General features: G+C 36.7%; 3 protein-coding genes across 6 annotated transcripts; 1 reads left to right on the top strand and 2 right to left on the bottom strand.

Annotated features, from left to right (window-relative positions):
- Window positions 1-3,258: 3,258 nt before the first annotated feature.
- On the bottom strand, window positions 3,259-14,702 carry LOC126817388 (RAB6A-GEF complex partner protein 2). 2 transcript variants are annotated; one of them, XM_050544345.1, is made up of 9 exons: window positions 14,608-14,702; window positions 12,741-12,910; window positions 11,866-12,029; window positions 10,293-10,376; window positions 9,669-9,818; window positions 8,762-8,902; window positions 7,255-7,382; window positions 6,530-6,707; window positions 3,259-5,750 (listed from the first exon to the last, which is right to left on the bottom strand). In XM_050544345.1, the coding sequence occupies exons 2-9, from the start codon at window positions 12,854-12,856 to the stop codon at window positions 5,527-5,529; spliced, it is 1,185 nt and encodes a 394-aa protein (XP_050400302.1). In that variant the 5' UTR covers window positions 12,857-12,910; window positions 14,608-14,702; the 3' UTR covers window positions 3,259-5,526. The 2 variants fall into 2 exon arrangements, with proteins under 2 accessions (XP_050400302.1, XP_050400303.1); XM_050544346.2 differs by lacking the exon at window positions 14,608-14,702 and adding an exon at window positions 14,177-14,317.
- Window positions 14,703-14,766: 64 nt separating this feature from the next.
- On the top strand, window positions 14,767-76,867 carry LOC126817362 (non-lysosomal glucosylceramidase). 3 transcript variants are annotated; one of them, XM_050544292.2, is made up of 16 exons: window positions 14,767-15,059; window positions 20,697-20,785; window positions 21,562-21,677; window positions 22,696-22,920; window positions 23,678-23,905; window positions 25,757-25,859; window positions 27,882-28,035; window positions 29,899-30,024; window positions 30,628-30,791; window positions 32,490-32,594; window positions 33,220-33,327; window positions 34,136-34,287; window positions 36,831-36,937; window positions 71,583-71,835; window positions 74,205-74,396; window positions 74,978-76,867. In XM_050544292.2, the coding sequence occupies exons 1-16, from the start codon at window positions 14,890-14,892 to the stop codon at window positions 75,173-75,175; spliced, it is 2,490 nt and encodes an 829-aa protein (XP_050400249.1). In that variant the 5' UTR covers window positions 14,767-14,889; the 3' UTR covers window positions 75,176-76,867. The 3 variants fall into 3 exon arrangements, with proteins under 3 accessions (XP_050400249.1, XP_050400246.1, XP_050400251.1); XM_050544289.2 differs by lacking the exons at window positions 71,583-71,835; window positions 74,205-74,396; window positions 74,978-76,867 and adding exons at window positions 37,631-37,883; window positions 40,304-40,495; window positions 41,078-42,840; XM_050544294.1 differs by lacking the exons at window positions 27,882-28,035; window positions 32,490-32,594; window positions 33,220-33,327; ... (3 more) ...; window positions 74,205-74,396; window positions 74,978-76,867 and having other exon boundaries at window positions 30,628-30,765.
- A 26,586-nt stretch (window positions 76,868-103,453) lies between these two features.
- LOC126817374 (BOS complex subunit ncln) lies at window positions 103,454-120,463 on the bottom strand. The gene is made up of 14 exons (XM_050544319.2): window positions 120,197-120,463; window positions 118,411-118,601; window positions 117,606-117,750; window positions 116,135-116,229; window positions 114,783-114,866; window positions 113,814-113,917; window positions 112,963-113,048; window positions 111,915-112,039; window positions 110,917-111,107; window positions 109,884-110,001; window positions 108,765-108,928; window positions 107,953-108,006; window positions 106,955-107,033; window positions 103,454-105,885 (listed from the first exon to the last, which is right to left on the bottom strand). The coding sequence occupies exons 1-14, from the start codon at window positions 120,360-120,362 to the stop codon at window positions 105,817-105,819; spliced, it is 1,671 nt and encodes a 556-aa protein (XP_050400276.1). The 5' UTR covers window positions 120,363-120,463; the 3' UTR covers window positions 103,454-105,816.
- Window positions 120,464-144,179: the final 23,716 nt, after the last annotated feature.

Raw genomic sequence — 144,179 nt, forward strand, 5'->3', positions numbered from 1 at the left:
GTACGTGACAAGGAGTAGGGTCGCCTGTCCAACCTCGTGGGTTTTCTCCGGGTCCTCCGGTTTCCTCCCACTGCTAAAGACCCCTACGCGCAAGCAAATTATTGAAATAAAATTAAACCATATGTTAATCCCGAAATGACATAGTTTGTGTCGAGTGGACGTTAAACCCCATTTCTCTCTCTCTCTCAAACATAACCCAATTAAATACTATATTTGCATTTATTTTAAATACTTCAAGTGCCATGAAGTTTATTTTTAATTGTTTATGTCACCATCATAGTGTAAAATAAATAGTTTCCGGTAGATTAGACCATTAATAATTTTATCACAACCTTACATCCATCTTTTTTAAACAAAGGGTCAACTGTTTGACTAGAAAATCTATTTTATTTTTTCCTAAATATTACAACGTATTTATGGTACGCTTTAACAAAAACACGGCTGATTATTCATTGTTCAATTTGACAGCGAGTAAAGTTATAGTTCAGCTTGAAATTATTTATTGTGGCATTTTAAAAAAAATGAGAAATAAGTAAAACAGTTCACGCATCTTTTTGGGACTTGTGCTTTGACTTGCATAGATAAAAACATGTAATGACTTCAACAAGTCAGTATAAGGGATAGAATAGGGTTAGGGTCCTACTTTTCGACACCAAACGACCTAATGAAGACACGGGAATATGTGCTATGAGGGAAATGTCCGAGTAGCGGTTCTCCATCTCAATCTTATTTCGAATTCCTACCATCGAGGGGTCTTTAACGTGCACGCCAACATGTACACTGGATCTCAGCTTTTCGTCCCATCCGAAGGATTTGGCAAGCCCTTCGTTCTACATCATTGACAAGGGACAAAACCACGCTGTAAAATGTCTGAAAAGTATCTTGGCTAATCCTCAATATCCTGATTAGTGAGCCTGCACCTGATGCACCCGCGAGTATAAGAGTAAAAGAGAGAGAGAGAGAGAGAGAGAGAACGAGAGGGGGGAGAGAGATAGAGAGAGGGGGGGGGGGGAGAAAGAGAGATGGGGTTTAACGTCCACTCGACACAAACTAAGTCATTTCGGGACTAACATATAGTTCAATTTTATTTCAATAATTCGTTTGCGCGTAGGGGGTCTTTAGCCATGTGTGTGTGTGGGGGGGGGGGGCGGAGGACCCGGAGAAAACCCACGATTATTAGTGATTGTAGCGGCCTGGCGAATATTCACTGCTGATCAGTGTGGTGTAGGCCATCGAAAGTATAAAAAAAAACGAAACGAAATATAGTTCTGTATTTTAATCAGATCGTTAAAAAAAACTGTTTAGATTGTTTTGTTTTTTTTTAAAAAGCAAACTAGTTCATTATAACTATTTTATTTTATTTATTTATTTATTTTTTTAAAACAATATAGGCATTCTAGTATTTTAAAGTACATAACGAATTGCCAGCTTTTGTTCTTGTCAAACTAATAAATAAAGAATGACGTACTATTGATAATAAATTAATATGTCACAATTTATATATTTAGCCATAAGACATAGAAACAAGCTTAATTCATTTTTCGGTGTCAATATAAGTTAATTTAAGCTACCGCCTCCATATTTCGTTCTTCAAAACACACGATCGCATCATTCATAAAGTCACATATATTATCTTAATGAATTCAAAATAGCACGAAATGAAGAAAATATGAATTGTCTAGAAACTAGCGGCAAAACGACAAATCACTCTAGATAACTAATGTTTGATAGTGCACTAAAAATATTTGTAACATGGACGGGATATCTTCCTTTGATCTTTTCGTTGAATAAGCAGATTGTTTTCCCTCGAGTAGATTGGGTGGAGCTTAACCGTGCAATAACCAGCACACTTTTGCTGGTTTACATTAGTTTTAGTAGAAATCATATAGAGAAGTGGGGTGGGTTTTCTGTGCAATAACAATAAGCATGTTGAGCAGGTGTCAATGTTACAAGTCATTGATAGCACGCTTCATTCGTTAACGGGTTTAACACCTCGGCCTACGGCCTCTGGTTAAACCGGTTCAACAGGTGGCTGTATCAATACGGCCAATGAACGGTTAGATCTATTTGATAAGGCCAACTTCAAGTTTGGTCAAAGGTCACGAGATGTAAACAGGGCTAGCGCTAATCCCAACCCTAACCCTAACCCTGGAGCTAGCCCCAATGCTCACCTAACCCTAACCTACAATCTCTATAACAATGACGTGTCATAACCTTATTTACATCCCAGCGACCTTGACAAGAATTGAGCTGGCCTTAACAAATACGTTTGTCGTGTATTTTGTACACGGTGAACAGTCCATATGCTGATTACACTATTTTGCCTATACCGTTTTTTTCGGACTTCGAATTTTGTCTAATGGTTTGGATTGTTCGTACTTGGTTTTATTTTATTTAGCCGAATGGTGACTAAGGGTAGAATTAAAACATACGGTCTTAGGAAGAAATAGGGCTATGACATAAATCTTGATTCAAGAAAAAATTTCTTAAAATGCTTGAGGACATAGTGAGCCATTCAGTACACTATTCTAGTCGAGAACAGATTAAGCTGGTTGAATAAAGTCGCGGGACTTGACATTAATCAACCGTGTATTATGTCTAAAAAAATATTATGTTTTATGTGGCATGCAATAAATTATACATGTAATTTTCTACTCTGTTTGGGGGTTGGATGTCCGAATGGTTAGCACCTGCGAGATGTATAATAAGGTCTGTCATTGAGTCAACTGGCGTGGTTTCGAATCCTCGGTTGTACGTGACGAGTAGGGTCGCCTGTCCAACCTCGTGGGTTTTCTCCGGGTCATCCGGTTTCCTCCATTACTCATTACATGGCCATTACTTGAAAAATGTAATGATTACATTCCATTACCATTACCCCAGCCCTGTCGGATCACTCTTTTAACTGGGACCTGGATTCATTGTTTAGTTCGCCTAACTTATGAAATGAAATGGGGTTTAACATCCTACTGTTCTGCTCCGAACACGGGACCTCAGTTTTTCGTCCCATCCGAACGACTAGACAGCTGTCCTTTTCAGGCCCTCCGTCCAGCATCACTGACATGGGGGAGCCACGCCGGAAAATCTGGATGAACTTTCTCGGCCAATGCAGGAATCGAACACCTGACCCCAGGCTAGCGAGCCAGCATCTTACCCTCTTAGCCACCATGAACCCTGATCTAATTTGGATCAAATTTCGACAACATAGGCAAAACACCCCCCCCAGAACAAGGTCTTGATATCAATCACTCAGAACAATAATTTAAATAAATATAATTTATTTTTATGTTATTTACAATAATATACACTTTACATTCATTTACAAGAACAGATCCTGGTATACAGAGAGAGCGAGAGAGGGAGAAATGGGGTTGTCGACACAAACCAGGTCATTTCGGGACTAACACATGCTTCAATTTTATTTCAATCATTTGCTTGCGCGTAGGGGTCTTTAGCAGTGGGAGGAAACCGGAGGTCCCGGAGAAAACCCACGAGGTTGGACAGGCGACCCTACTCCTTGTCACATACAACCGGGGATTCGAAACCCCGCCAGTTGACTCAATGACAGGCCGTATGATACAGCGCGCGTGCTAACCATTCGGCCATCCAACCCCCCTCATATACATGAACCGATTCTGGTATACAAGAACAGATGCTGGTATACAAAAACAGATCCTGGTTAACAAAAATAGTATTTCCACCTCATTTAAACCAAATTTAGTCAAGCTCTGTATTTTCATTACTAACAAAACTTTTCAGAACCTATCTTTAAAACGCAAAAAAATGGTTACTTAATAATAATGAATTTGTATAGTGCCTCTCATCTAGAACTGTTCTACTCGATGGCGCTGAGCTGCACTGTCACGTTTGGTATTCACAGTTAAATAAGTGAGTCTTCAAGGATAATTTTAAGGGACTCTAAAGTTCTGGATTCCTTTAATTTTGCAGGCAGTTTATTCCATTGGATGGGTGCTGCTGCTGAAAATGCCCTATCACCACATGATACCTTCAACGTTTTTGGAACTGCAAGGTCGTGTTTTGATGTTGATCGAGTTGTTCTTTCTCCACTTTTGATTTGTATAAGATCACTCAGGTAGTTAGGAGCTAAACAAATCCAGGCTTTATTTACAAAATGAAATTAAAAAGGGTTTAAATTCTCACTATTTTGTCGACCAACTGGCATATGCTATGAGAAAATGAGGGAAATTTTGCCCGGGCAGTGGCACTATGGCTAACTATCAGGTGATCTATATTATCCATCCAATGATATACAAATACATGTGGGACTTTAGTTTTTCGTCTCGTCAGAATGATTTTTCCTTGTCGGCCCGAAACCCCTTTTTTGTGGGCCTTGGTAAATCTGGGACTAGAATTAAACTCTGTGGTGCCCTTGATGATTTTGTTATTTTGATCGACCAATCCCATAAATCATTAATTGCAAAGTAAAAGTTGGTGAAGGGAAGTAACTCTCATCGTGTTGCAACAAAGTAAAAGTTGGTGAAGGGAAGTAACTCTCATCGTGTTGCAACAAAGAGACTAAAGAGTCTTAGTAAGTCTGGTTTGTAAACTGTTTTTTGATTGGTTTGCAGACTCAAGCTACAATCAAGGCCAGAGCACATAATTTGAAATCGTGAAAACCCCATGGATTAACCCAGGGTATAGTGGAGTAGAGAGAGAGAGAGAGAGAGAGAGAGAGCGAGAGAGAGGGTTTAACCACTCGACACAAACTAGGTCATTTCGGTACTAACACATGGTTCAATTTTATTTTCATAATTCGATTGCGCGTATGGGTCTTTTAGCAGTGGGATTAACCCAGGGTTAGTGGAGTAGAACGGAATACTATGATATTTGGATTGTCTGTGTTGGATTCACATACTGTTTGATCTTTCTATATAAGCCATTAATCGAAAGACAGAGAGACAAAAAAAAGGGTTTAACGTCCACAATTTTCCATTTATCGTATCTTTGTAAATATGAAACTGAATTTTGGACTGATATTCCTTAAAGATTCAACTGTTACAATATTGTAGCTTGCAAGAGATTTCAAAATCCCTCAAATTATGATTACACTTCCCCTGTCCCTCCCTCCTCCTTCCAAGACTTCCTGATTGACAAATTAAGGACCCATCACCACACAATAAATTATATTCGTTGTTCAAGTCAGCAGATTTAGGTTACATATGTCTCACTGCTGTGTCATTACAATCACAATATGGCAATTTACCAACAAAGAGTGTGTAAGTCAGTGGATTACATCAATTATATGTGTCTCACTGCAGTGTCATTACAATTACCAGATGATCATTACATGACCATTACATGTGTCTCACTGCAGTACAATTGCATTTACCACATGACTATTGTTTGAATCAGCAGATTACATCAATTACATGTGTATCACTGCAGTATCATTACATTTACCACATGACCATTACATGAGTCTCATTGCAGTGCCATTACATTTACCTCACGGCTATTTACCAATGACCATTGCAAATGTCCAAATAACTGATTTGATTTTTATTTGTTTCAGACTTTAATAGTGTTCGCGGATTTCATCATAGTGACACTAGACACATGTACTGGATTAGCTGGGAAGATTTTTATGGGTAGATCCCACACCATGGTTTCTACATTAATATTAGCGGGTCCACGCCAACTCGAGAACTCTTCACCAATCTCCATTAACTCCGCTGGGTCTAATGGTTCACATAATGTCACAAACTCAAAATGTAATCGCCATCGTAAACACACTGAAAAATATGAAATTAAAACCAAATTATCATGCATACATTGTGCATTTAATAGAAAGGAATAAGGCTGAAGCTCTACAGAATTATTGACCTTTAAGCACTCTTAATTTTTTGTTGAAAAAAAAAGAGAGAGAGAGAGCGAGAGCATAGGGATCTTTAGCAGTGCAAGGGGGGATCACGTGGCTAAGTGGGTAAGACGCTAGCTCGCTAGCCTGGAGGTCGGTGTTCGATCCCTGCATTGGCCGAGAAAGTTCATCCAGATTTTCCGGCGTGATTCTCCCTTGTCAGTGATGCAGGACGGAGGGGCTGACAAGGAAAGCTGTCTAGTCGTTCGGATGGGACAAAAAACCGAGGTCCCGTGTACACATTGGCGTGCACGTAAAAGATCCCTTGGCAGTTGGAATTCGATATAAGAGTAGGCCGTAGTGCCGCTGTCCGGGCAAAATTTCCCTCATAGCACACTGTATGGCGTATGCCCGTCTTCATTAGCCCAGCTTAGGAGCAGAACAGTAGGACGTTAAACTCCATTTCATTTCATTTCATTTAGCAGTGCAAGGAAACCAGAGGATCCGGAGAAAATCCACTAGGTTGGAAAGGTGACCCTACTCCTTGTCACATACAACCGGGGAATAGAAACCACACCAGTTGACTCAATGACAGACTTTATGATACAACACGCACTCGCTAACCATTCGGCCATCCAACCCCCGAAAACAAATAACAATCAGAATATTTCTGCTGAACACCTATACCTGTAATAGAGGTGTAAATATTATTACCTATATCTGTAATAAAACCAGGTGAAGCTGTAAGAGGTATAGGTATAGACATATGAGTCTCATCTACATGTAAACACATCTCTTGGTGTTTAACATATGATGTAATGGCCGAACCTTGACTCATCTTCTGACGACATTCTTCTGATATCTGTTCCTCGCTTTGTAATGTGACAGAATACTGGAAATAGAAATAATTTCACAATTAACTAGGTCATTTCGGGACTAACATATGGTTTAATTTTTTATTTCAATAATTCGCTTGCACATAAGTGTCTTTAGCATTATGGTGATGTCATCATAGAGCATGCACACATTATAGTGATGTCATTATAGAACATGCACACAGTATGGTAATGTCATTATAGAACATACACACAGTATGGTGATGTCATTTAACAAGCACCAGATAATCAATTTTGAGAGAGAGGAGGATTGAGAGAGAGAAATGGGGTTTAACGTCCAGTCCAGTCGATAATTTGCTTGAGCTTAGGGGTCTTTAGCAGTGGAAGGAAACCGGAGGACCCTGAGAAAACCCACGAGTTTGGACAGAATACCCTACGTCCTTGTCACATACAAGCTGGGAATCGAAACCACAGCAGTTGACTCAATGACAGACCTTATGATCTAACGTGCATGTGTTTAAACATTTGCCCACCCAAAACCCTACCTGTAATTAATATTCTCTAACTTACATGTTGTACCTATACACATGGTATTGAACTTACCTGTACACAAGGTATTGTTCCATCTTTAAAATCAAAAACCCCGACGATATCATCCCCTAATTTAAACGCCTGTTTAAATAATAATAATTTGGCTACACGACCTTGTGAATTTGTTATATTGTATGAATCTGAAATAACAAATATTCTAATGCAGGATGTGTTATGTTCGGAGTCTAAAAAGAAAGACAAAATTGAAATTTTATATATTTTTCAAACAGGTGTGTACCATCCTCTGTATCTCCTATTTCGTTTCGTTTTTATAGTTCAAAATTTCGATTTTACTTGTCTTTACTACACTTGGATCTGGAAGCGTTGTTATTTAACTTGTGTTCTGCTTGAAATAAGGGGTCAGCCAATCGAAAGGTCTGTCGAATCGAGCGTTTGACCTTTTTTGCGCGGAACTATGGGTAGACATTAGCAGCAATAGAAATCAAAACAAAGCAAAAGTAGATAAAAAAATACATGACGGTCGCTCATTGGTTAATCGAATGACTGAGGTAATCGGGTCAAATGTCGCTTGCTTGGTACCTGACGTCATAGAACGTGAACTCCCACTATAACTTGTTAGATCTACATGGAGTGTAGGCCATCGAAAGTATAAAAAACGAAACGAAATATAGATCTATATTTTAATTAGATTGTCGGTATCCCCAGTGTACTCATTCCGTTCTATCCACTATCCTCCGTTTCCTCAGTGGTCTCATTCCGTTCTATCCACTATACCCTGGGTTAGGGTTATTCACGATTTCAAATTATCTACCCTTGATCGTAGCTTGACCCTACGAACCAATCAAAAAAGAGTTTACAAACTAGTCTTAGCTTCACTGTTTATGTTTTATTGTTCACAACAATATAGTGGCTTGATCGCTCAATGAGAAAGTTTGCTAGAAATTTAATACAACACAAGTGACATGCACACAAAAAAGATTCCCTAAAACATCTTTTTGATGGGAGAGATGTTTTTTTGTCAGTTTTTATTTATTTAACAATTTTTTTGATTGACCGATAAAAATAGCACAATGATCAAGGGCAGATAATTTAAGAGAGCAAGAGAGAGATATGGGGTTTAACTTCCACTCAACACAGACTAGGTCATTTCCAGACTATTATATGGTTCAATTTTATTTCAATAATTTGCTTGCGCTTAGGGGTCTTTAGCAGTGGGAGGAAACCGAAGGACCCAGAGAAAACCCACGAGGTTGGACAGGTGAATCGAAACCAGCCAACTTGACTCAATGACAGACCTTATGATACAGAAGATAGCAATAAAAGAATTATGTAAAATAACATCTGTAAAATAGCAATCTGTGAAAATTTGAGTCCCAACAACCATTTCTCACTTACATACTTCTGGAAAAACAATTACTGTTTTATTTAGGCGATGTTTTGAAAGTGTTAAGAGAATACTCTTCGAAACGCCGCCCAAATAAATCAGTCATTGTTCTTCCATAAGTATGTGTTAATAATTTCTCACTTTAACAGAAAGCAGTTTAAACTTTAAACTTACGTGGTGATTTTCTTGCTGTAACAGTTGCCATGACTTGTGTAGCGATATCTAATATAGTATTCTCTTTTTGTTTAGGTCGTAAGAATGGATTACTTGGTGCCACTTCATCAGTTTCATTATAAACACTCAGATCATTCAATCCTGTAAAATATAAATATCGTCAATCAATCAAATTATTCTGCTTTAATCGACAATATTGGTGTCAGTCATTATTACATATGTGATAGAACTGGTTAAACACGTTCCAAATATAATTTAACACGTCATGATCATAAAACCTGACACCACAATTGCCAAATAGCAGATGAATACTCAGTCCGATTGTAGACTAAGCATGCATGTCTGGACGAGTTCCAAATTATGCTATCTAATACTAGGAAAGCTTAGTATGTATATCACACAATTCAACAACCCAGTCCGGTTATCCAAATAATTCCCACTTGTTTATATTATTTTAAACGACACAGTCAAATGGGTTGGGAGCCTTAGAGTCTATACAAATAAGCATTTTATAACGGCAATTATTTAGCCGTGTCTATGTTCACCATTAAACGGAAGCAGTTGCTCTGGTGATACAGTACTGCGCAGGTCCATCCAAGATCCCTTTTTGTTCTCCGGTTCTCGACGACAATATAAAGGGAACATCCGCCCAATTTCATTTAAACCTGACGAGTTTGAAATGAACGAAACTATTCGCTTCTATGAGAGAAATCTGGGATTGATACTCGCCACTCATAGATTTATAATTTTATGAAACACAATCCAATTATCTGCGGGATATAAATTCCTTATGTGGATTCAATTGAATTTAAAAGAGGCCCATCAAAAGATCTCAGGGAAGATTATAGGTGGCGCTGGTTTGTTTTTGATGATATCCCATGGATCTGTCTTCGAGAAATAAACATACCATATAAGACTAAAACTCTGAATGGAATACGTAATAATTTGGTTGGTTGCTGAAATCTCTGGGTACCAATAATAATTTTATACGAGTATTTGACGGCCTGTCCTCGGTAAGATGGCGGAGAATCAGTCGGGATAGCATCTTCAAATTTAACTGAAAAATAAAATAGTACATTTTAAACTTACATAGTCATATCTCAAAACATATCATTTAGGTAGATTTTCTTCTTTCTTCATTGAGGGGTTAAGTGACGGAATGGTTACCGCGTGCACATTGGATCACAAGGTCTGTCATTGAGTCAAGTGGCGTGGTTTCAATTCCCCGCTTGTACGAGACAACCTCTGGGTTTTCTCTGGGTCCTCCTGTTTCCTTCCACTAAGTTCCACTGCTAAAGACCCCTAGGCGCAAGCGAATTATTCAATTATTGAAATAAAATTGAACCATATGGTAGTCCAGAAATAACCTAGTTTGTGTTGAGTGCACATTAAACCCTATTTCTCTCTCTCTCTCTAGACTTCATCATCAACATCCTGTGCCCTTGTATAGCAAAAACTAATTCAAATTTGTTTCCATGGAAACAGAAATTTCTATTTAGCAGAAGGCACTGGTATATAAGATATAACTTACATGATTTTGTTTGTCCTGCCGTTAGGGTCAAATCACAGAAGAGTATTTTAGGTTTTGTTGATAAAACAGTCAATCCTCGTTCACCTTAAATATAAATAGATTTCATGAAAAAAAAGATCAATGAAAAATTATATATTGGATTAATTTGTAATTGAACTGGAATATACAGGTGACAATACAATGAGAGACAGACAGAGAGAGAGAGAGAGAGACAGAGAGAGAGAGAGAGAGAGAGAGAGAGAGATGGGGTTTAACGTCCACCCGACACAAACTAGGTCATTTCGGGACTAACATGGTTTATTTTTATTTCAATAATTCGCTTGCGTGTAGGGGTCTTTAGCAGTAGGAGGAAACCTACTCCTTGTCACGTACAACCAGGGATTCGAAACCACGCCAGTTGACTCAATGACAGGCCTCATGATACAGCAGTACATGCTAACCATTCGACCATCCAACCTCCCTTCCACACATAGCCATAGAAATAAATATTTCAATATGTTTGTCGAAAAATGTATTATTTTAGATCAATCTGATTAAATTTCGTTTCGTTTTACTTGTCTTTACTACACTAGGATCTAGAAGAGTTGTTATATAACCTGCATTCTGGATGATGTGAGGGATTAGCCAATGAAACGGTCTGTTACGGCAAGTTTTCGGCATGGAAATTTTGGAATAGTGTCCCAGCCCTATTTTTTGACCTAAAAGATAGACTGTACTAAATTGTACTAAATCAGTTGTTGCAATTACTGAATGACATTGATTTAGTGAGATTTATTAATACTTATAAAACCAGTGAATGCATGGAATACATTACAACAACCTGGGTGGTTATTACATTAAACCAGCGGCTGCCAGGCAGAATACGCCCACATTTTCGAGAGATGGATAGAGAACAAGCTAAAAAGAAAGTGATTTTTCCTACAATCAGGGGTCATAATTTAGGAAGTTACGGTCCGATATGCGCGAATAACGAAAGTAACCAAGATCTTTGGGTTTTAAACTTACATTTCAAGTTTCAACAAAATCAGATAAAAATTGTGATCTCTATAGGGTCTACAACCTTGATATACCATACTTTTACGCTATTTGAGAACGAACGGCGGCCATTTTGTCTGTCAGTTTTGGGCCGATTTTCACGAAATTCGAATTCAGTCGTCCTTGGAGTGTAACGGTGATATAATAATACGTTTTTTTAAATCGGATAGTCCTTCGAATGAAACGAAAAAACAAGGTCCCATGTATACATTGGAATGCACGTAAAAGATACCTTGGCAGTTGGAATTCGATATAAGAGTAGGCGATAGTGCCGTTGCCTGGGCAAAATTTCCCTCATAGCACACTGTATGGCGTATGCCCGTCTTCATTAGTCCAGGTTAGGAGCAGAACAGTAGGACGTTAAACCCTATTTCATTTCATTTCATTTGTTACATAGGGAGCAGCAGAGAATGATCGAATTTTGAATTCGTTATTTACGATATGGAATTGAACAATTTTTGGACTGATATTCCTATTCGAGATTCAAGGATTTCTATAACGCTAAAGGCATGCAGAGGATCTTTAACGGCATCCTCACCTTTGTTGGGTACAAAAGACGTATCACAGCCAGTAGAAGAAACATCAGCTGTTGATGGTAGAGGTCCTCGTGGCAATAAAACACGTGACTCACTGACAGTACACTGACATATAATTTGTACGCTAGCCCAAGCTAACGTGACTCTGTTATTGTCTCTAGGCGACCTGTAATAAAGTTAAACAAAAATATCAAAACATTAATTTTCAAAATTCAGTATCAATTCAAGAGCTAAATGGATTTAAATAAGGCATTACCATCAATAGGTATATTTCAATATACAAAATGAACCTTTCGATAAATAAACACTGCAGTGAAATAGGGATTAAAACATAGAGAAATTGCCGGTCTACGACTATGTTTTTCACATAAGATCACTAGCAATTCACTTCATTTTTCACTGAATCATACTTGTATATTGTACAAATAATCGCCTTACGCCATAAATATTTCATCAATTCGTCACTTTTCTGGCGAACCGGCGAATCTGAAATATTTAAGTATTGAGAATTGTGCGTTTGAAATTGGCACTCTGTTGTTATCTCGATGTCCATCAAATAATAACGTTTATGTAAATGACGTTCCGTGTCCTGATGTATATGTATGAAATATTAAATCATAAATAAATTTTAATATTTGATGGCTACAGAGATAACAACAGAATGCAAATTTCAAACGCATAATTCTTAATACATAAAAATTTCAGATTCGCCAGAAAAGCGACGAATTTCTAAACTCCTAGTCAAGATTAACACAACATAAATCATTCTTTCATGTGTAATTCAATTTATAATACTCTTGTAGACAAAGTGCTCAAAAAATCACATTTCTGTATTCAGCGTTTTGTCTACAAGTATTGTTATATATCCATTACTCACTCTGTACGACCTGTATTTGATGGTGGACCAGGATGATGGAACGATATCTCACAGTGAATAGTCTCCCCTGCCAAGAAGACAGGACCTCTCGATAAATTAGCCAATACTTCAACCATTATTGTTTATTCTACTGGCAACCTATCATACTCTCTTAGTCTTCAGTTTATTATCTGAAATACAATGAAGAAGATACAATGAACTTAATTCTATACCAAAATAAATAATGACAAATTTATTTGCAAATTATATTTTACAGAGTTACATCGCCTATGCAAATCTTTGTGAATACCAATGTCTTGTTATCACCAATCAAAACTATGCCAGCTGACTCATGATACAACGCACACACGCTAATCATTTGGCCATCTCCTCCCCCCCCCCCCCCCCCCGGATGGTTAAGAGTAATGCAAGGTAAGAGAATTTTGCCCAGGTAGCAGCATTTCAACATACTCTTCTTCAATTTCGATTTCCAACATATGGATCTTTTACGTGCACACCATTATGTACACTTATGGAGAGAGAGAGAGAAATGGGGTTTAACGTCCACTCAACACAGACTAGGTCATTTCGGGACCAACACATGGTTCAATTTTATTTCAATAATTCGCTTGCGCGTAGGGGTCTTTAGCAGTGGATGGAAACCGGGGGACCCGGAGAAAACTCACGAGGTTGGACAGGCATCCTACTCCTTGTCACATACAACAGGGGGTACACTTTGAACCTCAGCTTTTTGTCAATTCATAACGAGAGAAATGGAGAGATAGGGTTTAACACCCACTCAACACAAACTAGGTCATTTCGGGACTAACATATGGTTCAATTTTATTTCAATAATTATTAGTATTATATAGGGATCGTAATACAACATATTCTGTTGACACACACTTTGTGGCTTGTATGTTAGTACATTTATTTTTTTCTAGACTGACAACTTTTCAGAGATTGAGATCAATAAATTTCTTAATATTCATTCAAGTATTCCTACTGTGTCTATTTTTAATCACACTGATCGTTAACTTATGAGAGGTGGGATTGAGATAGATTATATAAATTCCTTAATGTTCATTTAAGCCTTCAAATGGTCTCCCTTCTTTATCTATATTTTTAAGAGAACCAATTATTGAATTAAGGGTTGAACATATATAATTAAATATTAAACTCAATAATGACCATTTCTTACAATAAATTTAATGAACGTTGCTATATGAATTTGGAATAGAATTCAATGATTAATGGTTTTATTGTGCATATTGAAAAAAAAAATGGGAATTTTTCACTCAGGTAACTAAGTAAGCTTATTATTATTATGTTTTGTACAATCTGGACCGATTCAGTCATCATTGTCCAACCAATCTGTCAATTTTGTAAACCTTAGGCTAGCCTGTAGCCTACTGTGTAAGATAAGGGCGTTTTCGTTGCAGCCTGAAAATCAATACCTCAGATATTTCAGCAATGGATAATATCGATCGATAGAACCATTTATGTTGGGTGTAACTACATGTAAATAAGTTATGATCATTGAATTCCTCGCATCAATTGAAATTCTTCAGCTAATCGACGAAAACCAACGTCATCATATACTGATGTCGTAATTTGTTGACATTTCTGAACTTTTTTGTTTTAGTCATAAATACTAAAACATACCCCAACAGTTACATATACAGATTATCGATTATTTGAATCATAAAAAAGGTGAAAATGTAGTCAATGTACTACAGAATAATTAAGTTTTTCTTAACTAGGTCAATTGTAATATTTACGACAATCTAATATAGAACAATATGCCAATCTTTTCATTTCGCCTCAGAGAGCATTCTATCCGGATTTCCGAAAGAACAACGAACGTAATTGACAAATTAATAATTACCTCTGTAGAATTAATCTAGAAATTTCATAGAAATTAGAGAACATATTTTTTTCCATCTAAAAAAAAAAGCCCCCAAAAACCAAACCCTAAATTTTAATTTACCAACTATCATAAAAAAGTCGCGACCGGCTGGAGACCGGAAGTTACCTGGGTTATGAATAACAAATCAATTGTTGTTGTATTTAAATTGATTTACAGGTAGCAAGTAACTCAGTCAACCGAAAGACAGCGGGTTCAGGTCAGAAAAGGCAGTTACTATAGTTTTCACACGATTTGTGCAAAATGTCGCATGCACCTGCAGATGGAGGTCCCAGAACGCCGTCAGAGAAGATTGAAGGTGTTCCCGATTTTGGATGGCGTGTGAAACTTTCATACGAGTGCCAAGATAAAATGTCCCCCTTCTTCAAGCCAAGACTTTCACAAATTCCACAATATTTAGGTCTCAGCATGAGGTTTGTATTGTTCATTGTTATTTTTCTTTAAATTTTTTGAAGGTGTTGAAAAATAGAAATTTAGGTGTGAAATTCAGTGTGCATGGTCACTTCTATCCTTACTACTGTTGTTACCATTTGTTCATTGTAGAACTTTATGCAAATTCTTAAAATTACACATATAAGTGGGTATGCACTGCCCTTTCTACTAACCAGCTGCAAGTTCCCAGTCATGTTTTGTTTGCAGAGGACCTTGCAGCTGAATTTGTGTGAAATCATTCTCCTTATATGATTTCCATGCTCTATTTCATATCATTGAGCATTGACAAAATGGTCCAAAGTAACTATGCATGTGTATGCTACTTACAGAATGATGTCCTGCAGGCTATACATGTATATGAATTAGTTCAGCTCTGAACGTTGGTCTCATTACACTCGGCCTCTACGTTCAGGAACTCTCCTATTGAATCCTTGTCAAAATTCCAATGGCTTCCCAGTTAATTTTACTGGGCAACTTTTTACTGCTAAACGGTCGCGTGTCAGTCCCTGTGAACGCCTGAACAATATAAATGAACATCTTAGTGAGAAAATAAGACCTTGCTTACCTCGCTAGAGTCAGTATGAGCGACACAACACGCTGTTAAAAAATACGTCTCCGTCTTCTAACCGACTTAGCGGACTTCATTGAAAGGGTAATGCACAAAGTTACGAACTCGGCCATATAAGATGAAACGAAATTTAGGTAATTCTGTGAGAAAAAAATTGACAGCGTCATACCCACTTAGCCACCATGGCTCCAAATGCATATATACACATGTAGGACAGGGGATCACGTGGGTAAGATGCTGGCTCGCTAGCCTGGAGGTCGGGTGTTCGATCCCTGCATTGGCCAAGAAAGTTCATCCAGATTTTCCGGCGTGGTTCCCCCTTGTCAGTGATGCAGGACGGAGGGCCTGACAAGGACCGCTGTCTAGTCCTTCGGATGAGACGAAAAACCAAGGTCCCGTGTATACATTGGAATGCACGTAAAAGATCCCTTGGCAGTTGGAATTCGATATAAGAGTAGGCAATAGTGCCGCTGCCCAGGCAAAATTTCCTCATAGCACACTGTATGGTGTATGCCCGTCTTCATTAGCCCAGCATAGGAGCAGAACAGTAGGACGTTAAACCCCATTTCATTTCATTTGTACTGGTAGTGTTAGAAGCGAAGCCATATTGTATAGAGTATAAGAAAGTATTTGGTCATATATCACCATACTTCCCGCAGTGTTTCGTTTGATTACAGCTAATCCCACTAAACACTGCTTTAACGAAAGCAAATTTCTGTTCCAAATTATAACTGGCCAATAGTCTGATTAACAACCAATAGCTAACTGCGTAACAATTTGATTACGCTTTAAAAATAGCTCCACATTGGACCAAATATGTTTACATAACATTATGTCATGACTCACGATTTTATTATGCCCAATTAACCAGTGCATAGCAGAATATTGCAGAAAAACTAATTTTGTGACAAACGAGGCTATCAACATTGATACAATTTAAACAATACTGTTTCGAGACGAGCATACTTTCACCGTTTTTAATACCTTAAATCACTGTCAAAAGTTTTAGGGAAGACCCCAGATTAAACGAAGTGCTGTCATGTTGCTGTACTTGGGATAGATTTGATTGAACAGGAAGAATAGACTCACTCCCTCAAAAGCTCAAGTATTGGAAGCCAATCCAGCAAAGGGCTGAGAGGGATTTCTCGGGCCATTGCTTCAGGAATATGTATGTCACTAGTCATGTGAGTTCGTACGAGAGTGGTTGGGTTCTTTCTGTTAAAGATATGTAAGATTTAGATAAAGAGCTGGCCGTTCTTGCTATAATATTAAAATAGATAATGCAAAATGAATATATTGAAAATTTCATTCAGATTTCTTTAGTTTGTGCAAAGTTATCAATAATGGTAGTTTTGACAAGATGTGTGCATTGTTCGTAACCACCGTACTGGTCATTCGAGTCTTAGCCTTGCTATAATATTTCAAAATAGATAATGCAAAATGAATATATTGAAAATTTCATTCAGATTTCATTAGTTTGTGCAAAGTTATCAATAATGGTAGTTTTGACAAGATGTGTGCATTGTTCGTAACCACCGCACTGGTCATTCGAGTCTTAGCCTCGTTTTTCTTTTTTTAAATTAAATCATTAAATGGCTGAACCATTCTAATCTACTTAAAAACAGAGCTATTGGATGGCATTGAGAGTTGATTATGGTCTTTTCATGTTAATAAATGTCTAATTAATAATTTATATAACATTTCAGGCCTAAAGAAAGACCTGAAATAGGCAGATTTAGCTCTTACATAATGTATGTTTAAGGTCCAAATAACTTTGACATTTGGAATTTGAAGAAGCGTTAGCATGGTACCTGTCTTCATTCCCTTGGGCGTGGTCTTCAGTTGGATATGTAGATCTGTCATTGAGTCAACCTGCATAGTTTCGATTCCCCGGTTGTACGTGACAAGAAGTAGGGTCGCCTATCCAACGTCGTTGGTTTTCTCTGGGTCCTCCAGTTTCCTCCCATTGCTAAAGACCCCTACACGCAAGCGAATTATTGAAATAAATTTGAACCATGTGTTAGTAACGAAATGACATAGTTTGTGTGGGGTGGACCTTAAACCTCTCTCTCTCTCTTTTTCTCTGTCATTGAGTCAAGTGGCCTGGTTTCGATTCCACGCTTGAACGTGGCAAGGAGTAGGGTCACCTCTCCAGCAGGGTTGCCTTCCCAACCTTGTGGGGTTTTCTCCAGGTCTTCTCTCTCTCTCAAACACATTGGTTCCTTTGCTGCAGAAAAGTAGGACATTCCACCCCATTTCTTGTGAATTATGAGTCAGCTAGGTTTATAATAAGTTAAAGTGTTATGATATATACTAGTAGTATTATGATTATTATGTTAATAACTATAATACCCAGCTGGTACTGTGAATTACGTGTATATCAGGGATAATCAATATTAACTTACAGATATATTAAACACATATTGATATTGATTTACATTTATAATATATCATTATAATTTTTTATTAAATATGGTGAAAGGCCAGCATTTTTATGATGAACTTGTTGTGTGACACTATGGTGCTGTTAAATAGATGAATTAACCCTTGACATCCATGTTGTGTATATATAATCAATTAACTCTGAAACACTTCGCCCATTTGTTTAACCACTTCTATATATTAAACAGAGCACCTTTCATAGAATTAAAATAACCCCTATAGTATTTTTACTATATGAAATTCACGCATTCTAAATCAATAAGTTTATTGCATTGAGCTAATACCAAGCCGATTGTTGAATGGCTGTTTTTTTGTGTGAATAAAATGGAGACTGACTGTCTATACGCTTTACCTGGTCATGTTAACCAGTCAAGTTCATTGACTTCAGTTTACATCGATTATGAAGGGGGCTTGGATGGTCGAAATGGTTAGCACGTGCGTGCTGTATCATAAGGCCTGTCATTGAGTCAACTGGCCTTGTTTCAAATCCCCGGTTGTACGTGACAAGGAGTAGGGTCGCCTTTCCAACCTCAGGGGTTTTCTCCAGGTTCTCCAGTTCCCCCCCACTGCTAAAAACCCCTATGCGCAAGGGAATTATTGAAATAAAATTAAACCATATGTTAGTCCCGAAATGACCTAGTTTGTGTCGAGTGGAAGTTAAACCCCATTTCTCTCTCTCTCTCTCTCTCTCCCTCTCTATTATGAAAATATTGTACTGGCAACTTTGTATAATTTCTAAACCTTTGATTGAAAGAAAAGAAAATGTCACTGGTATATAGAGAATCTCCTACAAGTCCTTTTTGATATCAAAAAATATCAACACAAGTCGATAAAGTAAAAAAAAAGAGGCTCTGTCGATTTTTTTTTTTATCGACGATTGTTGATATTTTTTGATATCAAAAAGGACGAGTAAAAGATTTTATATATCACCCAATCCTTTCTTACATGCACAAATAAATAAATATAATTCTTTGCTATAGACTTCAATTTTACTGAACTTGATTACATTACGGCATAGTGATACATCATATTTTGACAGCAGTTCAACCATTGCAAAGTCCTTTATATTGATCTAGTGTTTCCATCAAGGTAAATTAAATAAAAAAATTCATTTTTAATAAAAAAAGAAGTTACTTTTAATCCAAAATGAACTGTTCTTTGAAAATACAAATATAGTTCCTTTTTAACTGACCAATCAAATTCATGTAAAGCGATATCATGAAATTTATCACACAAGCGATATCTACTGTAGAATGTATTATTGGGTGATAAATGCATTTATTATTGTTGTTATTCTGTACTTACATGTACATAGCCCCACTTCCACAATATTGTGCTCCAGTGTCACTGTAACCTGGGTATTATTTAATCTTGTGTATCTAGCACTAATTTCTTTCACATTCATTTAGTATCAAATCTTTGTTTGAAATTAATAAAAATCATTTAAAATCACCCCAAATCATCTAATTTGTACTTGATATCTAGTTTAAAGATTACTAATTAATTTTGATAATGAGTGTCCAATTTACAAGTGTTTAATTTTCTGACCACTGTTCAAAAATTAATCATTATACATCAATAATCAATTGGGTTGTTTATTTTTTATCAGTGATCAAGAAATGCAACACTTATCTCTTATATAATACAGGGGTTGGATGGCCGAATGGTTAGCACGCGCGTGCTGTGTCATAAAGGCCTGTCATTGAGTTTACTGGCGTGGTTTTGAATCCCCGGTTGTACGTGACAAGGAGTAGGGTCGCCTCTCCAACCTCGTGGGTTTTCTCCGGGTCCTCCGGTTTCCTCCCACTGCTAAAGACCCCCTATGCACAAGCGACATATGGACATATGTTAGTCCCAAAATGACCTAGTTTGTGTCGAGTCGAGTGGACGTTAAACCCCATTTCTCTCTCTCTCTATTATAATACCTCTTTAAATACTAATAGTGAAAATTTTCTGTTTTGCTTTGCAAGTGGAGGGAGACACGGTGGCTAAGTGGGTAAGATGTTCGATCCCTGCATTGGCCGAGAATGTCAATCAGGATTTGCCGACGTGGTTTCCCCTTGTCAGTGATACAGGAAGTAGGACAGCTGTCTAGTCATTCAGATGGGACAAAAAACCAAGGTCCTGTGTATACATTGGCGTACACGCAAAAGATCCCTTAGCAGTTGGAATTCGATGTAAGAGTAAGCCCTCATTGCACACTATTTGGTTTCTTCCTTAGCCCAGAAAAATAGGAGGTAAACCCCATGTCATTCCATTTAGACATAAGGATTAAATTCCCCAAAATAGATTTCAAAATAATAAAATGCAAATTTTGAGATCAACTTAAAGTTATATGTCGTCGGTGAAGTGTCAAAAGGGTGTATCCCGGGAATTTAGTCAAATACACTTTTTTGCATTTTTAAAATCTCCCAATTAATATGCACATTTCTGTCTAAGCTGTGTATCTCTACGCCAATTAGAACTGTTCTGGGTATCATGTGTCCAAATGTTGTATCTTGATTTGTGGAAATTTTGAAATGCAAAAGGTTCTCTTTCTTAATCTTTAGAAATTCTTAGATACACCCTTTTGACACTTCACTAACTTGAATGATTCTACTATTTCCAGGTACAGTGTTATGTGGGCCAAGAAGAAAAAGCAAGGAAAGAAACCGTTTATAGATCATTTGAATCCCTTGCCTCATAACCCTATATATGGTAACAATATTTTCTTTTATTTTAACAACATTAAACATGCATTATGTAAGATTTCTATAAAGAGCTGACAGTTCTCACTATAATAGTTAAAAAAATAGATAATGAAACAGGGAATATATTGAAAATTTCAATCATTACCAATGGTAAAATTTTCATTTTGTCTTAAATATTAGATATCAGAAGCCAATTTTTCCACGTAAGATCACAACATCAATGTTGATTTACATGTAAATTGACAAATAATTTGTGTTTTCAATGTCAAAGACTTTGGATGATATCGAGTTAGAGACTTGGCATGTGATTGTTGCGATTGTAGGTTAGGGTTAGTGTAAGCATTGGGGCTAGCTCCAGGGTTAGGGTTGGGATTAGCGCTAGCCCTGTTTACATCTTGTGACCTTGGACCAAACTTGAAGTCATCCTTATCAAATAGGTCTAACCGTTCATTGGCCATATTGATATAGTCACCTGTTGAACCAGAGGCCGTAGGCCGAGGTGTTAAACTTGTTAACGAATGAAGCATGCTATAAATGACTTGTAACATTGACACCTGCTCAACATGCTTGTTGTTATTGTATATTGGTGGAAGTGGACGTTTAACCCCAGAAACGACGACGACGCATTTTCAATGTGGAAGACTTTGGATGATATTTAGTTGGAGACTTAGCTACTTTAAATATCCATAATATTGTGTTCAACTCGAGGAATGTTAAAAACTCCTACTCCTTTCTTTTCTATTATTATGATTACAATTATCTCTTGGTTAATGTATTATTCAGGGTGTCCTATAGGAGGTATTGGTTGTGGAACTATAGGACGTGGCTATCGTGGAGAATTCTGTCGGTTTCAAATGATACCAGGGATATATAGACATAATACGGTCGATGCCAATCAGGTAAATATTTGTAATTCAAATAGTATTTGTAATTCAAATAGTATTTGTAATTCAAATAGTATTTGTAATTCAAATAATATTTGTATTACAAATAATATTTGTATTTGTAATTCAAATAATATTTGTAATTCAAATAATATTTGTAATTCAAATTCAAATAATATTTGTAATTCAAATTCAAATAATATTTGTAATTCAAATAATATTTGTAATTCAAATAATATTTGTAATTCAAATAATGTTTGTAATTCAAATAATATCTGTAATTCAAATAATATTTGTATTTGTAAGTCAAATAATATTTGTAAGTCAAATAGTATTTAGTCAAATAATATTTGTAAGTCAAATAATGTTTGTAAGTCAAATAATGTTTGTAAGTCAAATAATGTTTGTAAGTCAAATAATATTTGTAAGTCAAATAATGTTTGTAATTTCAACAATGTTTGTAATTTAAAAGATATTTGTAATTCAAATAAAATAGTATTTGTAATTTAAATAATATTTATAATTTAAACGATATTTGTAATTTGAACGATATTTGTAGAGCAAATAATAATTGTAATTCAAATGATATTTGTAATGATTTGTTATTCAAAATACAAACAGTATTTGAACATAATTTGTACTTCAAACACAATTTGTACTTCAGGCACAATTTGTACTTCATCCACTATTTGTAATTCAACCACTATTTGTAGTTTTTTTTGTAATTCAAACACTATTTGTTATTTGTTTGTAATTGAAAAATTGTTTGTAATTGAAAAATTGTTTGTAATTGAAAAATTGTTTGTAATTGAAAAATTGTTTGTAATTTAAACAATGTTTGTTATTCAAACACAATTTTTAATTCAAACAAGTTTTTTATTTAAATAAAGTGATAAGCAATTTGAATGCTAGATGCTTATAAAATAAATGTGCAAGTAAGTAACGATTGTCATCAAATTTATTTAGGGCTTAAAGTAGGGAACAACGGTGTCATTTTTGGCTTGTTTACACATGTGTTTGTTTGTTGTTTCAGTTTATTGTTTGTATACGACGTAATAATGAGACAATTTATCAACAAGTATTATCATCACAAGTCAAGAAAGGGAAATCCCTAAAATCATGGTCGTGGGGATTCCCTGGTGGTATGGCAACCTATCATGCACTCTATCCTCGAGCGTGGACTGTTTATAATATTAAAAAACATAATGTTCGGTTAATTTGTCGTCAGATATCACCAATATACCCACACGAATATCAGGTTTGTTCATTTTTAATTTTAATACTTGTACCATTTAAGACCTTATCCTAGTAGCTCTCTTACTGGGTACCTGGGTAGCTCTGTAGCTCTCTACCGGGTTGGCTCTGTAAGTAGATCACCTGTATCCCAGTAGCTTCCTGCCTGGGTACCGGGGTAGCTCTGTAAGTAGATCACCTGTAATCCAGTAGCTCTCTGCCCAGAAGCCAGAGTTGCTCTGTAAGTAGATCAGCTGTATCCCTGTAGCTCTCTGCCCACGAGCCAGAGTAGCTCTTTAAGTAGCTTACTAACCAAGTTGTCCTTGGTTCTATTTTGGTGTTGTCCGAGAAAATTCAATAGTAATTCCCAGCCTGCTTTGCCATCATCACTTCCCCCGTTGTACGTGACAAGGAGTAGGGTCGCCTGTCCATCCTCTTGGGTTTTCTCTGGGTCCTCCGATTTCCTCCCACTGCTAAAGACCTCTACGTGCAAGCGAATTATCATACTGTCTGTCATTGAGTCAACTGCCGGGGTTTTGATTCCCGGTTGTATGTGACAAGGAGTAGGGTCACCTGTCCAACATCGTGAGTTTTCTCCGGGTCCTCCGTTTCCTCCCACTGCTAAAGACCCCTACGTGCAAGCGAAATATTGAAATAAAATTAAACCATATGTTAGTCCCGAAATTACCTAGTTTGTGTCGAGTTGACGTTAATCCCCATTTCTCTCTCTCTCTCTTATTTCGTATGACCTTTATGGATGAATTACATATTTCTCATTGCAGGAGACATGCTTACCTACTGCTGTATTTGTCTGGACAATAGAGAATAATAGTCCAGATGAACTAGACGTTAGTATAACGTTCACCTTCCAGAATGGTCAAGGTAGCAAGGAGGATAGTAATAAAGGAGTAACGAGTGAAGTGTTTAATGTAGGGGAGGTAACTGGTGTTTCAATAAAACAGACATTTAGAAGTATGGATTGTACATATGGTATCTCGGCTTCAGCTAAGGTACGTACATTTAATTTTTTGATACGCCAATCTGATTAAAATACAGATCTATATTTTGTTTCATTTTTTCTATATTTTCGATAGCCTACACTACATGAAGATCTGACCTGTTGTAGCGATAAGTCGCGTCAGAGGTCATACGAGCAACTTTTGATCCTATGACGTCAGACATTTGATTAACCAATCAGCATTGATGTTACTAGTGGATTACCCACAGTTCCATGCAAAACATGCCTAAAGCTCGCCGTAACAGACCATTTCATTAGCTATTCCCTCACATCATTCAGAACACCTCAATGATAACAACTCTTCCAGATCCTAGTATAGTAAAGACAAGTAAAACGAAATTTTGAACTATAAAAATGAAACGAAATAGGATCTGTGTTTTAACCAGATTGTTGATATGCCAATATATTAAAGGGACAATAACACTCTTGCTGGCTTGAAAGCTCCAGAAAATAAATAATATCTCTATCTAAGTACTAGATGTTTAAGTGTCTTGTTGTGTAAATTATCCATTACATCCTATTTTACTTGTCCAGAGGGTTCGAAAATATTTTTAAATCGAAGTTTCATTTGAAAAGGTTTACATTAGACGTTTCAAACCATTATGTTGAATTTTTCAAAATTTTTAAATAAGGTGTGTTAAGATGAAATTTGTATCATCAATTAATTGGAATATTGTAAAATAGTACAATTTGTTGACCAGAATAAAGATTGGGACATATTATTCAGTTACAACAAGAGTGGTATTAAGCCTTTAAAGATACATTGTCGCGAAAGTATTTATCGGCCGGTTGTTTCCAATAGAAGTATGGTAAATTCGGTATATACATGTATGGAAAGTGGAGACACCCAATCTTACTAGAAAAATACTGCATTACCCGAAAAACACCCATCTTTAATATATTGAGGTCAGTCGTAGCAATTGTGTTGTTCGTATCAAAACATATCATATCGTATCTGCATGTAGCAAATCGTGGACTCAATAGGGACAATCCACTGTAACCCAGGCATCGTTTAATTTCTTTCACATTCATTTAATATCCAATCTTTGTTTAAAAATTTGTAAAAACTGTTTAAAATCACCATAAATCATTTAATTTGTACTTCTGTCCAGTTTAAAGCTGACCATTCAATTTTGATAGTGAGTGTCCAATTTACAAGAGTTTAATTTCTCAATCATTGTTAAAAAATAAACAACCCAATTGATTAATGATGTATAATGATTAATTTTTGAACAGTGATCAGGAAATTAAATACTTGTAAATTGGACACTCATTATCAAAATTAATCAGTCAGTTTTAAACTGGACACATGTACAAATTAGATGATTTTTGGTGATTTTAAATGATTTTTGCGAATTTTTAAACAAAGATTTGATATTAAACGAATGTGAAAGAAATTAGTGCGAGATACACAAGATTAAACGATACCTGGGTTACAGTGATCGTATCATAACGTATCGCATGACAGTGTGAACCTAGCATAATACTTAGAAAATAGATAATGTAGATAGAATATGCTGAAAATTTCAGGCAAATTGCTCCATTCTGAACCAAGATATTAGCTTTTGAATTTTCGGCTAGCCTCGATCAACATTACTAAAGTCTGTACAATAAAAAACAAAGTCTTGATTATCCATTTTTACATATATCTATTTTTTAAACACTGTATTCCATTCTGCTAGCGATGGCATCAAGAGTTGGTTATGGTCTGGATAAGTTAATTAATGTCTAATTAATAATTTAGATAACATTTCAGGCCTACATAATGCATGTTTAAGTCAGTTATCAATGAGTCAAAGTTCGAAATATTCAATTTCATTTGACTATTTATAACCTAATTTAGGATGGTGTGGATATATCTACGGCCGTGAACTTTGACCCTCATGGTACTGGTGAGGATTTATGGTGTGATTTACATGAAGATGGTAAACTTGGTAATACACCAGGTAGGTTTGGTCATCTTCTGTAAATAGTTTTATTGTCCCCCGCCTTTCGAAGAAAGCAGGGGACTATTAAAATGGGTTCGTCGGTCTGTCTGTCCGTCCGTCTGTCTGTCCGTCACACTTTTTGGGACACAATAACTCTCCTTCTAATTGAGCTAGAATGTTCAAACTTGGTATGGGTGTTTATTAGGTCGAAACCTTGATGGATTTTGAAGATGAGCATTTTCTGCTTAGGGTAAGCAGAGATAAGCAATTTGATTGGTTGATGCTTTGGGACACGATAACTTTAGTTCTAATTAAGTGAGAGAGATGAAACTTGGTGTGTAGTTTCATCACAGCAATACCTTCACTAAGTTCGATAATGAACATTTTCTGCTGAGGGTAAGCAGAGCGATAAGCAATTTGATTGGTCTAGACTTTGGAACATAACAACTCTGCTTTTAATTGACGTAGAATGTTTAAACTTGATGTTGATGTTCGTTAGGTTGATTCTATCTGATAGAGAGAGATGAAACTTAGTGTATAGTTGACAATCAGTTTGATTGCTTGATACTTTTGAAAAAGATAAACATGCAATTAATTAATGTGTCATCTATTTATTTTCTGATTTTGGCGGGGGATATTAGCCTCACTGTTGGCTTGTTGTACATTATTTTGTTTGGCTAGGCATTCCGCAATCTCAATCCCAGATATAACTTGACCCTTTGTTTATCGCTGGTAAAACTCGCCGGCCATTAATCAGTGTGAAAACGGTTCCTAAGCTTCGACCCTAGTGGCTCCTCATTGGCAGGATTTGTTAGAATGAAATGCTGCTGATTTCTCGACAATCAGGCATCGATTCCTTGCATGAGTTACATATTAATGATCCTTAGAACATTTTCCACATGAAAAGTTCATTCGAAAATAACTGATTTGATGATTTACTGAGAACTATATTTAACACACAGTGTGAATGATTTGGCTAAATATGTGAAGAAATACGAGTTTGAGTCGCCATCTTTGATCTTTGAGAAGCGACCGACAGAAGGATACATCATGTGACATTCAAAATGATCGTCAAGTTTTACCAGAGATAAAGAAAGAGGGTAAACTTATCTCTGGTGTCGATTTTGAAATGTTGTTGATGTAGTTTGATATACAAAAATTAAAGATACATTATGGGAGATTAGATAAAGAGCTGGCAGTTCTCACTATAATAGTTAAACAAAATACTGTAAAGAGAATTTGCTGAAAATGTCAGTCAAATTGATCCACTATGAACCAAGATTTTAGCGATTGAATTTTCGGCCTAGCCTCGATCATCATTACTATAGTCGGTAGGATAAAATACATAGTCTCGATTATGCATTTCATGATTTAATTATGAATGGAAGTCGAACAGCAAATCGGAACCTAATCCAATAAAGATCGCAGGCTAGCGATGCCATCGAGAATTGATTATAGTCTGGATAAGTTAATTAATGTCTAATTAATAGTTTATATAAACATTTCAGACCTAAAGAAAGACCTGCAATAGGCAGATTTACCCCTTGCATAATATATGTTTAATATTAAAACTGTTGATCATCATAATCCACACTAAAATGTATCCATATTGATATTCAATTAAGAAATCAGGAGAACAATGGTAGTTAATTTTGGAATCAAAAAGAGGTCCATCGAAAGAGATTGTACACTTATAGGTGGCCTTTGTTTCATTTTATCACATATTTGTATATACTGAACAGAATTAAAGCATATTACGGCCTACTCTTATATTGGATTCCAACTTCCAAGGGAACAATTACGAGCACGTCAATGTGTACACATAACCTCAGTTTTTCGACCCATCAAATGACTAGACAACTGTCCTTGTCAGGCCCTCCGTCCTGCACCACTGACAAGGTAAACCACGCTGGACAATCTCGAACTTTCTCACCCAACAAATTTTGTTTAAGGAATTATTAATGTTTTGTTTACCAAGCCAACAGTATATACATGTATGAGTCTTAGTATAATGAATTATTAACGTTATTTCTTCTACAGTTGCGCCACCTGGTGGTGATAAAGGTAAAGATATAGGAGCAGCAGTCTGTGCTTCCTGTACCGTCCAACCCTCGTCATCACAGTCACTAGACTTCTCGTTAGTATGGGATATGCCTATTATACAATTCGGTGCTAAAGAACAATACTATGCAAGGTAAATAACGCTTATTGTTTAAACCAGTGGTTCTCAACCTTTTTTTGCCAACGGCACACCTTGGAACACATGAAAAAATAGCGGCACACCTGGCTAAATTTTGCAAAATAAAAACATGATAAGTCAGACGGAATACAACCGTAGACAGAGACTTGTCATAGACATATAGAATGACTCAAACTAAGTAAAGAAAAACACAGCTTATCAGTAGACACCAGTGAATACTCAATTGGGATCATGTGGTTTTTCGCATTTTCTTAGTGTGCCGTTCAAAATTTCGCGGAACACTGGTTGAGAATCACTGGTTTAAAGTTATAATTTCATATTTTCTAAGAAACTCAAAATTTAATTATTTTTTATGTCTTTTGCTCAATAGGTTGTCAACTCACTATTATCACTAGGTTATCTTTCTCACACTTAAAAATCTTCACACCGGAAATAATAACACAATTACCCCCCCCCCCCAATTACCTCCCTTGTTTTCCTATTCCCCACCATGGAATAGCTATCTTCAAACGTTTGAATTTGAAGTTGAAAATGATATTTTTGCCAATTTCTCAACTGGCAATAGTGAATTATAGGATTATAGGTAGGATTATAGATACCATCTATTTTAAGGCTTTATTTTAATACATTTAAAAATATAACTTAAAAATATGAAATGGTGAAGGGTGATTTTCCTCTGTTCAATCTTCGATGATGAGCATTTCTACTTTGAACAATATTCACATCTGTTGGAACAGTTACACAATAGCTTTGCTTTTAATGGAGGTAAATGCTCATTAGGTGAATGTGTTGACTGAATTCTATGACAAGTACTTTGATTTGTTGATGCTTTGGAAAATGATGACTTTGATTCTAATGGCTTTAAGAGTGATAAACAGTTTGAATGCCTGGTTTTGTATGATGGGATGAATGTATATTCTTGTTTTGCTATATATAGCATTCAGACGCAGAACAATTGACTGTCACCCATGCAACGGTGAGACCACTTCTAGACTGCATCACCTGGGACGATTTCTCCAATTTCTAATCAGCTGGGGTTGGATGGCTGAATGGTCAGCATGTGCGCATTGTGTCATAAAGCCTGTCACTGAGTCAACTGGCGGGGTTTCGATTACCCGGTTGTATGTGACAAGGAGTAGGGTCGCCTGTCCAACCTCGTGCGTTTTTTCCGGGTCCTCCGGTTTCCTCCCACTGCTAAAGACCCCTATGCGCAAGCGAAGTATTGAAATAAAATTGAACCATATGTTAGTCCCGAGTGGACGTTAAACCCCATTTCTCTTTCTCTCTCTCTCTCCAATTTCATATCGGCGGGGGTTGGATGGCTGAATGGTTAGCGTATGCGCATTGTATCTTAAGGTCTGTCATTGAGTCAACTGGCGTGGATTCGATACCCTGATTGTACGTGACAAGGATTAGGGTCACCTGTTCAACCTCATGGGTTTTCTCCAGGTCCTCTAGCTTCCTCCCACTGCTAAAAACCCCTAAAGACCCCTAAACGCAATTATTGAAATAGAATTGAACCATATGTTAGTCCCGAAATGACCCCCTCTCTCTCTCTTTCTCTCTCTTCAAATGCTAATCAGATTTTACATTACAGTATTTATAGGGGACCCTTTAGGACTAAATCTTATTGTTGAGCTATCCATTGCGATAGTTCTTTAGATGTGAATCCAGTTTGATCCATTGGGATCAGTCTTGAAAAGCTCAATTATTTGTGTCATAGCAATTCTACATGTGTAATTTAGATGTAGGGAAAAAAAGAATGAAATGGCTGTTTCGTTATAACGCCTGTTTTATTATGTAAATTTTTCCTTTCTAAATGTCGTATAAAGATTTGTTTCGATTTTTTAATGACAGGCGTTATACTCGATGGTTTGGTACGGAGGGTAAAGCTGCTCCTAACTTATGTAAACATGCCTTAAACAGATATCCAGTATGGGAGAAAGAAATAATCAAATGGCAGGATCCCATCCTTAATGCAAGGTTCGTAGAAATATTTATTCATTTCATTTCTTAGAGAGGGTAATATCAGTAGAAACTAATAGCCGGTGCTCGATTGTTAATAAGGAAAGCCCCGTATTGACATAATTTCAATCAAGTGATAAGGAATTCAGTCCTGTCACAGTTCTGCCAGTCCTGACAGCTGAGGTGGTGTGAGTAGAATCGTGACGTATTTTAAGTAACAAAATGGGTTTCAACTGTCATGATTGGTTGAGATATTTTTTATGCATTCGCCACATACGTTGTACTCCGAAATTCTCCTTTTCACTCGATTGACACTATTTTTCGAATTGTGAGAATTTGATTCCAGATCGAGTATCCCCAATGTAAACTTCAAAGGCCCATAACTTAAAGGTAAATATTGACTACTCAAGTTAAGGAAAATTGATCTTTATTTCATTGAGTTTTTAGCTCATTTTTGAAACTGCTCCATGAGTGTTTTTCGGGTAATCCAGTATTTTTCTTGTAAGATTGGATATCTCTACTTTCCATATATACCAAAATTGCTATATTTTTATTGGAAATAACCACCCGATAAATACTTTTCTGGGAACCCATCTTTAACTATGTTTTTATTTTCTACAGTAAATTACCAAGTTGGTATAAATCTGCTCTGTTTAATGAGTTATATTTTGTGAGTGATGGTGGAACAGTTTGGTTAGATCCGTATGAAACAGATAAAGATTTTAAGGCTGACATCAGTTTACACCCATATGTTAAAGATATTGGCCGATTTGGATATTTAGAAGGTAAGGTTTGGTCACATTTATAATTACATATGAAACACTGGTGGTCTTGGCTGTTAAGGTCTGGCCCCAAGTTCACAAAGCATTCGACTCAGACTTAAGTTAAGAATTTACTCAACTTTCAATCACTATTTATGAGAAATGTCTTTGATGAAGAAACACAAAACTTTGCACATAGTTTCTTATTGATGTATTTGATACAATAAAACAACAAAAGTTTTATAAAGGGCTATTGTTTAGTTAAAATAAGGCGAACAATGGTCGAATGGTTAGCACGCGCACGCTGTATCTTAAGGCCTGTCATTGAGTCAACAGCCGTGGTTTCGAATCCCCGGTTGTACGTGACAAGGAGTAGGGTTGCCTGTCCAACCTCGTGGGTTTTCTCCGGGTCCTCCGGTTTCCTCCCACTGGTAAAGACCCCTACGCGCACGCGAATTATTGAAATTAAATTAAAAGCATATGTTAGTCCCGAAATAACCTAGTCTGTGTCGAGTTGACGTTAAACTCCATTTCTCTCTCTCTCTCCAGTCAGTTGAAGTCTGTTGCCCATGGTTAACTTTCTGCAACTAGTTGCTATTGACATAATCACTCTTACAACTAGCGTCGACTCGTTTCCATGGATATAATATCACGTGATAAGAGACTTGTGTCATGTGACTTTATAAATAAGCAAAACAGAAGCAAAAGAAGACGCCCACTTTTCAAATGTTGATGATGTGCACAATAATGTATTAATAGAATTGTGACAAGACTGGAAATGCCTTTGGGGTGCTTCCTCTAAGGTATTCATCATTTTGTTGATCATGTGATGAATAAATTAACAGATGTGTTAATTTTAATCGCTATCAGTTCCAAGTTGACAAGAGCAATCCGAATTCAGTTGCTCTCAGTTGCTGATATGATTGATCGACATAAGCACACTTGCAACACACTGCTTTGAGTTGAAAAGTCGACATAAGCCTTACCTATTTAAAAATCGGCACCTTTCCAATAATTGTTTTACTATTTAGTCCATGTCTTCATGAGGGGTTGGGGGGGGGGGGGATATATCAACAGATGTTGAAGATCTCTGAACTAAATACTTTATTCGACCAACCTTATGTTTTGAATTTAAATACAACAAATTAAAGATGAGTAATGAGTTAAGAATAATTTGGTGCATATTATACTATGACACTGTTTTTACACCTGGACTGTATCCCTGCTTTTCGGCAGTTAGCATACAAGCAAAGAACTGGAAGTAACAGGAACATTTTGAGAATGTAGTTGGGATGAGGTTTTTGAAATGAAATGAAATGAAATGGGGTTTAACGTGCTACTGTTCTGCTCCGAACTGGGCTAATGAAGACGGGCATATGCCATACAGTGTGCTATGAAGGAAATTTTGCCCGGACAGCAGCACTATGGCCTACTCTTATATCAAATTCCAACTGTCAAGGGATCTTTTACGTGCATGCCAATGTGTACACAGGACTTTGGTTTTTTGTCCCATCCGAAAGACTAGACAGCTGTCCTTGTCAGGCCCTCCGTCCTGCATCACTGACAAGGGGGAACTACGCCGGAAAATCTGGATGAACTTTCTCGGCCAATGCAGGGATCGAACACCCGACCTCCAGCTGTCCTTGTCAGGCCCTCCGTCCTGCATCACTGATGCCGGAAATTCAGGATGAACTTTCTTTTTGACTTGAATTATATTTTTAGGTATGGAATATAGAATGTATAATACATATGATGTTCATCACTATGCATCTTTCTCACTCATCATGCTCTGGCCTAAATTACAATTATCATTACAATATGATTATGGTAAGTTAACAATTACAGTTATCTTTAAAATATGAATATGGGCAAGTTAAAGTATGATTACAATTATATTTACAATATAACATAGGTATTATGTAATTACAATTATATTTACAATATAACACTGGTATTATGTAATTAAGATTATATTTACAATATAACATGGGTATTATGTAATTACAATTATATTTACAATATGGCACAGGTATTATGTAATTATAATTATATTTACAATATAACATGGGTATTATGTAATTACAATTATATTTGAAAAATACCATGGGTATTATGTAATTACAATTATATTTACAATATAACATGGGTATTATGTAATTACAATTATATTTACAACATGGCATGGATATTATGTTATTACAATTATATTTCCAATATGGCATGGATATTATGTAATTACAATTATATTTACAGTATAATATGGGCATTATGTAGTTGCAATTATATTTACAATATAACATGGGCATTATGTAATTACAATTATATTTGAAATATAACATGGGTATTATGTAATTACAATAATATAATAATATTATAGCAAGAATGGCTAGCACTTTATCTAAATCTAACATAATGTATGTTTAAGAAACTAATATAAATGTAATATTTTCAGCTGCTACAATAGTAAAGAATGACGATACATGTATGAAATATTTGATGCATGGAGCAAAGGGTCCAACACATGTGGCTAATACAGTACCACACGATATGGGGGATCCTGGTAAGCAAAATAATATTTTTCACCGTCCGTTTTGCGCTAAATAAATGTTACCCTCTCTCACAAAACCAGGCGCTTGTCACACAAGTTCGTTATATACTACGGGCACAAAAGTATAAACCGTAGGCATTCTTGTTGCTGTGAATGAGCCGAACTCCAAATGATACAACAAATTTTAAAAAGAATTGTATTTTTGGAAAGCTTATGGGCTGTCGAGTATTTGTGGGAACAGCTCACAAATTGTAAAACTTTCAAATGATTATAAAGTATTTGTTGCTGGTCAACAAATTGTACTATTTTACAATATTCCAATTAATTGATGATACAAATTTCATCTTAACACACCTAATTTAAAAAATTGGAAAAATTCAACTAAATGATTTGAAAAGCCTGACGTAAAGCTTTTCAAATGTGACTTGGATTTAAAAATATTTTTGAACCCTCTGGACAAGTAAAATAGGGTTTAATGGATGATTTACACAACAGGTAAGACACTAACACATCTAGTACTTAGAATAAGGCTATTTTTTATTTTCTGGAGATGTCAAGCCAGCAAGAGTGTTATTGTCCCTTTAAAATGGTTGTTTTGGAACATAAAAATTCTGCTTGTTATTGAGGTAGAATCTTCATAATCATGTGCATTAGATGAATGTCTTGACTGAGTTCGATAATGAGCATAGATAAGTAATTAATTATTTATAAAACCTTTAGTTAAACCTGTTACTACTAATAGCCAAATGGAACAACATTGGAATAAAGTTAATCTTATTTCTATCATTCATTTGTTTCATTTTACATATATTATTTTTAGAGGATGAACCATGGAAGCGAGTGAATTGTTATACCGTCCATCCTACCCATGATTGGAAAGATTTAAATATGAAGTTTGTTTTACAAGTTTATCGTGATTATATAGCCCTGACAGATAGAAAATATCTAGAAGAAATGTATCCTGTTGCTCTGGTACGATTATTATTCTTATTTCATTAAAAATACATTAGATAACGAGCTGGCAGTTCTCACTAAAATGGGGAGTTGGATGGCTGAATGGTTAGCATGTGCGCGCTGTATCATAAAGCCTGTCACTGAGTCAACTGGCGTGGTTTCGAATCTCTGGTTGTACGTGACAAGGAGTAGGGTAGCCTGTCCAGCCTCGTGGGTTTTCTCCGGGTCCTCCGGTTTCCTCCCACTGCTAAAGACCCCTACGCGCAAGCGAATTATTGAAATAAAATTAAACCATATGTTAGTCCCAAAATGACCTAGTTTGTGTCGAGTGGACGTTAAACCCCATTTCTCTCTCTCTCTCTCTCTCTCTCTCTCTCACTATAATAGTTAAAAACTAGATAACGTCAGTCAAATTGATCCACTCTGAACCGAGAATTTAGCGATTGAATTTTAGGCATAGCCTCGAACATCATTACTAAAGTCGGTACGATAAAAAACATAGTCTTGATTATCCATTTTTTTGATTTAATCATCAATGAACGTTGAGCAGCAGATTGGATTTCAATCCAGGAAATATCGCAGCCTAGCCTTGACATTGAGAGTTGAGTATGGTCTGGATAAGTTAATTAATGTCTAATTAATAATTTCAGGCCTAATACCATACTCCTCGCAGTGTTTCGTTTGATTAGAGCTAATCCCACTACTCACTGCTGTAAACAAAGCAAATTCTTGTTCTAAATTATGACTGGTCATTAGTCCGATTAACAACCAATAGCTAACTGCGTAACAATACCAAACAGAGCTCCAAATTGGACCAAATATGTTTACATAACGTTACGTCATGACTCACGATTTTATTATGCCCAATTAACCAGTGCATAGTAGAATATTGCAGAAAAACTAATTGTGTGACAAACAAGGCTATCAACTGTCAACACGATTTTTACTCTGGGGATATGATGTAAACAATATTGTTTTGAGACGAACATAACTTTCACCGTTTTTAATACCTTAAACCACTGTCCAAAGTTTTAGGGAAGACCCCTGATTAAACGAAGGGCTGTCATGTTGCTGTGCTTTTGGATAGATTTGATTGAACGGGAAGAATAGACACACTCCCTTAAAAGCGCAAGTATCAGAAGCTAATCCAGCAATGGCCAGAGAGGGATTTCTCTGGCCATTGCTTCAGGAATATGGCCTAATACCTGCAATAGGTAGATTAAGCTCTTACATGATGTATGTTTAAATCTTTGACAAGACTTCCTTCTGCCCTGGGAGCCATGGTGGATCAGTGAGCAGGACGTTGGTTCGCTAACCTGAAGATCACATGTTTGATCTCCGCAGGATTTTACAGAGTGGTGCCCCCTTGTCATTGGTGTAGGACGGAGGGTCTGGCAATGGATAATCGCTCAGATGGGACGATAAACCGAGGTCCTATGCACGAGACCCTGTCAGTTGGAATTAAAATTTGCTGTCCGGGCAAAATTTTAGCACTGTATGGCGTATACCCGTCTTCATTAGCCCAGTAGGAACAGAACAGTAGGACGTTAAACAATCTGATTAAGATACAGATCTATATTTCGTTTCATTTTTTTATACTTTCGATGGCCTACACTACACGAAGATCGGACAAGTTATAGCGATAGGTCACGTCAGGGGTCAAAAGACCGACTTATGACCCTATGACATCAGACATTTGATTAACCAATCAGCATTGATGTTACTAGTGGATAACCCACAGTTCCGTGAAAAACACGCCTAAAGCTCGCCGTAACAGACCGTTTCATTGACTTATCCCTAACACCATTCAGAACACGAGTTAAATAACAACTCTTCCAGATCCAAGTGTAGTAAAGACAAGTAAAAAGAAATTTTGAACTATAAAAACGAAACGAAATAGGATCTGTGTTTAACATGATTGGATCTTAAACTCCATTTCATTTCATTTCATGTAATGTGTGATATGTTATAATATGTTTATAAAGTTATTGTAATGTGTGATATGTTATAATATGTTTATGAAGTTATTGTAATGTGTGATATGTTATAATATGTTTATGAAGTTATTGTAATGTGTGATATGTTATAATATGTTTATGAAGTTATTGTAATGTGTGATATGTTATAATATGTTTATGAAGTTATTGTAATGTGTGATATTTTATAATGTGTTGATGAAGTTATTGTAATGTGTGATATATTACAATATGTTGATGAAGTTATTGTAATGTGTGATATGTTACAATATGTTTATGATGTTATTGTAATGTGTGATATTTTATAATGTGTTGATGAAGTTATTGTAATGTGTGATATATTACAATATGTTTATGATGTTATTGTAATGTGTGATATTTTATAATGTGTTGATGAAGTTATTGTAATGTGTGATATATTACAATATGTTGATGAAGTTATTGTAATGTGTGATATGTTATAATATGTTTATGAAGTTATTGTAATGTGTGATATTTTATAATATGTTTATGAAGTTATTGTAATGTGTGATATGTTATAATATGTTGATGAAGTTATTGTAAAATGTTTAAATGTAATTTTAGGGAGTAATGGAACATTCGTTAGATTGGGATACAGATGGTGATGGTATTATAGATAACTCTGGTTATGCTGATCAAACATACGATGCGTGGACCATGCAAGGAGCAAGGTTAGTTTCAGAGAGAGAGAGAGAAATGGGGTTTAACGTCCACTCGACACAAACTAGGCCATTTCGGGACTAACATATGGTTTAATTTTATTTCAATAATTTGCTTGCGCGTAGGGGTGTTTAGCAGTGGGAGGAAACAGAAGGACCCGGAGAAAACCCACGAGGTTGGACAGGCGACCCTACTCCTTGTCACGTACAACAGGGAATTCGAAACCACACCAGTTGACTCAATGACAGACGTTATGATACAGCGCGCACGTGCTTACCATTCAGCCATCCAACCCCCCGGTTAGTTTCAGACTTTCAGATGTCATATATATGTTTCTTAAATCCCATTACCTTAATTCTGAAACTTAGCGGAGCCACGGTGGGTAAGTGAGTAAGATGCAGGCTTGCCTGCCCGGAGGTTGCGGGTTTGCTCCCAGTGTTGCACGAGAAAGTTCATCAGAATTTTCCGGCGTGGTTACCCCTTGTCAGTGGTGCAGGAAGGTGTCTATTCGTTTGGATGGTATGAAAAACTGAGGTCCTGTGTACATATTGGCGTGCACGTAAAAGATCCATTGACAGTTGGAATTCGATATAAGAGTAGTCCGTAGTGCTGCTGCCCGGGCAAATTGCCCAGTATAGGAGCAGAACAGTAGGACGTTAAACCCCATTTCATTTCATCATAATTTTGTTTTTTTATTATCTTAGTGCTTATTGTGGAGGTCTGTGGTTAGCTGCATTACGAATGTTGTGTGAAATGGCTTTTATACTTGGTAAAACAGAAGATGTCGATAAATTCGCGGCCATCCTAAAACTAGGAGCGAAATCATATCAAGATAAGTTATGGACGGGTAAATATTATCAGTACGATAGCAGCAACAGCGGCCATCATGATAGTATCATGGCCGATCAACTGTCTGGACAATGGTTTCTGCATGCATCTGAAATAGTAGATGAAGCTGTAAGTAGATTAACTGGATGTTTTAGACTACATTTATCAACAAATTAACCATACATTATGCAAGAGCTAAATCTGCCTATTGCAGGTCTTTCCTTAAGCCTGAACAAATTTTTGAACATAAAAAAAAAATTGATATACATTGTCCGTCAATTTTATAGCACCCCTGGGAACAGCTAGTTACGGCCCTGTGTTATATAAACTATTAATTAATTAATTAGACTTTATTAACTTGCCAAGACCATAATCAATTCTCGATGCCATTTTATCTATCCGATTTTCATTGGATTTGAATCAGTTGATGATTAAACACATAAATGGATAATCAAGACTTTGTTAATTATCATGAAAGCTGTAACAATAACAGTCGAGGCTACAAAGATTTTATAATAAGGTTTTCTCGGCTTAAAGTGAAGTAATTTGACTGAAATTTTCAGCATATTCCCTTTACATTATCTAGTTTTTTAACTATTATAGTGGGAACTGCCAGCTCTTTATCTAATCTTCCATAATGTATCTTTAATCAATGTTTTAAACACCAGTTAAATTGGAGTTATTTGCTGGAGACAGAAGACTATAATTAACTTTAAGTAGGAGTTCATATTATGAGAGAGGTTATTCGATCACTTCTTTGGTTCTTGAGAATAACAAGTTACATTTAATTATCAATGGTTTGAAGAAAGGGTGGCACACTAGCCAGAGGCCAACCATGTTCCTGAAGCAACGATGACGAGTTTTACAACATCAAGGTGATGCTAGACTGGTCTGCAGTTCCCAAACTTATAGCTACGTTATCTCCCTTTACTGCAGACACGGGAACAATAGCGTCCAATCAGAGGCTGTTAAAGTTACAATTTCATATTTTCTAAGAAAGTCAAAACATAACTATTTCTATGTCTTTTGCTCAATAGGTTGTCAACTCACTATTATACGATCATAGGTGTCATTCTCACACTTAAAACTCATTTACACCGGAAATAATAACACAATTATCTCCCAATTACCACCCTTGATTTCTATTCCCCACCATGGAGTAGCTATCTTCAAACATTTGAATTTGAAGTTGAAAATGATATTTTTGCCAATTTCTCAGCTGGCAATAGCGAATTATAGGATTAATAGGATTATTCTTTAACAAGGTAGGACTGTTTATAGATACCATCTATTTTAGTGCTTTATTTTAATAAATTTTAAAAATTTGAAATTGTAACTTTAAACATATCAAACATGGCGCCATGACCTCCACGGAAACCTTGACATTGAACGAACCTTGAAATTTGCAACTCAATTATCACAGGTAGACATTTTAGCTGGAAAATGCAAGACTTGGTATTCGCGATGATCGAGGAATCTGATAGGGTTCCCACCTGCATCAGTAATCAATTGAAATTAGTGCCTAAATATCCATTTCTGGCGTGGTTCCCCCTTGTTCGGATGGGACGAAAAAACGAGGTCCCGTGTACACATTGGCGTGCACGTAAAAGATCCCTTGACAGTTGGAATTCGATATAAGAGTAGGCCGTGGTGCTGCTGTCCAGGCAAAATTTCCCTCATAGCACACTGTATGGCATATGCCCGTCTTCATTAGCCCAGTTCGGAGCAAAACAGTGGGACGTTAAACCCCATTTCATTTCATTTCATTTCCTAAATATCCAGGGTATCACGTGAAGGCCTTGGAGTTAAAGCAAGGTAAAACCCCTTCTATTGAAGATGGAGGCCAACAGGATTTCAGTGCAAGTAACGGTAATCAACGCAAGGTCTTAACAGGGCAAAGGGTGGTGGTGGTGGGGGGGGGGAGTGGCCAAATGGTTAGTGTGTGCGCATTGTATCATAAAGTCTGTCATTGAGTCAACTGGTTTGGTTTCGATTCCCCGGTTGTACGTGACAAGGTGTAGGGTTGCCTGTCCAACCTTGTGTGCTTTTGTTTCTTGAAAGGGGGGTTGGATGGCTGAGTGGTTAGCGTGTGCGCGCTGTATCATAAAGTCTGTCATTGAGTCAACTGGTTTGGTTTCGATTCCCCGGTTGTACGTGACAAGGTGTAGGGTTGCCTGTCCAACCTTGTGTGCTTTTGTTTCTTGAAAGGGGGGTTGGATGGCCAAATGGTTAGTGTGTGCGCGCTGTATCATAAAGTCTGTCATTGAGTCAACTGGTTTGGTTTCGATTCCCCGGTTGTACGTGACAAGGATTAGGGTTGCCTGTCCAACCTCGTGGGTTTTCCCCAGGTTCTCTGGTTTCCTCCCACTGCTAAAGAAAGACCCCCTACACACAAGCGATTATTGAAACTAAAAATAAACCATATGTTAGTCCCGAAATGACCTAGTTTGTGTCGAGTGGACGTTAAACCTCATTTCTCTCTCTCTCTTTCTGTTTCTTGAAAGAGATGTCCAAACGATTGTTTTAAACCAGTTTTTATTTTTCTGTAGGTATTCCCAGCCGATAAAGTAAGAACAGCTTTAAAGACTGTGTTTGATAATAATGTGATGAAGTATGCCAATGGTACGATGGGCGCCATCAACGGCACAAAACCAGACGGTTCACGAGACACAAGTAGTCCACAATCAGAAGAATTTTGGACGGGTATTACGTATGGTTTAGCTGCTAGTATGATACAAGAGGTATGATTGGTTGAATTCTAGAATACAAAATAAAACGAAATGGTGTTTAAAGGAAACCTCGGCCGTTGAAAAACACCTCTGTTGGTTGGAAACGCCTCATAGCACACTGTATGGCGTATGCCCGTCTTCATTAGCCCAGTTCAGAGCAAAACAGTAGGACGTTAAACCCCATTTCATTTCATTTCTATTCTATAACTACATACAAATACAAGCAAATATCATGGGTTGTATTCAATGGCTTGGACACGTACTACTTTTGTTCAGAATTACATCAAACTGTAATGCAACCACGATTTTTGTAAAAAAAAAAAGGGCGGAACCTATGATGAATTTAACGTTATTGGTGATGATTTTTTTGATAATCTGGATAGTACAATGTATTTTGAGATTTACATGTAGTTATAGAATAAAAACAGAACTCAATGACCATTGCATACCGCTCGGGTTATTCAATGGTTCACTCGAGTGTATCCCTGCCGCATTCCGAGCGGTATTCAATGGTCATTGAGTTCTATCTATTTATTTACTAACAATGTACGTTACTCCATCCAGAGATGAATATTGTATGTTTAACCATTACAGGGTATGCTAGACGAAGGCTTTCAGACTGCATGGGGAGCATACCATGCATGCTGGGAAGGATTAGGCCTACAATTCCAGACACCAGAAGCTTACACGTCCACCAAAGGATATCGATCACTAGGTTACATGAGACCACTTAGTGTCTGGGCTATACAGTGGGCAATTGAAAGATTTCAACGCCAATTACTAGTTAACTAAGTCAAACTTAACGTTAATATTTACGATCGTTAATAATTTTGAAGGGTTTTATTTTTTTTTACCGTGTTTGTTAAACATACATTATGCAAGAGGTAAATCTGCCTATTGCAGGTCTTTCTTTAGGCTTGAAATGTTTTTTTAAATTATTAATTAGACATTAATTAACTTATCTACACCATAATCAACTCTAGATGCCATCGGATGTTTGCGATATTAAACATACATTATGCAAGAGATAAATCTGCCTATTGCAGGTCTTTCTTTAGGCCTGAAATGTTTTTTAAATTATTAATTAGACATTAATTAACTTATCTACACCATAATCAACTCTAGATGCCATCGGATGTTTGCGATATTAAACATACATTATGCAAGAGATAAATCTGCCTATTGCAGGTCTTTCTTTAGGCCTGAAATGTTTTTTAAATTATTAATTAGACATTAATTAACTGATCCAAACCATAAACAACTCTCAATGCCATCGGATTTCTCTGATATTAAGTAGATTAGAACAATTCAGACATATTTTGATTTAAGCTAAAACTGGAAGAGGGAGACTTAGCTTCAAACTATTATAGCAAGAATGGCTAGTTCTGTATCAAAATCTTACATAATGTATCATTAACATCAATATTTATGATCGTTAATAATTTACCATACACGTAGATAACATTAATGCTTTATTGAAATACCTGAAATTCAATATTTATATTTTTAATCTTTAATAATTTTATCATACATGTGGTATTTTCGCAGATATTTATGCTTGGTTGAAATCCAGGCCCCAAGTTCACAAAACGTTCTCAGACTTAAGTTGAGAATTTACTCAACATTCAGTCACTGTTTATGACTATTATGAGAAATATCTTTGATCCAGGAACACAATACTAAGTGTATAGTTTCTTATTGATGTATTTGAGACATTAAAACAACAAAAGTTTTATAAAGGGCTATAATTTAGACAAAATTAGAACAATTTTGAGTAAATTCTGAGAATGCTTTGAGAACTCAGGACCAGTAGATTTATTATTTAAATCACTGTTGCTATTTCAAAATTTTTACTTTTCGGACATTTTTACCGAAAATAAAGGGGCATAACTCTTATCATTATTTAAACAGAAGGTTTCAGACCACAATTAAAACTTTAAATATTACTACGTCATATGAATATGATTCATAATATTCGATGCAGCATCTTCCTGTTCGGACGTTCGCTAATAATATCTTTTTTTATTTGTTTGTTAATGTTAGTATTTCTTTGTGCATTATAAATGCAAATTTGCTCACTTACTGTGTGGTACATAGAAGCATATTATTGTTTTGTTTTAGTCTTAGATTAGTTTTGTTAGATCATTGTTTTTAATTTAATTAAAGTTCATACATGTTTTCATTTTTTTTCCTCTTGGAACATTTTATACAGTTTATTGTCATTAACATTATTATTATTATTAAGTAAATTTTGTTGTACTTTCTTCATGAAATAATCCTTTGTTGTACCGGTACTTTCTCCATGTAATAATCCGATAAATATGATGTACATTAATAAATACATTCCGTTTAATTAACGATATGGCCATCACATAATTTGAGGTAAAGGAAGGTCTAGATAGTTAGAAGGATCAAGGAAATATTAATTCATGTTTTTCAAGCATTCTGTCCAGTAGCTACTGGACACAGTCGAATTAATCATTACATTAATCCTGCCATTCCAAACAAAATTTTTATCAATTTACTTTCATTTGTTCAGATACATTGAGGTGTTTAAACATTTATCTGGCTTAAAGATGGGTTCCCGCGTACAAACTGGGTGATTTAATGGTATATATGGACTAAAAACATATTCAAACTAATTAATTTGTCATAATTATGCTTCAAATCCTTCTCAAACATTGTAATTGCAAAGGAATGCCCTGCCATTAAAATTCGATCAAACCAGGTCATGTTTACGTCACGTCTTGGAAATCAGAGGAGAATTCATTGCATACATAAGACGATGTTGTCTTTAATCGCTTACTATTTATTACAAATATCGAATCCTAATTAAATTCTCTGATTATCCACTACCCGCGTCTTTTTCCGTCATTTTTATCTCAGAGAGTGTTGTACGTCTAACTCTTTATAGCGTTTATCAACTTGTACATCAAGCGTGTGATCTTTGACATCACGCATGCAGAAATTCTTAATCGTCGGGCTGTTGATTATGGGAACCCTTACATTTTTGTCCTGTATACGCTCCATGAGTGTTTTTCGGGGAATCCAGTATTTTTCTAGTAAGTTTGGATATCTCTACTTTCCATATATACCAAAATTGCCATACTTTTATTGGAAATAACCACCCAATCAATACTTTTCTGGGAACCCATCTTTAAGTATCACATTAATACGGCAAATCCAAACAAAATTTTATCATGTAACTTTTGCTCGTTCAGTTACAGTCGTTCAGATACATTCAGGTGTTCAAATATTTATGTGGCTTAAGCCAACTAGGTGATGACATTGTTATACACCAGTGTATGTCAATAGTCAATATCGCATTTTTCATTAGATCGATTTACAGGCCAACACTGCAATGACTTATAAGAAGTCTACTTAGGAATCAAATAATACATCCTTATTTAAAGTTGCAATTTCACATTTTTAAGTTATATTTTTAAAATTTATTAAAATAAAGCCTTAAAATAGATGGTATCCATAAACCGTCCTACCTTGTTAAAGAATAATCCTATTAATCCTATAAGTCACTATTGACACTTGGCAAAAATATCATTTTCAACTTCAAATTCCAACATTTGAAGGTAGCTAATGCATGGAGGCAATAGGAAAATAAGGGAGGTAATTGTGTTATTATTTCCTGTGTCAATGATTTTTAAGGGTGGGAAATAATGCCCATGGTCGTATAATAGTGAGTTGATAACCTATTGAGCAAAAGACATAGAAATAATTATGTTTTGACTTTCTTAGAAAATCTGAAATTATCGCTTTAAACAAAATAAATGTTGATGCTAGGTTTCCACTGTCGTGTGATGCCTTACGATACAATCTGATTAAAACACAGATCCTATTTCGTTTCGTTTTTTTATAGTTCAAAATTACGTTTTATTTGTTTTTACTACACCTCATGTAGTGTAGGCCATCAAAAGTATAAAAAAAAAACGAAACGGAATATAGATTTTTTTCAGAATGGTTACAATAGGGTTGTCCCTATTTAGCCCACGATCTGGTACGTGCCGATACGTTTGGATATGTTCCGACACGGTCAACACGATTGCTAAGACTGACCTCAATATATGATAAAACCTGATAGGATCACCACGATTACTCCACGATTAAAACCATGATTTCAATCGTAGCACGAATCATGATAGTGGAAACCTAGCATTATCGGTAAACGTGAGATATAAATTGGAAATAGTGCCTAAAAGTATATTTCATATATGTCCCGGCCCCAAGTTCACAAAGCATTCTCCGACTTAAGTTAAGAATTTACTCAACTTTCAATCACTGTTTATGAGAAATATCTTTGATCCAGAAACACAAAACTTTGCACATAGTTTCTTATTCATGTATTTGATACATTAAAACAACAAAAGTTTAAAGGCCTATATTTTAGTTAAAATAAGGCAAACAATTTTGAGTAAATTCTTAACTTAAGTCTGATAATGCTTTGTGAAATCGGGGCCAGTTGTCTTAATTTGTGTTTTATCTGAAGGAAGAGTTACCTCCATTAGTGTTTTTATGTATAAATCGGGATAACGAATTATCATAATGTGTAAATACATACCAGTACAGTTATTGTTTTTTAGGGCGAACGATTGCTCTTGAGTGCCTGCCGCTCACCTTAATGGCTCTCCTCTGAAATACGAACAACAACTTATATCGTGAAATATGTTAAATATTTTAACAATAGTGTAAATATTCCATAATAATAGACACATTCTGATTAAAACACAAATCCTATTACGTTTCGGAGGAGGAGGGGGGGGGGGGATGGCCGAATGGTTAGCACGTACATGCTGTATCATAAGGCCTGTCATTGAGTCAGCTGGTTTGGTTTCGATTCTCCGGTTGTATGTGGTGATAAGGAGTAGGGTCGCCTGTCCAACTTCGTGGGTTTTCTCCGGGTCCTCCGGTTTCTTCCCACTGCTACTTAAACACCCCTACGCGGAAGCAAATTATTGAAATAAAATTAAACCATATGTTAGTCCAGAAATGACCTAGTTTGTGTCGAGTGGACTTTAAACCCCATTTCTCTCTCTCTCTCTCTCTCGTTTCGCTTTTTATAGATCAAAATTTCATTCTATTTGTCTTTACTACACTAGGATCTTGAAGAGTTGGTATATAATCTGCGTTCTGGTTGATGTGAGGGATTAGCCAATGAAACGGTCTGTTCCAGCGAATTCTTGGCGTATGATGCACAGAACCGTGGGTATCCTACTAGAAACATCGACGCTGATTGGTTAATCAAATGTTTGACATCATAGGGTCAAAAGCTGCTCATATGACCCGTGATGTGACCTCCCACTACAACTGGTCAGATCTTCATGTAGTGTAGGCCATCGAAAGTATAAAAATACGAAACAAAATATAGATCTGTATTTTGATCAGATTGTAATACAGAGACTAACCTATATTTACATTTTGTGCATAATGACCTTGACCTTTGGGTGTCGGGTTCCCACAATAATTTGTTCTATCGATTTAGGTAATAATATTAGTACTCTGAATCACTCGGCAAACCTCTACATCTAGCCTCAGTTGTATACCCTGCATCTAGCCTCGGCTGGATGAAGTCCGCCATTGGAAAGACTTTCAAGTTCCCGGATTACCAATGGCGTTGCCCATGATGACGCATTTGAAGAATGTTTTATCATACAAATATTTCAAAGTCTGAAACTGTTTTTCTTACAAGTTTATCCGATTTTCTTCAAATAAGGACAAGTTTACACTGAAAATTCTACCCACGCATCAAACAACCCAATTTTGATAACATCTTTTTATAAGTGGCAAGTTTTCCTAATAAGTAAACCGGTGCAGCATTGCAATTGTATAGGCGTAGGTACATATCACTTACCTTCATACAGCCGAGGCTAGATGTAGAGTAACTGAATCTGCCAAGGTTTGCCGAGTGTACCCTGAATGTCATTAAAGGAGTATATAAAACTTATTTTAGACATGGCAAGGTTTGGGGACCTTTTGTGGTGAAAAGTCCCACACAAATCCCCCCAAACCTTGCCATAAATGATTTATTTTTCAAAATTTGTTAAAACAGCATGCCAACTCTTTTTTTTAAGTCAGTTTTCTTTGAAATTGTTTAACTTGCATTTGATTATTACAAATAGTTTTAAAAAAAGAGGGGTTTGTATGGCATTTGTCGCATGGCGTTTGTATGGCATCAATCACATTTTGAAAGCCCTTTGTTTAATCTGGGTTCTTCCCATAAACTTTGGACAGTGATTTAAGGTATTAAAACGGTGAAAGTCTTGTTCGTCTCCATACAGTATTGTTTACATTGTATCAATGTTGATAACCTCGTTTGTCACGCAATTAGTTTTTCAGCAATATTCTGCTATGCACTGGTTAATTGGACATAATAAAATCGTGAGTCATGACGTAATGTTATGTAAACATATTTGGTCCAATTTGGAGCTATGTTTAAAGCGTAATCAAATTGTTACGCAGTTAGCTATTTGTTGTAAATCGGACTATTGACCAGTCATAATTTGGAACAGAAATTTGCTTCCATTAAAGCAGTGTTTAGTGGGATTATCTCTAATCAAACGAAACACTGCGGGGAGTATGACTTTTACTACACGAATATATGTATATATAATTTACTATATCAATAATATCACTATAAATAATATTACCCATTTCTTGTAGTTCCAAATAGTACCTCAAGAATTTTATTTTATATTCTGGGTTTTTTTGCTTAGAAATCCGTCCGTCCAAAACTCATAACATCTACGAACATTCATATATATGTTATCAATTGCATGTCGTGGGTTTCTTCATCTAAATTTAATTCAATCTGATTAAAACACAGATCCAATTTCGTTTCGTTTTTTATAGTTCCAAATTTCGTTTTACTTGTCTTTACTACACTAGGATCTGGAAGAGTTATTATATAACCTGTGTTCTGGATGATGTGAGGGATTAGCCAATTAAACATTCTGTTACGGCAAGTTCTTGGCATGCGGTGCACGGAACTGTGGGTAAACCACTAGAAACGTCAACACCGATTGATTAATCAATATCTGGCATCATAGGGTCAAATGTCGCTCGTTCGACTCCTGACGCGAGCTTCTAGTACAACTGGTCAGATCTTCATGTAGTGTAGGCCATCGAAAGTATAAAAAACGAAACGAAATATAGATCTGTATTGTAATCAGACTGAATTTAATTCTTCATTTTCATTGAGGTAGAACCTGAAATGAATGCTAGGTAAGGTTAAAGGACAATATTGGTGTCAGTCATTATTACATATGTGATAGAACTCGTTAAATACATTCCAAATATAATTTCAACACAGAGATCATTGCTATGGTAGACGTGTAACAAGCACGTGAAGAAACGGGAAGTGACGCCAAACATGACAAACACGACAAACACGAGTTATCCTTCTATATAACTGGATGAAGTAACGAGCGATAACAGACAAACCATCGAATTTCATTTCACTGATAATTCCGTTGTATTTAACCAGTTCTATCACATATTTTATAATGACTGACACCAATATTGTCCTTTAACATCAGTATGTGTTGAAATAAATACATTCCATCCCAACAGACCCATCTTTAAAAATCACTAATGTCGTCTGAGTGACAGACCCTTACTTTGTCATTTTCAAGAATCAAATTTCACTCCGTTGTCCCCCGCCTTGCGAAGAAAGCAGGGGACTATTAAAATGGGTCCGTCCGTCTGTCTGTCTGTCCGTCACACTTTTTGGGACACAATAACTCTCTTTCTAATTTAGCTAGAATGTTCACTTGGTGTAGGTGTTTATTAGGTGAATGCCTTGATGGAGTTCAAAGATGAGCATTTTTTGCTTAGGGTAAGCAGAGATAAACAATTTAATTGGTTGATGCTTTGGGACACGATAACTTTGGTTATAATGAAGTGAGAGCGATGAAACACTGAAAATAGATTCATTATATCATTACCTTGACTAAGTTCGATGGTGAGAATTTTCTGCTTAGGCTAAGGAGCGATAAGGAATTTGATTGGTCAAGACTTTGGAACATAACAAGTCTGCTTTTAATTGAGGTAGAATGTTTAGACTTGATGTAGATGTTCATTAGGTGAATATCTTGACTGAGTTCAATGATTAACATTTCAAGCTGAAGCTAAGCAGAGCTAATCAATTTCATTGGTCGATGCTTTGGGACAAGATAACTTCGATTCTATCTGATAGAGAGTGATGAAACTTAGTGTATAGTTTGATTGCTCGATACTTTTGAAAAAAAATAAATGTGCGATTAATACATATGTCATCTATTTATTTTGGGATTTCGGCGAGGGACGTCAGCCTCACTGTTGGCTTGTTAATCATGATTTACCTTTTTTGTTTCAAGGTAATTAATATCATCTAATTAATTACTGTTAATTGTTTTGGGGGATGTTAAATTATACCTTTCTACTGATTTACCTGAGAACTGCTTTTTATCTAAACGGAGAACTGCTTTTTACCTAAACGGACTATTTTTAAATTTAAATTTTATATTAAAGTTATTTAATCTGTAGCTTAGTGAAGCTTTGCTCTGGGTGATAGCAGACAAATTTTCTCTTTGTTCCTAAATCCTTCAATCGGATTAAAATACAGATCTATATTTCGTTTCGTTTTTTTTATACTTTTCGATGGCCTCTACTAGTGCACACTGATCAGAAGTGAATATTCGCTAGGACGCTGCAATCACTGATAAGGATGACATCGATGCGACTTAATGAGCCACAAATATTAACTTTTTTCCTCCCACGAATTAAATTCTAAAACATTTTTAGACGTTTGAAGTAAAGACGTTTGAAGTATTTGTAGATAAAAAATATTTCCTATTTAGTTTAAATGGGTATTGAAATGAGTAAAATGCACCACTCTGCCCGAACCAGTAACGTCTTAATTAAACAATGCATGTGCCATTCAGCCAATGATTGACGCAGCGTGATGTGACGTCACGTGTTGAAGGCACTCATCTTTTACAGAGATTTATGAAGTCTTTCGTAAACCTCTGTGAAACAGATTGTTACTAGTGCAGTAAAGACAAGTTAAACGAAATTTTGAACTATAAAAAAGGAAACGAAATAGGATCTGTGTTTTAATCAGATGTTAAATGCTTTTTGGTTCTAATGTCTGGATTACCTATATTTGGTAATCTGACATTCGGTCGGTCGTGGATATTAAACAACTAGGAATAAAGAGAAGATTTGTTACCATTCGTTGCCTTATAATTTCTGTTGAATCCTAGGTGCAATTGATGGGTTTTTTTAATAATTGATTAAATGTTTATTCTTTGTTAATTTTCTTGTTACTGAACAAATTTCCTATATTATCTATTCAAATAAAATCGCTAAACATATCAGTGTTTCTGGGTTGTTCATGTGTTATTCGGTATTCGTGATTCACCGAAAACGGCGAATAGCGAACACCAAAAAATAGGGATAAAATCACTAAACATATCAGTGTTTCAGGGCCCTGTTTCACGAAATTTTAACTAAAGATAAAATCCAAATTTTAGTAGATACTTCAATTTTGATTGGCTAAACACTAAAATCAGTCTAATATTATCCAATCAAATTACTAAAATTTAGATTTTCTCTTAGTTAAAATTTCGTGAAACAGGCCCCTGGGTTGTTCATGGGTTATTTGGTATCCGTGATTCACCGAAAACGGCGAATAGCGAACGACAAAAAATAGGGGATAAAATCGCTAAACATATCGGTGTTTGTGGGGTATTTATGGGTTATTAGTTACTTTTATAAATCGCCTAATTCTACTTGAAAATAGTGTTGAATTATTATAAATGTGTGTCAGATATGGCGAGAAATGATTACTTTTGACGAAAAATAAAGAAATCACGGTGAAAAATAGAAGGTAAGGATTCCAAAATAGCCTTAGATTAGAACAGAGGTGGGGGTATTTTCATATTTTCATAAGGACGGATAGGAACGGTCAGCGGACATCATCGGATCAGAGACTGTTCCTAAAGGAACTAATGTAATAGATGGCAATCAAGTCATTCTCATTCCGGTTTACACCAAGAGCGATCTGTACAGTACTTTATAAACCTACAACGGTAAATCTCTTTGGACTTTGGGGATATTCTATGCCCGGAATAACTTGCGGTCTGAAAATCGTGGTCGGCATTGGATATATACAGGGGAATTTGGGGTTATTCTTCTGAAAGTTTTTCTTTAAATCTGTAACGGGTTATTCTTCCAAGGTAGGTTGGGGTTTTTTTTCCATAAGAAAACATGGTATAAAGTTTTTCTTACTGGAATTCTGGATATTCTCATTTTACGTACACGTAAACATTGACGGTGTATAAGCAAGATAAAGTCCTCGACTTCGGCTATGCTGGGGAAGAAAGACTTCAGAAAGAACCCTCGAAAGAAAAACCCCTTGTTCTCGGGTTATTTTCTTCAGTCTTTCTTTCCCCAGCATAACCCCAGTCTTGTGCTAAATCCTACACGTAGAACAAAATATTTTTTTATCAATTCCCGCTTCCTCCTTGAAGTGTTATTGTGGCCACTGAGGTCGGTAACTCATTATTTCAACGATCTGTTAAACTCTAACGGATCATTATTGCTAACGTGTGGTTTGTTCATCTAAGTCAATCTCCCTTTCTCTGTATTTTTTAGTAATATTTAGTCTGTCCAAATTAATATGGGAGCCACGGTGGCTAAGTGAGTAAAGCGTTGGCTCGCTGGCCTGGAAGTCGCGAGTTCGCTGCCGGTGTTAGCCGAGGAGTCCGTCTGGATTTTCCGGCGTGTTTTCCCCTTGTCAGTGGTGCACGACAACTGTGTAGTCTTTCGGATGGGATGAAAACCCGAAGTTTCGTGTACACATTGGCGTGCAGTTGGAATGCGATATAAGAGTAGGCCGTAGCGCCGCTGTCCGGGCAAAATGTCCCTCATAGCACACTGTACATGGCGTATGCCCGTCTTCATTAACCCAGTCGGAGCAGAACAGTATGATGTTAAACTCAATTTCATTTCATTTTCCAAATTAATATTATTGATAAATGCTGCATTGAGCTCTATGATAAAGGCCATCACTATACTTCGACTGACAGCCGACTAACTACATCGTTAAACAGATAACTTGGTCGACACCTTTGTTAAATATAACACAAGTTAACGACATGTTAAAGTTAATGGGGCTTCCAGCAACAGACTTTCTCTCCGTTAAAGTTAACGATCCGTTAACTCCATGTTAGCGAATCGTTATAAGTTAACGGGGCTTTGAACAACTGGCCCGTGGTCAATAAGTAAGTAAGTTTATTGCATAAAAACGCCTACGGGGAGCAGTATACAATTACAAGATGAAAGAAAAATCACATTAGAACAAACATACATAAACATAGATAAACGCTGCCTTGTTCACTACTGATCCAAGGGCAATGTGTAAAGATGCCTAAATCGAACATAATACCTAATTCAATCTTATAATGTAATTTAAAGAGTACGCTCTCAACAAAACGAAAGAAAACTAACATGACTAGAATATATACGAATACATGTAGAATATATCAGAATATTCATTTATATTCAGTGATATATAAATACATATATACACCAGGAAAGGTCCTGTCTGGTAACATCTCTGGAATTAAGAGGAGAAAACAAAAAACGGCAGATTTCGCGAGATATACTGAACATCCTATACCACGGTTTATTCCCGGGGTTTCCGGTACGATTTCCAAACGCGATTCCGATTCAAGGAAAGGCTGTCTAGTCGATCGGAAGGCACGAAAACCCGAGATCCCTTCGTTTACACATTGGCATGCATGTCAAAGAACCCTTGAAAGTTGAAATTCGAAGACCAATCGAGACAACACCGCTACCCAGGCAAAAATCTCCAACTTCGCGTTGGATATCACAATTAAAATGTTCAGTATTAAACCTCACTCCATTCCAACCCCCTTGTCATTGGTGCAGGACGGAGGGCCTGACAAGGACAGCTGTCTAGTCGTCCGAATGGGGCGAAAAACCGAGGTCCCGTGTTTTCATTGGCGTGCACGTAAAAGATCCCTTGACAGTTGGAATTCGATATAAGAGTAGGCCGTATAGTGCCGTTGTCCGGGCAAAATTTCCCTCATAGCACACTGTATGGCGAATGCCCGTCTTCTTTAGCCCAGTTCGGAGCAGACAGTAGGACGTTAAACGTCATTTCATTTCATTTCTCTCCATTCCATTCCATAACAAACAACTTAAAAGCAGAGAAATCTATTGGGGTTTTTTCCATGTATCTAGGTATCAAGAATCAGTGGAGCGTGATAAATGTAACGGTTGAGTTATTACTCGCTTCTATCTGTTAGGTTGATTCTGTACCCAGTTCACATCTGTATGTATTGATCTTACTGACGTTGGAGAGACAACTAAACAAACCACAGGTCGCTTGAATAACGATCTTTCTTCTCTATAGTTCTTTCACTCGTCCCTGATCGACTCTCTAATACAGGCGTTTCTGTCTATTAATTAGAATATCATCAAGACAGTTTTATCCAATACCTTGTTTTGTTTAAAGGCTTAATTCCACTCTTGTTGTAACTGAATAATATGTCCCAATCTTTATTCTGGTCAACAAATTGTACTATTTTTCAATATTCCAATTAATTGATGATACAAATTTCATCTTAACACACCTAATTTAAAAAATTGGAAAAATTCAACTAAATGATTTGAAAAGTCTGACGTAAAGCTTTTCAAATGTGACTTGGATTTAAAAATATTTTTGAACCCTCTGGACAAGTAAAATAGGATTTAATGGATAATTTACACAACAGGTAAGACACTAACACATCTAGTACTTAGAATAAGGCTATTTTTTATTTTTTGGAGCTGTCAAGCCAGCAAGAGTGTTATTGTCCCTTTAATGTCTTATTATTTTTCTCCCGCGATTGTTCAGCATGGTTTACTGTAAAGTTGGACAGGACGGGGGGGTGGGGGTGGGGTGGGGGTGGGGTGTATTAATTCGGTCTACTATGCTGGAGTGCACTAAAAATAACCCTTGATTGATGGAATTCTATAGCTGACCGGACAAAATGTATCTCACAGAACACTGTGATTTTAATTGTTAAATGCCATTTTAATGGCCAATCCCGATAATATTTTGGAGAATAAAACAGCTTAATTTTGTGTTAAAACCCGCCGAGCAGCTAATTCAGTATCTGTGATATGTTTTCAAACAACTTACACCCGTCAGTCTTCATCTGAAAATGGAGACCGGTGTTCCAAGCTGTATTATGCGGTGTCTGGATAAAACCAGACTTTTATTTTATAAAAATAATGTCTAGGTGAAATTTACCTTTCGTTATCCAGTACAGCACATGGGTCATTCACTGTATAAACCTCTAAGTAAAGGCGATAGATTATCAGGTCACCCAACGAAAAAATTGACCAGAAATCTTAAAAGGGTTACGTGTCCGGATAAGCATTTTTGACGTTCACGTCCAAACAACTCAATATTTTGGGCAGAAATTTTGAGACAAGGTAAATACACCATTCCTTTATATTTTGGCGCTTAAATTTCAGACGAACTCGGACTTTTATTTTTGAGACTCTGTTCAAATCGGGATAGTCCTTTTAAACGTTTTCAGAGTTTGCTTTTTATTATTGCCTACCATACCATATTTTATTCTAATTGTGCAAGTTAAAGATTCCCCTTCCTTGCCTGTTTTTAAGAAAAAGTTAAAGACCCACCTTTATAAAAGCCATTTTAATTGTTAAATGCTTAAACGTTTTCAGAGTTTGCCTTTTATTATTGCATACCATTCCATATTTTATTCTAATTGTGCAATGTTGATAGATATTTCTTTGGTTTCTTTTTTTATTTTTATTTTCTAAACTTTAATCTTGAGATATTTTATACTTTTACCATAATGTAATAGCGCCATAGAGCAATCTAAATATTGGATTATAGGCGCTCTACAAATAAATTATTATTATTATTATTAATTATTATGACGTATACCTGTGTTCATTATCCCGGTCGGTAGTGGATATCAGAACAGTGGGTTGTTAAAGGACAATATTGGTGCCAGTCATTATCACATATGTGATAGAGCTGGTTAAATACATTCCAAATATAATTTTAGCACTCGTCACATCAGTCAGTTATATAGAGAGATGACTCGTGTTTTCCTTTGGCGTTCGTCACTTCCGATTCTGGAAAACTGTATTAGTCAGCTATCGTAGCAATGATCTCTGTGTTAAAATTATATTTGGAATGTGTTTAACCAGCTCTATCACATTATGTGATAATGACTGGCACCAATAGTATCCTTTAAACCCCATTTGATTTCATTTCATTTCTTTAGTCCGACTGGTGCTCAGTAAAAAGCAGTAATTGTATTCCATAGAATTGTGACCTGTATATTCCAGCTCAATTACTAAATGCCAATGAAACAGTTTGCTGCAGCACAGTAGAACATTACACACAATTTCATTTATTCATTTTTTTTTTTACAAAACAGCGACCCTAGGCTATATAATACTGTACGCAACAGTAGAAAACAAATTGAAGAGCCCCAGGGAAGAACGATCTCAGCCACTTTTTCAACGAACCCCAGTTAATGGCGCCATCTGGTAGCAAATTATAAAAACTTTCTGTGGAACAATCAATTTCAGGTAAACACGACCGGAGTCACATCGAACCAAGGCCCTTCTGAAATGGCCTGCCAGAGAAATACAAGTCCACCATACCCTTTATTTGACTTTAATTTGGCTGAAAAGTTGAAGTCGGTTGTTGTACTGGTAATTATGATTCGTATTAAACATCATTTTGAAGTTCTAATTAAACCCACTCGCTGTTCTGTTCGCGTCAAGCATTCTCGTCCAAGAGTCTGTTTTGCCTTTTATGCGAAAAGACAAAAATATGACTTAGATCGTTCTTCCCCTGGACTCTTCAATTATTTGCGATATCACCTCGGTGGAAGCGGACGTTAAATAAAGCTATTTCACACACAATAGAAAACTAAATAAAATGTATATGTAGTAGGGTGCTATATTCTCTTTAACTATTTTAGTAGGGTGTTATATTCTGTTTAAAGATTTTAGTCAGTTTCCATTGTCCTGTTTATCCAGCTAGCCTTGTATTTCCAGTAGTTATAATTACTTTAGTTTAAAGATGCTATTGTAAGATAGTGAGTAGATTTAAGTGTCTTAGAAACCTGCTTTGTTTATTCTGGTTACTAACTTCACTCTTTTATTTTCTGGTCAACTATCAACATCTCTACTTAATTACAGCACAATAAATCATTTATTTCAAGGTAGGTTTAATATTTGTTTGACTGGACTAGACATTTTAAACTATATAAGTAATTCTAAACTAGTAAATTAATTATTAGCAAATTAAAATATATTATATATAGAAACTAGGTAACTTTATATTTCATAAGTAAACATTGATTAAATATAGTATCCCCTGTGTAATGTCTTGTTAATTGTTTTATAGTGTTCCTAATTGTGTTGTCTATAAAGTTTACCACTCTATCGTCACATTTATTTTCCTGGAAAACACCTGTCTTAGGGTATGTTAGTTTGATATCTATATTTATATCTTTGTTATAATGGATTAAATGTAAATAGATAGTCTTGATATTTTAATACATATAATATATTACTTATATTATAACTTGCCTCCTGAATTAGTAATTAATAGAATATATATATACCATTTAATAATTCACTTGTGTAAATAATCATTTTGTATCTTTTCAGTGTTTTGTTTGTTGTTCTGTAAATATTATATTGTCCTGTAATAAACTGTTGTTAACTGGTCTCAACTGTTATGTGCAACCCCGACCTGGAGTCGATCATGCGATCCTCCTGTTACATATATAAATCAGAAATATATCACCAGAACAAAGATTTTTACTAATATAAAACGTTGAAAAGCTCTCTGGTAGAGTGTTTCATCAAACAACACGATAAAAGCTCTCTGGTACAGCGTTTCATCAAGCAACACGATAAAAAGCTCTGGTAGATTGTTCCATAAAAAAACGAAACGAAATATAGATCTGTATTTTTAATCAGATTGGATTTTATACATAGACTTATTTTTCTTATATGGCAATAGTTTCATGTTGATTATTATAGGCCTACACAGCTTCTATCCTTTATATTACGATGTTTTTTATTTTTATTTTATACATAGCCTATAATTTGATTTTCAAATGTACATATCTAACACTCCCAATTGTATGTGTTTGTTCACGAGTTAATTTTATTCATCAGATTGAATCTTTTGTGTTTTCATTAACAGAAATATTTCCATAGTTTCAACCGATTCGTCATCGCAGTCGACATTCCTCGGTAAATTTCGACGTTTTCCATCGTATTCGATTTTATACTGATACAATATGTAGGTTCTGGTATGGTGACTGATAGTTGCCATATTAATTCTCGCCCTTTTCAAGTAATATGCTCAATGGCTATGGTAGCCTCGCTTGGCAGGCCTTTCATCACCAGTTTCCGGTAGTGACATCAGCGACTAACGGTAAACGTTAGCTTGGTCCGCCATTTATTGATTTAATTTTAAATGGACGAGGCTGTTTAAATGCAAACCGTATCCATGCCATCAGTGGGTCTACAGAGTTGATTTTGAGCTTGTCATGTAAATAAAGGTCTTGTTAATAATTTATACCACATCTGAAGCCTAAATAAAGACTTCCAATCGGCAGATTTAGCTCTTGCATAATGCATGTTTAATATAATTATTACAATGACATCATTATTAATGTGACGTCATAATGTATGGTTAATCAGATTGGTGGAGACATTATACACTCAGATAGACTATTCTCGGTCGTCCAGTAACGGCTATATTTCTTTAAATTTCATTTAATTTCACTCCATTCCATTACATAACAAACAACTTAAAGGCAGAGAAATCTATTGGGGTTTGTTTCCATGATGTATCTAGGTATCAAGAATCAGTGGAGCGCGTTAAATGTAACGGTTGAGTTATTACTCGCTTCTATCTGTTAGGTTGATTCTGTACCCAGTTCACATCTGTATGTATTGATTTTACTGACGTTGGAGAGACAACTAAACAAACCACAGGCCGCTTGAATAACGATCTTTCTTCTCTATAGTTCTTTCACTCGTCCCTGATCGACTCTCTAATACAGGCGTTTCTGTCTATTAATTAGAATATCATCAAGACAGTTTTATCCAGTACCTTGTTTTGTTTAAAGGCTCAATACCACTCTTGTTGTAATTGAATAATATGTCCCAATCTTTATTCTGGTCAACAAATTTTACTATTTTACAATATTCCAATTAATTGATGATACAAATTTCATCTTAACACACCTAATTTAAAAAATTGGAAAAATTCAACTAAATGATTTGAAAAGTCTGACGTAAAGCTTTTCAAATGTGACTTGGATTTAAAAATATTTTTGAACCCTCTGGACAAGTAAAATAGGATTTAATGGATAATTTACACAACAGGTAAGACACTAACACATCTAGTACTTAGAATAAGGCTATTTTTTATTTTTTGGAGCTGTCAAGCCAGCAAGAGTGTTATTGTCCCTTTAATGTCTTATTATTTTTCTCCCGCGATTTTTCAGCATGGTTTACTGTAAAGTTGGACAGGACGGGGGGTGGGGGTGGGGTGGGGGTGGGGTGTATTAATTCGGTCTACTATGCTGGAGTGCACTAAAAATAACCCTTGATTGATGGAATTCTATAGCTGACCGGACAAAATGTATCTCACAGAACACTGTGATTTTAATTGTTAAAAGCCATTATAATTATTAAATGCTTAAACGTTTTCAGAGTTTGCTTTTTATTATGACATACTATACCATATTTTATTCTAATTGTGCAAGTTAAAGATTCCCCTTCCTTGCCTGTTTTTAAGAAAAAGTTAAAGACCCACCTTTTTAAAAGCCATTTTAATTGTTAAATGCTTAAACGTTTTCAGAGTTTACTTTTTATTATTGCATACCATACCCTATTTTATTCTAATTGTGCAATGTTGATAGGTATTTCTTTGGTTTCTTTTTGGGGGGTAGGATGGCCGAATGGTTAGCACGCGCGCGCTGTATCATACGGTCTGTCATTGAGTCAACTGGCGGGGTTTCGATTCCCGGTTGTACGTGACAAGGAGTAGGGTCGCCTGTCCAACCTCGTGGGTTTTCTCCGGGTCCCCCGGTTTCCCCCCACTGCTAAAGATCCCTACGCGCAAGCAAATTATTGAAATAAAATTGAACCATGTGTTAGTCCCGAAATGACCTAGTTTGTGACGAGTGGACGTTAAACCCCATTTCTCTCTCTCTCTCTTGTTTCTTTTTGTTTTTTTTTATTTCTAAACTTTATTCTTGAGATGTTTTATATTTTATACTTTTACCATAATGTAATAGCACCATAGAGCAATCAAAATTTTGGATTATAGACGCTCTATAAATAAATTATTATTATTAATATTATTAATTATTATGACGTATACCTGTGTTTATTTTCCCGGTTAGTGAATATCAGAACAGTGGGATGTTAAAGGACAATATTGGTGCCAGTCATTATCACATATGTGATAGAGCTGGTTAAACACGTTCCAAATATAATTTTAACACAGAGATCATTGCTACCATAGCTGAGTAATACAGTTTTCCAGAATCGGAAGTGACGAACGCCAAAGGAAAACACGATTAATCTCTCTATATCACTCGTCACATCAGTCAGTTATGTAGAGAGATGACTCGTGTTTTCCTTTGGCGTTCGCCACTTCCGATTCTGGAAAACTGTATTACTCAGCTATCCTAGCAATGATCTCTGTGTTAAAATTATATTTGGAATGTGTTTAACCAGTTCTATCACATATGTGATAATGACTGGCACCAATATTGTCCTTTAAACCCCATTTGATTTCATTTCATTTCTTTAGTCCGACTGGTGCCCCACAGTACAACGTTACACACAATTTCATTTATTCATTTTTTTTTTTACAAAACAGCGACCCTAGGCTATATAATACTGTACGCAACAGTAGAAAACAAATTGAAGAGCCCCAGGGAAGAACGATCTAAGCCACTTTTTCAACGAACCCCAGTTAATGGCGCCATCTGGTAGTAAATTATATAAACTTTCTGTGGAACAATCAATTTCAGGTAAAAACGATCGGAGTCACATCGAACCAAGGCCCTTTTGAAATGGCCTCCCGGACAAATACAAGTCCATCGTACCCTTTATTTGACTTTAATTTGGCCGAAAAGTGGAAGTCATTTGTTGTACTGGTAATTATGATTCGTATTAAACATCATTTTAAAGTTGTAATTAAACCCACTCGTTGTTCTGTTCGCGTCAAACATTCTCGTCCAAAAATCTGTTTTGCCTTTTATGCGAAAAGACAAAAATGTGACTTAGATCGTTCTTCCCCTGGACTCTTCAATTATTTGCGATATCACCTCGGTGGAAGCGGACGTTAAATAAAGCTATTTCACACAAATAGAAAACTAAATAAAATGTATATAAATCAGAAACATATATCACCATAACAAAATGAAATGAAGACGGGCATACGCCATACAGTGTGCTATGAGGGAAATTTTGCCCGGACAGCGGCACTACGGCCTACTCTTATATCGAATTCCAACTGCCAAGGGATCTTTTACGTGTACGCCAATGTGTACACGGGACCTCGGTTTTTCGTCCCATCCGAACGACTAGACAGCTTTCCTTGTCAGCCCCTCCGTCCTGCATCACTGACAAGGGAGAACCACGCCGGAAAATCTGGATGAACTTTCTCGGCCAATGCAGGGATCGAACACCCGACCTCCAGGCTAGCGAGCTAGCGTCTTACCCACTTAGCCACGTGATCCCCATCACCATAACAAAGATTTATACTAATATAAAACGTTAAAAAGCTCTCTGGTAGAGTGTTTCGTCAAACAACACGATAAAAGCTCTCTGGTAGATTGTTCCATAAAGCGACAAGATAAATAAATTCTCGACTGTTATAAAATCGGTTCAATAAGAAAACTGGCAACATCGCGTTGTAAATTTCAAGCATACTTTCAAGGGCTATCTTCCAGTGTACGCGCGTGATGCAGATTATCTGTTTCGGAACTGCCATGTTCACTCCCGGTGTTGTCCAGAAAGTTCATCAGGAATTTCCGGCGTGGTTTCCCCTTGTCAGTGGTGTAGGACAGAGGGCCCTACAAGGACAGATGTCTAGTCGTTCGGATGGGACGAAAAACCTAGGTACACATCGGCGTTCACGTAAAAGATCCCTTGGCAGTTGGAATTCGATATTGGAGTAGGCCATAGTGCCGCTGCCCGGGCAAAATGTCCCTCACAGCACAGTGCATGGCGTATGCCCGTTTTTATTAGCCCAGTCGGAGCAGAACATTAGGACGCTAAAACCCATTTCATTTCATTTTCGAAACTGCCATAGTTACTTCCAGATGTTCCCCTGACCAAGGTCATGTACAATGGCTTACTAACTAGGGGGTTCTAGGTTCGATCCCGTTTCTGTTCGAGACAAATCGAGGTATTCCGGTGTGGTTTCCCTCTTGTGAGTAGTGACGGACGAAGGGCCTGACAACCAAAAGGTGTTTAGTCATTCGGACGGGATGAGGAAACGAGGTTCACAAGTTATCCCATTGTTTGCCGGCAAGGTCTGGTAATCGGCTCATTAACCAGGATGTCCTGGACCCTTTTCCAGTCTGGTGTCCCATGGCAGTGTTGCAGAATGGTTAGTCTACCCCCACCCCTCTCCCCCCCCCCCTCTCTCTCTCTCCATCCAGGCAAAATACTTCTTCTTGTGGAATGTGTCATTTTCCATAGAAACATTGATTGACATCGAGAAAGAAAGAAACCATTTATTTTTTTTAAAACTGAATAATTATTTATTCCAAATAAATGAGTTAAATCTGCTGACCGATTTACGTAAAGCAGAGTTGAATACAATATCTTGGTCGATATTCTACAAAAAACATGTGTGTAATAACAGCTTACATAACACTGAATCTAGCCTTTATTCATGATAGCCTTCCCAGAGCAAGGCAAATATAGCCGTTACTGGACGACCGAGAATAGTCTATCTGAGTGTATATTGTCCCCACCAATCTGATTAACCATACATTATGACGTCACATTAATAATGATGTCATTGTAATAATTATATTAAACATACATTATGCAAGAGCTAAATCTGCCGATTGGAAGTCTTTATTTAGGCTACAGATGTGGTATAAATTATTAACAAGACCTTTATTTACATGACAAGTTCAAAATCAACTCTGTAGACCCACTGATGGCATGGATACGGTTTGCATTTAAACAGCCTCGTCCATTTAAAATTAAATCAATAAATGGCGGACCAAGCTAACGTTTACCGTTAGTCGCTGATGTCACTACCGGAAACTGGGATGAAAGGCCTGCCAAGCGAGGCTGCCATAGCCATTGAGCATATTGCTTGAAAAGGGCGAGAATTAATAATGCAACTATCAGTCACCATACCAGAACCTACATATTGTATCAGTATAAAATCGAATACGATGGAAAACGTCGAAATTTACCGAGGAATGTCGACTGCGATGACGAATCGGTTGAAACTATGGAAATATTTCTGTTAATGAAAACACAAAAGATTCAATCTGATGAATAAAATTAACTCGTGAACAAACACATACAATTGGGAGTGTTAGATATGTACATTTGAAAATCAAATTATAGGCTATGTATAAAATAAAAATAAAAAACATCGTAATATAAAGGATAGAAGCTGTGTAGGCCTATAATAATCAACATGAAACTTTTGCCATATAAGAAAAATAAGTCTATGTATAAAATCCAATCTGATTAAAAATACAGATCTATATTTCGTTTCGTTTTTTTTATACTTTCGATGACCTACACTACATGAAGATCTGACCGGTTGTAGCAATAGGTCGCGTCAGAGGTCATACGAGCGACTTTTGACCTATGACGTCAGACATTTGATTAACCAATGCGCATTGATGTTACTAGTGGATTACCGACAGTTCCGTGCAAAACACGCCTAAAGCTCGCCGTAACGGATCGTTTCATTGGCTAATTCCTCACACCATTCAGAACACGTCAATGACAACAACTCTTCCAGATCCTAGTGTAGTAAAGACAAGTAAAACGAAATTTTGAACTATAAAAACGAAACGAAATAGGATCTGTGTTTTAATCAGATTGTATAAAATCAAAATGAAAGCATGGTAATATAAAAAATATAGCCTATATACATACAATCATCATATCCTGGTGATGCCGCCATGTTTTATACTAGTTAATAGATATGTAGAGGCCCGGGGAAGAACGATCTAAGTCACCTTTTCAATGAACCCCAGTTAATGGCGCCATCTGGCAGCAAAATTGTATAACCTTTCAGCGGAACAATCAATTTCAGGTAAAAACGATCGGAGTCACATCGAACCAAGGCCCTTCTGAAATGGCCTCCCGGACAAAAACGTCCATCATACCGTTTATTTAACCTTAATTTTCCTGAAAAGTTGAAGTCAGTTGTACTGGTAATTATGATTCGTATTAAACATCATTTTGAAGTTGTAATTAAACCCACTCGTTGTTCTGTTCGCGTCAAACATTCTCGTCCAAAAATCTGTTTTGCCTTTTATGCGAAAAGACAAAAATGTGACTTAGATCGTTCTTCCCCTGGACTCTTCATATGGTCCATCTTTTAGTTTGGGTGGGTCGTGTGTGTGGACTGTACTCGCGCAAGAGGGGTAGGTGGTGTTTAACGTCCACTCAACACAAAATAGGTCATCTCGGTACTAACATATGGTTCAATTATATGTCAGTAATTCGCTTGGACAGGAGACCCTAGCCACGTACATGTGGGGAATCGAATCAACACCACGTGACTCAATGACTGAACTTTTTGATCCAATGCTCACGCGTTAAACTATTCGACCACCCAACCCTCTTGTAACCGTGCAGTTTGATAATCATAAGTAATGTCAATGAATCAGGTGTCGTGGCTACTACCCCAGGCTTGTAAGACGTGGGATCGCATGCCCCCGTGTATGCTTCTGATCGAGAAAATATGTTTTTAACATTCGTGGCATATATATACGATGAAAACAAAAGTTGTACGCGATGGACGTGACTTCACTTCCGTTTGAATATACGCAGATGGACCATTGCCTTTAACTTGTTTCAAACATACCGCAGACAGTAAATATTAAAACCCTGTGCACCCTTTACCAACTATTTAGATAGCAATTTAAAGTATACCCGCTTGAAAGATAAACGAGAGTATTACAAATCTATTTGTTAAGGCCGGCTCAATTTTTGTCAAGGTTGTTGAGATGTAAATAAGGTTACGTGATTGTTAGCGAGATGTAGGTAATGGTTAGGCTAATCATTGGGGGCTAGGTCCAGGGTTAGGGTTAGGGTTGATTACCCTAGCCCTGTTTACATCTCGTGACCTATGACGAAAAATTGAGCTGGCCTTTAACAGTAACCCGAGAGCATTACAAATCAATAAATACAGGTTTAACCAATATACCATACAGATAAATATAACAATTAACTCATAAATTATATAACTACTAGCGGTATTGTTTATATGCTACTGTACAAATAACACAGAGCAGTTAACTCATAAATTATATAACTTCAAGCAATGTTTTGTTTTATATTTAACTTCTAGCGGTACTGTTCATATGTTACCATATATATATAATATAACAGTTAACTCATAACTGTTATAAATGCTAGCAAAGTTTTTATACTTATCTGTTATAACGGCTAGCAATGTTTTTAAACTTAACAGTTAACTTATAAATTATATAACTTCAAGCAATGTTGTGTTTTATATTTAACTTCTAGCGGTACTGTTCATATGTTACCATATAAATACAACATAATAGTTAACTCATAACTGTTATAAATGCTAGCAATGTTTTTGTATTTAACTGTTACAACGGCTAGCAATGTTTTTATATTTAAAGGCTCAATACCACTCTTGTTGTAACTGAATAATATGTCCCAATCTTTATTCTGGTCAACTAATTGTACTATTTTACAATATTCCAATTAATTGAGGATACAAATTTCATCTTAACACACCTAATTTTAAAAAATCCAAAAACACAACTAAATGATTTGAAAAGCCTGACGTAGGCCTAAAGCTTTTCAAGTGTGACTTGGATTTAAAAATATTTTTGAACCCTCTGGACAAGTAAAATAGGATTTAATGGATAATTTACACAACAGGTAGGACACTAACATATCTAGTACATAGAATAAGGCTATTTTTTATTTTCTGGAGCTGTCAAGCCAGCAAGAGTGTTATTGTCCCTTTAACTGTTATAACGGCTAGCAATGTTTTTAAATTTAGCTCATACTGGTACTTTTTATATGTTGCCATAGAAATCACGTATAACAATTAAATCATAATTTACATGTATGTTAAACTGTCAATCATAACTTACATGTATGTTAATCTGTCAATCATAACTTAACATGTATGTTAAAATGTCAATCATAACCTACTAACTTAACATGTATGTTAAACTGCCAATGGTACTGTTTGTATAATCTATAACTCCTTCTTTTATTAACAGTTAACGGTATTTTTATATTCAACTTCTCTTAGTGTCTTAATTGTTAAATCTTATTTTGTTTATATATTATAACGCGGGTCTCTTTGAAAGGGTAGTGGCGTAATATACCGATACGCAATAGCCCGAGTTCTACACGATGAGATTTCCTGTTGTGGCGAGTTAGTAGAAAATGACCTGTTTTCTCTTTGTAGTTCAATATTTTACCTAAATTGTCGAACACCAACGAAAACCTCCAATTTCATTTTCATCCATATTATATAGGCTTTGCCTGTTGTTCAATCCCTTTCAAATGAATAAAATACTGTTTAAACTAAACAAGATGTTGTTTTCCGAACGTTTCGTTTTAAAGCTGGGAGTGCACCCCTACACGAACCGGTACTGGTAACATTTAAAGCTCCAATGGCTATGATGTAATCATGGTTCCTTCAAAATTCTATTTTCTGATTGATTGTTTGGAACTCTGAGTACAGTTGCCAGAGTAGACAATGCCAATCATTCGAAAAGCGAAATACTTCTAGAATCGAAGTTGTGTTAAGGACCCGGAGAAAACCCACGAGGTTGGACAGGCGACCCTACTCCTTGTCACGTACAACAGGGAATTTGAAACCACACCAGTTGACTCAATGACAGACGTTATGATGTAACCGGTAGCCGTAGCTATCTTAATTATTTGTATTTCGTTTTCCGGAAAAGCGCTCCGTAGTTCTATATTTAGACTATGGGTGTAAGTTTTGGTACCTATCGCTACTCTAGTAAAATCTATGGTTTTCTCGGCACAGTCATCGCCTGTTTAATATTTTGATATTTTTATATTGTGTAAGAGTATATATTTCTAATTGAGCATGCTGCCTATGTTTTTATTATTGTTAATTGTGTCTGCCGACTGTATTTTCAAGCAAGAACTTTACTATGTATTTATATGTATTTTCACTTAGTTTGTTATAATATTTAGTGAGCAGATTTTGTAAGTAAACATTTTTGATGGGGACTTATATGTATCTGGTAGATAAATTATCTAGCTATCCGTGCCTATCCTTAGTTTTGTGGTGCCTACTTTGTGTCAAAAGTTCTGCATATTTTTTGGATAGTACCCGTGTCTGGATTTTAGATTCCATGCCGACTTGTCCAAGGGAGATAATATTAGCTTCTTGTATATCAAGAATTTATTAATTAGTAGGCATGTTTAATTTAAGTCTTATTTAGTATATTTTATCCTTTCAAATTATTATTTATGCATGTTGTAAGCCATGTGTCATGTTGGTTTAGTTGAGGCATGGGTTCTTTTATTTATTTTGTGTCTGTTAGTTTAGGATTTCACCCCACCTTTTATTACTAGGTGGATGAATAAGTTGAGTCTCATTGTCTCCATGCATTAGCCTTTTGTCTTCTAGACTGGATAGTAATATCCTGGCTCAAGGAAGTGTTTTGACAGCGTTTGAACACAGTGTTTTATTTAGTCTTTATGTCTCGTAGTAGAAAGTGTTTTTAGAAGTGTTTTGTAAGTAATTATTAATATTACATAGTTAGAGACGACCACAAATCGTCCCGAAGTCACGTAATTTCGGATACCCGAATTTGACCTTGCTATCCCCAACCGAAAATTATATGTATCATATATGTTTCTAATTTTTATTAAAACCTTTATAAGTTCCTGTTGTTTCAGTGTCGATTAATTTATTAGACTAACAGTGTGCGGGTAACACTAAAGTTTAATTGGTGGCTGGAGTGGGATAGTTTTGTGAAGAATTCGGAAGAAGTTGATGTTTGTGGAGTTATGTTTTATCGCTGTGGATGTCATCAATTGTCAACATGAATAGACTTGATAACTTGAGTCTTGGAGAGTTGGAGGCTGCTATTGCAGAACTTACGGATTCGTATAACAGCGACATTGCAACGCTTGGGAGGATGTTATCCCAAACAAGGGTTGATGCTGTTCCTCCATCATTCATGAGTCAGAGATCGACAGTTCCTGTTAATTCACCATCTTTATTTTCTGACATGAGCAGATCTCCTGTTCGATGTCAGAATCAAAGGCAATCCAGTGTTCGTTTCAGTTCATCTACGTCAGGTTTGGAGAGAACTGCAGATTATTACAGAGATTCGAATCCTGTTAGAACAAGGACGTCTACGCCAGTAGATACTCAACGACAGAGAGATAATATGTATGGACCTGTGTCTAATATCTCAACCTTAGCCAGTGGTTCCAGTCGCTGTTCTCCAGAATCTAGCAGAAGGGCCAGAAAAGCAGACAGTCAAATGTTTGGATTTGACAGAGCTCAGACAGCCGATGCTAGACCATTACAAAGGTTGGCTAAGCCTATCGCGATGCCTCCTAAGTATAATGGTGAAACACGATTGAATGATTATTTGGTTCAATTTGAAGTCACTGCAGAGATCAACTCATGGAGTGAAGGTGATAAAGCGAGATTTTTGGCGATTAGTCTTACAGGTAAGGCAAGTGATATATTTGGTACGTTGAAACCAACTGATGTTCTTAACTACCATTGTTTGGTAGAAGCTTTAAAGCAGAAATTTGATCCTCCGGAGTTAGCAGAGATGCACAAGGTACAGTTACGAGAACGACGAAGAAGGAACAATGAAAGTTTGTCGGAGTTTGCTCAAGCTGTCCACCGCCTGGTGTATTCTGCTTATCCCAGAAGTAGTGAAATAACAAAAGAAGAGATGGCTAAAGACCATTTTATCCAGTATTTTGGAGATAGCCAGATGAGAATGCTTGTAAGCCAAGCACGTCCCCGAGATTTGAATGCCGCACTACACCATGCTATGGAGTTAGAGGCCATCAAACATTCAGATCCCGATGTACGCTACACTCATGTAGCTAATGCAAAACCCAAGTCTGGAAAGAAGGCAGAATCTGAGAGTTCTGAACTGCTTAAAATGATAGCAAGTTTGATAGAAGAATTAAAAGAAGTGAAAGAGAAGTTACGAGCGTCAGAAAATAAGATTTCAGATAGGAAAAGAAGAGACCTGTCTGAAGTAACATGCTTTAATTGTCTAGAGTTAGGGCATTATTCTACGACATGTCCCTCACCTCGCAAGAGTCCCCCTGTTGGCTCTTGGCGAGATGGGAGGGTACCATTTCAGCAGACTAATCAGAGAGATACACCTGCTGTACCAGTTCCCATGCCAGCACCTTCAAGGTCACATCATTCTAGCTTAGACAGAACTGTTGGTGTTGTGAACCCTTCCAGTTCCGGTATTTTTGTTGAAGGCAAAGTAGAGGGGCTGGACACAGAATTCTTAGTTGATACAGGTGCTAGCCTGTCGATGATTTCAGAAGATTTTTATGATTCGTTTGAAGAGAAACCTGAGTTGCGTCCGGTTAATTGTAAGCTGTTACAGGCTGATGGCTCGCCTTTAAACGTTAAGGGTCGGGCATATCTTAAGATTGAAGTTACCGATAAGAGTTTTGTTTTTCCCTTTGCAATTGTGACCATGCCAACAAGGGCTATTCTTGGTCTAGATTTTGCAAAAGAGGAAAATGTTATAATTAATGTTCCTTTGTCAGAGATTTATGTTGGTGGTCAGGTGATCCCATGTCAGACTAAGGGTGGAATTGGTGTATGTCGTGTTATCCCCGAATCGGGTACCGAAAAGGATGATTTGGTTCGTGGTTCTTTGATTGATACTTTGCTTAAATCTTGTAAGGAAAGCCTAACAAGTCAGCAGTATAATATTACAGCGACTACTTTGTCCAGGCATATAAAGGCTTTTGCGGTTGATAGTGATGACGTTGGTAGAACGGAACTTATGTCTCCTTGTATAGAAACTGGGAGTCATCCACCGATTTGCCAATCATCTAAATTACCTCCAGGTGTTTTGTCTTACAATTATCATTGTCATTTTGTTGATTGTAAAGGGAGGTTTCGCTCAAAATATTTCTGGAGAAGACATCTAGCTACACATTTGCCGAAGAACGACAATACAGATGATATATATGCTAAGCTTGTCATGGATGAAGTTGCAAAGGCTAAAGGTAATACTTCAAAATCTACACTGAAGACTGTTCCGGTAGCAACAGTAACAAGTAATTCTGTTGGTTCTAGTCCAGCTAGTGTTGTGGATTGGGAGGCTACCAAACGTTTTGTTTGTCAAATTTCTCAGCAGCCCGAATCGACTTTGTCGAACGAAGAGAAGACTGTTGATCTTGAAGTACCTGTTGATATGTCTTTTAGCCCTAAAGAATCTGTTGCAGTTTCGTTAAGTCCAAAGAAACTGCCTACAATATCTTTGAGTCCCAGGAAGGATAATTCACCTATGAAATCTGATGCAAGGCCTAAAACTTCCGATGTACCAACATCCCCCCACCCTTATGGCCCATTGCTATGTCTAACTCAGATGAGCCATTGGGATTTACAATTAAAGAATCCATACACAAAACAACAGAGGCTGGTGGAAAAGAACGCCTTTACCGACTTATACCTAGATGTGGACAGGAAGTTGCAGACTTTGATGGTAACGGGAAACTGAAGGGTTTCAGGACAACGCTACAATGTTTGTATTGGCCCGTCGATGAAGCTCCCCCACCGCCCTTGGAAAAATTAGAAGAAAAGAGATAACGAAAAGTGAACTTTAAGTAATGTTTGCGAGTTTAATCGACAATTATCGTGTTGAACTGATCGTGGTTCATAGTGATATAAAAGTGTGTTGACGGTATACGTTATTTGTATTTGTGTTGTGATGAATATATATATCGCGGGAACAAATCAGTGATTTTCAACTCTAATGACTGTGTTAATTCTTTAAACTGTGATTTTATAGATCATCAGTGTGAACTGATTTCGCGAAAACATCGCGTTTGCGAGCTGTAATTTGGACAATATGTCGCGTGTTGGAGTAAAAGTGACTTGAACTGTGATTTAATGATTTGACATTTTGAACTTTATAAGTTTATTCCAGTTATCAGTGTTTTGAAATGTTTAATTTGTTCATTATGTTTACTATTTCGATCGAGGACGATCGATTTTCGGAGTCGTGGGTAGTGTAACCGGTAGCCGTAGCTATCTTAATTATTTGTATTTCGTTTTCCGGAAAAGCGCTCCGTAGTTCTATATTTAGACTATGGGTGTAAGTTTTGGTACCTATCGCTACTCTAGTAAAATCTATGGTTTTCTCGGCACAGTCATCGCCTGTTTAATATTTTGATATTTTTATATTGTGTAAGAGTATATATTTCTAATTGAGCATGCTGCCTATGTTTTTATTATTGTTAATTGTGTCTGCCGACTGTATTTTCAAGCAAGAACTTTACTATGTATTTATATGTATTTTCACTTAGTTTGTTATAATATTTAGTGGGCAGATTTTGTAAGTAAACATTTTTGATGGGGACTTATATGTATCTGGTAGATAAATTATCTAGCTATCCGTGCCTATCCTTAGTTTTGTGGTGCCTACTTTGTGTCAAAAGTTCTGCATATTTTTTGGATAGTACCCGTGTCTGGATTTTAGATTCCATGCCGACTTGTCCAAGGGAGATAATATTAGCTTCTTGTATATCAAGAATTTATTAATTAGTAGGCATGTTTAATTTAAGTCTTATTTAGTATATTTTATCCTTTCAAATTATTATTTATGCATGTTGTAAGCCATGTGTCATGTTGGTTTAGTTGAGGCATGGGTTCTTTTATTTATTTTGTGTCTGTTAGTTTAGGATTTCACCCCACCTTTTATTACTAGGTGGATGAATAAGTTGAGTCTCATTGTCTCCATGCATTAGCCTTTTGTCTTCTAGACTGGATAGTAATATCCTGGCTCAAGGAAGTGTTTTGACAGCGTTTGAACACAGTGTTTTATTTAGTCTTTATGTCTCGTAGTAGAAAGTGTTTTTAGAAGTGTTTTGTAAGTAATTATTAATATTACATAGTTAGAGACGACCACAAATCGTCCCGAAGTCACGTAATTTCGGATACCCGAATTTGACCTTGCTATCCCCAACCGAAAATTATATGTATCATATATGTTTCTAATTTTTATTAAAACCTTTATAAGTTCCTGTTGTTTCAGTGTCGATTAATTTATTAGACTAACAGTGTGCGGGTAACAATGATACACCGCGCACGTGCTTACCATTCAGCCATCCAACCCCCCGGTTAGTTTCAGACTTTCAGATGTCATATATGTTTCTTAAATCCCATTACCTTAATTCTGAAACTTAGCGGAGCCACGGTGGGTAAGTGAGTAAGATGCAGGCTTGCTTGCCCGGAGGTTGCGGGTTTGCTCCCAGTGTTGCACGAGAAAGTTCATCAGAATTTCCCGGCGTGGTTACCCCTTGTCAGTGGTACAGGAAGGTGTCTATTCGTTTGGATGGTATGAAAAACTGAGGTCCTGTGTACATATTGGCGTGCACGTAAAAGATCCATTGACAGTTGGAATTCGATATAAGAGTAGGCCATAGTGCTGCTGCCCGGGCAAATTGCCCAGTATAGGAGCAGAACAGTAGGACGTTAAACCCCATTTCGTTTCATTTCATCATTAATTTTGTTTTTTTATTATCTTAGTGCTTATTGTGGAGGTCTGTGGTTAGCTGCATTACGAATGTTGTGTGAAATGGCTTTTATACTGGGTAAAACAGAAGATGTCGATAAATTCGCGGCCATCCTAAAACTAGGAGCGAAATCATATCAAGAAAAGTTATGGACGGGTAAATATTATCAGTACGATAGCAGCAACAGCGGCCATCATGATAGTATCATGGCCGATCAACTGTCTGGACAATGGTTTCTACATGCATCTGAAATAGTAGATGAAGCTGTAAGTAGATTAACTGGATGTTTTAGACTACATTTATCAACAAATTAACCATACATTATGTAAGAGCTAAATCTGCCTATTGCAGGTCTTTCCTTAAGCCTGAAATGTTATATCAGGCCTGTAACTAGAGGGGGCGCAGGGGGGGGGGGGAAACCCCCTCTGCCAAAATTTTCGCCCCCCCCCCCTTGAAAAAATTTTCGACCATAAAAAAAAATTGATATACATTATCCGTCAATTTTATAGCACCCCTGAGAACAGCTAGTTACGGCCCTGTGTTATATAAACTATTAATTAATTAATTAGACTTTATTAACTTGCCAAGACCATAATCAATTCTCGATGCCATTTTATCTATCCGATTTTCATTGGATTTGAATCAGTTGATGATTAAACACAAAAATGGATAATCAAGACTTTGTTAATTATCATGAAAGCTGTAACAATAACAGTCGAGGCTACAAAGATTTTATAATAAGGTTTTCTCGACTTAAAGTGAAGTAATTTGACTTAAATTTTCAGCATATTCCCTTTACATTATCTAGTTTTTTAACTATTATAGTGGGAACTGCCAGCTCTTTATCTAATCTTCCATAATGTATCTTTAATCAATGTTTTAAACACCAGTTAAATTGGAGTTATTTGCTGGAGACAGAAGACTATAATTAACTTTAAGTAGGAGTTCATATTATGAGAGAGGTTATTCGATCACATCCTTGGTCCTTGAGAATAACAAATTAAATTTAATGATCAATGGTTTGAAGAAAGGATGGCACACTAGCCAGAGGCCAACCATGTTTCTGAAGCAACGATGACGAGTTTTACAACATCTAGGTGATGCTAGACTGGTCTGCAGTTCCCGAACTTATAGCTACGTTATCTCCCTTTACTGCAGACACAGGAACAATAGCGTCCAATCAGAGGCTGTTAAAGTTACAATTTCATATTTTCTAAGAAAGTCAAAACATAATTATTTCTATGTCTTTTGCTCAATAGGTTGTCAACTCACTATTATACGATCATAGGTGTCATTCTCACACTTAAAACTCATTTACACCGGAAATAATAACACAATTACCTCCCAATTACCACCCTTGATTTCTATTCCCCACCATGGAGTAGCTATCTTCAAACGTTTGACTTTGAAGTTAAAAATGATATTTTTGCCAATTTCTCAACTGGCAATAGTAATTATAGGATTAATAGGATTATTCTTTAACAAGGTAGGACTGTTTATAGATACCATCTATTTTAAGGCTTTATTTTAATAAATTTTAAAAATATAACTTAAAAATATGAAATTGTAACTTTAAACATATCAAACATGGCGACCTCCACGGAAACCTTGACATTGAACGAACCTTGAAATTTGCAACTCAATTATCACAGGTAGACATTTTAGCTTGAAAATGCAAGACTTGGTATTCGCGATGATCGAGAAATCTGATAGGGTTCCCACCTGCATCAGTAATCAATTGAAATTAGTGCCTAAATATCCATTTCTGGCGTGGTTCCCCCTTGTTCGGATGGGACGAAAAACCGAGGTCCCGTGTACACATTGGCGTGCACGTAAAAGATCCCTTGACAGTTGGAATTCGATATAAGAGTAGGCCGTGGTGCTGCTGTCCGGGCAAAATTTCCCTCATAGCACACTGTATGGCATATGCCCGTCTTCATTAGCCCAGTTCGGAGCAAAACAGTAGGACGTTAAACCCCATTTCATTTCATTTCCTAAATATCCAGGGTATCACGTGAAGGCCTTGATAAGATATATGGAGTAAAAGCAAGGTAAAACCCCTTCTATTGAAGATGGAGGCCAACAGGATTTCAGTGCAAGTAACGGTAATCAACTAAGGTCTTAACAGGGCAAAGGGTGGTGGTGGTGGGGGGGGAGTGGCCAAATGGTTAGTGTGTGCGCATTGTATCATAAAGTCTGTCATTGAGTCAACTGGTTTGGTTTCGATTCCCCGGTTGTACGTGACAAGGTGTAGGGTTGCCTGTCCAACCTTGTGTGTTTTTGTTTCTTGAAAGGGGGGTTGGATGGCTGAGTGGTTAGCGTGTGCGCGCTGTATCATAAAGTCTGTCATTGAGTCAACTGGTTTGGTTTCGATTCCCCGGTTGTATGTGACAAGGATTAGGGTTGCCTGTCCAACCTCGTGGGTTTTCCCTAGGTCCTCTGGTTTCCTCCCACTGCTAAAGAAAGACCCCCTACACACAAGCGATTATTGAAACTAAAAATAAACCATGTTAGTCCCGAAATGACCTAGTTTGTGTCGAGTGGACGTTAAACCTCATTTCTCTCTCTCTCTCTTTCTGTTTCTTGAAAGAGATGTCCAAACGATTGTTTTAAACCAGTTTTTATTTTTCTGTAGGTATTCCCAGCCGATAAAGTAAGAACAGCTTTAAAGACTGTGTTTGATAATAATGTGATGAAATATGCCAATGGTACGATGGGCGCCATCAACGGCACAAAACCAGATGGTTCACGAGATACAAGTAGTCCACAATCAGAAGAATTTTGGACGGGTATTACGTATGGTTTAGCTGCTAGTATGATACAAGAGGTATGATTGGTTGAATTCTAGAATACAAAATAAAACGAAATGGTGTTTAAAGGAAACCTCGGCCGTTAAAAAACACCTCTGTTGGTTGGAAACGCCTCATAGCACACTGTATGGCGTATGCCCGTCTTCATTAGCCCAGTTCGGAGCAAAACAGTAGGACGTTAAACCCCATTTCATTTCATTTCTATTCTATAACTACATACAAATACAAGCAAATATCATGGGTTGTATTCAATGGCTTGGACACGTACTACTTTTGTTCAGAATTACATCAAACTGTAATGCAACCACGATTTTTGTAAAAAAAAAAGGGCGGAACCTATGATGAATTTAACGTTATTGGTGATGAATTTTTTGATAATCTGGATAGTACAATGTATTTTGAGATTTACATGTAGTTATAGAATAAAAACAGAACTCAATGACCATTGCATACCGCTCGGGTTATTCAATGGTTCACTCGAGTGTATCCCTGCCACATTCCGAGCGGTATTCAATGGTCATTGAGTTCTATCTATTTATTTACTAACAATGTACGTTACTCCATCCAGAGATGAATATTGTATGTTTAACCATTACAGGGTATGCTAGACGAAGGCTTTCAGACTGCATGGGGAGCATACCATGCATGCTGGGAAGGATTAGGCCTACAATTCCAGACACCAGAAGCTTACACGTCCACCAAAGGATATCGATCGTTAGGCTACATGAGACCACTTAGTGTCTGGGCTATACAGTGGGCAATCGAAAGATTTCAACGCCAATTACTAGTTAACTAAGTCAAACTTAACGTTAATATTTACGATCGTTAATAATTTTGAAGGGTTTTATTTTTTTTTACCGTGTTTGTTAAACATACATTATGCAAGAGGTAAATCTGCCTATTGCAGGTCTTTCTTTAGGCCTGAAATGTTTTTTTAAATTATTAATTAGACATTAATTAACTTATCTACACCATAATCAACTCTAGATGCCATCGGATGTTTGCGATATTAAACATACATTATGCAAGAGATAAATCTGCCTATTGCAGGTCTTTCTTTAGGCCTGAAATGTTTTTTAAATTATTAATTAGACATTAATTAACTTATCTACACCATAATCAACTCTAGTTGCCATCGGATGTTTGCGATATTAAACATACATTATGCAAGAGATAAATCTGCCTATTGCAGGTCTTTCTTTAGGCCTGAAATGTTTTTTAAATTATTTATTAGACATTATTAACTGATCCAAACCATAAACAACTCTCAATGCCATCGGATTTCTCTGATATTAAGTAGATAGAACAATTCAGACATATTTTGATTTAAGCTAAAACTGGAAGAGGGAGACTTATCTTCGAACAACCAGTACGATGGTTGAAATTATTGTACACGTCTTGTCAAACCTTCAAAGGCTAATATCTTCGCTCGCAATAGAGTAATTTGAATGAAATTTTCAAATTATTCATTTTACATTATCTATTTTCGAACTATTATAGCAAGAATGGCTAGTTCTGTATCAAAATCTTACATAATGTATCATTAACATCAATATTTATGATCGTTAATAATTTACCATACACGTAGATAACATTAATGCTTTATTGAAATACCTGAAATTCAATATTTATATTTTTAATCTTTAATAATTTTATCATACATGTGGTATTTTCGCAGATATTTATGCTTGGTTGAAATCCAGGCCCCAAGTTCACAAAACATTCTCAGACTTAAGTTGAGAATTTACTCAACATTCAGTCACTGTTTATGACTATTATGAGAAATATCTTTGATCCAGGAACACAATACTTAGTGTATAGTTTCTTATTGATGTATTTGAGACATTAAAACAACAAAAGTTTTATAAAGGGCTTTAATTTAGACAAAATAAGAACAATTTTGAGTAAATTCTGAGAATGCTTTGAGAACTCAGGACCAGTAGATTTATTATTTAAATCACTGTTGCTATTTCAAATTTTTTTTTTTTTCGGACATTTTTACCGAAAATAAAGGGGCATAACTCTTATCATTATTTAAACAGAAGGTTTCAGACCACAATTAAAACTTTAACTATTACTACGTCATATGAATATGATTCATAATATTCGATGCAGCATCTTCCTGTTCGGTCGTTCGCTAATAATATCTTTTTTTATTTGTTTGTTAATGTTAGTATTTCTTTGTGCATTATAAATGCAAATTTGCTCACTTACTGTGTGGTACATAGAAGCATATTATTGTTTTGTTTTAGTCTTAGATTAGTTTTGTTAGATCATTGTTTTTAATTTAATTAAAGTTCATACATGTTTTCATTTTTTTTCCTCTTGGAACATTTTATACAGTTTATTGTCATTAACATTATTATTATTATTAAGTAAATTTTGTTGTACTTTCTTCATGAAATAATCCTTTGTTGTACCGGTACTTTCTCCATGTAATAATCCGATAAATATGATGTACATTAATAAATACATTCCGTTTAATTAACGATATGGCCATCACATAATTTGAGGTAAAGGTAGGTCTAGATAGTTAGAAGGATCAAGGAAATATTAATTCATGTTTTTCAAGCATTCTGTCCAGTAGCTACTGGACACAGTCGAATTAATCATTACATTAATCCTGCCATTCCAAACAAAATTTTTATCAATTTACTTTCATTTGTTCAGATACATTGAGGTGTTTAAACATTTATCTGGCTTAAAGATGGGTTCCCGCGTACAAACTGGGTGATTTAATGGTATATATGGACTAAAAACATATTCAAACTAATTAATTTGTCATAATTATGCTTCAAATCCTTCTCAAACATTGTAATTGCAAAGGAATGCCCTGCCATTAAAATTCGATCAAACCAGGTCATGTTTACGTCACGTCTTGGAAATCAGAGGAGAATTCATTGCATACATAAGACGATGTTGTCTTTAATCGCTTACTATTTATTACAAATATCGAATCCTAATTAAATTCTCTGATTATCCACTACCCGCGTCTTTTTCCGTCATTTTTATTTCAGAGAGTGTTGTACGTCTAACTCTTTATAGCGTTTATCAACTTGTACATGAAGCGTGTGATCTTTGACATCACGCATGCAGAAATTCTTAATCGTCGGGCTGTTGATTATGGGAACCCTTACATTTTTGTACTGTATACGCTCCATGAGTGTTTTTCGGGGAATCCAGTATTTTTCTAGTAAGTTTGGATATCTCTACTTTCCATATATACCAAAATTGCCATACTTTTATTGGAAATAACCACCCAATCAATACTTTTCTGGGAACCCATCTTTAAGTATCACATTAATACGGCAAATCCAAACAAAATTTTATCATGTAACTTTTGCTCGTTCAGTTACAGTCGTTCAGATACATTCAGGTGTTCAAATATTTATGTGGCTTAAGCCAACTAGGTGATGGCATTGTTATACACCAGTGTATGTCAATAGTCAATATCGCATTTTTCATTAGATCGATTTACAGGCCAACACTGCAATGACTTATAAGAAGTCTACTTAGGAATCAAATAATACATCCTTATTTAAAGTTGCAATTTCACATTTTTAAGTTATATTTTTAAAATTTATTAAAATAAAGCCTTAAAATAGATGGTATTTATAAACCGTCCTACCTTGTTAAAGAATAATCCTATTAATCCTATAAGTCACTATTGACACTTGGCAAAAATATCATTTTCAACTTCAAATTCCAACATTTGAAGGCAGCTAATGCATGGAGGCAATAGGAAAATAAGGGAGGTAATTGTGTTATTATTTCCTGTGTCAATGATTTTTAAGGGTGGGAAATAATGCCCATGGTCGTATAATAGTGAGTTGATAACCTATTGAGCAAAAGACATAGAAATAATTATGTTTTGACTTTCTTAGAAAATATGAAATTATCGCTTTAAACAAAATAAATGTTGATGCTAGGTTTCCACTGTCGTGTGATGCCTTACGATACAATCTGATTAAAACACAGGTCCTATTTCGTTTCGGTTTTTTATAGTTTAAAATTACGTTTTATTTGTTTTTACTACACCTCATGTAGTGTAGGCCATCAAAAGTATAAAAAAAAAACGAAACGGAATATAAATTTTTTTTAAGAATGGTTACAATAGGGTTGTCCCTATTTAGCCCACGATCTGGTACGTGCAGATACGTTTGGATATGTTCCGACACGGTCAACACGATTGCTAAGACTGACCTCAATATATGATAAAACCTGATAGGATCTCCACGATTACTCCATGATTAAAACCACGATTTCAATCGTAGCACGAATCATGATAGTGGGAACCTAGCATTATCGGTAAACGTGAGATATAAATTGGAAATAGTGCCTAAAAGTATATTTCATATATGTCCCTGCCCCGATTTCACAAAGCATTCTCAGACTTAAGTTGAGAATTTACTTAACTTTCAATCACTGTTTATGAGAAATATCTTTGATCCAGAAACACAAAACTTTGCACATAGTTTCTTATTGATGTATTTGATACATTAAAACAACAAAAGTTTAAAGGCCTATATTTTAGTTAAAATAAGGCAAACAATTTTGAGTAAATTCTTAACTTAAGTCTGAGAATGCTTTGTGAAATCGGAGCCAGTTGTCTTAATTTGTGTTTTATCTGAAGGAAGAGTTACCTCCATTAGTGTTGTTATGTATAAATCGGGTTCAAGAATTATCATAATGTGTAAATACATACCAATATACAGTCATTGTTTTTTAAGGCGAACGATCGCTCTCGAGAACCTGTTGCTCACCTGAATGGCTCTCCTCTGAAATGAGTAAATACATACCAGAACAGTCATTGTTTTTTAGGGCGAACGATCGCTCTCGAGCACCTGTTGCTTACCTGAATGGCTCTCCTCTGAAATGTGTAAATACCAGTACAGTCATTGTTTTTAAGGGCGAACGATCGCTCTCGAGAACCTGTTGCTCACCTGAATGGCTCTCCTCTGAAATGTGTAAATACATACCAATATACAGTCATTGTTTTTTAGCACCTGTTGCTCACCTGAATGGCTCTACTCTGAAATACAAACAACAACGATTGAGTATATCGTGAAATATGTTAAATATTTTAACAATATTCCATAATAACAAAGACAATCTGATTAAAACACAGATACTATTTCCTTTCGAGGGGGGGATCCACGGTGGCTAAGTGGGTAAGGCGCTGGCTCGCTAGCCTGGAGGTCGGGTGTTCGATCCCTGCATTGGCCGAGAAAGTTCATTCCGATTTTCCGGCGTGGTTCCCCCTTGTCAGTGATGCAGGAAGGAGGGCCTGACAAGGACAGCTGTCTAGTCATTCAGATGAGACGAAAAACCGAGGTCCCGTGTACACATTGGCGTGTACGTAAAAGATCCCTTGACAGTTGGAATTCGATATAAGAGTAGGCCGTAGTGCCGCTGTCCGGGCAAAATTTCCCTCATAGCACACTGTATGGCGTATGCCCGTCTTCATTAGCCCAGTTCGGAGCAAAACAGTAGGACGTTAAACCCCATTTCATTTCATTTCCTTTCGAGGGGTTGGATGGCCGAATGGTTAGCACGTGCGCGCTGTATCATAAGGTCTGTCATTGAGACAACTGGTGTGGTTTTGATTCCCGGGTTGTATGTGATAAGGAGTAGGGCTGCCTGTCCAACCTTGTGGGTTTTCTCCGGGTCCACCTACTGCTAAACACCCCTACCCGCAAGCAAATTATTGAAATAAAATTAAACCATATGTTAGTCCCGAAATGACCTAGTTTGTGTCGAGTGGACGTTAAACCCCATTTCTCTCTCGCTCTTTTCACTTTTTATAGATCAAAATTTCATTTTATTTGTCTGTACTACACTAGGATCTTGAAGAGTTGGTATATAATCTGCGTTCTGGTTGATATGAGGGATTAGCCAATGAAACGGTCGGTTGCAGCGAATTCTTGGCGTACGATGCACGGAACTGTGGGTATCCTACTAGAAACATCGACGCTGATTGGTTAATCAAATTTTTGACGTCATAGGGTCAAAAGCTGCTCATATGACCTGTGACGTGACCTCCCACTACAACTGGTCAGATCTTTATGTAGTGTAGGCCATCGAAAGTATAAAAAAACGAAACGAAATATAGATCTGTATTTTATTCAGATTGTAATACATGGAGACTAACCTATATTTACATTTTGTGCATAATGAACTTGACCTTTGGGTGTCAGTTTCTCACAATAATTTGTTCTATCTATTGTTAGGTAATAATATTAGTACTCAGAATCACTCGGCAAACCTCAGCAGATTCCAGTACCCTACATCTAGCCTCGGTTGTATGACGAAATCCGCCATTGGAACGACTTTCAAGTTCCCGGATTACCAATGGCGCTGCCCATGACGACGCATTTGAAGAATGTTTTATCATACAAATATTTCAAAGTCTGAAACTGTTTTTCTTTCAAGTTTATCCAATTTTCTTCAAACAAGGACAACTTTGCACTGAAAGTTCTACACACGCAATTTTGATAACTTCTTTTTAGAAGCGGCAAGTTTTCCTAATAAGTAAACCGGTGCTGCATTGCAATTGTATAGGCGTAGGTACATATCACTTACCGTCATACAGCCGAGGCTAGATGTAGAGTAACTGAATCTGCCAAGGTTTGCCGAGTGTACTCTGAATGTCATTAAAGGAGTATATAAAACTTATTTTAGACATGGCAAGGTTTGGGGACCTTTTGTGGTGAAAAGTCCCACACAAATCCCCCCAAACCTTGCCATAAATGATTTATTTTTCAAAATTTGTTAAAACAGCATGCCAACTCTTTTTTTTAAGTCAGTTTTCTTTGAAATTGTTTAACTTGCATTTGATTATTACAAATAGTTTTAAAAAAAGAGGGGTTTGTATGGCATTTGTCGCATGGCGTTTGTATGGCATCAATCACATTTTGAAAGCCCTTTGTTTAATCTGGGTTCTTCCCATAAACTTTGGACAGTGATTTAAGGTATTAAAAACGGTGAAAGTCTTGTTCGTCTCCATACAGTATTGTTTACACTGTATCAATGTTGATAACCTCGTTTGTCACGCAATTAGTTTTTCAGCAATATTCTGCTATGCACTGGTTAATTGGACATAATAAAATCGTGAGTCATGACGTAATGTTATGTAAACATATTTGGTCCAATTTGGAGCTATGTTTAAAGCGTAATCAAATTGTTACGCAGTTAGCTATTTGTTGTTAATCGGACTATTGACCAGTCATAATTTGGAACAGAAATTTGCTTCCATTAAAGCAGTGTTTAGTGGGATTATCTCTAATCAAACGAAACACTGCGGGGAGTATGACTTTTACTACACGAATATATGTATATATAATTTACTATATCAATAATATCACTATAAATAATATTACCCATTTCTTGTAGTTCCAAATAGTACCTCAAGAATTTTATTTTATATTCTGGGTTTTTTTGCTTAGAAATCCGTCCGTCCAAAACTCATAACATCTACGAACATTCATATATATGTTATCAATTGCATGTCGTGGGTTTCTTCATCTAAATTTAATTCAATCTGATTAAAACACAGATCCTATTTCGTTTCGTTTTTTATAGTTCCAAATTTCGTTTTACTTGTCTTTACTACACTAGGATCTGGAAGAGTTATTATATAACCTGTGTTCTGGATGATGTGAGGGATTAGCCAATTAAACATTCTGTTACGGCAAGTTCTTGGCATGCGGTGCACGGAACTGTGGGTAAACCACTAGAAACGTCAACACCGATTGATTAATCAATATCTGGCATCATAGGGTCAAATGTCGCTCGTTCGACTCCTGACGTGAGCTTCTAGTACAACTGGTCAGATCTTCATGTAGTGGAGGCCATCGAAAGTATAAAAAACGAAACGAAATATAGATCTGTATTGTAATCAGACTGAATTTAATTCTTCATTTTCATTGAGGTAGAACCTGAAATGAATGATAGGTAAGGTTAAAGGACAATATTGGTGTCAGTCATTATTACATATGTGATAGAACTGGTTAAATACATTCCAAATATAATTTCAACACAGAGATCATTGCTATGGTAGACGTGTAACAAGCACGTGAAGAAACGGGAAGTGACGCCAAACATGACAAACACGACAAACACGAGTTATCCTTCTATATAACTGGATGAAGTAACGAGCGATAACAGACAAACCATCGAATTTCATTTCACTGATAATTCCGTTGTATTTAACCAGTTCTATCACATATTTTATAATGACTGACACCAATATTGTCCTTTAACATCAGTATGTGTTGAAATAAATACATTCCATCCCAACAGACCCATCTTTAAAAATCACTAATGTCGTCTGAGTGACAGACCCTTACTTTGTCATTTTCAAGAATCAAATTTCACTCCGTTGTCCCCCGCCTTGCGAAGAAAGCAGGGGACTATTAAAATGGGTCCGTCCGTCTGTCTGTCTGTCCGTCACACTTTTTGGGACACAATAACTCTCTTTCTAATTTAGCTAGAATGTTCACTTGGTGTAGGTGTTTATTAGGTGAATGCCTTGATGGAGTTCGAAGATGAGCATTTTTAATTGGTTGATGCTTTGGGACACGATAACTTTGGTTATAATGAAGTGAGAGCGATGAAACTCTGAATATAGATTCATTATATCATTACCTTGACTAAGTTCGATGGTGAGAATTTTCTGCTTAGGCTAAGGAGCGATAAGGAATTTGATTGGTCAAGACTTTGGAACATAACAAGTCTGCTTTTAATTGAGGTAGAATGTTTAAACTTGATGTAGATGTTTATTAGGTGAATGTCTTGACTGAGTTCAATGATTAACATTTCAAGCTGAAGCTAAGCAGAGCTAATCAATTTCATTGGTCGATGCTTTGGGACAAGATAACTTCGATTCTATCTGATAGAGAGTGATGAAACTTAGTGTATAGTTTGATTGCTCGATACTTTTGAAAAAAAATAAATGTGCGATTAATACATATGTCATCTATTTATTTTGGGATTTCGGCGAGGGACGTCAGCCTCACTGTTGGCTTGTTAATCATGATTTACCTTTTTTGTTTCAAGGTAATTAATATCATCTAATTAATTACTGTTAATTGTTTTGGGGGATGTTAAATTATACCTTACTACTGATTTACCTGAGAACTGCTTTTTATCTAAACGGAGAACTGCTTTTTACCTAAACGGACTATTTTTAAATTTAAATTTTATATTAAAGTTATTTAATCTGTAGCTTAGTGAAGCTTTGCTCTGGGTGATAGCAGACAAATTTTCTCTTTGTTCCTAAATCCTTCAATCGGATTAAAATACAGATCTATATTTCGTTTCGTTTTTTTTATACTTTTCGATGGCCTCTACTAGTGCACACTGATCAGAAGTGAATATTCGCTAGGACGCTGCAATCACTGATAAGGATGACATCGATGCGACTTAATGAGCCACAAATATTAACTTTTTTCCTCCCACGAATTAAATTCTAAAACATTTTTAGACGTTTGAAGTAAAGACGTTTGAAGTATTTGTAGATAAAAAATATTTCCTATTTAGTTTAAATGGGTATTGAAATGAGTAAAATGCACCACTCTGCCCGAACCAGTAACGTCTTAATTAAACAATACACGTGCCATTCAGCCAATGATTGACGCAGCGTGATGTGACGTCACGTGTTGAAGGCACTCATCTTTTACAGAGATTTATGAAGTCTTTCGTAAACCTCTGTGAAACAGATTGTTACTAGTGCAGTAAAGACAAGTTAAACGAAATTTTGAACTATAAAAAAGGAAACGAAATAGGATCTGTGTTTTAATCAGATGTTAAATGCTTTTTGGTTCTAATGTCTGGATTACCTATATTTGGTAATCTGACATTCGGTCGGTCGTGGATATTAAACAACTAGGAATAAAGAGAAGATTTGTTACCATTCGTTGCCTTATAATTTCTGTTGAATCCTAGGTGCAATTGATGGGTTTTTTTAATAATTGATTAAATGTTTATTCTTTGTTAATTTTCTTGTTACTGAACAAATTTCCTATATTGTCTATTCAAATAAAATCGCTAAACATATCAGTGTTTCTGGGCTATTCATGTGTTATTCGGTATTCGTGATTCACCGAAAACGGCGAATAGCGAACACCAAAAAATAGGGATAAAATCACTAAACATATCAGTGTTTCAGGGCCCTGTTTCAATAAATTTTAACTAAAGATAAAATCCAAATTTTAGTAGATACTTCAATTTTGATTGGCTAAACACTAAAATCAGTCTAATATTATCCAATCAAATTACTAAAATTTAGATTTTGTCTTAGTTAAAATTTCGTGAAACAGGCCCCTGGGTTGTTCATGTGTTATTTGGTATCCGTGATTCACCGAAAACGGCGAATAGCTAACGGCAAAAAATAGGGATAAAATCGCTAAACATAGGCCTATCGGTGTTTGTGGGGTATTTATGGGTTATTAGTTACTTTTATCAATCGCCAAATTCTACTTGAAAATAGTGTTGAATTATTATAAATGTGTGTCAGATATGGCGAGAAATGATTACTTTTGTCGAAAAATAAAGAAATCACGGTGAAAAATAGAAGGTAAGGATTCCAAAATAGCCTTAGATTAGAACAGAGGTGGGGGTATTTTCATATTTTCATAAGGACGGATAGGAACGGTCAGCGGACATCATCGGATCAGAGACTGTTCCTGAAGGAACTAATGTAATAGATGGCAATCAAGTCATTCTCATTCCGGTTTACACCAAGAGCGATCTGTACAGTACTTTATAAACCTACAACGGTAAATCTCTTTGGACTTTGGGGATATTCTATGCCCGGAATAACTTGCGGTCTGAAAATCGTGGTCGGCATTGGATATATACAGGGGAATTTGGGGTTATTCTTCTGAAAGTTTTTCTTTAAATCTGTAACGGGTTATTCTTCCAAGGTAGGTTGGGGTTTTTTTCCATAAGAAAACAGGGTATAAAGTTTTTCTTACTGGAATTCTGGATATTCTCATTTTACGTACACGTAAACATTGACGGTGTATAAGCAAGATAAAGTCCTCGACTTCGGTTATGCTGGGGAAGAAAGACTTCAGAAAGAACCCTCGAAAGAAAAACCCCTTGTTCTCGGGTTATTTTCTTCAGTCTTTCTTTCCCCAGCATAACCCCAGTCTTGTGCTTAATCCTACACGTAGAACAAATAGTTCTTTATCAATTCCCGCTTCCTCTTGAAGTGTTATTGTGGCCACTGAGGTCGGTAACTCAGTTATTTCAACAATCTGTTAAACTCTAACCGATCGTTATTGCTAACGTGTGGTTTGTTCATCTAAGTCAATCTCCCTTTCTCTGTATTTTCTAGTAACATTTCGTCTGTCCAAATTGATATGGGAGCCACGATGGCTAAGTGAGTAAGACGTTGGCTCGCTGGCCTGGAAGTCGCGAGTTCGCTGCCGGTGTTAGCCGAGGAGTCCGTCTGGATTTTCCGGCGTGTTTTCCCCTTGTCAGTGGTGCACGACAACTGTGTAGTCTTTCGGATGGGATGAAAACCGGAAGTTCCGTGTACACATTGGCGTGCAGTTGGAATGCGATATAAGAGTAGGCCGTAGCGCAGCTGTCCGGCAAAATGTCCCTCATAGCACACTGTACATGGCGTATGCCCGTCTTCATTAACCCAGTCGGAGCAGAACAGTACGATGTTAAACTCAATTTCATTTCATTTTCCAAATTAATATTATTGATAAATGCTGCATTGAGCTGTATGATAAAGGCCATCACTATACTTCGACTGACAGCCGACTAACTACATCGTTAAACAGATAACTTGTTCGACACCTTCGTTAAATATAACACAAGTTAACGACATGTTAAAGTTAATGGGGCTTCCAGCAACAGACTTTCTCTCCGTTAAAGTTAACGATCCGTTAACTCCATGTTAGCGAGTCGTTATAAGTTAACGGGGCTTTGAACAACTGGTCCGTGGTCAATAAGTAAGTAAGTTTATTGCATAAAAACGCCTACGGGGCGCAGTATACAATTACAAGATGAAAGAAAAATCACATTAGAACAAACATACATAAACATAGATAAACGCTGCCTTGTTCACTACTGATCCAAGGGCAATGTGTAAAGATGCCTAAATCGAACATAATACCTAATTCAATCTTATAATGTAATTTAAAGAGTACGCTCTCAACAAAAAGAAAGAAAACTAACATGACTAGAATATATACGAATACATGTAGAATATTTTAGAATATTCATTTATATTCAGTGATATATAAATACATATATACACCAGGAAAGGTCCTGTCAGGTAACATCTCTTGAATTAAGAGGAGAAAACAAAAAACGGCAGATTTCGCGAGATATACTGAACATCCTATACCACGGTTTATTCCCGGGGTTTCCGGTACGATTTCCAAACGCGATTCCGATTCAAGGAAAGGCTGTCTAGTCGATCGGAAGGCACGAAAACCCGAGATCCCTTCGTTTACACATTGGCATGCATGTCAAAGAACCCTTGAAAGTTGAAATTCGAAGACCAATCGAGACAACACCGCTACCCAGGCAAAAATCTCCAACTTCGCGTTGGATATCACAATTAAAATGTTCAGTATTAAACCTCACTCCATTCCAACCCCCTTGTCATTGGTGCAGGACAGAGGGCCTGACAAGGACAGCTGTCTAGTCGTCCGAATGGGGCGAAAAACCGAGGTCCCGTGTTTTCATTGGCGTGCACGTAAAAGATCCCTTGACAGTTGGAATTCGATATAAGAGTAGGCCGTAGTGTCGTTGTCCGGGCAAAATTTCCCCCATAGCACACTGTATGGCGAATGCCCATCTTCTTTAGCCCAGTTCGGAGCAGAACAGTGGGACGTTAAACCCCATTTCATTTCATTTCATTTCACTCCATTCCATTACATAAAAAACAACTTAAAGGCAGAGAAATCTATTGGGGTTTGTTTCCATGATGTATCTAGGTATCAAGAATCAGTGGAGCGTGTTAAATGTAACGGTTGAGTTATTACTCGCTTCTATCTGTTAGGTTGATTCTGTACCCAGTTCACATCTGTATGTATTGATTTTACTGACGTTGGAGAGAAAACTAAACAAACCACAGGCCGCTTGAATAACGATCTTTCTTCTCTATAGTTCTTTCATTCGTCCCTGATCGACTCTCTAATACAGGAGTTTCTGTCTATTAATTAGAATATCATCAAGACAGTTTTATCCAGTACCTTGTTTTGTTTAAAGGCTCAATACCACTCTTGTTGTAACTGAATAATATGTCCCAATCTATATTCTGGTCAACAAATTTTACTATTTTACAATATTCCAATTAATTGATGATACAAATTTCATCTTAACACACCTAAGTTAAAAAATTGGAAAAATTCAACTAAATGATTTGAAAAGTCTGACGTAAAGCTTTTCAAATGTGACTTGGATTTAAAAATATTTTTGAACCCTCTGGACAAGTAAAATAGGATTTAATGGATAATTTACACAACAGGTAGGACACTAACACATCTAGTACTTAGAATAAGGCTATTTTTTATTTTTTGGAGCTGTCAAGCCAGCAAGAGTGTTATTGTCCCTTTAATGTCTTATTATTTTTCTCCCGCGATTTTTCAGCATGGTTTACTGTAAAGTTGGACAAGACGGGGGGTGGGGGTGGGGGGTGGGGGGGTGTATTAATTCGGTCTACTATGCTGGAGTGCACTAAAAATAACCCTAGATTGTTGGAATTCTATAGCTGACCGGACAAAATGTATCTGACAGAACACTGTGATTTTAATTGTTAAATGCCATTTTAATTGTTAAATGCCATTTTAATTGTTAAATGCTTAAACGTTTTCAGAGTTTTCTTTTTATTATTGCATACCATACCATATTTTATCCCCTTCCTTGCCTGTTTTTAAGAAAAAGTTAAAGACCCACCTTTTTAAAAGCCATTTTAATTGTTAAATGCTTAAACGTTTTCAGAGTTTGCCTTTTATTATTGCATACCATACCATATTTTATTCTAATTGTGCAATGTTGATATTTCTTTTGTTTCTTTTTTTTTCTAAACCTTATTCTTGAGATATTTTATATTTTATACTTTTACCATAATGTAATAGCGCCATAGAGCAATCAAAATATTGGATTATAGGCGCTCTATAAATAAATTATTATTATTTATTATTAATTATTATGACGTATACCTGTGTTCATTATCCCGGTTAATGGATATCAGAACAGTGGGATGTTAAAGGACAATATTGGTGCCAGTCATTATCACATATGTGATAGAGCTGGTTAAACACGTTCCAAATATAGTTTTAACACATAGATCATTGCTACGATAGCTGAATAATACAGTTTTCCAGAATCGGAAGTGACGAACGCCAAAGGAAAACACGATTAATCTCTCTATATCACTCGTCACATCAGTCAGTTATATAGAGAGATGACTCGTGTTTTCCTTTGGCGTTCGTCACTTCCGATTCTGGAAAACTGTATTACTCAGCTATCGTAGCAATGATCTCTGTGTTAAAATTATATTTGGAATGTGTTTAACCAGTTCTATCACATATGTGATAATGACTGGCACCAATATTGTCCTTTAAATCCCATTTGATTTCATTTCATTTCTTTAGTCCGACTGGTGCCCCACAGTACAACGTTACACACAATTTCATTTATTCATTGTTTTTTTTACAAAACAGCGACCCTAGGCTATATAATACTGTACGCAACAGTAGAAAACAAATTGAAGAGCCCCAGGGAAGAACGATCTAAGCCACCTTTTCAACGAACCCCAGTTAATGGCGCCATCTGGTAGCAAATTATATAAACTTTCTGTGGAACAATCAATTTCAGGTAAAAACGATCCGAGTCACATCGAACTAAGGCCCTTCTGAAATGGCCTCCCGGACAAATACAAGTCGATAGTACCCTTTATTTGACTTTAATTTGGCTGAAAAGTGGAAGTCATTTGTTGTACTGGTAATTATGATTCTTATTAAACATCATTTTGAAGTTGTCATTAAATCCACTCGTTGTTCTGTTCGCGTCAAGCATTCTCGTCCAATCTGTTTTGCCTTTTATGCGAAAAGACAAAAATGTGACTTAGATCGTTCTTCCCCTGGACTCTTCAATTATTTGCGATATCACCTCGATGGAAGCGGACGTTAAATAAAGTTATTTCACACACAATAGAAAACTAAATAAAATGTATATAAATCAGAAATAAATCACCAGAACAAAGATTTATACTAATATACATTATAAAACGTTGAAAAGCTCTCTGGTAGAGTGTTTCATCAAGCAACACGATAAAAGCTCTCTGGTACAGCGTTTCATCAAGCAACACGATAAAAGCTCTCTGGTACAGCGTTTCATCAAGCAACACGATAAAAGCTCTTTGGTAGATTGTTCCATAAAGCGACAAGATAAATAAATTCTCGACTGTAATAAAATCGGTTCAATATGAAAACTGGGAACATCGCGTTATACATTTCAAGCATACTTTCAAGGGCTATCTTCCAGTGTACGTGCGCGATTCAGATTATCTGTTTCGAAACTGCAATGTTCGCTCCCGGTATTGGCCGAAAAAGTTCATCAGGATTTTCCGGCGTGGTTTCCCCTTGTCAGTGTGTAGGACAGAGGGCCCTACAAGGACAGATGTCTAGTCGTTCGGATGGTACGAAAAACCTAGGTACACATCGGCGTTCACGTAAAAGATCCCTTGGCAGTTGGAATTCGATATTGGAGTAGGCCATAGTGCCGCTGCCCGGGCAAAATGTCCCTAACAGCACAGTGCATGGCGTATGCCCGTCTTTATTAGCCCAGTCGGAGCAGAACATTAGGACGTTAAACCCCATTTCATTTCATTTTCGAAACTGTCATAGTTACTTCCACATGTTCCGCTGACCAGGGTCATGTACAATGGCTTACTAACTAGGGGGTTCTAGGTTCGATCCCGTTTCTGGTCGAGACAAATCGAGATATTCCAGTGTGGTTTCCCTCTTGTCAGTGGTGACGGACGAAGGGCCTGACAACCAAAAGGTGTTTAGTCATTCGGACGGGATGAGGAAACGAGGTTCACAAGTTACCTCATTGTTTGCCGGCAAGGTCTGGTAATCGGCTCATTAACCAGGATGTCCTGGACCCTTTTCCAGTCTGGTGTCCCATGGCAGTGTTGCAGAATGGTTAGTCTACCCCCACCCCTCTCTCTCTCTCTCTCTCTCTCTCTCTCTCCATCCAGGCAAAATACTTCTTCTTGTGGAATGTGTCATTTTCCATAGAAACATGGCAGCGATTGACATCGAGAAAGAAAGAAACCATTTATTTTTTTAAAACTGAATAATTATTTATTCCAAATAAATGAGTTAAATCTGCTGACCGATTTACGTAAAGCAGAGTAGAATACAATATCTTGGTCGATATTCTACAAAAAACATGTGTGTAATAACAGCTTACATAACACTGAATCTAGCCTTTATTCATGATAGCCTTCCCAGAGCAAGGCAAATATAACCGTTACTGGACGACCGAGAATAGTCTATCTGAGTGTATAATGTCCCCACCAATCTGATTAACCATACATTATGACGTCACATTAATAATGATGTCATTGTAATAATTATATTAACCATACATTATGCAAGAGCTAAATCTGCCGATTGGAAGTCTTTATTTAGGCTTCAGATGTGGTATAAATTATTAACAAGACCTTTATTTACATGACAAGCTCAAAATCAACTCTGTAGACCCACTGATGGCATGGATACGGTTTGCATTTAAACAGCCTCGTCCATTTAAAATTAAATCAATAAATGGCGGACAAAGCTAACGTTTACCGTTATTCGCTGATGTCACTACCGGAAACTGGTGATGAAAGGCCTGCCAAGCGAGGCTACCATAGCCATTGAGCATATTACTTGAAAAGGGCGAGAATTAATACGGCAACTATCAGTCACCATACCAGAACCTACATATTGTATCAGTATAAAATCGAATACGATGGAAAACGTCGAAATTTACCGAGGAATGTCGACTGCGATGACGAATCGGTTGAAACTATGGAAATATTTCTGTTAATGAAAACACAAAAGATTCAATCTGATGAATAAAATTAACTCGTGAACAAACACATACAATTGGGAGTGTTAGATATGTACATTTGAAAATCAAATTATAGGCTATGTATAAAATAAAAATAAAAAACATCGTAATATAAAGGATAGAAGCTGTGTAGGCCTATAATAATCAACATGAAACTATTGCCATATAAGAAAAATAAGTCTATGTATAAAATCCAATTTGATTAAAAATACAGATCTATATTTCGTTTCGTTTTTTTTATACTTTCGATGACCTACACTACATGAAGATCTGACCGGTTGTAGCAATAGGTCGCCTCAGAGGTCATACGAGCGACTTTTGACCTATGACGTCAGACATTTGATTAACCAATGCGCATTGATGTTACTAGTGGATTACCGACAGTTCCGTGCAAAACACGCCTAAAGCTCGCCGTAACGGATCGTTTCATTGGCTAATTCCTCACACCATTCAGAACACGTCAATGACAACAACTCTTCCAGATCCTAGTGTAGTAAAGACAAGTAAAACGAAATTTTGAACTATAAAAACGAAACGAAATAGGATCTGTGTTTTAATCAGATTGTATAAAATCAAAATGAAAGCATGGTAATATAAAAAATATAGCCTATATACATACAATCATCATATCCTGGTGATGCCGCCATGTTTTATACTAGTTAATAGATATGTAGAGGCCCGGGGAAGAACGATCTAAGTCACCTTTTCAATGAACCCCAGTTAATGGCGCCATCTGGCAGCAAAATTGTATAACCTTTCAGCGGAACAATCAATTTCAGGTAAAAACGATCGGAGTCACATCGAACCAAGGCCCTTCTGAAATGGCCTCCCGGACAAAAACGTCCATCATACCGTTTATTTAACCTTAATTTTCCTGAAAAGTTGAAGTCAGTTGTACTGGTAATTATGATTCGTATTAAACATCATTTTGAAGTTGTAATTAAACCCACTCGTTGTTCTGTTCGCGTCAAACATTCTCGTCCAAAAATCTGTTTTGCCTTTTATGCGAAAAGACAAAAATGTGACTTAGATCGTTCTTCCCCTGGACTCTTCATATGGTCCATCTTTTAGTTTGGGTGGGTCGTGTGTGTGGACTGTACTCGCGCAAGAGGGGTAGGTGGTGTTTAACGTCCACTCAACACAAAATAGGTCATCTCGGTACTAACATATGGTTCAATTATATGTCAGTAATTCGCTTGGACAGGAGACCCTAGCCACGTACATGTGGGGAATCGAATCAACACCACGTGACTCAATGACTGAACTTTTTGATCCAATGCTCACGCGTTAAACTATTCGACCACCCAACCCTCTTGTAACCGTGCAGTTTGATAATCATAAGTAATGTCAATGAATCAGGTGTCGTGGCTACTACCCCAGGCTTGTAAGACGTGGGATCGCATGCCCCCGTGTATGCTTCTGATCGAGAAAATATGTTTTTAACATTCGTGGCATATATATACGATGAAAACAAAAGTTGTACGCGATGGACGTGACTTCACTTCCGTTTGAATATACGCAGATGGACCATTGCCTTTAACTTGTTTCAAACATACCGCAGACAGTAAATATTAAAACCCTGTGCACCCTTTACCAACTATTTAGATAGCAATTTAAAGTATACCCGCTTGAAAGATAAACGAGAGTATTACAAATCTATTTGTTAAGGCCGGCTCAATTTTTGTCAAGGTTGTTGGGATGTAAATAAGGTTACGTGATTGTTAGCGAGATGTAGGTAATGGTTAGGCTAATCATTGGGGGCTAGGTCCAGGGTTAGGGTTAGGGTTGATTACCCTAGCCCTGTTTACATCTCGTGACCTATGACGAAAAATTGAGCTGGCCTTTAACAGTAACCCGAGAGCATTACAAATCAATAAATACAGGTTTAACCAATATACCATACAGATAAATATAACAATTAACTCATAAATTATATAACTACTAGCGGTATTGTTTATATGCTACTGTACAAATAACACAGAGCAGTTAACTCATAAATTATATAACTTCAAGCAATGTTTTGTTTTATATTTAACTTCTAGCGGTACTGTTCATATGTTACCATATATATATAATATAACAGTTAACTCATAACTGTTATAAATGCTAGCAAAGTTTTTATACTTATCTGTTATAACGGCTAGCAATGTTTTTAAACTTAACAGTTAACTTATAAATTATATAACTTCAAGCAATGTTGTGTTTTATATTTAACTTCTAGCGGTACTGTTCATATGTTACCATATAAATACAACATAATAGTTAACTCATAACTGTTATAAATGCTAGCAATGTTTTTGTATTTAACTGTTACAACGGCTAGCAATGTTTTTATATTTAAAGGCTCAATACCACTCTTGTTGTAACTGAATAATATGTCCCAATCTTTATTCTGGTCAACTAATTGTACTATTTTACAATATTCCAATTAATTGAGGATACAAATTTCATCTTAACACACCTAATTTTAAAAAATCCAAAAACACAACTAAATGATTTGAAAAGCCTGACGTAGGCCTAAAGCTTTTCAAGTGTGACTTGGATTTAAAAATATTTTTGAACCCTCTGGACAAGTAAAATAGGATTTAATGGATAATTTACACAACAGGTAGGACACTAACATATCTAGTACATAGAATAAGGCTATTTTTTATTTTCTGGAGCTGTCAAGCCAGCAAGAGTGTTATTGTCCCTTTAACTGTTATAACGGCTAGCAATGTTTTTAAATTTAGCTCATACTGGTACTTTTTATATGTTGCCATAGAAATCACGTATAACAATTAAATCATAATTTACATGTATGTTAAACTGTCAATCATAACTTACATGTATGTTAATCTGTCAATCATAACTTAACATGTATGTTAAAATGTCAATCATAACCTACTAACTTAACATGTATGTTAAACTGCCAATGGTACTGTTTGTATAATCTATAACTCCTTCTTTTATTAACAGTTAACGGTATTTTTATATTCAACTTCTCTTAGTGTCTTAATTGTTAAATCTTATTTTGTTTATATATTATAACGCGGGTCTCTTTGAAAGGGTAGTGGCGTAATATACCGATACGCAATAGCCCGAGTTCTACACGATGAGATTTCCTGTTGTGGCGAGTTAGTAGAAAATGACCTGTTTTCTCTTTGTAGTTCAATATTTTACCTAAATTGTCGAACACAAATGAAAACCTCCAATTTCATTTTCATCCATATTATATAGGCTTTGCCTGTTGTTCAATCCTTTTCAAATGAATAAAATATTGTTTAAACTAAACAAGATGTCGTTTACCGAACGTTTCGTTTTAAAGCTGGGAGTGCGCCCCTACACGAACCGGTACTGGTAACATTTAAAGCTCCAATGGCTTTGATGTAATCATGGTTCCTTCAAAATTCTATTTTCTGATTGATTGTTTGGAACTTTGAGTACAGTTGCCAGAGTAGACAATGCCAATTATTCGAAAAGCGAAATACTTCTAGAATCGAAGTTGTGTTAACAAAATATAGACAAAGTCATTTGCACAACCATGGGTTATCGAAGGATGTGAATCCAACAGGCAGAGTAGCAAATACTCGGGAAACGTGCGGCACCCCAATGGCCATGACGAAGTGTAGCTATAACGACTAATCAGCGATTTCGGAATAGGTTTTTAGTTAAAGTGAAACTTTGCACGCAGAAGATGTTTATCGCTCAAACGCGTTTTTCGAATCCCTTCTTTTCACGCAAAGGGGACAAAGCAGCATTTTTTCTAAGGCAGATTCGAAAAGTAACAAGCTCTAAAATTGAGAGATGTAATATAAAAACAGATTTCCGAGAAATAAGCAATCCGATAATAATTAATAAAATTTATGAATGATTTTTCGAAATGTTTAAAGCTTTCAAAGGAGAATAAGTACTTTATAATAAACATACATTATGCAAGAGCTAAATCTGCCTATTGCAGGTCTTTCGTTAGGTCTGAAATGTTATCTAAATTATTAATTAGATATTAACTTATCCAGACCATATTAACTGGATTTGAATACCTTTTGTGACGGATGATTTAACGTCAAAATGGATAATCGAGACTTTTTATTTATCGTACCGACTTTAGTAATATTGATCGAAGTTAGGCCTAAAATTCACTCGCTAAGATCTCGGTTCAGAGTGGAGGAATCTGACTGAAATTTTCAGCATATTCTCTTTATGTTATCTAGTTTTTAACTAATATAGCGAGAACTTTCAGCTCTTTATCTAATCTCCCATAATGCCCCTTAATGATTTACGATAATATACGACATTATCGATATCCTTTTGTTGAACCAATCTTATTAAAATACAGATCTATATTTCGTTTCGTTTTTTTATACTTTCGATGGCCTACACTACATGAACATCTGACCGGTTGTAGCGATAGGTCGCGCCAGAGGTCACACGATCGGCATTTGACCCTATGACGTCAGCATTGATGTTACTAATGGATTACCCACAGTTCCGTGCAAAACACGCCTTAAGCTCGCCTTAACAGACCGTTTCATTGGCTAATCCCTCACATCATTCAGAACTCGTCAATGATAACAACTCTTCCAGATCCTAGTGTAGTAAAGACAAGTAAAACGAAATTTTGAACTATAAAAACGAAACGAAATAGAATCTGTGTTTTAATCAGTATGTTGTTGAACCACAATATGGATGAATGATAAATCAGGTTTAGAAATAAGATTGTACGATTATTACATTCATAGCATAGTAATTCATATCGAGAGTATTTTGCTTATAAAATATTATATGTAATTATGCCATTTCGAAATACATGAAGTTTTCCCATTCCCAATATACACAGACTGCAGCATACTCCACAACAATAATCCAATAAGCCTACAATATTCCTTTGTATGAACACGTGACTGTTTCTATTTAATAAATCCACTCAGTGCTGCTATTATTGATGAAATGTATCAATTCGTTCCGTTCAGAATAATATAAGAAGCTTATTTACTATAAAACAGATTTCCGAGATAACGCAACTGCATTGGACTTTCCCAATCTCAATATACACAGACTGCAGGCTTTCGCTTAGAATACAGATTTCAGCATACTCCACAACATTAATCCAATAAGCCTACAATATTCCTTTGTATGAAAGTATGAAATCGTGGCAGTTTCTATTCAATAAATTCAATATAAGAAGCTTTACTATAAACAGACTTCGAGATAACGCAACTGCATTGTATATTTTAAGTACCATGCATTATTATTATAGTTGACTTCACGAAGCGGGTGCAATAAAAGACGAAAGCACTTGGGAAGAAGCTGGTTGAAACACCCAACGTCACTCCCACGTGATCGGGTTCCTAAACTTAGGAGGAGGAGCACTCTTACATCTTCGTCTAGGCCAAGACATGGACCGCATTTTCTTTTCTTTTATAGACATTTTTTCTATGCTCGTTTCTTCCGACACCCAATCTGGATGGATAACGAAAAAGTCTCGTTTGGGAGAACGTGACGTAAAGACTCCACCATCGTAAGAATATTGTGACGTCGCTGATTCTGGACGAGCTGGGCCATTACAACTGATCGGTGACGAATTGGTTGAGAAAGACTTTTTTGGGAGAACAGTTCTAGACGAACTGGGCTGTAACGCTGCGCGGGAATCAAGAAAACTTCCGGATGGTACACTTTGACTATACCAAGAATGGGTTGTCTGATTTCTTCTTTCAAAATTTGCGGTTTTCTTCCTAAGCCAGTCCATGGCGGCCACCTTCAATCTGTCTGTATATAGTATTCGTTGGTGACTGACTGGATCAATAAGATTTGTCTGAAACACAAAATAAAATTGCATTAACACATATTTTGGATACAAATTTTTCAATAATACGAACTATCAGTATTTTAGTCGTTTTTTGTTCTTTTGTTCTCAGGGGTGCTGTAGAATTGACGGACGACAATGTATATCAATTTTTTATGGTCGAAAATGTTTTCACAGGGGGCGGGGGCGAAAATTTTTGCAGGGGGCGGGGCCTGAAGAGTTTGGTGACAGTCTGAGCACAGATACCCGACATATGAACATTTCTTAAAACGACTTATTGATTATGTGTTTGTCTGCGATATCACCTCGGTGGAAGCGGACTTAAAATACAACTAACTAACAACAATGATTATGTGTGAAATAGCTTTATTTAACGTCCGCTTCCACCCAAATGATGTCGCCGACATATTTATTGTATATATGTATAGTTAGATATGTATATGGGGATTAGCGTAAGAATAACGGATATGTGAACCAGTTTATATACATGTACTGAATTAAATAGGCCCTGTCTTTCATAGGCTTGGGGGGGGGGGGGGGTCGAATGGTTAGCACGTGTGCCTTGTATCATAAGGTCTGTCATTGAGTCAGCTGGCGTGGTTTCGATTCCCTGGTTGTACGTGACAAGGAGTAGGGTCGCATGTCCAACCTCGTGGGTTTTCTCCGGATTCTACGGTTTCCTACCACTGCTAATGACCCATACGCGCAAGCGAATTATTAAAATAAAATTGAACCAAATGTTACTCCCGAAATGACCAAGTTTGTGTCGAGTGGACGTTAAACCCCATCTCTCTCTCTCTCTCTCTCTCTCTCTCTCTCTCTCATCAAAGGCCAACATGGGATGATATTTGAATGACAGATGTGAACGTTTGTAAAGACTTATTACCGGATCATTATTATTGACCGCTATTAATATAACCATTAGTTTCTCGTTGACCCAATCATGTAATTACATTACAACAAGATGAATGAAAGGGATTTAATTAATAAACTTGCAGAGATTGAATGGGTAGAACACTAGCGGTATAAATGATTTTAATATTGAAATATTAGCACACACGCATAACTTTTTTTGAAAGGTTCGTTCCCGTAATTCGTTTTTTTTAAAATGAACTGACACCTAAAGAGTGGAGGGCACGGGATGTTAACTCCTAGCTGGGATACCGTCCAACTATCTCAAAAGTCGTACGAAACACCGAGGTCCCCTGTACACGTTGCCGTGTATGTAAAAGATCCTTTGACAGTTGGAATTTGAAGCAAGATGGGCCGTTTATTGCGCCACTTTCCGGATAGAATGTCCCTCATAACACAGAGCTTAACGTACTTCATTAGTGAGTTCGTATATAGTCGTTCGGTTAGTACGAAAAACAGTGGTTCACTCGTGTATCAGTAATGTTTGTCTGCACGTAAAAGATCCTTTGACAGTTGGAAGCTGATGAAGAGAATGCGGAAATGCCACTTCTCTGGAAGTATTCTCATCTCTTGTATTACACACGTGATTATGGAGACATATAACTAGATGTTGGTATCAGAATAAATGAAAATTAATTTCATTCCATTCTCAATCTGATTAAAACACAGATGCTATTTCGTTTCGTTTTTTTTTTATAGTTCAAAATTTCGTTTTATTTGTCTGTACTACACTAAGATCTGGAAGAGTTGTTATCTAACCTGCATGCTGGATCGCGTGAGGGATTAGCCAATGAAATCATCTGTTACGGCGACTTCTTAGCGTGTGATGCACGGAACCGTGGGTAAACCACCAGAAACGTTAACGTTGATTGATTAATCAATGTCTGACGTCATAGGGACAAAAGCCGCTCGTACGACCTCTGACGCGACCTTCCACTATAATTGATCAGATCTTCATGTAGTGTAGGCCATCGAATGTATAAAAAAAACGTAACGAAATATAGATCTGTACTTTAATCAAATTGTTCTATTCCAGAAACATCAGTTAACGAAACAGATCATCAGTATAGAAGATGCAGAGTGGGTATTCATGGATTATTTTTATGAAGAAAATTGTGTTTTCCTTTCATTAAGATAGACATAATTTGAGTCTGTGCTAGCTATGTATTTTATCTAAACTTATTTTACCAATTTGATCATAGTTATAATCACAAAATCAATTTAATTTACGCCCTATAGACCTATAAATGCGATAAGGATAAATTGAATATCTTTGAATATCGGAGATCCCATTGAAGACGCTACACCGCCTTATTGATTAGACATCTAACAACGAAATGAGATATTTATAAACACTTTCAGGGAAGCTTGGTGTAAAACTTGCTCATTTCTCATTTATACACATGGTGGACCGTGTGGTTCTTAGGTGAAATTATCCACACTGATCAGCAGTGAATATTCACTAGGCCTCTACAATCACTGATATGGATGACATCGATGCGACTTAATGAGTCCCAAATATTAACTTTTGTTTCCGTCAAATTAAATTCTAAAATATTTTTTTCATGTATTAGAAAAATAAATAAAGGCGTTTGAATTATTTGTAGGTAAAAATCATTTCCTATTTAGTATAAATGGGTATTAAAATAAGTAAAATCACCATTTAGCCCGAATCAGTAACGTCTTATGTAAACAATGCACGTGCCATTGAGCCAATGATTGACGCCGCGTGATGTGACGTCACGTGTCGAAACAGTCATCTGTTACAGAGATATTAGAAGACTTTCGCAATCCTCTGTGAAACAGATTGGAAATTATCCTACTGATATCTAGTCTCGTGAAAGTCGTAATTAGTTTATCCAACTCAGTATACATTCGGGAATCTCCAACTATTCGGTAATTCCCGACGAAATGTATAGTACGCCAATTTCTCTTGGAATTTCAGCTTCCGGGGAATCTTTTATGTGCACAACCCTAAAATGACTAGATACGCTTTCCTTGATTAACGCATGCACGTTGCATCATAAGTTCTGTCGAGTGGACGTTAAACCCAACTTGACTAAATATGACAGACCTTCTGATTCAACGCGCACGCGTTAACCATTCGACCACTCAACCCCCTAACTGGAATTCAATGGTTGCATATGTCCCATCTTCATCAACTAGATTAGTGAAGTGACGCAGGACGTTAAACCTCATTTATGTAAAGAGAATATGCCGAAAATGCCAGACAAATTACTTCACTCTGCGCCTGGATATTAGCGATATAATTATAGGCTAGCCTCGATCGTCCTTACTACCTTTGTTACGATAATAAACAAAGTCTTGATTATCCATTTGTACGGTAACCGCATCCACCAGAAAACGTTTTTGAATCCGCTAAATATCATAGGCATGCGATGGCATCGAGAGTTGATTATGGTCTTGGTAAGTTAATTAATGTCTAATTAATAATTTAGATAACATTTCAGGCCTAAAGAAAGACCTTCAATAGGAAGATTTACCTCTTGTATAATGTATGTTTAAGATATAATTATAAAAGAAATCAATGATTGTCTCCGATACCTTTGACCTACCTGTATTCATAAAGATAAGATTCTGTTAACCTATTCAAATCTTACAACTTGACCAGCTGTGACACAGAGTTTAAATAATCATAAACACGATTTATTTGATATTCCTACACAATTTAAACAGGCTATCCTACTCTATAGTCCACTAAAACATAACGCGTGGTCGAGAATAAAACTTTCGGGATTTTATGAGGGAGCCATGGTCCCACTCGTCGTGTGTAACGCCTAATGGCAGACTGATAAAGAGCGTTTCTCGTCGTTCGGAAGCTACAACAAGCAATTGGTAGTGCATATGAAATACGCCTTTCCACTAAACACAACTGCCCCAGGCAAAAATCAAGATCTTTTGTACAAAGTGTAGCGTAGGCCTATATTAAAGACGCCTTACCCCTAAATACCACTGCCTGGGCAAAAACAGAGCTTCTGTACAATTAGTAGTGTCAACACAAGAGACGCCTTTCTGCTAAATACCACTGCCCGGGCAAAAGCAAAGATCTTGTGTACAACTAGTAGCGTAGGCCTATATTAAAGACGTCTTACCCCTAAAAACCACTGTCCAGGCAAATACAGAGCTTCTGTACAATTAGTAGTGTCTACACAAAAGACGCCTTTCCGCTAAACCCACTGCCCGGGCAAAAACATAGAGCTTCTGTGCAATTGGTAGTAAATATGAAAGACTCCTTTTCACGAAACATCACTGCCCTGGCAAAATACCCTCGGCTTGCATGACTCACGCGTTCTCATACCTTAATCTCCATATGACTGGATTCTTTTTCCAAGATGTCAAACCCTATAGCATCATATGTCTAGTTGAGTTCAAAAGACGTGTCTCTAAACCTACCTTGACAAAGATGAAATAATCTCTTGAACATCTGTCACGGGTTTGAAAAATCTCGATTCATTTGTATACAGTGATAATACTGACAATAAAATAAACTACGTACATGTATATTAAAAAATAAACGTTATTTTTTTTTATGTGAAGCAGGTATACAAGCAGTAATCACGTCTCATCAAACGGTGTAGTCTATAATTTGTATAGTAATAATAAATGCCCCCGAGGCCTTAAACTATCTCTAACACACATCCAAGAACAATAATTATATACATGTAAAATTATGACATTTCGTTTGACATGATGTCAGTTGCTATGTTGTCATAAAGCTCACGGCCTGGGGCTTTTATTATTTACAGCGTGTGATGATGCATTGTTGCAAATATATGGACGGACATGATAAGAATAAGATAGACACAAATGTATTGAGGCCTAATAAATGGTACCTTGATTTCTGTTTTGTTCTATTGTTATTAAAATAGGAGTTATTTTTAAATATGTAAATAAATTACTTACGAATGTGTCAATTCAATGTATGTAGTAACCAAGCTTTTTTTTCACATTATATAAATCTATACGAAAAGAACGCTTTGTACATCAGGCGACTCGCCAGCCATCTTGAAATAAATCGATAATGAATATTATAATGCGTTTTATCGATTTTCTTCCAAAGCAGGCGGCGTTAGAAACCTTTCACGCGCTGTTTTAGCGCGGGAAATCCAGGCACGTGGTATGGTGTTTATTGAGTAAATGGAATGGAAATACGATATCTAGCCTACTGGTGATCGTTTTATCTTTTTTATTAGAGTTCCAGAGATGACTTATATATAGGAGATGGGTGAACTTCCATTAACCAGATTTCACATGAAGAGTCCAGGGGAAAAAAGATCTAAGTCACATTTTCGTCTTTTCGCATAAAAGGCAAAACAGACTTTTGGACGAGAATGCTTGATACGAACAGAACAACGAGTGGGTTTAATTCCAACTTCAAAATGATGTTTAATACGAATCATAATTACCAGTGTCCATCAATTGGGCACAAACCCAGACCCAACTTTTCTATAGTAAAATATTGTGTAGAATACGGTGCCGAATGGTAATCATTCCGCCGTTAAGGCGTTTTCTAGATATTAGGGGTCAAAACTCAAATTCACCTTTGTTCTTTGTGACCCCGGGGGTCAAAAGGTCAAATTTTCCGTTTTTTGCACTAGCATAAAATATAAGAGAGAGGAAATGGGGTTTAACGTCCACTCGACACAAACTAGGTCATTTCGGGACTAACATATGGTTTAATTTTAATTCAATAATTCGCGTGCGCGTAGGGGTCTTTTGCAGTGGGAGGAAACCGGAGGACCCGGAGAAAACCCACGAGGTTAGACAGGCATAACTACTTTTTGTCACGTACAACCGGGGCTTCGAAACCACGCCACTTGACTCAATGACAGAGATTATGATAAATGAAATGAAATGGGGTTTAACGTCCTACTGTTTTGCTCCGAACTGCGCCAATGAAGACGGGCATAAGCCATACAGTGTGCTATGAAGGAAATTTTGCCCGGACAGCGGCACTGCAGCCTACTCTTATATCGAATTCCAACTGTCAAGCGATCTTTTACTTGCACGCCAATGTGTACATGGGACCTCGGTTTTTAATCCCATCCGAACGACTAGACAGCTGTCCTTGTCAGGCCCTCCATCCTGCATAGCATCACTGACAAGGAGGAACCACGCCAGAAAATCTGGATGAACTTTCTTGGCCAAAGCAGGGATCGAAAACCCAGCCTCCAGGCTAGCGAGCCAGTGCCTTACCCACTTAGCCACCGTGAACCCCAAACCCCAATAAACCTTTTTAACTATATAATGAATATGGTAAAATTTATTTTATCTATAATTTCACAATTATCGTCTGGGTAATATTAATTAAAACATTTATAATATACAATTATTTTTTTTCAATTTTTTTTTTCAATTTTATGTTTCAAATTTGATCAATTCATACAAATGAAAATGGAATGAATTTTAGCATGATTGATAAAGTTGTAATAATTTACACTTAAAAATAGCTCCTGAATAATTAGGTATAAACATAAAAAAGAAAATTAAATTCTATTTTTAAATACGATATTGCATAAGTGGTATTATTCAGTCCCCAGAGAAAATGGTGCTATATAAGGCTGTGTAAAGCGCCTTGATTTTACCTACAAAAAATATATAAAAGGAATTTAACATACACAAGAGGGGCAGTGGCTTGCAGGGAAGGGGGGGGGGCGCAGATGGGGCACCGGACATTCATTTCAACTTAGACATCCAATCAAAATTGAAATTGAAATATTTCGGACAGGAGGCACCCAATGTGGCCTTTTTATTTGAAATGAAATGGGATGTAATGTCCCACTGTTCTGCTCCGACTGCCATACAGTGTGCCATCACCAAACCTTTGTAACCCACTGAACCTAAAAAAAAGCCTTAAATATAGCAAAAGGACCAGAAAATCAGAACTTTGGCATTTTTTTCTCTCACATAAATTTATATAACTGATACACACACTCTCCCAAACGTCAAACGTTTAAATTTGAAGATGAAAATGATATTTTTGCCAATTTCTCAACTGGCAATAGTGACTTATAGGATTAATAGGATTATTCTTTAACAAGGTAGGACTGTTTATAGATACCATCTATTTTAAGCTGCGGGTAATTTGAAATTATACGAAAATATACAAACAGAGACTTCATAATTTACTTTTGATTATCATTAACACCAATGTGATAAAAACACAGATCCTATTTCGTTTCATTTTTTATAGTTCAAAATTTCGTTTTACTTGTCTTTACTACACTAGGATCTGGAAGATTTGTTATCATTGTTATCATTGTGAGCTATTAGCCAATGAAACGGTCTGTTACGGCGAGTTTTAGGCATGTTTTGCACGGAACTGTGGGTAATCCACTAGTAACATCAATGTTGATTAGTTAATCAAATGTCTGACGTCATAGGGTCAAAAGCCGCTAGTATGACCTCTGACACGACCTATCGCTACAACCGGTCAGATCTTCATGTAGTGTAGGCCATCGAAAGTATAAAAAATGAAACGAAATATAGATCTGTATTTGAATCAGATTGTATTTATCCCAGAGATAAAATTTATCCTTTGTTTATGTCTGGTAAAACTCGCCGGCCATTAATCAGCATGAAATCATTTCCTAAGCTCCGCCCCTCTGTGGCTACTGATTGGCAGGATTTGTTAAGAATGAAATGCTGCCGATTTCTCGACAATTAGGTATCGGTTCGTTGCATGAGTTACATATTAATGATTCTTAGAAAATTTTTCACACCTTCACATTGAAAGTTCATTCGAAAACAGTTGATTTAATGATGTAACTGGAACTATTTTTAGTCCAAAAATGTGAGTGATTCGGCTAGATATGTGAAAATTCTGAAGAAATGCGAATTTGAGCCACCTTGCCGCCATCTTGGATTTTTGTGACTTTCAAAATGGCCAGCGAGTTTTATCAGAGATAACAGGGATCGAGATTGATCAAACACCTCACATTAATTATATGATATGCTACCACAGATAAAAAAAAAACCCTTTCAACATACAAATTATACATCAGGGACCTTGTTCACTGTAACTTGAACTATGCTAGTTTAAGAATCCTGCATTTCCATTGGTTGGGAGTTAAAATCAGGGTTAGTATTTGAACTTTCAGCCAATGAAATCCCATTATAGATACACTGAGGATTAATTTTTAACACATTTGGAACTGCTTGTATATATATAATTAGAACCTGATTATAGAGATGGACAATTTCTCAAAAAATATTCATCAACAAGTTTTCAAAATGGATTGGTTGCATTCATGCACACAAACACAGAAACAGATTGCATTATTGTAATTGGTTACAATAGTATTGTTATTGGTAACAAAAACATTATAATTTGTTACATTAACATTATTGTAATCTATTACAATAACATTATTGTAATTTATTACAATAAAATTATTGTAATTTGTTACAGTATCATTATTGTAATTGGTTATAACATTATTGTAATTTGTTATAAAAAAAAGTTATTGTAATTGGTTACACACATTATTGTAATTGGTTACACACATTATTGTAATTGGTTACACACATTATTGTAATTTGTTACAAACACACATTAATTAAGAATTGTTTTTACAAGCATAAATTAACATACTGTCCAATATGGAAATTGCGGATTTCTAGTTTTACTGAGATTTCGTTTTCTGTGGCTGTTGGACGAATTTCTTCAATGTGGAGTGTAGCAGGTGGAAATTCTGAAATATTAATAAAAACATTAAAAACACTACATTCAAGACAAAAAGACCAATACAAAAATGAAATGGGGAAATTTTGCCTGGACGTTTTGAATTCTAAATGTCAAGGGTTCTTTTACGTGCACGACGATATATACACAACAAAGAGCAGTCTTACTAAAAGAATTCTGATTAAAATAAAAAATTATTCAAAGAAGAAGAAGTGTTTATTAAAGTGTCACATGGTCTACATTTACATATCATAATTCAGTTAAAAACTTAATTAAAGAGAAGTTCCCTAACCACCATCTTTAATAGAAGGTTTGATCTCACTTCAACTCTGTATTATCTTATCAATGCCTTCACATAATAATCTCTTACGTTTTTCGTCACTAATTTCAATTGGTCTAGAACCCAACTCAAGACCTCTTAGATACCTCGATAAAAGAATACCAAGTCTGGCTGTGATAATTGAGTTGCAAAGTTCGAGGTTCGTTCAATGTGGACTTTGCTGGAACTTTTCCACTTTAGCCGCAACTTTTATGCTATGATCCACTTCACATCTTAGTCCAAACCTTTCTAAGTTATTTTTCTGTTCTGACATTATGCTAGTAAGGTTGCTTGTATTTGGTTTTCCATGAGTTTTTTTAAATAAAAACAAATCTATCCTGTTATGTGTTTGTATCATGTCTATGATACCAAAATGTCAGGAATTTCAGACTAATCTAGCAGAGAGGGGGAGAGAGAGAGAGATGGGGTTTAACATCCACTCAACACAAACTAGGTCATTTTGGGACTAACATATGGTTTAATTTTATTTCAATAATCCGCTTGCGTGTAGCAGTGGGAGGTAACCGGAGGACCCAGAGAAAACCCACGAGGTTGGACAGGCGACCCTTCTCCTTGTCACATACAACCGAGGATTCAAAACCACGCCAGTTGACTCAATGACAGACCTTACGATACAGCAAGAGAGAGAGATGGGGTTTAACATCCACTTAATGACGGACCTTATGATACAACCTGCGTGCTAACAATTCGGTCATCCCCCCCACACCCGCTGTATAACGAAGTATAGATATATATTTACCTGTGATACCATCCACACCAATACGAGATAAGCTCCGATACCTGCTGCTAAAAATAGATCAAATACTGCCGGCTTTACGCTGAAAATACAAACAAGTCACAATTAATTTAACACTGACACGTGAAGACAAGAATTCTCAAAGTTAAAGGGATCTTTTACATGCACTTAGATTCTATCACATCCAAGAGATGAAATGGAGTTCAACGTTCTACTTTTCTGCTAAAAAGATAAAAAGAGATTGGGAAATGGTGGCAGATATATCTGGAATTTTTTTAGACCATTTATGCCAATCAGATTAATATTACTCTTGAATTGAAATGAAATGGGGTTTAACATCCTACTGTTTAGATTCGACTGAATGAAGACAGGCATATGATATGCAGTGTGCAATGAGAGAAATTTTACCCAGACAAGGGATCTTTTATGTACACGCCAATGTGTACACAGGACCTCAGTTGTTTGTCCCATCTGAACGACATACTCCTCGCAGTGTTTCGTTTGATCATACCTAATCCCACTAAACACTGCTTTAACGAAGGCAAATTTCTGTTCCAAATTATGACAGGTCAATGGTCTGATTAACAACCAATAGCTAAGTGCGTTACAAAAGCATTACGCTTAAAACAGAGTCCAAATTGGACCAAATATGTTTATATAACGTAAAGTTATGACTCACGATTTTATTATGCCCAATTAACCAGTGCATAGCAGCATATTGCAGAAAAATTGATTGTGTGACAAACGAGGCTATCAAATGGAAAACAATGTAAACAATACTGTTTGGAGGCGAACATACTTTCACCATTTTTAATACCTTAAATCACTGTCCAAAGTTTTAGGGAAGACCCAGATTAAACGAAGGGCTGTCATGTTGCTGTACTTGGGATCGAACACAGGACCTACAGCTTAGCGATCTAGCGTCCTACCCACTAAGCCACCATGGCTCCCAGATTTATATGATCTTGAATTAAATCGAGACATGATAAACTTAAACTTACTTGTAGGCATTTAATGTGTACTTAGATCCACTATAAAACAAAAATTCAGGATCTCTGTTAAAAAAAAAAAAAAATTACTTGAATGGCTTTTAATTATTCAACTGGAAATATACAGAAATCATTTCTATAAAATACAACAAGAGTTACACATAGGCTTCATGACAGGACTAAACCATCTGCAACCTTCCATTTAGGAGTCACACCCTCCCTCCACAGTCCACCCCCTCCCCCTTTTTTTTTCAAAAAGCAGGATACAGTTGTTAACGGATTTATTTCTAATTTGGCATGAAGCATTAGGACTGTCTTGTTAGTCTGGAGGCTCAGTGTGGAGGGGTGTCCATCAAATGGGCACAAAACCAGACCCAACATTTCTATAGTAAAATTTCGCGTAGAATACAATGCCGGGTGGTAATCAATCTGCCGTTGGGGCGTTTTCGAGATATTCTGGGTCAAAGGTCAAATGAGGTCATTTGCACCAAAAGTGAATGTGCAGCCATTGTTGTTTCATGAAAATAAGCTGAAAATGATCGAAAGTAATCACCCTTTCAATAAAAATGTAAACTTGCTAAATTCACCTTTGTTCTTTGTGACCCCGGAGGTCAAAAGGTGAAATTTTCCGTTTTAGCACAAGGAAGATTTATCAAAATTGAATGGTCAGCTTTAAACTGGACACAAGTACAAATTAGATGATTTATGGTGATTTTAAACGTTTTTTTACGAATAAAACATATGTGAAAGAAATTAGTGCTAGATACACAAGACTAAATGATACCTGGGTTACAGTGAAATATTCCAGCCAATATTATTCTTACCGTTTATCAGCTTTATGTGTTGTGATTTTAACATCTTTAAGATATCTGGACATGGTATCTTGTAATGTATTAATTAGACTACTATCTGTGTTGATTAACTGAGCTGATCTCGCATCATTCGTTAAATAATCTAACCAGGCAGATTCAATACTCTCCTGTGGACTCTAAAACAAAAATACCAAATATATTCATATATTAAATAAAGATAGGTTGCCAGGCAATGAAACATCAATTGTTTTACAGTATTCAATACCCTCCTGTGGACTCTAAAAAAAAAAAAAAATACACCATAAATATTTGTATTGTTTTACAGTATTCATTAAATCTCGTCACTCCATAAACAAAGTCTCAAAAGGAAACAAAACAGTTTGATGTGATGAAATAATATTAAAATAGGATAGTGAAATTGTTTATATTATCACTCGAGTCTGATGCCATGTGGGAAATTCGTAAAAAATCACCAAAAATCATCTAATTTGTACTTGTGTCAAGTTTAAAGCTGACTGATTAATTTTGATAATGAGTGTCCAATCTACAAGTATTTAATTTCCTGACCACAGTTCAAAAATTAATCATTATACATCAATAATCAATGGGTTGTTTATTTTTTAACAGTGATCGAGAAATTAAACACTTGTAAATTGAACACTCATTATCAGAATTGAATGGCCACCTTTAAATTGGACACTTGGTGATTTAATATGATGTTTATGAATTTTTAAACAAGGATTTGATATTAAACGAATGTGCTAGATACACAAGATTAAATGATACCTGGGTTACAGTGTTAACAGTATGTTTCAGTCTTTAATAAGTTGACCATCATGAGATACAGAGAGAGAGAGAGAGAGAGAGAGAGAGAGATGGGCTTTAAGTCCACTCGACACAAACTAGGTCATTTCGGGACTAAAATATTGTTTTTAAATTTTATTTCATTAATTTGCTTGCCCGTAGGGGTCTTTAGCAGTGGGAGGAAACCGGAGGACACGGGGAAAACCCACGAGGTTGGACAGACGACACTACTACTGCTAACCATTCGACCATCCAACCAGCCAGATACAGTAGGTTTTCCGGGGCTGATATGATTATTTACATATTAAGATGATTAAGTACACTTACGAGAGCATCAGCGAAAAGTTGTGTTACACTCGGACTAGTTAAATTATAAATATGTGTAGCAATAGCCTCGGCTATAATCTGTACATTTCTACTCAATACCTTCACATCAACTTGATCTCTAAAAATATACAAATATATAAACTTTACTTTCCATTTCGCTACAATTTGGTATCAAGAGTTTCTGTATTTAATGTTTAGGTTCAAACCATTGTTGGTAAACTGTTCAAATCTATTGAGAATCATAGAAAACCATTGGGTTTCTACAGTTGCATAGTGTAAAATGGTCCATCTAGATTACATAATAAGTTGTGGATTTACGACTGTTTACTTTCAGTAGCGCTGTTGAGTAATTAACCCGTTAAGCGTGACGTTTTTAAAACGTTAACTACCCCCTATTGTGTAATTAATTTGACGAAGTGACGAAGAACTATGTACTATGTTCTAAGAATAGGTTGGGGAAAAAACCTCCAAGGTGTTATATTACGCCCTACACACAGTGAGTGGCAGTTGTCCAGGACGTTATATAACGACCTATGGGTTAATTCTGAAATGAAATGGTGTTAAACGTCCTACTCCTATACTGGGTTAATGAAGACGGGCATATGCCATACAGTGTGCTATGAGGGAAATTTTGCCCGGACAGCGGCGCTACGGCTTACTCTTATATCAAATGTTTACACCAGACCTCAATTTTTCATCCCATCCAAATGCCAAGACAATTTTGTCCTTGTAAGGCCCTCCGGCCTGCACAAGAGAGAGAAATGGGGGTTTAACGGCCACTCGACACAAAGCTAGGTCATTTTGGGACTAACACATGGTTCAATTTTATTTCAAAAGTCTGCCTATCGCAGGCCTTTATTTTGGTTTCAAATGTTATATAAACTATTATTTAGACATTTATTCACACGAAAAATCTATAATCATCTCTCTAGATCAGCTCCTTATCTAAATCTTACATAATGCATCTTTAAAATTGTAACCATATATTTGAATTGCATGTTTTATGTTACCTGTTCCATGAGAGTTATCTTACCTTGTATCAAGAATGGATGTTCTGGACGGGTATTTATGAGAGTCAAGATGTGATAAAGTAAAAGCTTGAAGACGTTTAATACTAAAACGTTCGTGTTCCCACGCCAACATTTCATCAGCTAAATTAATCTTCTTGTGAACCATATCAAACTTGACTTCAGGGAAACTTGATTTTGTGATTTCCTCTAGATTCTAAAAGTATAAGAAGTCATAAAGTCATTCAGGTAAGTATCTAAGAAGATACTCACATAGAATTCTCTCAATTGGCGAAATACGACAATTGAGTGAAAAGCTGAATTTTGGGCTACAACTCATGTGATGACTGCCCAAGAAAAAATCTCAACCAACCACGACACCAATAGTATCTTGCGAAGCTTCAATGCCATACAAAGTCACTCTTGTAATTTCGCTAGGCATCCTATCCCCAATGTCAGGCAAAAGAATTGTTGAAACATTTTACTTTTTTGCATCGGGCACTAAACTACAACTCCCACGATACCTAACACTGTAACCCAGATATCATTTAATCTTGTGTATTTAGCACTAACTTCTTTCACATTCGTTTAATATCAAATCTTTCTTGAAAATTTGTAAAAATCATTTGAAATCACCCAAATTCATCTAATTTGTACTTTTGTCCAGTTTAATGCTGACCATTCAATTCTGATAATGAATGTTCAATTTACAAGTGTTTAATTTCTCGATCACTGATTAATTTTTAAACAGTTCTCAGGAAATTAAATACTTGTAAATTGGACACTCATTATCAAAATTAATTAGTCAGCTTTAAACTAGATATCAAGTACAAATTAGATGATTTGGGGTGATTTTAAATGATTTTTACAAATTTTTAAACAAAGATTTGATATTAAACGAATGTGAAAGAAATTAGTGCCTAGATACACAAGATTAAATGATACCTGGGTTACAGTGTAAGTTGTAGTGGTATATTTGGTGTTTAAGTATTTATATAACCGATTAATAAAGAATATTTCTCACTTGTAAGAATTCTGCTCCAGCACTGCCGTCTTTTGGTGGTTTCGATACATGAAGATGTAGAGAGTTATCAGCTCCGAGCATGTCCAGACATAAAACATATGCTGCATCAGTCAATACATTCGTATCTAAAAATAGAAAATCATCATTTATAATGTAAGAATCGAGAGGGGATGGGGTAACGAAAGAGAGAGAGAAATGGGTTTAACGTCCACTTGACACAAACTCGGTCATTTCGGGACTAACATATGGTTTAATTTTAATTCATTAATTCACTTGCGCGTAGGGGTCTTTAGCAGTGGGAGGAAACCGGTGGACCTGGAGAAAACTCACGAGGTTGGACAGGCGACTCTACTAATTAATTGTCACGTACAACTAGGGATTCAAAACCACGCCAGTTGACTCAATGACATGCCTTATGATACAGCGCGCACGTGCTAACCATGCGACCATCCAACCCCCTGGTTGTTAACAAAACGTTAGATGCTATATAAAAGATGGTTTTATGATACCCATGACTCCTACCACTGGTGTCACTGTATCAAGATTATTATGACTTGGATTCCATCTAAGTTTTTGTTATTTAAAGATACATTATGTAAGATTTAGATAAAGAGCTAGCCATTCGTGCAATAATAGTTCAAAAATAGATAATGTAAAATGAATAATTTGAAAATTTCATTCAAATTACTCTATTGCAAGCGAAGATATTAGCCTTTGAAGGTTTGAAAAGACGTGTGCAATAATTTCAACCACCATACTGGTTGTTCGAAGCTAAGTCTCGCTCCTCCATTTTTAGCTTAAATCAACATATGGCTGAACTGTTCTAATCTATTTAATATTGGAGAAATCCGATGCCATCTAGAGTTGATTATGGCCTGGATAAGTTTATAAATGTCTAATTAATAATTTCTATAACATTTCAGGCCTAAAGAAAGACCTGCTATATACAGATTTAGCTCTTGCGTAATGTATGTTTAAATGGTTTTGGATTCCTCTCTCTATATTTTTAATTGAAAACATTAAGTGTGGGGGTAAAAACAAGACTTACCTGATTCTAGATTATCTTCAATCCATCTCTTGGTACCTTGATAATTAAACTTCCCACCACCAGATAATAAAAACACGATATTATATCTACATTTAATTAAGGTCATAAATACACTAACACTCTTTTAATGTCAAGCTAAATTCCAATCTGTTTCACAGCCATAAAGCGAAAGCCTTCTTTTACCCCTTTGTTCACGATGACTGACCTCTAAGTTCACATGCAGTATAGGTCTACGTGTGACATCACATCGTTAGCATAAGCATAAGGCAGTGATAGCATGTGCCTAGCTCGTCAAATCCAAACAACTGTCGTATTAAATAAAAATGGCATTACATAAATCCTCAACATGTTGTGAGAAAAATGCATTAGAATTTTTTTACAGCTATATTAGGGCCTTGTGGGAATTCTATAAATAAAAGTGGCATTACGTAAATCCTCAACATGTTGTGAGAAAAATGCATTAGAATTTTTTTACCGCTATATTAGGGCCTTGTGGGAATTGTATAAATAAAAACTAGAGCTTAGTAAACTTGCTTACTGAAAAAATTAAGAAAAATACGTATTCGAGTGCGATTCAGTTTATTGAATAAAATATCGTATAAACTAAATATTGACATTTTGCATTAAGGGAGAAAACTCATTGTACTGTTAAATGGTTTCCAAAATTACTTGTGTAGGCCTACCCCAAGATCTAAACATAAGCTTTCCAAATATGCATATTTTATTCAGATGCAATGCAAATTGCGAAATTGGGTTTCTAAGCACCCTAGAAATCTGGTTGCAGGCCTGTCATAAAATGGCAAACAATACAAAACATTGAATTTTAAATTTTTTTGTCTATTAAAGGATACTTTGCATGAGTTCTGGAATTGGTGAAGAGTTTGGAAAATAACCTGGCAAGTTCTAATAAAACAACGACCCCACTTCCATTAGAATCAGCTCCTTTAGCTAAACCCTGAAATAATAAACATTACAGCCTTTATTTCATTAAGTTTACACAACGGGAGCCACAGTGACTCAGTGGGTAAGATGTCGGCTTGCTAACCTGGAGGGTGTGTGTTCGTTCGCTGCGTTGGTTGAGAATGTTTCCATCAGGATTTTCTGGTGTGGTTTCTTCCTTGTAGAGGGTCCACAACCTTCGTATTTGCGTACAAAGAGCGACCATTTGTTTGGGCAATTTTATTTCGATTTTCCCAAAATTCAAATTCAAACGTCCTTATTGGAAATGAAATGAAATGGGATTTACCGTCCTACTGTTCTGCTCCGAACTGGGCTAATGAAGACTGTCATACGCCATACAGTGTGCTATGAGGGAAATTTTGCCCGGACAGCGGCACTACGGTCTACTCTTATATCGAATTCCAACTGTCAAAGGATCTGTTACGTGCACGCCAATGTGTACAAGGGACCTCGGTTTTCCGTCTCACACGAATGACTAGACAGTTGTCCTTGTCAGGCCCTCCATCCTGCATCACTGACAAGGCGGAACCACGCTGGAAAATCTGGATGAACTTTCTTGGCCAATGCAGGGAGCGAACACCCGACCTCCACATATTAAAAACACGATTTTTCCAAAAACAAGGGCCATAATCCATGAATTTACAGTCCAATACATGAATTTACAGTCCAATACATGCCAGAGATGGGGTTTAATGTCCACTCCACAAAAAACCAGTGCATTACAGGACTCATATATAGTTCAAATCTATTTCAATAATTCGCTTGCGCGTGAGGGTCTTTAGCAATGGGAGGAAACCGGAGGACCTGGAAAAAACCCATGATCAATCTACCATTTTACTGTTTGCCAACTGGAAACTTACCGGCGCCACTCCAAAAGAATCATAATGAGCGACAAGAATAATACTTGGTAATTGTTCTTCTATACCACTTCCTGATAATCTACCCTGTAATATATAAATATAAATATATCTATTCAATAGGGGCCATACATCTACAGGTATAAGTTTAACACATGTCAAAATTATATAGAATACAAGTTACTTGAAGAATTTAGAGATAGTTGTTTAGTATCTTCCCATCCTTTGATGGTTTCTAAATGATTATCTCTGATTGTATATAAATGTTTTTCTTTGTTCCATATTTTGTATATATGTATATATATATATCTTCATTGTACCATGGTTGTTTTTCTTTGTTCCATATTTTGTATATATATATATAAATATATATCTCTTCATTGTACTGTTGTTGTCATTCTTTGTTCCATAATTTGTATAAAGATGAGAGACCGCTGTCAAAACGTTGCTAGAAATAAACCCTTCAAGTAACTTGTATTCCATATAATTGTGTCATGTGTTATTCTCATTCAGTGAATAAATGCCACTTAAACAATTTAAGGTATAAGTTTAAGTGGAGCAGTACAATTATCCTCCAGAAAAAATCTAACCTTGTGTTTATATATTTATATATAAGGTCACAAAAAAAATATATTTTGGTTTTCAGATATTACCTTAACCTCATCAAAATTGGGTCAAGTAACATGTTTTATTTTCAAGTTATTAATTTTCTGCAATGTAACTCTATTAAGCGTTTCTTGAAAAGAAGAAGTGAACACTAGACTCAGCTATCAAGTATGTAACCATGAGGAAGTCACGAACGGCACTGGATAAATGATTGTTAATTTGTTTTTTGCGCAGATGGCGACTATTTTGCTGTCAATCTGATATTTTTTTTCATGATCAAAATCCCTAGGTATCGTTCCAAGGTACTATTATAACTAACCTGTATACTAGCCATAGGAAAATTAACTATCATCACCAACCTGTATACTAGCCATAGGGAAATTAACTATTATAACTAACCTGTGTACTAGTCATAGGGAATTTAACTACTAGCCATAGGGAATTTAACTAACCTGTATACTAGTCATAGAGAATTTAACTAACCTGTATACTAGCCATAGGGAATTTAACTAATCTGTATACTAGCCATAGGGAATTTAACTAACCTGTATACTAACCATAGGGAATTTAACTAACCTGTATACTAACCATAGGGAATTTAACTAACCTGTATACTAGCCATAGGGAATTTAACTAAACTGTATACTAACCATAGGTAATTTAACTATTATAACTAACCTGTATACTAGCCATAGGGAATTTAACTAACCTGTATACTAACCATAGGGAATTTAACTATTATAACTAACCTGTATACTAGCTATAGGGAAATCAGGTAGGGGTTTCTCTGTGGCCCCACTCATAACCATCTGAAACCCATTTGCTGTAGCTGCACCAAGGAAAGCTAAAAATGAAAACTAGAATCTATAATACTATATTTAGTAAGACTAAGTTTAAAGATGGGTTCCCAGAAAAGTATTTATGGGGTGGTTATTTCCAATAAAAGTATGGCAATTTTGGTATATATGGAAAGTAGAGATATCCAATCTTACTAGAAAAATACTGGATTCCCCGAAAAAGACTCATGGAGCTTATACAGGACAAAAATGTAATTGTTCCCCTAATCGACAGCCCGACGATTAGGAATTTCTGCACGCATGATGTCAAAGGTCACACGCGAACATTGAGCGCTTGATGTACAAGTTGATAAACTTTATGAAGAGTAAGATGTACAACACTTTCTGAGATAAAAATGACGGAAAAAGACGTGGGTAGTGGATAATCCGAGAATTTAATTTGGATTCGATATTTGTAATAAATAGTAAGCGATTAAAGACAACATCGTTTTATGTATGCAATGAATTCTCCTCTTGACTTCCACGAGAGGTAAGTCACGTGACGTAAACATGACCTGGTTTGGTTGAATTTTTATAGCAGGGCATTCCTTCACAATTACAATGTTTGAGAAAGATTTGAAGCATAATTATGACAAATTAATTAGTTTGAATATGTTTTTAGTCCATATATACCATTAAATCACCCAGTTTGTACGCAGGAATGTATCTTTAATTAGATGGGCCTGTTTTCAACTGATTGAATCAAGCCAGGAGACTATCTGCCATTGATACTTTTTATGTATGGCTTAATGTGAAATCGATGCCTACACATAATGTACTAGAAATATTCTATGTTATCCATGGAAATGAAATGGGGTTTAACGTCCTACTGTTCTTCTCCGAACTGGGCTAATGAAGACGGGCATACGTCATACAGTGCACTACGGCCTACTCTTATATCGAATTCCAACTGTCAAGGGATCTTTCATGTGCACACCAATGTATACACGGGATCTCGGTTTTTCGTCCCATCCGAACGACTAGACAGCTGTCCTTGTCAGGCCCCCCGTCCTGTACCACTGACAAGGGGGAACCACACCGCAAAACCTCGGCCAAGAACGTGCTTAAGAATTTTTTGGGGAACACAAAATAAGATAAGTTTACTTAAATGCAAAGTCTACTTAAATTCTAAGCACAACAACGTGCTTAAGAATTTTCTAGGAATCTGGCAGCTGTCTAGTTGTTTGGATGTGACGAAAAACCAGCCTGGGTGGTGCAGAAAAGTAAAAACGTTAAATCATATTTCGTTTCACATCGTACAAATTTTTTGGGGGAACGCAGACAACCTCAACCAATTCTGGGCAGATTCCACCAGTGGTTTAGTACAAATCTATCTTTTCAAGAAAAAAAAATGTTCCAAAATATTATCTGAGTTAAAACCAACCTTGCCAAGCTGTAGCTGCCTGATCCCCCGAAGCACCATTTTGAATACTGTCATAAATAACTGTTAGTTCGGACGTCTCCGGAGCAAAATAAACCGGTATCCCATTATCTTCCACCAACAGATCTTCTTCCAAACTTCTTAAATGCTACCAAATATTATACAAAAATATATAAATGTCATTTTTCGAGTAATCTGATTAAAATACAGATCTATATTTCGTTTCGTTTTTTTTATACTTTTGATGAAATGAAATGAAATGAAATGGAGTTTAACGTCCTACTGTTCTGCTCCTAACCTGGGCTAATGAAGACGGGCATACGCCATACAGTGTGCTATGAGGGAAATTTTGCCCGGACAGCGGCACTACGGCCTACTCTTATATCGAATTCCAACTGCCAAGGGATCTTTTACGTGCACGCCAATGTGTACACGGGACCTCGGTTTTTCGTCCCATCCGAACGACTAGACAGCTTTCCTTGTCAGCCCCTCCGTCCTGCATCACTGACAAGGGAGAACCACGCCGGAAAATCTGGATGAACTTTCTCGGCCAATGCAGGGATCGAACACCCGACCTCCTGGCTAGCGAGCTAGCGTCTTACCCACTTAGCCACGTGTTTCCCTTATACTTTTGATGGACTACACTACATAAAGATCTGACTTGTTGTAGTGATAGGTCGCGTCAGGTCATTCGAGGGGCTTTTGACTCTTTTAAGAATAAAATTAGATTTAAATTAGACAGTGTATTTAAATAATAAAAATTTCATTAGCTTTCAGTTATGTCCATTGGTATTCTTAATTTACGTACCTTTTTTTGTTCTGGAGACAGCTGTTGGATATTTTCTGGTATTAGGATAACCAATCCACCAGCATTTTGACTCGCCCAGTCTCGATACGCTGACAACGTCACTTCTTCTAACCTCGCTACTATACACTTTCTTGTTACTGACGTTGATCCTACAGGTCTAGCTTCCATATTTATCAAAAAATTCTTAGCTCCTGAAAAATACAAAAAAACACAGAGATGACATGAATCTATTTGTCCTTCATGTTTATAAAACTGTGTGGGAGCCATAAAAAGCTCCTGCCAATTTCAACTAGGAGAAAAAAAAAGAACTTCATGTTTATAAAACTGTGTGGGAGCCATAAAAAGCTCCTGCCAATTTCAACTAGGCGGAAAAAAAAAAGAACTTCATGTTTATAAAACTGTGTGGGAGCCATAAAAAGCTCCTGCCAATTTCAACTAGGAGAAAAAAAAAGAACTTCATGTTTATAAAACTGTGTGGGAGCCATAAAAAGCTCCTGCCAATTTCAACTAGGAGAAAAAAAAGCTCCCGTAAAAAAAATGCTTTTTAACTGTATTGCAAGAGTAACTCCACATTTTCTTGAATTAAGGAGAGTCAAAATGTATTTATGCTTTAGTCTTGTTTAATATTTGGTAAATATGTTTGGTCAATATGATAGAATCAGAATTATCATTATTGAAACTGATAGCTCAAACGTATGCAGTTTACAAATAAACAAATGAAGTAGTTTCTTAATCGCAATATTTAGGAGAATGATTAAGCTTATTTGCAGGGGTCTTTAATAGTTACTATACTTGTAACGTTAAACTGTGTGTTTAACGTTACAATTGATACAGTCTAAGAATCCTTACGCAAGTTCAAATAGGTTCAAACGCACAATTGTCAACACATATCATTACAGTTTGTATTGGAATAAGTAATTCTATGACAAAATAGTTACCGAACAGTTTTTCTTTGTGGTTATGCGTTCTACATTTACATCGCGATGTTTCTTATAATGACATATTACACACAAGCCGCCATGACACCAGCCAGTTGAAATTTCGCGTAGCAGTTGGGTTTCATCAAATCATATAATTATGCGGTAAGGCTTCACCTTTATTTCAATAGGAATTGATTTATTATATGTTAAGCTAGGTGCTGTACTGTTTTGGGTCAGTTTATGTGTAAATTAAGGGAGCTATAGGCCAGTAACCTTTTTGTAGTGATTTCACTAAAAAAAACTTGCGCAAAGGAACTCTGTAGGACGAGCCACTACTGTGGCTGGAGTAAGGCGGAAGACATCAGTAGTGGAACCATTTCTAGGGTCTTTAATTAGTCCTGTGAAGGAAAGTCGAGGTGTGTCTATAGGAGTGAAAGCACACATTAAACATGAAGGACTGCATCGTCTGCATGAATAATTTTCCCCATGAAATTCAATCCAATCCAAAAATTTAATGTGATCCATGGTGAATACTAAGTAGGAAAAGCTAATCCATCACTTACACTCAGCAAACTTAACTCTGTACGCACAGATTGGTAAACCAAAATTAGACAGAGGCCCATGCGCAGGTTTTCTGACTGCGAGGTGAAATCTGTGCTCTACATCTACAAATCTTTTATATAAAATCAAAATGTGAGTTGAGCAGTCATCCTTTGGAAAATAAACTGATGTTCAATGATGTTGGATTGAAAAATATAATCAGCAATCACAAGCATCTGTATTGTTAATTTACAAAGGTGCTAATAAGTCACAGCGAATGGTAGACAAACTACTTCATACGATAATAAAATAATTACAATACATACCATACGAAGTTCCCTGTAAATCGTATCTCTGCATTTTGTAAACGGAGAATTCATTTGCAGCCCCAACAGGCGAAAGGGCGATAAAAATTGGAACAAAAAATAAAAATGATAATGGAAATGCATTCCGAAACATCTCGAAAACCTCTCCAATTTCGTCGAACAACATCGTGAGTATTATTTAAGATGAGATGTTTTAAAAATGACTTTCAAAACCCGTTTGATCTTCGAGTTATCACTGAAAATGAAATTCTTACACACGCGATAACAATGTCAAGGTCGTACTGGTTTGTCCGAAATTTTAACTCGTGGCAAAAGCACTAGAGTGGAACGAATAAAACAATAGATATTGCTGGAAGCTAGACAGTATCATCAACTTCCCTGTTCTTCAAAAGATTGATAACAATGTAAAAGTTCCCTATTGTTTAATAATAATAATTTTTAAAAATGCTTTCAAATATATATTATTTATAACTATAGGTAGATCGATTCACAGAGTATAGAAATATATTATATTGTGTTTATCAAAGTCCACCTAACAATTAAATATGAAAGACGGTAAGGTTCTGGGCAGATCTTAATTACTTATTTATTTTCACAATATTGCGATGAAATAGTTTCGCGTATAATATTATTAGTGTTGTGAAATTTCTATATAAGGGGAGGTAACTACAATTAATAACACTGGATACAGACCACCATTTTATATTACTTTATAGTGTAGTGAACTAAACCCTTTAAATCTATCTAAGATCAAACAGCTCTTTATTCAATATTGTTAGTCCTTATTTCTTAATTCATAGTCCTTAATTCTTATTTCTTCATTTGTTGTCATATTTCGACATTTGTATACTAAAATTAACATTTGTATCTTAAAATCAATATTTGTTTTACAAATTTAACATTTGTCATATCAGATTTGTAAAATGTATCTTAATTGTATTTCAATATAAAGATAAAATTTATTTTAGAAAATCAAAAATTAGCCTACATTTACATTTCATCAGAGAAATACAGTGAAAAACAAATCTCGAACAACAAATTTCTAAATACAATTCTCCAAATACAAATCTTGCAAAACATTTCTCCAAAAACATTTCTTCAATAACATTTCTCCAAAAACATTTCTCTAAATCTATCGAACCGGAATATTATGACGACGTACATGAGCGGAAATCAAGCTTGCATACAATAAGACACAATACAATAAAGGAGAATCGAGCAAGCATAAGAAAAAATCGCTCGATGACCGCGACTCTAGTGAAATCTCGTGCGTATTATGGCTAATCGGTCCGTGTCTTCGAGAAAGAAAATAAATTGAAAGTAGTCTATTTTCTGATAGCGACATATTTCTTTGCTTCAACGAAAGGGTGTTTTATCTCTTCTAAATCATATAATCCTTAATCTGGTTAAAACACAGATCCTATTTCCACTCGGCAAACCTCGGCAGATTCCGGTACCCTACATATTAGATGTAGGGTACTGGAATCTGTTGAGATTTGCCGAGTGATCCTATTTCGTTTCGTTTTTATAGGTCAAAATTTCGTTTTACTTGTCTTTACTACACTTGGTTCTGGAAGAGTTGTTATTTAACTCGTGTTCTGAATGGTGTCAGGGATAAGCCAATGAAACGGTCTGTTACGGCGAGCTTTAGGCGTGTTTTTCACGGAACTGTGAGTAATCCACTAGTAACATCAATGCTGATTGGTTAATCAAATGTCTGACGTCAGAGGGTCATAAATCGGTCTTTTGACCCCTGACGTGACCTATCGCTATAACTTGTCAGATCTTCATGTAGTGTAGGCCATCGAAAGTATAAAAAAACGAAACGAAATATAGATCTGGGGCCTGTTTCACGAAATTTTAACTAAGATAAAATCTAGATTTTAGTAATTTGATTGGATAACATTAGATTGATTTTAGTGCTTAGCCAATCAAAATTGAAGTATCTACTAAAATTTGGATTTTATCTTTAGTTAAAATTTCGTGAAACAGGCCCCTGTATAATTCTGAATGTGTCAGGGAATATATTGAAAGAGGGATAAAGAAATAAATACATTCCGCTCATGCAATACACGATAATCCGTGTTTTAACTTTTAAATACCCCCCCCCCCACCTCCCACCACTTACTTAATAGGCCTAGTATTTAGCGTCACTCAACTGCGCCCCCCCCCCCCCCGTACTAACTTAATAGTCTTTAGCGTCACCCAACTGTAATACCCTTTTCAAGCTATGTAAATTTAAATGTGCCAGAATATAATTTACATTTCTGAAAAGGTAAATGAAACTTCTTTTCAGTGGTATTCAGTGTGATATCTGGAATGTCGTAGTATGACCCGTATTTTGACATTTAAGACCCCCCCCCCCCACCCCGAATCAATTAATAGAGTTTAATAGCGTACAACTTTTCAAGTTATTTTCTGGCATATTTATATTTATATACCTTGATAAAAGATCAAAGTTCCACGGTACTAAACTGTATTAAGTGTGTGGGGGGGGGGGGATATTTAAAGTAAAAAAAACTGATCTTAATAAGAAATCCTCGATATGTTTTGATATACAGCTGGGAAGTATGTTTATTGTTTGCTACAAAATGTAAATTATTTTGTTGCACATTTGTATTTACAAAAAGAAAAAAGAACAAATTTGAAAGGCACTAACATGTATTAAATGAGGAAGGGGGAGGGTGTAACTTCCAAATACGGGGCATAACACAAAATACAAGATATCGGGATGCATACCATTTAAAAGGTCCGAATACATTTTCAAAATTGTAAAATATTTTCTGACATGTTCATATTTACGTACCTTGTTAAAGCAGATATAGTATTAGCTATTTTACTGGCACATTCATGAGGGGATCACGTGGCTAAGTGGGCAAGCCTGGAGGTCGGGTGTTCGATCCCTGCATTGGCCGAGAAAGTTCTCCCTTGTCAGTGATGCAGGACGGAGGGCCTGACAAGGACAGCTGTCTAGTCCTTCGGATGAGACGAAAAACCGAGGTCCCGTGTATACATCCCTTGGCAGTTGGAATTCGATGTAAGAGTAGGCGATAGTGCCGCTACCCGGGCAAAGTTTCCCTCATAGCACACTGTATGGCGTATGCCCGTCTTCATTAGCCCAGCATAAGAGCAGAACAGTAGGACGTTAAACCCCATTTCATTTCGGCACATTCATGATTACATGATTTAGATGTTTGCCCAAAGAAATATATCGCTATCAGACAAAACCTAATTTCTGAAAATAGACTACTTTCAATTTATTTTATTTAATGCAAGATCATATTAACCAGTATACATGTATATATAGAGAGAGACATAATACGCACGCGATTTCCCTAAAGTCGCGTTCATGTTTGCTTGATTCTCCTTTGTTGTATGGGCCTGTCCAACCTCGTGGGTTTTCTCCGGGTCCTCTGGTTTCCTCCCACTGCTAAAGACCCCCACGCGCAAGCGAATTATTGAAATAAAATTAAACCATATGTTAGTCCTGAAATGACCTAGTTTGTGACGAGTGGGCGTTAAACCCCATTCTCTCTCTCTCTCTCTCTCTCTCTCTTGTTGTATGGTGACTTATTCTATGCCAGGTTGATTTCCGCTCATGTCGTCATAATGTTCCGGTTCGATGAATTTCGAGAAATGTATTTGTTATTTGTTGTTGTTGTTCGAGATTTGTTTTTCGTTGTATATGTCTATGATGAAATGTAAATGTAGATTATTTTTTTGATTTACAAAAATAAATTTTATCTTTATATTAAAATAAAATTAAATTAAACAAAAATACATTTTACAAATCTGATATGACAAATGTCTGATTTGTAAAACAAATATTGATTTTAAGATACAAATGTTAATTTTAGTGTTCAAATGTCGACAACAAATGAAGAAATAAGAATTAAGGACTATGAATTAAGAACAAAGAATTAATAACACTGAATAAAGAGCTGTTTGGTCTTCCATAGGGCTTTGACCTGCGAACAAATGTTAGAAATGTACAAAGAGCCAAACAAGAAAGAAAAACGTTAAATTCCATAACGTTAAAACTTTCTCAGGTCTGACTCCATAGTCAATAAGTTTATCACATTTATCTCCCTTTAACTAAAATATTACCGTAAAACCGTACGGCTTTTTTCGTTCCACTAAAATATAATTCTCTCTCTCTCTGGAAGCAGAAAAGTAGGACGATAAACCCTATTTCATGTTGTCCAGTTGGATGAAGGTAAGGCCGCTGTTCCAACTGAACTAGACTTATGGTTAGCACGTGCGCGCTGTATCATAAGGTCTGTCATTGAGTCAACTGGTGTGGTTTCGATTCCCCGGTTGTGTGTGACAAGGCGTAGGCTCGCCTTTCCAACCTCGTGGGTTTTTCTCCGAGTCCTCAGGTTTCCTCCCACTGCTAAATACCCCTACGCAGAAGCGAATTATTGAAGTTAAATTGAACCATATGTTAGTCCCGAAATGACCTAGTTTGTGACTCGAGTGGACGTTAAACCCCTAGGCGCAAGCGAATTATTGAAATTAAATTGAACCATATGTTAGTCCCGAAATGCCCTAGTTTGTGTCTCGAGTGGACGTTAAACCCCATTTCTCTCTCTCTTCTTATTCTCTCTCTATCTCTCTCTTTAATATCCATCATCGGCTTGGCTTAATTTTGTTTAACATACTTTCATCTTTCTCTGGTCGTGACTTCCTTTAAATCTATTTCTTTACAAATTAGTGCCTCATATCTAACAACAGATGAGACCGCCATTTATATTGATTGATTTCCTGGTACATAACCAGTGACAACAACCATATATTTTTTCTGTTTGCCACGTCATTATCTCTTCATTCGCCCACTTGGTGTAGAACATTACAACCCCAACCCATGTCATTTGTCTCGTTAAATTATTATCTTTTATCTCTCTAAAGCCTATAGCACACGGGCGAGTTATGTCTATTTTGGAATCAACTTACAGTGCTTCTTGTTGTTCTTAGTATTTAACGTCCGCTTCCACCGAAGGTGATATCGCAGACAAGTTGTCTTTTTTTATTTTCATTATCTTAGCGCACGCGGGGGGGGGGGGGTCTTTCCTGCGCGAGGAAACCGTAGTACCCGGAGTAAACCCACGAGGCTGAGAAGGCACCCCTGTCCCCAAGCCACATACGCTCACACCAGGTATCGAAGCCACAACAGCAACTGCAAGCCAGGGGTGACCGGTCAGCTAAAGGTCAAAGCGTGACACTCTAGACCACTAGCGCCCCCCCCCCCCCCGTCCCCCACTTGCAGTGCGCATACCAACAATCCTAAGACTATGGGCCTGCTTGATTTGTCCGCCGATAGGTGAGCCGGTTTCTACTACGGCGTACGCCGGTTAAGTTACCGTATCGAAGCAAATGGTTACCAAGCCATTACCGCTTAGAAACCAGCGCTATATTTCATTTTATAAAGAGAGATTAAATAGTGGAGAGTCATACGCAAGAAAAAAAACCCTAATGGAATGCCCCTAACTTTTAATCGCTGACGCTGTGAACCGTATTAAAGGACTTTTAACCATATTTTAACCATATGGAATTTATTGGACGAACAGTTTTTAATATGTAAATAATCCACGGGTCCAGCTATGTGGTTTTTATTGCGGGCACTTCGCTTTTCCACATAACGCAAGCGGATTCGTTTTCCCAACGGGTTTTTTCTATCCGCACTGATGACGCCAGTCGCCAGCTGGACCTTCTGTTTTAACCCGTTTTTTTATTATGACAAAGGGGGATCACGTAGCTAAGTGGGTAAGACGCTGGCCCGCTAGCCTGGAGGTCGGGTGTTCGATCCCTGCATTGGCCGAGAAAGTTCATCCCTGTTTTCCCTTGTCAGTGATGCAGGACAGTCAGCTGTCTAATCGTTCGGATGGGACGGAAAACCGAGGTCCCGTGTACACATTGGCGTGCACATAAAGATCCCTTGGCAGTTGGAATTCGATATAAGAGTAGGCCGTAGCGCCTCATAGCACACTGTATGGCGTATGCCCTTCTTCATTAGCCCAGGTTAGGAGCAGAACAGTAGGACGTTAAACCCCATTTCATTTCATTTCATTATCATAACAAAAGGAGAAGATGACCCACCCTCTCTTCTCGCGACAGCGATTTTATAAGTGTGTTTTAAATTGACTTTTTGATATACAAGGCCCTTTTTATTTTGTGTTTTTACCAATTTTCAACCCATTAAATGTAAATAATTTAATTTAATTAACCTGTCCTTAATGTCAAATTTTAAGGTGACGTTTGATATACACGGACGTTTCTATTTTGTGTTTTTACCAATTTACAACCCATTAAGTGTAAATAATTTAATTAAAGATGGGTTCCCAGAAAAGTATTTATAGGGTGGTTATTTCCAATAAAAGTATGGCAATTTTGGTATATATGGAAAGTAGAGATATCCAATCTTACTAGAAAAATACTTGATTCCCCGAAAAACATTCATGGAGCGTATACAGGACAAAAATGTAAGGGTTCCCCTAATCAACAGCCCGTCGATTAGGAACTTCGGCACGCGCGATGTCAAAGGTCACACGCGAACATTGAGCGCTTGATGTACAAGTTGATAAACTTTATGAAGAGTTAGACATACAATACTTTCTGAGATAAAAATGACGGGAAAAGACGCGGGTAGTGGATAATCCGAAAATTTAATTAGGATTCGATATTTGTAATAAATAGTAAGCGATTAAATACAACATCGTCTTATGTATGCAATGAATTCTCCTATGACTCCCAAGACGTGACGTAAACATGACCTGGTTTGATCGAATTTTTATAGCAGGGCATTCCTTCGCAATTACAATGTTTGAGAAGGATTTGAAGCATAATTATGACAAATTAATTAGTTTGAATATGTTTTTAGTCCATATATACCATTAAATCACCCAGTTTGTACGCGGGAACCCATCTTTAAATCAACCTGTCCCTAATATCATATTTATTGTATTGGACGTTAAATCTGTAATAATCAAAAACAACATTCAGTGTTTGATGCCTTGGCTCATTATATTGCTGGCAGTCGTGACGTGGACAGGGTGTAACAAACTCGTTAACTAATTAAGATACCAATTCAGCTACAGTTATTTACCGATCATTTCATCGATTTAAGCCAAGATCGAAGAATCACGCCATTTTGACTTAAAACAATTATTGATATATATGTATATATATGTATATATATGTATATGCCATTATTTTAAAAGTCTCTCCGGATAAGCGAAAAGTACTTTAACATTGTTAAATGGTTATTGAACCGGTGTTGAAATCAGTTTGTGTCGGTATACCTTTTAACTTTTTATCGATTACCGTGAAACAAAGCAGTGTTAATACTTTTGGATATATATATATATATATTTTAATACACGACCGTCTGTCTAATTAGCTATGCGTCTGTGCGAGGCACGCGTAAGAAAGTTAAGTCAACGTAAAATGATCTAACAGAATCGGCAGCCTTCCAGATACGCGTTGACTTCTAACAGATTGCTCAATGGATAACCAAAATGGTAGCAGTAACAATTCTGTCCGCAGCGCCGAGGTTGATTTAATTGTCCATTCGACGTACATCAGTTTACTGAGTATCGTGTCCGTTTGTGGCATCTTCTTGAATATTCTGTTGTTGGTGATCATTCAACAAAGTGAACGAAAAATTAAACGAAGAAACATCTTGCTGACAAATACCACCATTGCTGATCTGTTTCTTGTGATAACATTCCCTGTGGATATCTGGTATTCGTTTAACGTTGGTAATCGAGGATTACTATGCGCCGTATACCAGTCTATTAAGTTACTCCCCTTGTTCGTGGTCCTGACGGGCCTAACGTTTATGTCTATAGAGAGATTGTATATTCTGTCAAAATTATTAACACCAACCCCGAAGAAAGCGTATTATTACGAGAAAACAGGAGCGGCGCTATCGTGGATCGTTTGTATTCTACTAGTCCTCATGAACGGATTACTGGCACAACAACCGCTTTGTGATTTTAATCGTATTGTGATTTACTTTATGATATTATTATTTGTCTTCGAGTTTGTGGTGGTTCTGGTGTCGTACATAGCTAGTGTTATAATTCTGAAAGGATTTCGTGCAAGGCATCAACTCGGTAATAAAAGGAACAAACGATTAGGAACTAGAGCGGACGTAGCACCAATGGACATTAGGTCCTTTCAAGATGGAGGGATACATACAGTCACAGAAACGGTATCCATGACAACAGACATGTCCATGACATTTAGTGCAATCCCTGTACCAAATGAAGGTAATCTACCAACTTCATCGTCATTACTCCAGCCGGATGCTCTTCTTCAAACAAATCGACAGTGTACGAACTTGACTTCAGTGAAATCTGCTGTGCACATGTTCACAGGTTCTGCTCCGGTGGCTGACGATAAAAAATCAGCGCCATCTTGCCAGTCATTGACCACTTCCGGTAATACATCATATCAGTCCACAACTCAACCCTTTCTCCTACACCGATTGAATTCCGCCACCAAAACGGTGATTAAGCGGACCGGACTGTTCGTTATCGCCTTTATTGTTTGTTACGGTCCCGTGTTTCTTGTATCGGGTATTTCCGCGCAAGTGAAAGTAGACTACCCGTATTTAAATTATATATATTGGTATGTTGGTCTGCTTCTGTATGTGCATGTTACAATCCACCCATGTATTGCTCTATATGTTGATGTGTATTGGAAGAAGAGGATTGTAGACAAACTCAGAAAATTACGTTCAATGCTAACAAGATAACCAATCTGGTTAAAACACAGATCCTATTACGTTTCGTTTTTTATAGTTCAAAATTTCGTTTTACTTATCGTTACTACACTAAGATCTGGAATATTTGTTATATAACAGGCGTTCTAGATAATGTGAGGAATTGGGCAATGTCATGAAGCGATCTGTTACGGCAACTTCTTGGCTTGCCATGCACGGAACTGTGGGTAAACCACTCGAAACGTCAACGCTGATTGATTAATCAATATCTGGCGTCATAGGGTCAAAAACCGCTCGTACGAACCCTGACACGACCTTCGAGTACAACTTGTCAGATCCTCATGTATAAAAACGAAACGAAATATAGATCAGATTGAGAGGATAACTAATGATTCGTCTTCATGCGAGTAAAACTTTCGCTTCTTCTCTATATATTAAAAGTCTTATTTTTAATTTGTAGTAAAAATAAATGTGATACGAATTGAATTGCAACCCCTTCTCAAACCGAATAGGCTAACGGTACCACAGCCATTGAAAACGTTACTTGATAATCGAGATTACGTAGGTGGAGTTAACGCCTGTCAATCAAACGATTGGCTTTTCTCGAAGACGGTGAAGAGAGACTTGACTCCTATTTCTAGTCAAAAATTACAATGGTTATGACTTTGTTCAGAATAAAGTAATTTGACTGAAATTTTCAATATATTCTTCTTTCATCATCTATTTTAGAACTGTTGTAGCAAGAATGGCCAACTCTCTATTAAAATCTCCCATAATGTATCTTAAACATCTCTACCTGCGGTCTCGATATTTAAACCTGTTAACTCATGAAAGCCGTGCTATAAATATAACTTACTGCTTATTACTGAGCGACATTTCCACTAGGCTTCTCTAATCATTATCAAACAATAATAAAATATGAAAATATAACAAGACAATATATGTATCACTTTGGTCCTTAAGACAATATTTGAAATTTTTTGCTTCACTCTTTCTATAGAGTCAAATCCCACACACTAATAAAAGCGGACGACATGTTTATATGTAAAAATAACCAGAGATATTTTGGTAAAATCATAACCATTGTCAAAATATCCATCAAATTCTATCTGTTTATTGACATATGGTTGGTAGACCAAATAAGGTAATGTTCCCCCCCCCCCTGGTCTTGGGAAATGGGGAGGTTTATTCCATATTTGGGATGGAAATTAACGTCAAGGTCAATCTAGGACATGCAGAAATTAGGGGGTTATAAAAGAGGGTGTTGAATGAGCGAGACTGGTCAGAGCTCACCCAGGTATTCCGAGCGGCTATTATTTATTGAGAACGAGGGACCTTCGACGCCATTCCAGCTTAACAACAAAGTTGTAAGAACCATTTAACCTGTAGTGTTATATATTACGATCACGAAGAAAACAGACACAACAAGTCCGATAGTTGTTATTAGGATTACACTTTATAATTCTTTATAATTAAATTAGATACCCTGTAGATTACATTAGATGGGTTATCTCTGGCTAGTCAGCATTAACTATCGTGTACTCCTAATAACAACTTTATTATCTAAGTACTGTTGTGTACATGTATATATTATCTTATCATTGCTTGATAATGACTAGAGATAATAAAATAAAACCAAGTACGAACAATCCAAACCATAAGACAGTATTCGAAGTCCTAAAAAACGTTATAGGCAAAATAGTGTATACAAGCAAAATAGTGTAATCAGCAAATGGACTGCTCCTCGTGTACACTGGAAATGTCGCTCGGTAATAAGCAGTAAATGTATTCCGTAGAATTGAGCTTGTTTATTTATCATGACAGCGGTCATGCTGTATCCTTTTATCTTATTATCATGATAATTTGTATACCTGATCAACTATTATCTTACTTATCTATATGTGATGAGGTCACAACACCTTCATATGATAACAATCAGTTGTTAATGGACAGGTCAAGGTCGCTTGAACTTTGATTAACGACGTGATTCGGTCGACAAATCAATCTATAAGAACAATTTATTGTACATTAAGCCGTGAAAAATTAGATAAAGTCTATTGTCGATTAGCGGAACGGTCAATAAGCTTAGCATAATTATGCCTACTGGTAATATCTAATTAATTGTTACGGTACGTTAATCCCGAAAAGACCTAGTTTGTGCCGATTGGGCGTTAAACCACAGTTACTGAAACATTTTTGTTGTTATAGTCCGTACGGTCCCAAAACCTGAGCTGCCGTACGGTATTTTTTTCGTTTTCTGTTAAATGTATTTCTTGTCATTGTTCAGAAAATGTATCCCAATATGTAAAATTCTATAAATCACGTATTCAGATCAATATGCACATCCACAATAAACATATAACTACAAAAATAGTAATTTATCGTTCAAAACCTTAAACTGTGTAACTTTGGCTGCCATCTTGTTACGTCATATGTTATGTTTTGTTATTCTTCGGGGCGACGCCCTTCAAACTAAAAACCTAATGCTCCGTAAATTTGAGTGCGCTAGACACGAAAGTTGGCATGTTTGGCCGTCGCGCATCAATCGACGGATTTAGATTGATGACATCACAATTTTAAGATGGTTGTGACGACGTCATGTTCGGTTACTGTTTTATATCTTACTTTTTGATATTTAATAATTTCGTGAGATATTTTAAAGGAAATTCGTCTTCAAGAGGGACAAATAATCATGCCAAGCCTGTACACATTGATCTAATCATGATCAAATTAATGACCCACGTATGATGTCAATGTCTCGCGAATACCCAACAATGTTATTGTCAGCCAACATTTGATCGTGATCCGAAGCCACATAAGTGGCTAAGTGAGTAAGACTGTTGCACAATTGGAGATTATTTAGGAAAATTTCAATTAGCAACCTTGGCGCATGAAATTGATTAATACATCTTGAACATGTACTGACACCAGGTGTTCGACACTGGCGCTACTGGGTACAGCCATATACAGTCATTAGTTATTACAGCTGGCCTGGGTTACGTACTGTCCTTTGTCTTATAAAGCAATCTGTACTGAACGCTTAATGGGGGGTTGGGATGGCCTAGTGGTCTAGAGTGTCACGCTTCGACCTCTAGTTGGCCGGTCACTTCTGGCTTGCGGCTGTGGTTTCGATCCCAGGTGTGAGCGTATGTGGCATGGAGATAGGGGCGCCTTCTCAACCTCGTGGGTTTACTCCGGGTACTCCGGTTTCCTCCCACAGCAAAGACCCCTGCGCGTGCGCTAAGATCATTAAAATGAACTTGTCTGCGATATCACCTTCGGTGGAAGCGGACGTTAAACGCTAAGAACACGAACGCTTAATCTGGTATTATGTAATAACCAGCTGCCTAATCGTTTTGACATAATCCTTTGTAAGCTTCCAGCACACTGGTCGGTAGTTGATTGCATGGGCGTCACACAATTGTTTTTCGGGGGGGGGGGGGGGTCTGAATATACTTGGACCCCCCCCCCCCCCCTAATTTACACAGTAGGCTCTAACTCCTATTTATTTACAACAATTATTAGGATTAGTTAAGATTCTATCTGTATAAAACCTGTACATATCCCAATATGGTTGATACTGCTAAAATAAAACACAGAGATAATCATCCTGGAAACATGTGTGAAGTGAAAAGGACCTGTGTTCCATAAAATTATGTCTAGTTAGCCTGTCAGTAATATTTTGTTAATTTTTTTCTGCCACTTATGAGAGTGAATCGCATGAAGGTACCCAAAAACATAACCGCCTAAACCAAATATTTATCGCCCGCTCAGCCAGCAACGTAACCATAATGCTTTTGCACGCGGTGTCTTGGTAGACAGCATGGCAACATGGTGTTTGTTTATATTTTTTAGGGTTTTTTAAAAAATGGGTTAAGGTTAGGGGTTAGGGTTGCGCCCCCCCCCCTCAATATATATTTCACGGCTACGCCTCTGGTTGATTGGCTAAACTTTCTAGCATAGTAATTTTAGGGACCGGGCCTCTGTTTACTGGAAGGGATTATAAGCAGAGATCTAATTGTTAGATATTGCCTTTCAACCGAAAAAAAAAATTGACTTGACCGACAGAAACGACTTATAAAAAATATATATGTATATTTTATGTCTATTTGTTTAAATGTTCGTCCATATTCATGTTTGCTTTGTCAGTTGTTCGTGTTGTACTGTACGATGTATGTCTGTCTGTAAATTGTCTATGTTTGTCCCTGACTCCCTATTCGTACTTCTTTTATTAGCACTTGTTATATAACGTCTCGTCCCGCCATTTTATTGTTTTTCTGTACATATATATAAATATTTACTTATCCCTTTAATTATTTGCTCGCTAATCACATTGTAAGTAATTTCACAATATGTACATATAACATGTAATTATCTGCGATATCGCCTCGGTGGAAGCGGGCGTTAAATACAACTACTTCACACGCATGATAGGACCGGCGAGCAACCATGTAAGTTAGTTGGGAGTTGACTCCCCTAGTTCCAAGCCCACTAGAACCATGGCTCCCTGAACTTAAATTACGAAGTCTTTAGCTAAGAAGTTTTGTATTTGATATGTTTGAAGAACAATAAAAGTAGCATGAAGTTAAATCAGTGTTGTCATCATAGAGAGAGGGAGAGGGGGGGGGGGGGGGGGTAACGTCCACACAATACAAACTAGGTCATTTCGGGACTAACCTATGGTTCAACTTTATTTCAATAATTCGCTTGCGCGCAGGCGTCTTTAGCAGTGGGCAGAGGACCCGGAGAAAACCCTACTCCTTGTCACGTACAACTGGGGATTAGAAACCACGCCAGTTGACTCAATGACAGACCTTATGATACAGTGCGCACGCGCTAACCATTCGGCCACCCAACCCCCTCATCGTAAAGAACCTATACAGTAACAAGAGACTGACTCGCTGGTCTGGAAGTCGTGTGTTCGATCCCAGTGTTGGCCGAGAAAGTTCATCGAGATTTTCTGCCATGGTTTCCCCTTATCAGCGATGCAGGACGGGGGTGGGGGGAGGTATGACAAGCACAGCTATCTATTCGTTCGGATGGAACAAACAAACGATGTCGCGTGTACACATTGGCGTGCACGTAAGAGATCCCTTGGTAGTTGGAATTCGAAAAAAAGAATAGGCCGTAGCAAACTGTATGGCCCCCTTCATTAGCAGAACAGTAGGACGTTAAAACCCATTTCATTTGATCGTGACTGGCTATAAATAATAGATCAATACAACCTAGATATATGGCAATACTGAAAGAAAGTTGTGCTGCGTATCTATTTAAGGGAAGGCAGTTGTCATTTAAAAATTTATTTCCTTTGATTTCTAAACATCTTCTTTATTAGCTAAATGTGAAATTGTGTACCATTAAACGTCAAACCGTTAGTGATAAATGTGTCGGGACAGCATCTGTGAATATAGATTTGTGAAATGAATTAAGATGGTTTTTAGGGATACTTTCCCATATACAAACTGTGTAATTGGATGATATATTTGGACTAAAAAAACAAAACACATTCAGACTAATAAATCTATCAAACATTTGCTTCAAATCCCTCTCAGATTCCTCTAGCTATAGATAAACTGTTGTTGGACGCCATCTTTATCACCCGTTAGTGCTAAATGATAAGGCCAGCTCAATTTTTCGCCATAGGTCAAGAGATGTAAACAGGGCTAGCGGTAATCCCAACCCTAACCCTAACCCTGGGCCTAGCTTAAATGCTTACCCTAACCCTAACCTACAATCTCGCGAACAATCACGTGCCCTAACCTTATTTACATCTCAACTACCTTGACAAATTGTTTCAATGGCATTAAGTAATTGAACTGGAGTATACCTTGACAAAAATTGATCTGGCTTTAACAAATAGATTCAGCTGTCTGTCACCCCAATTCATTGTTGAAGGGTCCATTTTTCAGAATCTATTGTCCATTTATCATACATATTGAGGCCTAAGTAAACTCTTAATTATTTTCCATCAACTTCTTTTTCCGCAGTCTTTTGTACGTTGACACACCTCAATGTTCCCAAAACCGCCTAACCATTTGATCAAGAAATAACCACCGCTCCCTCCGTCAACTTAGCACACAATAAGCTGAAAGACAACAGTCAGGTTGTCAGTTAGTGATACCCTAACATTTTTGCCCAGAGCTTGCCCCATGGGCGTTTCTCGGGTACTCCTGTATTTTTCTAGTTAGATTGGGTGTCTATATACATTCCATCTATACCAAATATGCCACACCTTTATTGGAAATAACCACCCAATAAATACTTTCGGAAAAAACATCTTTAACGTCTTACCGTCTACAATAGCCCAGTCGGAGCAGAACAGTAGGATATTAAACCCCATCTCAATTCATTTAACGTCCTACTCTTCTGGGGGGGGGGGATGACCGAATGGTTAGCACGTGCGCGCTGTATCATAAAGCCTGTCATTGAGTCAACTGTCGTGGTTTCGAATCCCCGGTTGTACGTGACAAGGAGTAGAGTCGCCTGTCCAACCTCGTGGGTTTTCTCCAGGTCCTCCGGTTTCCTCCCACTGCTAAAGACCCCTACGCACAAGCGAATTATTAAATTAAAATTAAAACCATATGTTAGTCCCGAAATGACCTAGTTTGTGTCGAGTGGATGTTTAACCCCATTCCCTCTCCTCCTTCCTCTTATGAACCATTCGGTATAATGAAGATGGTTGTATATCATGCATGGTGCTATGGAGAACCTTTTGACCGGATAGCGGCCTTTACGCCTACTCTTTGTCGAATTCCAAAAGGTTTTCGTCCGAGGACGCCAACGGGTAAAAGGGTGGACATCCCTTTTAAATCGTTTCAAACATAGTACTGCATGAGCTAGCAAAGATTTGATTAACATCCCGAGAACACACAATTAGTAGTTATATATGTGACACGCCCCCCCCCCCCCCCCGTGTTTATATACACTTATGCAGGATAATTAATCAGTTGTCTGATCCCATGTTTTAGAGTTACTCCCTCTTTTGTAAAAGAACCACGTCTATTATTGTCGCTATGTTAATGTACCGTACCTCACTGACGGGGCATCGAGTTTTTACGCACTAGTAGTATATGTATCAGTGTATTAATAAAAGCAGTAAAACCTAAGCCCGATATGTTTTGATTGCACTCTGAAAGCAACCTGGGGCCTGTTTCACGAAATTTTAACTAAGATAAAAATCCAAATTTTAGTAATTTGATTGGATAATATCAGATTGATTTTAGTGCTTAACCAATCAAAATTGAAGTATCTGCTAAAATTTGGATTTTATCTTTAGTAAAGATTTCGAGAAACAGGGCCCAGAGGAGTAAAGTGGAAAGAAAAGCTTACGAAGTTTGACGTCAGAAATAAAAACAAAAGACAGAAAGAAAAACTGGCTGATGGCTTGAAAGAAAAAAAGAAAGACAAATGGCATCAAAGGAAGAAATAACATTTTCGAAATCAAAAATAGTTCATGTTTGTCTTGTTAATAATGACGAAGAAATCATAGAAGAGAGACACAGGAAAAAGATTCCTACTGAGAAAATGAAAGAAATTAATTAATACGTGTGTTTGAAAGGGTGGAAAAGATTGATGAGATATTTGAGAAATATATGGATGTAAAAGAACTGAAACAGGAAAGAGATAAACTTCAAGTATGTTATAAAGAATTCGTTGCTGCAAAAACTAGCTCAGAAGACTTCAATTATAGAGACCGAAGAAGAACTAGAAGCTCACAATGCCAACATTAATTCTTATTCGAATGAAATTAATAAAATTGTCAATATATTTAACTAAAAGATTCACGATTTTCTTTCTGTGGGTTCTGATGAGTTAGACAGCACTCAATTGAAGCTCACACATTTACTAATATTGGTAAAGCTAAGAATAAAACAGAAAATCCACAGAAAGTTCAGAATCTTGAATCTAATACAAACGTTGAAATTAATGAAAGTTTTTATAGACGCATGCAAAGTTTACCCAAAACCAGAACCAGATGTCTTTAAAGTTGCAATTTCATATTTTTAAGTTATATTTTTCAAATTTATTACAATAAAGCCTTAAAATAGACGGTATCCATAAACCGTCATACCTTGTTAAAGAATAATCCTATTAATCCTATAAGTCACTATTGCCAGCTGAGAAATTGGCAAAAATATCATTTTCAACTTCAAATTCCAACGTTTGAAGGTAGCTAATGCATGGAGGCAATAGGAAAACAAGGGAGGTAATTGTGTTATTATTTCCTGTGTCAGTGATTTTTAGGGGTGGGAAATAATGCCCATGGTCGTATAATAGTGAGTTGATAACCTATTGAGCAAAAGACATAGAAATAATTATGTTCTGACTTTCTTAGAAAATATGAAATTATCGCATTAAAGGTGACAGCTTATTGTACCCTGTTAGGTCGAAGTCCTTTAAACACTTTGTGGAAGAGAGAATCAAGGATCCTTCATAAATCCTGTTTTATTTAGATCGTTTACACTGCAGGGGAGGCGAAAGAATGTATTCAAGGTCTATTGGGTTTAGATTCAACAGACGCCTGTGAAAGAGTCAAACAACTTTTACACGACAGATATAGTAATCCATTTATAGTGGCAAACGCGTACAGAAAAAATTGAAATGAAATGAAATGGGGTTTAACGTCCTACTGTTCTGCTCCTAAACTGGGCTAATGAAGACGGGCATACGCCATACAGTGTGCTATGAGGGAAATTTTGCCCGGGCACCGGCACTACGGCCTACTCTTATATCGAATTCCAACTGCCAAGGGATCTTTACGTGCACGCCAATATGTACACGGGACTTCGGTTTTTCGTCCCATCCGAACAACCAGACAGCTGTCCTGGTCAGGCCCTCCGTCCTGCATCACTGACAAGGGTAAACCACGCCGGAAAATCTGGATGAACTTTCTCGGCCAATGCAGGGATCGAACACCCGACCTCCAGGCTAGCGAGCCAGCGTCTTACCCACTTAGCCACGTGATCCCCCCGTACAGAAAGAAAAACTGAATGACTGGTCGAAGATTCCACACAATAATGGACAAGCTTTGAGAGACGCTTTTCCGACTTTTTACAGAATTGTAAGACCGCCATGGAATAATGAGGCAGGCCACCTCGCCATTCGCTATTCACCGGTTGAATAACATTCTGGTTTATTTACCGAATATACGTCATTTAACCAGTTTGTTACTGCTAGGGGATACTTTGCAATCCACTAGTCTATTGTTGTCAAGTTGTCGCTTTTAATTTAATCCTGAAATATTATCATTAAAGATACCTGAACGCCTTCATATGTGAATCCCGAATAACGAATACCGAGGCAGCGTGTCTCTCTTATTCGCCAATAACGAGGCAGGCCACGCCGTTCTTAGTTAGACCAGTTTAGGAGCAGAACAGTAGGACGTTAAACCCCATTTCATTTAATTTCATTTATTCGTTATTCGTCGCTTGAATAACAACCCGGCGTATTCTTCGTTATTCGCGAATAACGAGGTGGTCTACCTCGTTATTCGTTATTGGTGAATAACGAAAAACGATTCAAATGAAATGAAATGAAATGGGGGTTTAACGTCCTACTGTTTTGCTCCTAAACTGGGATAATGAAGACGGGCATACGCCCTACAGTGTGCTATGAGGGGAATTTGCCTGCACAGCGGCACTACGGTCTACCCTTATACCGAATTCCAACTGTCAAGGAATCTTTTACGTGCACGCCAATGTGTACACGGCACTTCAGTTTTTGGTCCCATCCGAACGACTAGACAACTGTCTTTGTTAGGCACCCCGTCCTTCATCAGAAAAACGATCCAACTTCACACCTATTCTTGCATACTTTATATGGGCTTAATTGCTTTGTTTAATCAAAATTAACTAGAGAGTCACATTGTTGTTGTTGTTTATTACAAATTTTAAGTCCAATACATTGAAATATGATATTATGGACTGGAAAAACCAATAAAAACAGTCACATTCACAATATTACATTTATATAAGCTTAATTACTTTGTTTAATATTAATAGGACCGCACTACATATACCAATTAAAGATACATTATGGGAGATAAGATAAAGAGATGGCAGTTATCGCTATAATAGTTAAAAACTAGATAGTGTAACGGTAATTTGCTGAAAATTTCAGTCAAATTGATCCACTATGAGCCGAGAAAGAAGCAGGTGAAATTTTTGCATAGTCTCGGTCATCATTACTAAAATCATTTTATAAACAGCATAGTCTCGATTATCCACTTTTTCTGATTTAATTATCAACGGCCGTTAGCGGCATATAGGAATCTAATCCAGCCAACATCGAAGGCTAGCCTTGACATCGAGAGTTTATTAATGTCTAATTGATAATTTAGATAACATTTCAGGCCAAAAGAAAGACTTGTAATAAGCAGATTTTGCTCTTGCATAATGCATGTTTAATTAGAAAGTCCAAATATTACATTTATATAGGCCTATGTTTAATATTAATAGGACCTACACTATAGATATACCAATTAACTAGAAAGTCCAAATATTACATTTATATAGTCCTATGTTCAATATTAATAAGAATGAATGAATGAAATGGGGTTTAACGTCCTACTGTTCTGCTCCGAACTGGGTTTATAAAGACGGGCATACGCCATACAGTGTGCTATGAGGGAAATTTTGCCCGGACAGCGGCACTACGGCCTACTTTTATATCGAATTCCAACTGTTAAGGGATCTTTTACGTGCACGCCAATGTGTACACGGGACCTCGGTTTTTCGTCCCATCAGAACGACTAGACAGCTTTCCTTGTCAGGCCCTCCGTCCTGCATCACTGACAAGTGGGAACTACGCCGGAAAATCTGGATGAACTTTCTCGGCCAATGCAGGGATCGAACACCCGACCTCTAGGCTAGCGAGCAAGCGTCTTACCCACTTAGCCACCTGATCCCCTAATATTAATAAGACATACATACATATAACTAGAAAGTCAAACATGAAGAGATATTGTGAATATTATGTTATATTTAGTTTCTTGGTAAGATGCTAATACCACTTTAAACTAGAGAGAGAGAGAGAAATGGGGTTTAACGTCCACTCGACACAAACTAGGTCATTTCGGGACTAACATATGGTTTAATTTTATTTCAATAATTCGCTTGCGCGTAGGGGTCTTTAGCAGTGGGGGGAAACCGGAGGACCCGAGGTTTGACAGGCGACCCTACTCCTTGTCACGTACAACCGGGGATTCGAAACCACGCCAGTTGACTCAATGACAGGCTTTATGATACAGCGCGCACGTGCTAACCATTCGGCCATCCCCCCCCCCCAAGAGAGGGGGATGTTAAATGAAATGAGATGGGGTTTAATGTCCTACTGTTCTGTTCCGACTGGGATAATGAAGACGGTAAGACGTTAAAGATACATTGTAACGGAGGACCCAGAGAAAACCCACGAGGTTGGACAGGCGACCCTACTCCTTGTCACGTACAACCGGGGATTCGAAACCACGCCAGTTGACTCAATTACAGGCTTTATGATACAGCACGCACGTGCTAACCATTCGGCCACCCCCCCCCCCCCCCCTTTAAGCTAGAAGAATGACACACAATTCACAACGCGCCAACACTAGAATTAACATTTTACTTACCATCAAATTTATACTTTATGTTGTTTTTATGGGCTGTTTATTAACACATATTGGTGCAGAAATGAAATGGGTTTTAACGACATATTGTTCTGCCCCGACTAGGCAAATAAAGACGGGCATACGCCATACAGTGTGCGATGCGGGAAATTTTGCTCGGGCAGCGGCACTATGGCCTATTCTTATATCGACTTCCAACTGCAGGGATCGAACATTCGACCTCCAGACTATCGAGCCAACGTCTTACTCACTTAGCCACCGTGGCTCCTTGTTGGTGCAGTCTGATCGCCTTCAGACTCTTCACTACTACCTCAACCAGTTCTATCAATGTCAATACGCTAGCACCAAGACAGAAACCCATGTAACCGCCAAGATGACTGATAATATCACCGAAGTCCAACTCCGGTTCATGTTTGATGGTAGTGCGCACCATGTCTTTGAAGGAAATCTTTACCAGCATTGATTTTTGTAAACTATTGCCGACAAATCCATTAGGTGTAATTGGAAGGGAAGAAATTTCGTAATCATATTTGATTTCTGAACACGGTCTCATACAGTTACAGGAATCGATAGCAGAATTAACAAAGTATGATCTCCAAACTTTTTGGGCACAATGTCTTCCAGCAGCAGTACAAAATATACTTGAGTTATCATGAAAGTGTGATTCTATAACACATCCACACAATGATTGTGTACGATTAGTCAGACACCCAATAATACAACTAGCATGAGAATACAGGTTCAGCTTGTCGACCTGTAGACAATCTTGATTCTGGTACGAATTGTACGGACTGTTTAAATATTCATAGCGCTTTTCAGACACTTTAATCTCGTGAAATTGTACTGAAGCAAGTCTTATTAATGGGGATTGGGTATGGACTGGATCACCAGGACGATGCAGTAAAAGACTAACACCATCCATTACTGATCGAAATGCATACCTGTCGTGTTGAGCCGTCACCTTTAAAAGCATTTCACTTGTGGCTTGGAACATCAGAGGTTTCGTGTGATATGTCTCATTCGAATACCCCCCGTTAAAAGTGAAACATTTTGTAAGCGGTCCACTGTAAGTTACAGAGAAGTTTGAATTGGTCAGCTGCTGGTCCTTCACAATTGCGATATCAATCATATCCTTGATATCAAATCCCAGTCTGCTTATATCCTCCTCGGTTATTGTCAAATCTCGCCATTTGACATCGAATCTATTAAATGAATAATCATACTGTTGTTCAAAATATTCGAACAACAGACCATCCGACTGATTAAATTTATTCTTGTCAAACATATGTAAGTTACAAATCGTGACAGCTGGGAATTCCAATTCAGGTTGATACGTCACAATAGTCTTAGTCATAAAATTAAATTCCAGATATTTCATACAGAAAGTTGCAGTCGTATAGACCAAAGTTCCAACCATTATACCAAAGCATAAAAACCACAGTGTTCTTTTCAAAGGTCCCTGCTGCTTAGCAAATGTATTTTTACATCCGTGTAGTGTAGTTTCATTCAGGAACTCTCCCCAAATAGTTGACTGACGATGTTTAATACCCGCCATTCTGTACCGTACGTGCCAGATATTGTGGTAATATGTCTTATATACGACGAGTCAGATCGATTAATATTTTGTTGTGTTATTTCCATGTGGTCACTGAATCATTAATTTTTAATATTGTGCATCAATTGGTTTGTAATGTAAAAAGGCAATTCGTATTACCACTAATCAAGTTATATTTTTCTAGATATCACTTATTATCTTTATATCAATACAATTCATCTGTCCAACCTCGTGGGTTTTTCTTCACGTCCTCCGGGTTCCTGCCACTGCTAAAGACCCCTACGGGCAAGTGAATTATTGAAATGAAATTGAACCATATGTTAGTCCCGAAATGACCTGGATTGTGTCGAGTGGACGTCAAACCCCATTTCTCTCTGTGTCTCTCTCTCTATCACACACACTCTCTCTCTCTCTTTATTGATTCAGTGACCGAGTAGCCGCGCTGGCTCACTGAGAAAGACATCTGTTTCCACCAAAACCAAATATTCCATTCGTCTTAGGGAAATAGGCAATACTATATTCACAGAAACTCTGATTAAAATCACAATGTGTCATTTGTCTTAATCGTGTAAAATTGTTTTGATACATATTAATGTAATATGAATGCAATACTTCACCAAAACAATTTAAAAGGATACCACATTTTTTTTCAATAATTCGCGTGCACGTAGAGAACTTTAGCAATGGCAGGAAACCGGTGGACCTGGAGAAAACCCCTTGTAACTGGTGCCGGATGGAGGGCCTGAAAAGGACAGCTGTCTAGTCGTTCGGGTGGGACGAAAAACCGAGGTCCCGTGTACACATTGGCGTGCACGTATAAATGATTCCTTGACAGTTGGAATTCGATATAAGAGTAAGCCATAGTGCAGCTTATAGCACACTGTATGGCGTATACCCGTCTTCATTAGCCCAATTCGGAGCAGAACAGTTGGACGTTAACCCCATTTGATTTCATTTCATTTCACTTCATTATGAGCCAAATTGTTATATTTGATTTAAACAATAAAAAATTGTTATATTTGATTTAAACAATACAAAATTGTTATATTTGATTTAAACAATAACAAATTGTTATATTTGATTTAAACAATAACAAATTGTTATATTTGATTTAAACAATAACAAATTGTTATATTTGATTTAAACAATAACAAATGTCATCTAGAAAAATAGAATACGAATTCAATTAAAAATATAAACTAATACATGGTTCAATTTTATTTCAACAATTCGCGCGTGCGCGTAGGGGTCTTTACATTAGAAGTAGGAGTAAACCGGAGAACCCGGAGAAAACCGACGAGGTTGGACAGGGATCGGGAGTTAAAGGTGAGCTAATAATATAAAACAATTATCAAATGATATGCTGTAGCTGTCACTCAATAATGAATTATGGGAAATTAGTGGAATTCGTATTCCCATTAGGACAAGATATATTGTAACACCAGCAAATGGCATCTTGAAAAACAGAATTTGATATGAGTTAAAAAAAGATCAACTAATTGATGCAGGTTAATAAACATTAAAGATACATTATGAGAGATTTGATAACGAGCTGGCAGTTCTCACTATAATAGTTAAAAACTAGATAATGTAAAGGCAATTTGCTGAAAATTTCATTCAAATTCATCCACTATGAACCGAGAACTACGCGACTGAAATTCCCCCTTAGCCTCGGTCATCATTACTAAAGTCAGAACGATAAACAGCATAGTCTCGATTATCCATTTAATCGTTTAATCGAGAAGGAAAGTTATGCAGTAAATCGGCTTACAATCCACTAAAGATCGCAGGCACTGCCATCTAGAGTTGATTATGGCCTGGATAGGTTAATTAATGTCTAATTAATAATTTAGATAACATTTCAGGCCTAAAGAAAGACCTGATATAGGCAGATTTAGCTCTTGCATAATGTATGTTTAATGATTCTGTAAGATCACGGAATTGCCTCACCAAGAATCAATCGACTTTACTGGTGATATATAACTTAAAGGCTCAATACCACTCTTGTTGTAACTGAATAATATGTGCCAATCTTTATTCTGGTCAACAAATTGTACTATTTTACAATATTCCAATTAATTGATGATACAAATTTCACCTT

The sequence above is a fragment of the Patella vulgata genome, chromosome 4 (genome assembly GCF_932274485.2).
Source record: "Patella vulgata chromosome 4, xgPatVulg1.2, whole genome shotgun sequence".
In the NCBI taxonomy this organism is placed as follows: domain Eukaryota; kingdom Metazoa; phylum Mollusca; class Gastropoda; family Patellidae; genus Patella; species Patella vulgata.

Bases quoted from the DNA above. Each gene is read 5' to 3' on its own strand.
- LOC126817388 (XM_050544345.1), bottom strand. From the start codon at position 12,856: ATGGTTGAAGTATTGGCTAATTTATCGAGAGGTCCTGTCTTCTTGGCA. The intron at 12,030-12,740 runs GTGAGTAATGGA...ACTTTATTACAG, and splicing joins TCAAATACAGGTCGTACAGA to GTCGCCTAGAGACAATAACA. The intron at 8,903-9,668 runs GTATGTTTATTT...TATATTTTACAG, and splicing joins CAGAGTTTTAGTCTTATATG to GATTGAATGATCTGAGTGTT.
- LOC126817374 (XM_050544319.2), bottom strand. From the start codon at position 120,362: ATGTTGTTCGACGAAATTGGAGAGGTTTTCGAGATGTTTCGGAATGCA. The intron at 114,867-116,134 runs GTTAGTTATAAT...TATATATTACAG, and splicing joins TCCCTATAGCTAGTATACAG to GGTAGATTATCAGGAAGTGG. The intron at 112,040-112,962 runs GTAAGTCTTGTT...TTCTATTTTTAG, and splicing joins TGAAGATAATCTAGAATCAG to ATACGAATGTATTGACTGAT.
- LOC126817362 (XM_050544292.2), top strand. From the start codon at position 14,890: ATGTCGCATGCACCTGCAGATGGAGGTCCCAGAACGCCGTCAGAGAAG. The intron at 15,060-20,696 runs GTTTGTATTGTT...TACTATTTCCAG, and splicing joins TATTTAGGTCTCAGCATGAG to GTACAGTGTTATGTGGGCCA. The intron at 32,595-33,219 runs GTAAGTTAACAA...TAATATTTTCAG, and splicing joins ATCATTACAATATGATTATG to CTGCTACAATAGTAAAGAAT.